This window comes from Zalophus californianus, chromosome 5 (assembly GCF_009762305.2).
Source record: "Zalophus californianus isolate mZalCal1 chromosome 5, mZalCal1.pri.v2, whole genome shotgun sequence".
NCBI lineage: Eukaryota > Metazoa > Chordata > Mammalia > Carnivora > Otariidae > Zalophus > Zalophus californianus.
The window spans coordinates 113393661-113537839 of record NC_045599.1 but is presented as its reverse complement, the minus strand read 5'-3'; the positions used below and the strand labels follow the sequence as shown (position 1 = coordinate 113537839).

General features: G+C 47.0%; 1 protein-coding gene across 6 annotated transcripts; it reads left to right on the top strand.

The window, feature by feature from the left end:
• The first annotated feature begins 22650 nt into the window (after nucleotides 1–22650).
• On the top strand, nucleotides 22651–132202 carry ADRB2 (adrenoceptor beta 2). Of its 6 annotated transcripts, none has more exons than XM_027605156.2 (2): nucleotides 22651–24029; nucleotides 132180–132202. In XM_027605156.2, the coding sequence occupies exons 1-2, from the start codon at nucleotides 22841–22843 to the stop codon at nucleotides 132185–132187; spliced, it is 1197 nt and encodes a 398-aa protein (XP_027460957.1). In that variant the 5' UTR covers nucleotides 22651–22840; the 3' UTR covers nucleotides 132188–132202. The 6 variants fall into 6 exon arrangements, with proteins under 6 accessions (XP_027460957.1, XP_027460955.1, XP_027460950.1 ...); XM_027605154.2 differs by lacking the exon at nucleotides 132180–132202 and adding an exon at nucleotides 127620–127684; XM_027605149.2 differs by lacking the exon at nucleotides 132180–132202 and adding an exon at nucleotides 57010–69198.
• Nucleotides 132203–144179: the final 11977 nt, after the last annotated feature.

Genomic DNA, 144179 nt, shown 5'->3' with positions numbered 1-144179 from the left:
TAACTTGAAGTATTCAAAGATTAATCATTTAGTATTCTCTATAAAGTTTGGTATTTAGCTTCATAAAATCAGATGTTTAAGCACTGGGTGTGAGGAACTGGTTTGTCAACTAATAGGAAAGGTATCTGGGCATTTTAATTGACCACAAGCTTAACATGACCCCCTGATGGGAGGTGACTGTCAGAAATGCAAATGGAATCTTGGGCTGAATTCATGGGCTCATGGTTTCTGGGATCTGTGAGTCTAATTCCATGGGAAGTCAGAGCCAAGAGAACATATTTGGGCCTCTCTGTAGGGAAGGCTCAAAGCTGCTATTTGAGGCTGAAAGAAGGGTCATTGTTATGTGTTGAATGGTGCCCCCCCGAAAAAGAAGTTAAAGTCTTAACCCCCAGTGGATGTGACCTTATTTAGAAATAGGGTCTTTGCCGATGATCAAGTCAAGGTGAAGTTATTAGGGTGGGCCTTAATCCAATATGTCTGGTGTCCTCATCAGAAGAGGAACTTTGGGCAGAGGGACAGACACACATACAGGAAAAAAGCCAAGTGAAGATGAAGGCAGAGATCTGGGTGAAGTATGCACGCCAAGGAACAATGAATGGTACCAGAAAACCACCGGGAGCCAGGAAAGGGATATGGAACAGATTCTCCCTCAGTGTCCTCGAAGGAGTGAACCCTGCTGACACTTTGACTTTGGACCTCTAGACTCCAGATCTGGGAGACAATGCATTTTTTTTTTTTTTTATTTTAAGCCACCCAGTTTATGGCAACCCTAGGAAATGAACACAGTACTCTTCAGAGCATTTGACCCAGGAACACTTGTGTGCCTGACAGAAGCAGGGAAAACCCATCCATTCAGAGTCCAGTAGACAAAGCCAATCCCATGCCGATCACAGGTCCTTGCACATGGGAGACGTGGCAATGCCTATTCATTAAGAAGGAAGTGAGTTTCAAAGTGATTGATTATTGCTAGAGGTAAAAAGAAGGGATTGAGGCACCAGGTTATCTTCCTTCAACTTCTCACTCATACTAAGCATGAACCATTTAAAACCTCATTCTATTTTCAGGAGATGAATCACAGGATATCAGACAAACAGCATCATAGGGATTATCAAATTCAACCCTCTACTCTAAACCTGAGGAAAATAGGATTCAGTGAGTCAGGGGACCAGTTCTTTCTATATGCTTGTCTCCCTCCCATACAAGGGAACTGTTTTCCCTTTTTTTCCCCCATCAAACATTAACATATCCCCTAGTACTTTGCTGGTATTTACAGTTTAAATTTAAATGAAAAATTATTGGGGCACCTGAGTGGCTCAGTCAGGGAAGCGTCTGACTCTTGATTTGGGCTCAGGTTATGATCTCAGGGTCATGAGATCGAGCCCCGCTTAAGATCCTCTCTTTCCGTCTCCCTCAGCCCCTCCCCCTTCTCAAAAAAAGAAAAAATACAAAATGTAAAAAATGAGAAATGTTTTAAGCCGATCAACAGTCAGGAAAGAGATGATGCCTACTGGCGGTTCTCTTGAAGGAATAGCAGTATCTGGCATTCATAGAGAATTTATTTTGTGCCAGGTCCCCTGCACAAAGTACTTCAATGGAATTATCTCCTTTAGGGCTCACAGCAATGCTACTAGGTGGGTTTTTATCCCTGACCGATGGGTAAGTAAAAAAGGTTCAGAGAAGAAAAGCAACACCTGTCCAAGTGGTAGAGGTAAACCCAGATTGTTTTCTGAAGTCCATGTTCTTAACTCACTCTGCCATGCTGCAGCTAGACAAGCTTGAGAGGAAGCTGTGGGGGAAAGTCTGGGCTAAGACCAGGGAATTTGGGTGCCACCTGCACCCAGCTACCAATCTGCTTGGAGCCTTAAGCAGATTTCTTCACCCCTCACTCAGCTCTCAATTTCCTCACCTGCAAATAGATGTGGCTGACCTAGATCATGGATGTGGAAATCTTTCCATGGTGGGCTCTAGCTTTATTCATTCATTCCACGCACACTTATCAAGTGTGTGTTGTGTCCCTGGCACCATTCCTGACATAAAGAATGTAACAGTAACCAATATCAACAAAGTCCCTGCATTCATGGAGCTTGTATTTTAGGGATGGGGGTAAGGGTGAGGAATACAAAATAAGCGGGGTAAAATTTCCAGAGAAAAGATAAGCCCCCAAAAGAAAACAGAGTAGGGCAAGAGTTTGAGAATGAGAGGTGCAGAACAGCGGATATTTTATATGGAATCATCAGTGAAGGCGCTCTGAGGAGGGGACCTCTGAGTAAAGAAAGGATTCATAAGAAGGAGCATAAGAAATTATACACAGGCTACTTGGGACTAAAGACATTAATGCTGCAGGAGGGCCCACTGCTGGGAAATGACTGTTGAAAATGTCTCAGATTTAAATCAGATGTATGTGGAAACTTTAAGCCTCTCCCTGCTTTTTTGTCTTTCATCGTAAGTCCAATTTCATGATGGTGCGTGGTTTTTTCTGGCATTGTTATTTTATTATTTTTTAAATAATTTTTTATTGTTATGTTAATCACCATACATTACATCATTAGTTTTTGATGTAGTGTTCCATGATTCATTGTTTGTGCATAACACCCAGCGCTCCACGCAGAATGTGCCCTCTTTAATACCCATCACCAGGCTAACCCATCCCCCCACCCCCCTCCCCTCTAGAACCCTCAGTTTGTTTTTCAGAGTCCATCGTCTCTCATGGTTCGTCTCCCCCTCCGACTTTCTCCCCTTCATTCTTCCCCTCCTGCTATCTTCTTCTTCTTTTTTTTTCTTAACATATATTGCATTATTTGTTTCAGAAGTACAGATCCGTGATTCATCAGTCTTGTACAATTCACAGTGCTCACCATCGCACATACCCTCCCCAATGCCTATCACCCAGCCACCCCATCCCTCCCACCCCCCACCACTCCAGCAACCCTCAGTTTATTTCCTGAGATTAAGAATTCCTCATATCAGTGAGGTCATATGATACATGTCTTTCTCTGATTGACTTATTTCACTCAGCATAACACCCTCCAGTTTCATCCACGTCGTTGCAAATGGCAAGATCTCATCATGATGGTGTTTTAGTGTAATTTAGTAGCCTCAAAATTAGATAATTTGCTCAGGTCTAACCATTATTATCAACTGTTCTAAACTTAACTGAGTGATCCTGGATGGGGTTGGTTGCAGGAATGAGCAGCAGTAGGGGAATATACGTTATTGCTGGTGTGTTGGCTGATAGGGTTAAAAGAGGTCTTTACTGAAAGATCCCAGATGATGTGGAGTCATTCAGATTGTATTTGACCCATGTTTACATGTTAAACGCTTCAAGAAGAAGCGGTTTTTCGGTCTATGGATTCCACCTCTTATATATCTCTGGCACCTCTTCCTTCTTTCCCTGTCCAGCATGGCTGCTCGGGTCCAGGACACCACCATCTTTCACCTCTGGCTCCATTCTCATTCCCTTCCGATTCATTTTCTACCCTGTAGCCAGGACGATATCTGTGAGGTGAAAATTGTATCACGTCACTGTTCTCCTGAAAACTGACCAATGGTGGTGGCTATACAAATCATGGCGGTGGTGACCACACAACCATACGTGTTCGTCAGAATCCATAGAACTGCAGACCTAAACAGAGTAAATGTCACTTTATGTAAACTATACTTCCATAAGCCCAACTTAAAAATTCTCCAGTAGTCACCACTCTCCAGGTAGAAATCTAAGCTTTCGTGGGGCCATAATATTATGTCATGCTTAGATTGTTCCTTCTCAGCCTAGATTCAAAGCCCAGACTCATCACGTTACATATTAACTGGGTAACCTTGACCAAGTCACCTTTGTACTTTGTACTCGTTCTCCATATTTGTCAAAATGAAGTAATAATAGTACTTACTTCGTAAACTTGTCATGAAAATTAAGTGAGTTAATTCCTATAAAGTCCTTAGATTCTTATAAAGCACTTCCTATAAATCAGATCCCGTTATGTAAGTGCTCATTAAATGTACCGTATTACTAACCAGCCTTACAATACCCTTCGTGATGAGGCCATGTGTTAGTTTGCTAGCATTGCCATAACAGAGTGCCACAAACTGGGTGGCTTAAGCAACAGATTTTGGTGGTCTCCCGGTTCTAGAGGCTAGAAGTCCAAGATCAAGGCGTTGGCAGGGATGGCACCTTTTGGGGACTGTGAGGGAGAGTCTGTTCCTCTCTCATAGCTTCTGGTAGTTTGCTGGACAAATTTTGTCTTTCCTCGGCTTATAGATGCACCACCTCAGTCTCTGCCTTCACCTTCACACGGCCTTTTCCCTGTGTGATGTCTGCCTCCACATTTCTCCCTTTTAATAAGGACGCCAATCACAGTGTAGGGGCACGTCTTACTCCAGTGTGACCTCATCTAACTTTACTTACATGTGTAACAATCCTATTTCCAAATAAGGTCACATTTGGAGATGCTAGCTGTTAGAACTTAAACATAAATTTTCTGCATAACTCAGCCTTGAACAGGCCCTGACATGTTTGCTTATCATCGGTGTCCATGATATCTCTCCCAGCAACCTCCCACACCCTCCAGTTTGTTAGACAAACTCCTTCCTACATAGCCCTCAAGTTTCACTTAGATATTCCTTGTTTGAGAAAACCCTCCCTAAAGTTTTTCCAACCCACCCATTCAGTTTAGGGACCTTTCTCATGTTCTCCCAGCACCCCTGGGCTTCCCTGCCCACAACTTTTACCACTTTGCACTTTACCTGCCTGCTTACTGACCCAACTCCCCACAGCACTTTAAATCCCTCACGGACAAGGGTTGCTAACCAGGATGGATCCTAAGTAAATAGCTGTTCTATGAATGAATGCTAGGTTCTCTTCCTGTATTCTGGGCATCACCTATCTTATGCTTCTATGGATGCATGGAAGAAGAAAGCTGCAAAAATTAGCAAGCAAATTTTTCAAGCAACATAACAGAGTTTAGTTTGAAGATCAGACACCATGCTTGGTATTTCCAATGATAGGCGTTTAATACAGGGACTTGATTGAAGTTGTTGGACGGTTGTGAAAGCAAAAAGAGAATGCTGAGAAAAATCCATATATGAGTAACTGCAGGAAACCATTATCACCCCTAGGACAGAGGAAACAGAAGGGAAACGGAAAGGTTACCAGAAAGCAAGAGAGGAGAGTGCGTGGCCACGGCTGAGCTCTCAGATGGTGGCCGTGGCTCCGACCTCTGCCCCAGAGAACACCCACAGCTGATGCAGAGTGTGCTGGAAGTTGCAGAAATAGAGCCAGGATGGCCCTCTGCTGTCAGAGGGAAACATCCAGATGCCCAGCAAGGAATTCTGGGCAACGCAGTCTGCAGACTCCCACCCCCAGTGTCACAGGGCAGAGAAGGCAATAGGCACATAACCAGCACAAGCAAAGAACCCGATGCAAAAGTGTATCAAGTTCACTTAGTTAGGAAAGATTCCTGCCATGGGTTTCCAATCCTGGCTCTGCCACAGCTTGACCTTATCCTTGGGCCAGCACCTCCCCTCCTCTGAGCTTCTGGTTCCCCATCCGTGGCAGGAGGCAGAAACTAGATGGCTTCTCAGGGCCTTGGCAAGTATGAGCAGGGATGTGACAGAAGCACCGGCAAGCTGCTAGGGATTTCTGAATGATGCTGTCGCTCAGAGGATCCTATCCCCAGCTTTAGCCATCAAATAAATACGACACTTCCTTTTTCCCATTCTCCAGCTACTGTTTACATGCTCCAAAGAAGGCAGAGGAAGGAAGGCAGGACAGCCTTTCTCCAATATGGTGACTCTCTCAGACAAACCTTTAATATGGTGATTCCAAAACAGCCATGAAGGGGAACGTTCACATTCAGTTAAATAAACAGAAACATGAGACGGAGAGTGTCGGGAAGGGGGGTGGGGAGGAGCAAGTCGGGAGGAGGCAACTGAAAAGAGGCTATGTTGTGTGTGCACGCAGGGCCTGAGTCTACTGTGTGTCTGATTCACACCAACACAATTTCCTCCAGCCCTCCTGTGCTGGCCTTGCTCTCTGCCTCCCATGGTCTGGTTGGAGTCTCATCATGGTGCAGGGAGATTGTGTTCAAGTCGCAGCTCAGCCGCATGCCAGCTCAGAGGCCTAAAGCAAGCCATTCATTGTGGCCTCCCGTGAGCCTTAATTTCCTCACCCGCAGGTCGGCCTACCTCTCAAGATCATAAAGATCAAAGGAGCTAATGTGTGCGCAAATACTTTCCCAAGATGGTGCCATTTACAAGAGTGTGGTCATTTTATAAAAATGCATTAAGCATTGAAATGTGTTTATTAAAATGAGGGTAACAATTACCCTCAAAAAAAAAAAAAGTAAAACTACAAGAAAGAGAAGTAAAAGGTAATTTAAATTTAGTTTAATCTGATGTGGTAAGACGCAATCTACTTAGGTAACAGAGCCTGTAGTATGAGTATCTATAGAATGAAAGTCAAGTACTCTGGATTTTATAAGACATAGCTAAAATCTGCAGGCGCATCCTGTATTTCAGTCTAGCTTTGCAAAAGGAAAGCATGTTTAGCGTAGAAAATTTGGGAAAGTATGGAGGAGAAAATAAAAACTGACTGTAATCTCACTCCTCCCACACACAAAATTAAAATTTCTCCGTAAATTACACATGCTCCTGGACTATGAGGGACAGACTGGTGAAAATGTTCTTTATTCCTTTCCTTTTCTACTTCTTAACAGATTCGGAAACTGAGACTTCTCCTCTGCCAGGTAAGGGTGGCAGTGCAAGGGCTGAGGGAAACCAGGAAGGTAGTATAACAGGTGACACAGCTGGGACTGGGCACTGCAGTGCAATGATGAGTAGCCGCTGACCACTGGTGGGAAAGATGGGGGCCGTTAGCGGGGAATGGGGGCTGTGACAAACTCAAGACCACGTGCTCCACAGGCTCCTTCCCTTCCACCCATTCTTCCATGTTTCCAGTGTGGCTGGATCACTGATATTTTTTTTCCTTTTAGTACTGTTATAATTCTATTCTTTATATTTGGTACATTGATCTGTCGGGAATTTATTTTTGTGTCTGATGTAATACAGGAGTTTAACTTAATTTCTCCCCCAAATGTTAGCCATTTATTCCAAAACCATTTGTTCAATAGTCTATCTTTCCTCCCTTAGTATTAGAGTATTAGAGATGCCTCCTCCCAAAATAGCAGAAAGACTAAACAAGCCCCTTACTTGAAATGCAAAATTGATTTTTGTATGTTGAGGTTATCTCTGCCTACTTTCTTTTCTTTCTTTCTTTCTTTCTTTCTTTCTTTCTTTCTTTCTTTCTTTCTTTCTTCTTTCTTTCTTTCTTTCTTTCTTTCTTTCTTTCTTTCTTTCTTTCTTTCTTTCTTTCTTTCTTTCTTTCTTTCTTTCTTTCTTTCTTTCTTTCTTTCTTTCTTTCTTTCTTTCTTTCTTTCTTTCTTTCTTTCTTTCTTTCTTTCTTTCTTTCTTTCTTTCTTTCTTTCTTTCTTTCTTTCTTTCTTTCTTTCTTTCTTTCTTTTTTCTTTCTTTTTTTTGTTGAAGTATAGTTGAAACACAAGGATTATTGATATTTTTAAGAGAAGTTGAGCATCTGGAATTTTATGTGAAAGTCCCCAACTTTCAAATATTAGTGCCTAATTAATTTTTTAACTCTCCCCACCAAGCCGAAGACATCTATAGGCTAGATGTGGCCACCAATTTGCAACCTCTGCTAAAGACAATGAGGGGTAGGTAGGTTTCACTGAAAGTCTAGGCAGGGATGTAACGAGAGCAGATTTGTAGTTCAGGAAATTCCTGAGGCAGCTGGTGTGAGGGAGGGATAACATTCCAGGGGACGGATGATTGGTGCCCTACCTGGGGCAGTGGAGGGGGCAACTGGAAGGAGAGGTGAGGGTGTGGTATTGCTAGAATCGATGCAGGGAAGGGCATGCCCAAGAGGGGTGCCAAGGTTGCAGTGTTGCCTAGAGCCCTGGGGCCCACTGTTCAAGTCTGAGGAAGGAAGTGCCTTGTTTGAAAACAGACAACCGTGGGGGAGGAACTGCTTAGTATTAGAGATGCCTCCTCCCAAAATAGCAGAAAGACTAAACAAGCCCCAAGTGGCTGTAGGGCAGGACCTGTGGGCTGAGTTGCCTGGACCGGAGGCCAAGGAAAGGGAAGAGGAATGGAGTTGAAACAGAGTCCTACACCACAGAGGGGACGGAGGTGCTTCATATGCAGAAGAGGCACGAAGGAAGTGGGAGCTGCCTGGCTTGCTTGCCAGAAGTATTTACCAAGCCTCTACACGTGGCAGGGTTCCAGCCAGGGCTAGGTTGGGGGGATATAGTGAGAAGCAAAGGCAAATGAAATCAAATGTTGTCCCTGCCCTGAGGGAGTCTTCTGGGAAAGATGGTGATTGAATAATCTCATGAATACACGTGTAGGCGCAAAACTGAGATTCGTGTTGGGAGAAGAGGGGCACCATGTCCTGCGGGTATCTCCCCAGAGGGTGGGGACCCACACTTCCAGAGGAAATGATGATTCAGCTGAGAGCTGAGAGCTGAGTAACACTAAAGATGTAAACAGGGGGAAGGAAAGGCTTTTAGGCACTGGGAACAGCACGTGCAAATACGTGACTCATAGGAAGGTCTGAGAAGGCCGGTGTGGCTGCAGCAGGGCATGGGGGCTGTCTTCAAAGGACTGAGGTACTGTCAGATGAAGGGAGAATGAAGCTTGTTCTGTGTGGTCTGCAAATGCCTCACTTAGTGGTGCTGCAACATACTCTTTAGTAGAGACTGATGGAGGTGTTTAGAATTTGTTGTTTGCATTGAGTTCATTAAAATAAAAAGCTACCATTTATTCAAATTTCACATGTCGCCACCTCTGTTCTAAAGAATTGTCTCTTGAATCCTTCCTCAGAAGGCATGTGGTCCCCTTACCACTGCTGTGTAACAAACACCCCCTGAACTTAATGGCTTGAACAACAGCAATTTATTATTATCTCTTTTGCTTGCGGCAGGGGCTCAGCTGGGTGGGTTTTGCCTGGGGCTTCTCACGCATTTACAGTCACACGGTGGCTGGGGCGGGAGTCACCTGGAGGCTGGGGTGATGCTGGCATAGCTGGAAGAGGGGCAGGCGCATCCCTCGCCACCTCCTGGCTGGCTCGGTCTGCCTCCTCGCATGGCGGTCTTTGGGTAGTGTGTTTGGTGGGGTTCTTCCCCCCCGAGCAAGTAACTCAGGAGAGACAGGTGGAAGTTACCAGTCCTTACAAAGACTAGCTCTGGAACTGCCACAGTGTCCCTTCTGTTGTAGTCACTGGTCACAGCTGTCACAAGTCAGAGCAGATTCAAGAGGGTGAAAGATGAACCCCACCTTTTGATGGGGCAATGGCACATGCATACAGGAAGGAAGGAACCGATGTTGAGCGTGGTGGAGATAAGCCCTCCTAGTCATGACAATTGCTGTCCCCATTTTACAGATGAAGAGATCCAGGTGAAGAGAGAAACTGGCCCAGTTATCACAAAACCACCAGCAAGTGGCAGAAGTAGGGTGTAGACTCAGGTCAGTCTGACTCCAGAACATCCTGCACTTAATGAACCACCGTGTTCTTCCTTCAGTGCGGCAGGACGGGCCAATGGGAAAAGTCCTGGGTTCGGCTCCCAGCACTGCCTCCGACTTGCTGTGTGACATCGGGTGAGCTCCTTCCTGCCTGTGATGGGCCTTGGGCTCCTCTGTGCAGGAGAGTTGGATGGCGGCTCTAGGAAGCTGGGGTTCTGAGGGTCTGAGTTTACCCTCTGAGCTGGTGGGTCACCAACTGGTCCCTTCCCTCGTTTAGTGCATCGATGTGTCAGCTTGTAGCCTCTGCTCACCCTCCTCCCCTTTTCCTCTTAGCAACACACCGCTTCCCTCCCCTGGCTGGGTTTACCCGGCTCTTCTCCACTTTCCTGTAATCATAACCAGTAAGCAACGCCGTAGGTCTCTCCCCTCCGCAGCCTCCCTTGTGCGGCTGGGTTCACTCTCCACTTGGAACTTGACAGAGGCAGAGGCCAACATCTTTTCTATGCCAGACAGGGCCCCTCAGGCTCTGCTGCACTTTGCAGATGATTGCTATGTCCATCGCAAGAGTGTGTCAGACGAGAGCTTGTGTAAGTGAATCCACGCTCTTGTTTTGTGCAGACTGCCAAACTGTTCACTCGGCAGCAAACCCACCGAGGTCAGGAACTGACCCTGACTCATTCATCAGGGCATCAACAGCACTGTAACAATGGCCTGGTCCATAGTAGGTAATCACAACGTATTTGTTGGTTGCACCGGCTAGTTTTTCTTTTTAAACCCTGCCATTCAATTCTTTGTTTCCATTTGAGGGTCCAGGTGATCCTCAGAAATATTTAGGTTCAATTTTCCTCTTTTGTCTATTCTAATGCCTGATCATGATTTTCTCCCTATTGGTTTTTGTGAGTCTAATAACCCCCCCAACCCCACCCCGGGAACCTTCTCTTTCACCTTAAGCCTTTGAAATTTCAGCTTGCTCCAGGTCTTTTCCTCTTTGCAGTTTCACCTAAAACATAAGAATGAAAAGCTGAAGGGAACTGAGAGTCAGAGCCCTTGGCTTCTGACCCATGCCTTCTCCCACCTCTACCATATTTCTCAGCTTCCCTCCTCACTGTGGATCTCAGTTTCCCATTTGGACCCTGGAAGGGTCAGAATATCAGTGGGGATCTTTTTTTTTTTTTTTTTTTTTTTTTATTGAGAGAGAGAATGATAGAGAGAGAGCATGAGAGGGAGGAGGGTCAGAGGGAGAAGCAGACTCCCTGCCGAGCAGGGAGCCTGACGCGGGACTCGATCCCAGGACTCCAGGATCATGACCTGAGCCAAAGGCAGTCGTTTAACCAACTGAGCCACCCAGGCGCCCCTATCAGTGGGGATCTTATTAGCAATGAAAAATCGGCACAAACCTAATTTATGCAGAAGCAGGAGACCGAAAGGAGGTGGCTAGGAGTGGGGCAGCCCCAGGTGGCAGGGGACCCAGGGCCTCCCGCCAGCCCCCTTGCTGTCTGTGCTGCATTGAGGCCCCCTTTGCTGAAGTGGGGGCTCCACTGAGCTGGGCAAACGAGAGGGGCACCACAATTCTGAGGCAGAATGCTTCCTAGCCCTGCCAATCCGCTGGACTGTCTGAAAGGGTCACATCAGCAAACAGAGGCAGGGATCTGCACCCACGTGCACTCCAAACAGAACACGGGCCCCAGAAACAGCTTCGGCAAGCTCAGGCTTTTCTCGGAGAACTTCCTCATTTGTTCAGGTTTTTGCCATTTCTATTTTCATTTCCTAGTTTCTTCTCACACCCCTCCTCTTCCCGCAGCGAAGAAGTTACTACAAATTCTAACAATTTCTACTTTTACGTCTTGGCTGTTACCTGTTGCACATCCCCTCCCTGCTCCCACTCCTGGTCTCCATAGATGAGACGACTTATCATTCAGTTCACCCACCTTTGGTTAAACTGTATCTCAGTTTCTTCACCAAAAAAAGGGTAGTCAAAAGGAAGGACTCTGTGGCCATGACAGTATATTCTAGAATTCTGAAAGCATGACTTTTATTATTATTATTATTATTAAACTACACTTTTTAATAGTGCTCGTCGTGGGGCGGGGGGATGGGTGAAATAGACCAAGGGGGTCAAGAGCACACTTTCCATGATGAGCACTGAGAAGTGTGTACAACTGTTGAATCACTATATTGTATACCTGAAACTAACGTAACACTCTATGTTCATTATACGTAAATAAAAAAAAAAACATACTCAGAGTGAAAAATCTCACAGAACAGATGAGTAAAAGATAAAAGAAAAAGCCTATTGCCCTGCCCTCCCCACAGCCCCATCTCCTCGTCACCAGTCCCCTATATTAGACATTGCTAACTGTGTCTGAGTGTCTTTCCGGAGTATATTTGTGAAAATGGAAACATATGTTATTTATACAAAAAGGTGATATACATACTACTTTGTTTCAACCCTTTTCTTTTAGTATCTTAGAGATCTTTTAGAGATCTTTATCACACGTACTGATCTCATTCTTTTGAACTGCAGGATAAAATCCACTGTAGAGTCGCACTCATTTTTTGAATCTATTTACACGTCTCCTTATTGATACATATTTGTGTTGTTAAGTAGATGCCACATACCATGGTTTGTTTATCAAATGAGGATATATTACACTGTTGTACAGTGAGCCCTTTTACTTTATAATATATTTTAGCTATTGCTTCATATCAGCTGGTACAGAGCTTCCTCTTTTTTTTTTTTTTAATATTTTTTAGAGCAGTTTTAGGTTCCCAGCAAAGTTGAGAAGGAAGGTGCAGAGATTTCCCATACACTCCCTGCCCCCACATATATATACCAGAGAGGTACATTTGTTACAGTTGATGAACCTACGTTGAAAAATGATAATCGCCCAAAGTCCGTAGTTTACATCAGCGTTCGCACTTGGGTTTGCACAATCTAAAGATTTCAACAAATGTACAATGACATATATCCACCATCATAGTATCATGCAACCTAGTTTCACTGCCCTAAAAATCCTCTGTGCTCTGCCTCTTCGTTCCTCCCTCCCCACTAACCTCTGACAACCTCTGGTCTCTTTACTCTCTCCTTAATTTTGGCTTTTCCTGAAATTCATATATTTGGGGTCACAGAGTGTGTATAGCCTTTTCAGACTGTCTGCTTCCACTTAGTAATATGCATTTATATTTCTTTCATATCTTTTCATAGCTTAATAGCTCCTTTCTTTTTAGTGCAGAATAAGATTCCATTGTCTGGATGGACCACAGTTTATTTATCCACTGACCTACTGAAGGACCTCTTGGTTGCTACCAAGTTTGGCAATGATGAATAAAGCTGCTACAAGTATCTGCGTTTGCATAATCATCCATGTATGTCAATACATTATGCAGCCTTATTTCCAGGTTTTGTTTTTTTACTACTCTAAATAATATTATGCTAAATAATTTTTTTTTTAATTTTGCTAAACTGCAGTGACCATCCTTTCCATATATGTGTTACAGATCTGCCTGCTTGGGACAATGACCGTGTAACAGTGTAATGTGTGATAACAGCGTCTTCCTGAGTCTTGCTCCAACCCTGAGTTTTTGTAAAGCATTACATTTTGCCGGTGTGGTAGATAAGAAAAGGTTTCTTGCTGTTTCTGGATTTTGCATGTAGATCCATTCACTTCCTCTCAGGCTCCGTGGCGCAGATGACCACCCCATATGTTCCCACAGCTTGCCCCAGGTCCCTCCCCCTGTGTCAGCCTGAACTCTCCTCTTGCTGAGGTCTGTCCTGTATTTTCTTGCAGCAATAAACACAGTCCCTATAGGAAAGCAGCCCTTTCCTGGCAACCAGCCCCACAGTCACACACACTTGTGCATTTGATTCACCACCAGTCCGGTGGCGGCAGATAGGAGAAGAGTCCAAATCTGCTTTACAGAGGAGGAAGCAAACACCTGGCACCAAGCAGAGAGCCATGGGGGCAGCACCATGTCACTCCTTTGCCGCATTTGTTTCTTTCCTTATCTGCCCCTTTGGCCAGGGCTGCTTGGCACACCTCTGTGAAATAGTCTTGTTTATCCTACTCTGGGCTTGTTTCTGGACTGTCCCACCCCCTTCCATGATTTCCTGTAAACCTCAACTTCTTATCCCAGCATTCAGGGACTTCCAAAATACATAGCCCAAATCACACCTTACTGCTCCCCGACCCATGGACCAGGTGGCCTCGCTCTCTGGGAAAATTGCTGTTTCTCTAGCATAGTTCAAAGTTTCCCATGTCTATACCCATTCCCACGGTTTCTTCTCTGTGGCATTCCCTCCTTCCACACCTGACTACCAAAGTCACGTCTGTCCTCCACGCCCAGCTCATGGCCACCAACCGAATGCAACTCTGATTTCTCTTCTTCGTCCCTCACATAATGAACAAGGCCAGGCTTCTGTTAATGCAGATCTATTTTAAGCCTCTTTTTTAGCCTTTACCACACACCCTGTCGTATCATTAACCTTCTTATCTTTGCCGTGTTACAGTAAATCCTTGAGAGGCAGCACCGTGTTTAACGGCTAACCATGACCCCCTAGGGCTTTCAGCAGGACCCGTGAGTCATAACTGAGGTGCCCCAAACTCTGCCACAGATGTTTGTAACATAACAAAACTGAAATAATTCTATAAAACCTGGTATACAATTTGCTTTTTTACCTTAATGATAAAAGCATGGGCAAGTTCCGGAGTCCACACATTTAGATCTACTTCATTCTCTTTAATAATTACACATCATGATATATGGGTTTCTTCTGGTTTACTTAATCATTTCCCCTTTCTGAACAATTAGTTTTGTTTTATTCTTTATTACAAACAAAATTGAAACTGGATCTTGACATATACATCTGACATAGAAGGAACAAATTTCAAGCAAGGGAACTGCTAGATGAAAGGATATATACATTTTACATTTTGGTGAATTCTACCAAACTACTCTCCAAACAGCTCTGCTAATTTATTTTTTCTTTTTAAGAATCTCATTAGTCTCTTGGCTAGAGACTCCCTGTTATCTGATGCTCACTTGTTCTTTTCCCTAGGTCTCTTCCTCAGTGTTTATGTGGTGAGACAGAGGACCGAATTCATCATTTTGCCCACAAAACCAAGCCCCTAGCTCTATCACAGTATTTACTTCATTACGTGGCAGGCAGGTTCATGTACCAACCTCCCTTACCAGCGTGTGAGTTTCTTAAAGGCAAGGACCTTTGTTCAATTGCTTATTTTGTAATATCCCCCAGCCCCATATTTTAAGAATATCTAGGTAAATTATGTGTGTGTGTGTGTGTGTGTGTGTGTGTGTGTGTGTGTGTGTGTGTGCTGGGGTTGGGGACCTGTGCAGGAGGAGGGGAGAAGGGAAGGAGGTGGGAAGGAAGAGCACTAGGAGTGGAGGAAGGACATGGGCAAAGTTCAGAGGCTCATGGCCACGGACACCCAACTTCTGACATCCACCCTCTCTTTTTAGAAATTGTGACCAGGATACTTGATCCCAAATCTTGGTCATTTAGCCTTTTTCCCATAAGTGACTGGGAACTGCTGCCTCTTTACCCCAGCAGTCTGGTAAAAGTCAGCTGCAAGCTTCCCAGCCCGGACATGCAGTCCTTGTACTGGCTGGACTTCCATTTCCAAGTCCGGAGTTAGTGGGTCAGGGTCAGGTGTCCAATCAGACAGAACTGGGTTTGAAGCCCTTCTGCTCCTTTTACCTACCACGTTACCTGGGGCAGGCTGTAATTTCTTTAAAAAACCTCCATGTTCTCATCTGTAAAATGGGGATAACTGCATCTACCTCGTAACGTTGCACAGAAATGAGAAAAGAGGAGAGTATGTCTAAGGCGCTATGCCCAGCTCCTGTATATAATACACACACAGTTAATAAGAAGTGTGCCTGTTGTCTCTCGGGCCCCTTGACCACCCCTTGACTGCAATGCCATTAGTCAATTCAGCCTTTCTATTTGACAGATGGAGGACCAGACTGAGACCCGGGGAGGGACAACCACACAGAGCTGTGAGGGCCAGGACAGGGCTCGCCCTCCTCTGGGCCCGGGGCATGTTTCGCTGCCCCACAGTGGTTAGCCTAGCTGGGGCCCCCGGACCTCCTCTCCTTGACCCAGTGAGATCCCTCACTGGACACTGCTTTGGAGAGAGGTTGGCCCTGTTTCCTTTCCTGAGTGGACCAAAGGCACTGTTCTTCCTCTGCCCTTCTTCACCCACCACAGCCAGCTTTCTGTTCTCCCCTCAGCCCTACTTCATGCCCTCCTCTGCTCCAGCAAACACTGCTTGATCCCCACAATCATTCTACTTCTTGCCTGTAGGGCCCACCACACGTTATGCACTTTCTTTTCTGAGGCTCAAACCCTGGGAGGTTTGCAGTTAGCAGTTCTTCAGCCCAAGAGGCTGCGTAGACAAGCCCTCCCCTGTGGTAGGTGTCCCGAGTGCCATAGCTAACAGACCTTTCCATGGCGTCTCTGAGTTTCATACCAACAGTTAACTTTGCACTTACTCTGTGCCAAGCCAGTTCTAACCACTTTGCAGATATTAACTCATTTGTTCTTCTTAACAACCCCATGAGACATGAGATACTATTATCAACAACTCCCATTTACCGATGAGGAAATCGAGACACAAGGAGATTAAGTAAGTAATTGTTCAGGGTTCTACAGCTCAGAAACAGAGGAACCAGGCCTGCAAACCAAGCAGTTGGCTCCAGAGTTGCTCCAGAGCTCCCCAGAGGACCAGGCTGTGCCTGGGTCACTGCCCGAAGCCACACACCGACTTCGCCTCTCCCCTCCATGGCTGGTTTCTCTTCCTTCCTCCATCAGTCACTTGCACACAAACCTTCATCTCTGAAGCAGATGCTAGGAAATCCAACCTAAGACATTTCCCAAAAATCCATCCCAAAGGTTGTACATCAGCAGTTTGATGTATTCAAAAGATTCTGTTTCCCCATTGGATCAATTTATTTATTCATTTAAAAGATTGCCCCTGGAGAAATGAGTAAAATGTCCTGAAATTGGAGGTGTGTGTGCTGGAAAATCCAGGATGATGATGATGATGATTAACACTTTTGGAAACTCCGTGCTAAGTTCCTTAAATGCATTATTTCATTTAACCACCAAAGGCATCCTCTGTGGGTACACTGCTGCTCAGGGAACACGTCCAGTGTAATGACAACCACCGACAGACACATCACCCCAAATCTCTTTATCTCCTAATCATTATGATATTCCATCTTGATGTCCAGTCCAAACCGCAAATTCAAAATGGCCATATCTGAATTCATCACTGCTTCCTGTCCTGCAGACCCTCATGCCACTGCTGGGCAATGGCCCTGTCTCCTTTGACTCAACTCCCCAACTCTCAGCCCATCCAAGTTATGCTGATCTGTTCCGTTGTCATGTCTCTTGGTTCTCTCCCTTCCTTTCCAAACCCAATTTTACATGCATTCTTTCTATTACCTCAACAACCATTCTGGGAATTTTATCCCCTTTTTACAAAGAACCACTCTGAGGTCCAGAGGGCTTAAGCATATTGCTTGAAGCACTCAACTGGGTAAGGGCAGAGTCGTCAATGGAACCCAGACCCACCTGGTTCCGAAATAAAAATGCTTTTTTCTATCACAGCGGTGGGTCTCAGTAGCACAAGTCTGGGGCTGAGATCCCTTTAGATGGAAGAAGAAATGATTTTAAATACTTCCGTAACACTACGTTAAAAACAGTGTAGTACTTAAGAGTTGTTCCCTTTTCGATTTTCTTTCCATCTTTTAAAATAGATGGAGAAAGTACCATTCAGTGCTAGAATACCATTAATATCTCCCCAGCACTTGCTAATTTTCCTTCTCAATAAAAAGAGAGCGAGCCTCAGGCTCAGAACTTTGGCAGGCAACAAAATCTAGCTAGAATTTATTAACATTGTTTTGTTTTCATGGTTACCTTCTATTTATGGCAGATGACACTGGTTTTCCACGTGCAGTAATGGCAGTAATACAAAATTTTCTTTAAAAATAAATGTATTTGCATTTTAGAAATAAGTCAATGTCAAAAAAATATTTAGTAAATAATGGTACACCTGCTACTCAGAATAGCAGGAATCGCAATGGTGAAGTCTGGGGTGGGGAGGAGAACATAGCCAAGTTGTTTTGTAGGATATTGACAGGTTTTGCTCGCCAGCTCCTCAGTGGCTTCAGAGTCAAGAACTCAACTCCTCAGTGACCTTCCACATGCTTCCTTCCCACAACAGGCTCATTCAGCTTAGAATAGTAGGGCCTTAGATGTCACCTAGGCCAACCTCATGTCATGGATGGATATTGGGGCTCAAAAAAGGAGGTGACTTGATTAAGGTTATTTGTAACGTCATAGCTGTTCTGGGCCCAGAGCCTGGGTCTCCTGATCCCCCATCCATGTTCCCTCCTCTGCACCAAACTGGTCCATCACACGGAAGTGCGCATCATCACACACCATTCATTCCCATATCTGCAGGAGACGCCAAGCGATGCCCCTCAGATTCAGCAAAAAAATTAAGCCCTATGCCCTAAGGCATCCGTTACATTGGATGTCACAACTTAATCTCTCTCTTATATCCCTAGGAGGGTAATAGTTAGGTACCACTCTTGGGAGAATTGGTAAGAAGAGTCACTCCGTTTCCTGCAAGGTTTAATTCTCTTGCAAAGCCCCAGCTGAGAAAAGTTGCTGGAGGTCAGCCTCTTTGGATGTTTTCAGGCCAAGGAGCCCTTCATATGACAAACTGAAGTCTCTCCTGCTTTCATTTAAGCCATCTCCCCTTGTTCAGTCCCCCTGAGACGTGGGGAATTTATTAGCATGTCTCTCATAAAACGCTAGCACAGCAGGAAATTAAATTCATCTGGTATAATCAGCTGTTCTGAAAGCTTTGTTGGTTGCTCTGCTTCTTTGTGGTTGCCAAGGTGACGGCAAATTGATTATTTGAGGACTTGTTTATGATCATTCCAGGTACTGATGTTAAGTTTAGACACTGACAGACCCAAGTATGAATAGATTTGCCATGATGGTAAAGAAGTCTCCAAACCCAAGGGAACAAGGGATATTTAAGCTGAAGGGAAGGCTCAGGAGAACTCCAAGGGATTCTCCTGAAAGCTTGTAGACAGTCTTGGGGAAGAGAGAGGAGGCTTGTTTCGAGTGGCCTCAAGGGGGCAGACTTAAAATCCACAGGCAGGAGCTGTAAGATGGATTTCAGTTCCCTATCTGGACAGTCAGAAACATACAAAGGCAGAAGGTTCTGGTGAGCTTGCCCTCGATAGAGCTGTCTGAGAGTTTTGGTGCATGTATTGTGTAAGGGGCTGGTCAGACTGTAAGATGCTTCATTCAAAAACCATGAACATTCCACCCAGCATATTATATAACTCAGTGGTAATGGTTAAGTTTTCAGTCATGTTTCTTTCTAAGGCACCAAGCTTTGTCCCTGTTTTCATTCTTTTTCACAGAAATTCCAATTAAAAACAAATTACTCATTACTCATGTTCAAAGGGTCCTTTCACACATAGGATCTGATAAGATCAATGTGCATTCTGCATGTACATTTTGATTCAAAAATAAGAGAACAGTAAGAGTTACCTCTTTTGCAAGGGAGGAGGCTGAACACTTTACATGCATTTAATCTCCTTTAATGTAAATTTAATGGGACGAAGGTATACAGAGGTGATATTAAAGACAGACATTTAAGACCATTATTTAGAAAGAAATCTACAGATGTTTCTCTGCTCAGAGGATCATAAAGATGAAATGTGTTCTAAGCCAAGAACAGGATTAGATTTTCCTAAGCTGTCCAGCTAATGGTGTGAGGACATCCCCTGGCACCATGGAACCTTACTCCTATTCAAACATTTGTTCAGTAAATCAAAATGTGTTTTGTTTTGTTTTGTTTTTTCCTGTTTGGCAGGCAGGAAATGACAAATCAGTGTCTTAAGGGATTGACAAAATATGTAATTAGACACTATCAATTACCATAAAAGACCCTGCTTTTTCTTACATCAGATAAAGCTGCATGTAGTCTAAGAACTTCCCAGTTCAGCCGAAGCACTAAGTCTCTAAGGCTGCAAGCCGAGCAAGCAGGGCCAAAGTACTCTGCTGGGAAATGAAATGACAGCGTTGGGTGAGGAGCAGGCCTGGACCCTTTATCTTGCCTGCCACCTTCGACTAGACACTTCTTACTTCTGCACTTTAGTTTCCTCATTTGCAAACTGGAGGGGGTGGGGGGAAATGAACTGAATGATCTATTAAACTCTGTCCCATTCTAACTCTCTCTACTCCTGTAACTCTAAGAGGAGGTCAGGAGAAGACTCTTGGTGTGAAGACAGCATCTTGGAATTCCTACCAGCTTGGTGATGCAGCAGAGAGAAAGAGAGGGAGAGGGAGCGAGGGAGGGAGAGAGAAAGAAAAGGCGAGAAGGGGTGGGGGGAGAGGAGAGATTGTCCATCTGGGAAAGCTGATGGGTAAGAGCCTGGAACCACCTCGTTGACATAAGTCATCTTCCCCTCTTGATTTAGTGTTTGTGGGTTTTTAAAAAGGTGTTTCCCAAAATATTCAAAGTTAAACTTTGAGATGACTCATATGTACATCTAAATGATCAATTAGTGTTTGTCTTAAAAGGGCTTTCTTTGTTCTTTTTGTTGTCATTATGGGAAGGTTAAACAATATGCTTATTTATTCCATAGCTTCGCAAACAGGAAGGAGGTTTTAAATGGCTTAGTTCCACAATTTGGGCTAAATGTATATTTAAAGAAACTGTGTTGCATAACAGACACGGCTTCTTCCTAAAATGCATCATACCAGAGCCAATTTTGGAAAACACAAATATGGGGTGGGTATATTTTGAAAACTATGGGAACATAATTGATCTTTAATTACTATTTGTGCCTTTTATGGGAAATATTTGCTTTTTAAGGCATCTGTCCTGCGAAAACAATCTCCGGCTGGTAAAGGACGTTAAAGGGAGCATGCAGGTTAAATTTTGTTTCTGAGCTTTACTTCTACAGTAAACACCCAAGTTACTTTTGTCCTAAAGTATTTGATTGTTCTATTAGAGAAGACTAAAACACATTCTAAACTACTAAGTGATTTGTACACATTTCATTTATAACCCATATTTGTGTGGCATATATATGTGCAAAAGTACTTTCACATTTATTATCATATATTCCATTCTCACTCTGTCCAGTGGAAGTGACTTTATTCTCCACTTAGAGTTGGAAGAAATTAGGCTCCATCTTTTTGACTTGCCTAAGGAAGGTGAGCTAGAAAGTGCTATGACAGGGGTCTGGAACCTGAGTATTCCAGTTCTGGTTGTAGTCTCTTGTCTAGCCTCCATTCCCCTCTGCATGTGATGATAGTGTACTTTGAAAAGATGAGTTTTAGAGTCAAGAAGACCTGGGTTCATCTCCTGCCTCTGGCACTGCCTGGCCCTGTGCCCTTGGGCAAGCTATTTTCCTCTTTGAGCCCCGTTTGTGAATTAAGCTAAAAATAGTACTCCCCCCACCATGGGACTGTGGGAAGGATTAAATGGAATAATGCATGAAAAGTACATAGCAGAATGTTCCCTAAATGTTAGCCATTGTTATGTTATTATGTAATCTACAAAGTATGTTTGGTTACACTGCATGAAATGCTTTCAGTCTTTCAAAGAAGCTACTAATACTTGTGAAATCAAACCCTGAAAATTAATTTCTTTTTAACAGTAAAGTCATACGCCAGATGCAAAGGATAATAGTTCCTGGACAAAGACCCTAGTCTGAAGGCTTGGTCTGATTTTTTTTTTTTAAAGGAGAGATTATCTTCTTTCCCGTGGTTTCAAAACTTTCTTAATGTAAACATCCTAATAGTCTGAGCCAAAATTGACACTTTTAAAGTTAGACACCACAGAAGAGTGGCAATTTCATATGGCTCGACCCAACAGATCAACAAACTGCATGGCAGATGAAAGGATTTTTCTAGTTGCAGTGGGCTTGCTGAAGAAGATGAGGTTAAAAGGAAAATTATTTCATTTTCAACTCCTCTTCATTCCCACAGATAACCAGGGAGTGATGCTACACTCCCAAGAATTACAAATTTAAGCGCACAACCTTCTCTCTCTGTCCCCAAACGCATACATACATACCCCAGCTCCAGCTCCAAATGAAAACCAAGGGTGAAATTGTATGTCTCAATGCCTGCAAATTCCCAAGGAGGGCACCAAAAGTATTTGACAGTGAGCGCGCTGAGGAAATCGGGCAGCTGTTGAAGTCACCTCCTGTGGTCCTGCCAAATGTTTGAAAGGGAATGTGCCCTGTATGCGTGTGTGTGTGTGTGTGTGTGTGTGTGTGTGTGTGTGTGTGTGTGTTTTGCGGGGGGAGGGGGATTTTGGGGGGTCGTATGCACAAGTGAGGGGGTTTGGAGTACCTGGACGGGGACGTCCGAATCTGTGGCGCTCTGCCTGCCCCCCAAGCGAGCGTTTGTGTGTTGTTTACTTCTTTCTGTGTGTGTGCCCATGCCTCTGCGCTTCTGGGTGCTTCTGTGTTTGTTTCTTGGCCCCGTCTCTGTTGGACAGGGGTGACTTTGTGCCTGTGGGTTTCTGTGTGCGCGCGCACGCGAGTGTGCTTGTGGGTGCGCTGGACGGGTGTGTCTCCGTGTCGGTGGCTGTGGTTCTGTATAAGTCTCAGCATGTCTGTCGGGGTGCCTGTGTGCCTGTCCGTGCGTGTCTGGGTGGGCACTGTCGTCTCTGTTTCCGAATGCTGGGGAGCGGCCGCCCAGGCGCCCGGGCCAGATAGGTAGCAGCCCCCAGAAGAGCCCAAGGCTCCCGGGTCGGCGGGTGAGCGCGCCAGCCCCAGCTGCAGGCCTCGGGGCCAGCCGGGGAGCCCGGCAGGGAGAGGTGGCCCGCCCGCCACCCGGGAGCAGCTGGGCCCCGCCCGGGCCAGCCCCAGGAGAGGGCGGGAGAGGGGAGGGGAGGACGGGGAGGGGAGGGGACCTCGCCCTTTCGGGACTGCCCGCCCGCCATTGGCCGAAAGTTGCCGCACGTCACGGGGAGGGCAGTTCCCTAAAGTCCTGTGCACATAACGGGCAGCGCGCACTCCGGGGCGGCTTTTCCAGAGCGCCGGCCGGGTCCAACGCGCACGGGGAGCCCGCAGCACACCGCAAGCTCAGTGCAGGACGCGCCCCCAGCACAGCCACCCCCCGGCCACTGAATGAGGCTTCCCGGCGTCCACTCGCTGCCCGCAGCGCCGCGCCGGAGGTCCGCCCGCTGAGGCGCGGCCGGTGCGCCCGCAGCCAGTGCGCTCACCTGCCAGCCTGCGCGCCATGGGGCAGCCCGGGAACCGCAGCGTCTTCTTGCTGGCGCCCAACGGAAGCCACGCGCCGGACCAAGATGGCACGCAGGAACGGAACGAGGCGTGGGTGGTGGGCATGGGCATCGTCATGTCGCTCATCGTCCTGGCCATCGTGTTTGGAAATGTGCTGGTCATCACAGCCATCGCCAGGTTCGAGCGTCTGCAGACGGTCACCAACTACTTCATCACCTCCCTGGCCTGTGCTGACCTGGTCATGGGCCTGGCGGTGGTGCCCTTTGGGGCCAGCCACATCCTCATGAAAATGTGGACCTTTGGCAACTTCTGGTGTGAGTTTTGGACTTCCATTGACGTGCTGTGTGTCACGGCCAGCATCGAGACCCTGTGCGTGATCGCAGTGGATCGCTACTTTGCTATCACATCACCCTTCAAGTACCAGAGCCTACTCACCAAGAATAAGGCCCGGGTGGTCATTTTGATGGTGTGGGTCGTGTCAGGCCTTACCTCCTTCTTGCCCATCCAGATGCACTGGTACCGGGCCACCCACCAGGAAGCTATCAACTGCTACGCCAAGGAGACCTGCTGTGACTTCTTCACGAACCAAGCTTATGCCATTGCCTCCTCCATCGTGTCCTTCTACTTTCCCCTGGTGGTCATGGTCTTCGTCTACTCCAGGGTCTTCCAGGTGGCCCAAAGGCAGCTCCAGAAGATAGACAAATCTGAGGGCCGCTTCCATGCCCAAAACCTCAGCCAAGTGGAGCACGATGGGCGGAGCGGGCATGGACATCGCAGGGCCTCCAAGTTCTGCCTGAAGGAACACAAAGCCCTCAAAACGCTGGGCATCATCATGGGCACTTTCACCCTATGCTGGCTGCCCTTCTTCATCGTCAACATAGTGCACGTGATCCAGGATAACCTCATCCCCAAGGAAGTTTACATCCTTCTAAACTGGGTGGGCTATGTCAACTCTGCTTTCAATCCCCTTATCTATTGCCGGAGCCCAGACTTCAGGATTGCCTTCCAGGAGCTTCTGTGCCTGCGCAGGTCTTCTCTGAAGGCCTGTGGGAATGGCTACTCCAACAACAGTAACAGCAGAACCGACTATGCTGGGGAGCACAGTGGATGTCACCTGGGGCAGGAGAAAGACAGCGAACTGCTGTGTGAGGACCCCCCAGGCACGGAAGACCTTGTGAACCGTCAAGGTACTGTGCCTAACGATAGCATTGATTCGCAAGGGAGGAATTGTAGTACAAACGACTCACTGCTCTAATGCAGTTTTTCTACTTTTTATGAATCCCCCCCCCAACAAAACACTAAACAGACTATTTAACTTGAGTGTAATACATTTAGAATAAAATTGTATAGAGATGTGCAGGAGGAAGGACAGCCTTCTGCCTTTTTTTTATTTTTTTAAGCTGTAAAAAAGAGAAAGCATATTCGAGTGATTGTTTCTTGTACAGTTCAGTTCCTTTTTTTGCATGGAACATGTCAGGTTGTGTCTGAAGGGCTTCAGTCCCAGAGGACCTGGGGCTGTTATGTTTTGATGACTTTTCTGTGGATCTACCTCATTGGTCAAGTATTAGGGGTAATATATATTGCTGCTGGTAATTTGTATGTGAAGGAGTCTTTCCTTCCTGCACCTTTGCACTGGAGGACCTTGAGTATCTTGGACCTTTCAGCTGTGAACACGGACTCTCCCCGCTCCTCTTATTTGCTCAAACAGGGTGTTGTAGGCAGGGATTTGAGGGGCAACTTCAGTTGTGTTCCTGAGCAAAGTCTAAAGTTTACAGTAAATAAATTGTTTGACCATGACTTCATTGCACCTGTTTCTCCAAAACCCCTTGACCGGAGTGTGGTCGCCTCCCCCACTGGAAACCGCAGGTAACTATTTGTAATAACTGCCCAGGGACTTAATATGGAATGATACAGGAATGGCATGCACTGATTGCTTAACCCTTTCCTTTGCCTTTGAATCTGCCGCCGCAAACCTGTATCTCTCCTAATGCCAGTGCCTCAGAGCAGTTCTGCCTGCCGTCAGCATAGCTTGTCTCACAGGTCCTATGGTGATTCTGTGTTGTTACAGCAGAAACACTGACTCATAGAAACGGACTTATGGGCATCTGTTTTGTCCCTCTGTGCACCCCTGCCACCCACCTTCCAGTCCTACTTGTTTAATAGCTGCTTTTGTTATATATTGGCTGCATCTTATAGTGGAGATCTTTGCACTGCATCAGCGTTTGGTATTTTAAAGATAAGAAAGAAGCTCTTATGAGCAAGCCACTCAAACACAGCCCGGTAATTCCAAGGGAAACTGAAAAGGGCACTGGTCATAGGGAGAAAGCTGGAAAACACTTACCCGATGAATACCTCATGAGCTCGGAAGGGGACTGCAGCCCCTCCTCCTTCTTTACTTCGGTCTCTTTTCCCCCTCTCCCTTTGACCCTCCTCACTCGGGTATAAAGCCAGACTTCTCAGCCTCGGCACTATTAACCTTGCGGGCCAGATGATTCTCCGTGGTGGGGGGCCGTCCTGTGTGCGGTCAGACGTTCAACAGCATCCCTGGCCTCTACCCATTAGATGCCAGGAGCGCCCTCTGAATTGTGACAACCAAAAATGTCTCCAGGCCTTGCCAAATACTCCTCGAGGGGTGAAGTCACCCCTGGTTGAGAACCACAGATAGAAATCTGTTTAGATTTTTAGATTCTGTCTAATGCCACCACTTGATTTTGCAGAGCATCCGAGAGGGATTTTCCATGGGTCGCCCAGTTAGTGACAGACCCCAGGCCAGCGCTCTTCCCTCCACCCCCATGCTGCCTTCCGAACTCACCTTCCAGTCGCCCTGACAATGACTGTATTTGGGGGCGGGGAACGTGCAGTATTTGTAGGGCTTATCCGTGGAAGCCAGGCCTGGGAGTCCTACAGCTTTTTTGTGGAGAGATTCAAATACTGTGAAGAGGCACAGGAGGGAAAATCACAAAAGTAAACACATTTCTTCTCCCACCCCCTTTCTATTTTTGCCTGTGTGCCTGAGCCAGAACTTGGCCCAGGTTTGACAGAGTGGACCGTCCTCCTCGGCAACGCCAGCCTGGAGAGGATCAGCCTGCAGGTTCATTGCCATTTCACCCGCTCCTGAAGCTGACTCCACTTCTTTCTTCCCTTCTGTCCCAGCCAAGGTCCCCAGCCAGAGAAGCATTGGCTTCCTCTGCTTCCTGTCAGCTCAGTGATGGGTGTCCGGGTGCACACTCAGCTCTTGGGAGAAAGCTAGGTGCCCGAGTTTCTGGAACGTGCCATGACAAATGGGAAAGTGGTTGCCCTTCAGCACTTTTGCTTTTTCTCCAAGGGCTTACCTGCCCGTTCTCACATTCTCCACCTGCTCTGGGCCCCCGACCCAGAGGTGTGGGTCGCTTCTCCAGCTAATCTTCACCCTCCTGGTGGCCTCACCGGATCTTGGACTTCCAAGAGCCCATAGAAAGCATTGGGCATCCGAGGAGATGAAAAATCTGTGAGGGGGAATGACCTGCCCAAGGTAAGAAGCCAAGGATGTGAGAGACGGGCTACAGCCGGAGAAGCCAACTGTCGGCTGTTACTCCAGGAACTGCTGTGTTCCCTCCACCACATGGTCATTGACTTCTGTCCTCACCCTCAATTGTGGAAGCTTTTCCCTGGGGCTGTCCTATAACAAACTCCTTTCAGTGGATGTTTTTATTGCTCTCAGGTCCTTAGCACAAAATTCAGGCAATGACCAAATAATCCGCAATAGGGGCAAGAGAAAGAATTGTTCTTTTACTCAGCAAGAGTCTACTAGGATATCCTCAGTGTTTAGGGGGAAGCTACAAGATTCCTTAGCCCACCAGGAATTCCAAGCCACTCCAGGTAGAAATTTCAAGTAGAAATTGTTGTAAACTTTTCTGTCATCGCTGTAAGTCCCGTGGACAATAAACATTGTTTTTAAAAAAAAAAAAATGTTGTATATATATTCTTTTGGTTAGAGAAGCATCTAATGTAATTTCAGTTAAAATTCAGGTACAAGGGAGTTTAGCCATATTCCTTTAGGAATCCTTTCAATATAAAAACTTTGATCGGTTTTAAGGGTCTTGACAAACAGGCATTTTAGGCAGGTCTCAATCCCTTGCTTTCTGTCATCTTTTGTTTTGCGCTTTGGGTGGGGGGAGGTGGGCAGGCATTTGTCGGTGTCCCTCTGTCCCTCCATTTGCTGACAGGTTGGTTACATAAGGTTTGTGTTGGATTCATCATCATAAAGTTTTCTTTGCCTGGACAGCAAGTTCTCAGAATCTGTCAAACGAGAACCTTATCCTGAGATGCAAGCCGGCAGGTGTTCCAAGTGGCGGGTCAGGGTGGGCCTCCCCACTGAGGTCACCACCAGGGGAAGGAATCTGGGGCAAAGGGGGCTTGGAAGTAGGACCTGGTGTCACGCAACGCTTAGCATAGTTCTGGTGAAACTACCACCAAAAGAAGCGCAGGCTAGAATCAGTCAGGGGCATTTATGGAGCACCTACTGTGAGCAGCGTGAGAAGAGTAGAGGCTTCAATCTCTACCTTCTGTAGCAGAAGATGAATAATACTAAACAGATCCCTTTTATGGAATCTTACTAAATGATTGGGACAGTGCTAGACACCTTTTTAGGCATTACATCATCTGGACAGCCTTATGATGTAGGCAAGATAATTGTCCTCTCCTAACAAATGGGACGACAGAGGCTTAGAAAGATTAAGTAACTTTCCAAAGCTGCACAAACTGGCGAGCTGCAGTCAGACTGGAACCCGGGTCCCCGTGAGTCCAAACCCCTGCAGACCAGGAAGCAGCCCAAGGCAGCTCATAATCCATGCCAGAAAGAGTGTAAGAGCTTGAAACGCAATACCTTGCTGAGAGAAGAGGGAGGTTGCTGTGGGCTGGGGCAGGAAGGAATGTGCCCTTCGGAGCATGTGACTGCAGGGCTGCCGGGGACTGGGACAGGAAACCAATCACCCAAGTGCCTAGTTTGTTTCTCCGAGCCTTTGCTTTGTCTTTTCATTGAGAATCAGGCAACGCTGAAAAGAGGATCTGAAACTTTAAAAGGAGCACCAGGGTGGAGCAGAAACACAGCCAGCCTCACATCCCGAATTCACTTTTGGTTCCGAAGTTAGGAAGTTCTCGGAAATGGAGCGGGCAGCTGGGACCTGATGGGAAATGGGGCAGGCCGAGGCGGCCCTCTCAGGGCTGCTGTTCATTTTGGGCAGTCACCTTCCAGGGCCAGGGAGACGGTCTTCTGACAGCGGAGAGCAAGTTCAGTGAATGCACTTGGAACGAGACTTTTCACGGACAGTATCACGTCCACGAAATTCTGCCCTGCGCTAATCCCTCCTTCACTGACAGTGCAAATACAATTTGAAGGAGCCATTTTTGAAATACCTAAGAGAACAAACTTCCCAAGCACTCTCAAGGGCTTGAGAAATACTGGTATCTTATTGAATAATAGGAGGCAGGGTGAGGTAAAAAGAGGCCTGATCTGGGATTCAGGCAGAGAGGTTTCAGGTCTCCACTCAGGCTTGCTCTCTCTCTCTCTCTCTCTCTCTCTCTCTCCCATGTTGGGTCAGGCCGTTTTCCTCAGTGGACCTCAGTTTGCTCATCTGTAAAATCATGAGGCCAGTGCAGGGGGTCTCTAAGCTCCACTCAAGTATGAATTCAGACAGCCATTAATTTAGAAGCTAAGTACAGCCAGTAGTTCATAATTCTAACTAGAACGGATGACATTTGTCATATAAATAATGATTGAGTATCCTGGGGGTGGTCGGCTGGCAGAGGAGAATGTTGTGAAGACCTATTTGATGCATGGTACCTGCCTTCACATATTTAAGGACCATCTGGGGGGAAAGGAGCACACCAATTTTTTATTGTTATGTTAATCACCATACATTACATCATTAGTTTTTGGTGTAGTGTTCCATGATTCATTGTTTGTGCATAAAACCCAGTAGGAGCACATCAATTTTATATGAACACCAGAAGGCAAGCAGAAACTTAGAGGAAGGTAGATTCCCAGCCCAGGTGAAAAAAAGACTAAGATCGAAATAGGTTATCTCTCAGAAGAGTGAGCCTCCTATGACTGGAAGCATTCAAGAGAAGCCCAAACAAAGCTCTGTGTGGGATGAAGCACAAAGGGTTCCTGCACCAAGCAGGGGCTGGACTAAGCTCCTTCCAAATCTGTGTCTCCATGTCCTTGAAAACAATAGACCTGAATGTTCTTAAAAAGTATTCAGACTGTTCCCTAATTCCAGCTGGCCTTCTCCCCAATTCCTCTGGATTTCAGAGGTTTCACTGCATTCCTAAACAGGAAACCTCCGGGGGAAATCAGGATCTCAACAGTCCTTGGCCATGGGGGGAAATCCAGAAATAGAGAAATAAGGTTAAGCAGTTTTCCAAACTATTAGACCTTTTCATCAGCTGCTCTTCCCATGGCTTTTGCAAATGACCTACTAACTCCCAGAGAGAGAATAATGAGAGCTGCAAAGTCCCCTCTGCAAAGGCTATTACATACTTCTCCACCCTCAGAATCAGTGCACTTCCTTCCTGTGGTTTTTCCGTCACCCTCGCAGGGCGGGAAGGAAGGGAGGCAGGTCCCTTGAAAGCATGGAACACTTCAAAGCCCTCTGGTCCGAGAGCCTGGAGACCTGGGGTCTCTCACAGCCCAGCCACTAACCAGCTGGGCCACGGCGGCCAGGTCACTTTCATTCTCTAAACCTGGTTTCATCCTCTTGAACGAGAGATAGTTTGGTTTCCATGAGTCTTGTGTTTCCTTCTTCCAGAATTCTGTAAGATTTCAGAAAGTGTTCAAAGCTGCACATCTAGCTGCAACGCTTTTATTTTAAAAGCACATTTTCTTCTCATTAAAAAGGTAATAGATGCTCTTTGTAGAACATTTAAAAATAGAGGAAAGCCCCAAATGAGATAAATCACCCATAACATTACCACCTAGAGATAACCATTGTTTTTTTTTTTTTAATTTTTTTGGACCTCTTTTTTTTTTAAGATTTTTTTTTATTCATTTCACAGAGTAAGAGAAAGCAAGGGAGGGAACACAGCAGGAAGAATGGGAGAGGGAGAAACAGGCTTCCTGCCAAGCAGGGAGCCCGATGCGGGACTCGATCCCAGGACCCTGGGATCATGACCTGAGCTGAATGCAGACACCCAACAACTGAGCCACCCAGGCGCCCCTAGAGATAGCCATTGTTAAACGTGATGTGTATGCTTCCAGTCTTTGTCCTAAGCCTGGCTATGCAACACGTATAGATACATTTTTAAATAAAAATGAATTAGATTATTAATACAACTTTGGACCCACTGATAATAATTTTACAAATTCCTCCTTGAATATATTTTATGTATAATACGATCCAGATAGCATAACTAACCTGGCAATATACAGCGTCCAACAGTTTTAAAACTTTCAGGGTACAGAGGAATCAACACTCCCAGAGCATTGGATTGGGAAGTCTGAGCTGGGCCCCAAGAATCTGCATTCTAGCAAGTTCCCCCAGGTTTCTCTAACACCGGGGGTCCAAGGATCACATTTTGATGAATAAGTTTACAGAGATAAATTCTGTCAATTAAACAGAACGCCCCCCACTTCCTTGCTAGTCGACGAAAAAGATGTTTCCATACTTGTCTCTTGGAAAGCATGCTTTCTGCAAATGAGCTCTAGTCTGCTCTCAGAGCATAGGGAACTGACCACTGAACTCCTCGGGCATTATTAAATGCCTCCAGCCCAGCTAGTTGACTTCTGTTAAAATAAATCTATTCAAGTTATATAGTGACCAAAACCTATTATTTGAAAAGTACAACAGCAGACTTCTATTCCACGGTGCACCTCTCGTGAGAATAATGGCTAAGAACTCCAGAGTGCTACTATGAACTCTGCATCGTGCTTGGCAATTTTTGTGCACGATCTCATTTAGTGCTCACCCCAGCCCTACAGAATGGGTACCATTGTGTTTGTCCTCCTTTTATAAATAAGGAAACTGAGACTCGAAGGGGTTAACTAAGTTGCCAAAGATGACACGACCCACTGGAGTGAAACGGAGGTATTCTGAACCAGAGCCCATGTGCCTCACCGCTAGGATACGCCATCTTTCTCTCTTGCGGGGGTCAGGTCAGAGAGAAGGGGACAGAGGATGATGATAAGACATTTTTACTGGGTGCACTTGGTTTCATTCTCCAGGGATGCTTTTCCTGAGGCCTGATTAATTTCTGAGCCTCGTGACTGAGAGGCAAGCCCATGCCAGTGGGGGGTAGGCTGTGGCGAAGTATGAACGAGGAAACCAGATTGCCCCCCGTCTTTCACCATCATTCAGGCACTGTTTGCGGGCTTCTCCTGCTAGGCAGGAGGCAGAGATGGGCTCCTGGTACCAGCACACTGGTTTGCGCTGAGTCAAATCCTGACCTTTATGGCAGGAAGCTCTTGACATCTGGCTTTGGGGTGTTTTTCCCATCTCTCTGCCCAGGTCTGTGTTAGTATCTGAGATTTCACATTAGAGAATATCCAGGTGGGATGGGTGCTGAGCAAGCCCATTCCTTCCCAAGTGTACTAAGAAACCCCAGGCTCCAAGAGGTGGGATTGGTGATAAGGTACCAGGGGCTGGGAAGGGACCATCTCTCCTGGCTGGTTCTATTATCACTGTTCCAGTGCTGAGAGGAGGAAGACTGGCGTTTCTGAATACATTCACTTCTCCAGGAAGAGAAAACAGTTTTTAAAATCACAACAGCCATACTCATGACAAAGCAAAATTAGGGTCCTAGGGAACTCTTGCTTTCTTTTCAACCATAACTGCCTTTGTCTGGAGAGTTTTCTTCATTGGGCCCATTCTGTCTCTGTTCTACCGCCGAATGTTCCTCTTTATAAAAATCTTATTAGGTGTTCCTAGGTACTGCAAACAAGCCTGATCATCTGTGGGTGGGTTTTTATTGTTTTGTTTGGGTTAAGAGGTGCTCACAGTTCTCTGAGATACATTGTCAATTCTAAGTCTGTTCTGCTCACCACATTTAGACTTCTTTCCTGTTTCACTTCCCAGTGTCTCTCTGTAGTTCCAAATGATCACCTGGCCTCCACAGCCTCACAGAACTGAGGGTGAACCTCAAGAGCCTGAGGTGGCCAGGCTTACAAATCTCTTTCTATAGGATCGTGAAAGGGCTAAGTGATAACAGTTTAGGTAGTTTAGGTAGGAGTTTCTTGGCACTATTTTATTTTACTACAGGGGGTCCCAAAAATGATCTGGGGGAATTTCTGAGGAAATGCACATTCCTGGCCCCCATCCCTGAGATTCTAATCTGACAGGACTGTGGTTGGGAGCCAGCAATCTGTATTTTGCCACAATATCTCCCAGAGGACTGCGATGCTCTGAGGTGCTCTGAGGCAATTCGAGGACCTAAAACTAGCACTGTCTTCCCTTCCCTGCCCTTCCCACTAAAGAGCACAAAATGTAGGCATACAAAAGAAATGATCCTGTACGGTTGCATACATTCACAAAAAAAAAATCATCCTATCAAATAAACAGAATCCTAATTTTCCTGTGTTACCAAATAAAACAATGTAGATGAAAACAATTTATAAGTGATAAAGAATTACTCCGACTGACCATAAAATGCCCAGTCCCAAACCTTCTGCAGTAGACCAGAAGGTAGCAGGACAGGAGGAAAAGGGATTCTGTTGCAGTGATGGGCTCCTAGTCTAGGGCTCCCTCTTCCCTGACACCATGCCTTGGTTAAGCCAAATCATGCTAAAGGCTATATGAATCTATTTGCCCGATGTACATAAACCCTGCTACTTAGAAACCTGACAGGGGTCCCAGCCAGCTGCAGAGAAGAGTATGATTCATACATATTCACCCATATACCTCCACACACCCAAATAAACACACACACACACACACACACACATACACTTTTACATTGATGCCTATACCCGTGTCAACACAAATACACACTCACACTCATTTCCACATAGCAGTGTGGCCACATCTAGGTTCTTTTGTGTGTACGCCCACCCGAATATGTACACACATATAGGACACAGACATACTCAGACTTAAACCTTAGAGAAAAACACATATAGGGATTCCTAAGTACACTCTTGTGTGCTCCCAATGAGCAAACACGCCACGTCATGTAATCATGGGCCCACTGCTGCCAAAGTAGGCACAGGTCCATGTGCAGACCCCTTGATTTAATGCACGTGTACTGAATTCCTATTGAGTGCCAGGAATTGTTAGGTGTTGAAGAACAGTGAGTGAACAAAGACAGTTTATCTTTGCCCTTACTGAGTTGGTATGTAATGAGAGAGAGAACTTTTTAAAAAATGCATGCCAAGTTGTAACTGTGATCAGTGCTATGGAGGAGATAGGTGGTGTTTTGAGGAATCTGACTAATTCTAAGAGCTCAGTAAGGGTTCCCCCAAAGAACTGAGGTTTCAGCTGGGAGCTGAAGGATAGCTAGATAATTTCTTGAAAAAGAAAGGAGAGAAGAGCAGGCCACTCAGGTAGAAAAGCATGTGCAAATGTCCTGTGGTAATAGGAAACCTCGTGCATAAGAAGACTGAGCAGAGGTCAGTTTAGTCGGTGTGCAGAGAGGGAGAGCAAGGCAGGGTGCAGGGTAAGCCCGAAAGAGGCAGAGCGGGGCCACACGTGAAGGGACTTTTAGGCCACACTAAAGATTTGGGTCTTTGTCCCAAAAGCTTTTAGAAATCACTGATATGTTTACAGTAGAGATCAGATTTGTATCTACTCTACAAGACACTCTCACGTAGATAAGGGCACACACATGGGTTCACAGGGACGCTTGAGTGTGTTTTCTTAGAAACACACTTTTACATGTAAATATTCACTTAAAAACACTGCCTCTCTGAATACACTCTTACATATTTATGTGCATGGTATAACCCAGCGGGCATTGGGAGGTGTGGGAACATATTCCTCACTGGGTATCATCAGGCCTAAGCCAGTCCTTGGGGTGGGGATTAGGTTAGTGGTGTATCAGACCCAATCCAAACCCTCTAACTTTGGAGCTTTGGGCTTTTAGGCTTGGCCTCCTGCTCCTCTCCCACTCCTCTTGGCTCGGAGCACACCATGACAAGGTGGGGTTTCCTTCAGAACATGATTATTGACTATTCTTGGCCTGGGCAAGGAGGGGAGGATGGGCAGGTTGGGTTGCATAAAGATTGCCTTGTGCCCTCCCAGAGCTGTAAGCAGAGCCTCTGCCCAGCTCCAAGCCCGAGCACCCTTTGCCCAGAGTCGGCAGTACCACGAAGAAAATGTAACGATGGGAAATCAGAGGTCTGCAGGTCCCGGTGGCGACTGTGGTGGGACGCCAAGTAGTGCCTTCCATAAGGAACCACTGCACGAAATGTGACACTGAAGGAAGAAACAGACAAAGTCTGGCAGGAAAGCCTTCCAAGGCAAGATGTCCCACTGCATGCTTACTGCTTTGGCACAGTAAACACATGTACACATATATTTGCTCATTGACAAATTTTCCTCTGGTGGGTGTAACATCTTTCAACAGAGAAAGCAACGAGTAATTTCTCAGCCACAATACTGCATTATTTTCCGTCCGATGAACTGGAACTACACTTGTGTGCGTTTGCTCCTGTTTACCAGCAAAGCCCGTACGGGCCTTAATGAGAGCTAGCGACAGACTCCAGGGCGATCAACAGGAACATTCATGCCGAATTCAAGGCTCACCTAGAGCCTGACATCTTAAGGCCATAAAGACGTTCCTGAGTGATTTTTTTTTATATATACTTTAAAGACTCCTACCCACTGAGATTTGATGTTTTCCAATGTGTGCTGGGAAATGTTTTCTTCTATAATTAAAAAGAATTATATAATGTAATTTGAAGCTCTTCTTATTTTGCTTCAGGCTGTGTAAGGAACATCCTTCTTTTCTCCCAGTTGGGTGCTCTTTTATGCTGCCCTGGCCGCAAGCATATCAGACCCATCAAGTGCTGCAGACAACAGCCCGGTGCTCAAGGGGACGCTGTGCTGTAACGATCTCTCATATTGATCTAGCACTTGGCAGTTTACAAAGGGCTTTTTATCTGCCCTCTTATCTAATCCTTACAACTCTGAGGGCAGTATGCTTGTTCCCCTTTCACAGATAAAAAGACTGAGGTTAGAGGCACCCAGGTGGCTCAATCAGTTGTGTCCAAACTCTTGATTTCAGCTCAGGTCATAATCTCAGGGTCGTGGGATAGAGCCCCGCTTCGGTCTCTGCGCTCAGCTCGAAGTTGGCTCGTCCCTCTCTGCATCTCCCCCCACTCACTCTCTCTCAAATAAATAAATAAATAAAATCTTACAAACAAAACAAAACAAAAAACACTGAGGTTACAGGATTTGCTTAAGGGCATGGAGCTACCACATGGCAGGGTTGGGACTTGAATTTAGGTCTTCATGCTCAGTCAGGAAATAACACAAGTTTTCCTGCACTCAGCTACCCTTCTAGGACTCAGGCTCCTCTTATCGTACTTCTCTGCTTTCTGCTGCATTTTATCTTATAAATTCAGTGCTAACGCTCCCTAGCACTGGAAGCCACAGCTGCCAGGCTTCAGATAAGTGACTGCCTGCTCCCGAGACAGTCCCCAGGATGCTTTCAATATTGACAAGCCCCAAGCTTGGGTGAGCTCATGCTGAGAGAGGGCAGTGCTCATCTCTGTCAACTGTGGCTTCGAGCAAAAGCTCCAGACCTTTCGGGTTCCTCCTGCCAGTCACCAGATGTACTTTCAACAAGTGGGAGCCATGGGATCACACACCTACCCAGCTGGGCAGCGCAGGGCTCCCTGAGGCCATGCTTGTTCGCTTTGCCCAATTCCTCTTGGACCAGGATGCTTCTGTGGGAAGACCTGGTGTGATTTGCCCCAATCCCATGCCCACTGGGCACAGCCCAGCCTGCTTCAAAGAGCCAAGTTCCACACCTCAGTAAAAATTGCAGGCTCCAGGAAGTATTTCAACTTCTTGAGAACAGCTCGTATTGGACTAAAATATCTTATTTTAGTCACAGGAATTAGATGTTCTTGTTTTGCACACACATCTTCCAACAGATTTGCCTTCAGCACAGGTGAACAGTATTTAACAGGTCTGAGAAAACTTGGGATGGAGGACATATTGCCAATTGCTTCCCCTCCAAGTGTCAGCTTATCTGATTTACTTAGCTCTCCAAACAACATTTGATTGATTGCTTGATTCCTTCATTCCTTCCTTGAAAAGATGTTTGAACACTTATAAATGGCGGAACCTGTGCTAGCGACGAGGGATGGAACTATGACCAACATAGACATGGTGGGTCCCTGTGCTTTAGTTTCTTACAGTCTAATGGAGAAGACAGACAATGAAAAGGGAATTGTAAATCATTTTTGGATCACATTCCTCAATATTAACACCAGAGAAACTTAAATATACTAAATTGGTTGTCAGGATTTTACTAGGACTAGGAAATCTGCTGAGGTATATGTCAACCTCAGACTGACTCCTAATCATCCATAAAAATATTACTGTCTTCCTTATAAAAACACCTCAGGGAGGGGCGCCTGGGTGGCACAGTCAGTTAAGCGCCCAACTCTTGGTTTAAGCTCAGGTTGTGATCTCAGGGTGGTGAGATCGAGACCTGCATCAGGCTCTGCATTCAGTGCGGAGTCTGCTCAGGACTCTCTTTCCCTCTGCCCCTCCACCCACGTGATCTCTCTCTCTCTCAAATAAATAAATAAATTTAAAAAATAATAAAAATAAACACATCTCAGGGAAACGTGTAGTTGACAGTGGCTTCCAAGGTTACCAATGGTCTCAGTCTTGGTACATCTCTTGGAGTATTGTGTGCAATTCTGAAGCCACATTTTTTCAAGGGAAGGGGGACATTTGGGGCCCTTCTATGCTTGCCAGATTTAGCAAATAAAAATCTAGGACATTCAGTTATATTTTAATTTTGGATAACCAACAAATTCTTTTTTCATATAAATATGTTCCAAATATTGCATGGAACATACTTATACCAAAAAAAAAAAAATTCATTGTTTATCTGAAATTCAAATTTAACTGGGCTTCCTGAATTTTTATCTGACAGCCCTACACTAGAGAACAAGAGCAAAGATAGTGAGGAAATCTCAATGATGTGTCTCAAAAGGAATCTTTAGAGAAGCCTGACTTTCTAGCTTGGAGACAATGATAATAAGAACCTAGATTTTTGTAGGGAAGCATTTTCCAAACACTTTTTTCTAATAGTATATATGGAAAATAGCAAATGATACTCTGGGAGAAAAAAAAAAAAAAAAGCTTTCAAGGTCGAAAATTTGGGAAACATTACATGGCCAGCCTTCCCATTTTGGAGTTCACACTATGCAGAAGCGTGGTAAATGTTCTGAGCACTCTTGTGGGAAACAGACCTGGTTGACCTGGTTTAACTTAGCATGCCTACAGAATGCTATTTGTGGTCTTTTGTCTGTTTGTTTTGATATTTTTTTTTTTATAGAGGACACCCATTAACATTGTGCAAACTTACTACTCTGCCCGGCACACTTTGGGGAACGCTGGCATAAAAAATAAAAGTTTTCTTTGAATATCCAGAGTGCTGCTGGGTAGGGAGGAAGCAGATTTAGTCTTCGTAAGCCAAAGGGCCAAGCTGTACCCAATGCACGGACACATCTGGGAGACAGATTTCTGGCCCAGGGTAAAGACTAAAACTTTCTAAAAATTATAATAGTCTGAAAGGTAATGAGCTCCCCATCTGAAGATGTTAAAGCAAAACCAAAATGCTACTGGGGACACGAGAGAAAATTCTTGTTTTGTGCAGGAAATTCTCTGGGTCTGCTAGGAAAGGTGTATTCACATAAAACACAGAGGGGCCTCCACCGGCAAACAGATTTTAAAATTATGTCCTGTGCTGTCTGAGTCTATCCCTCTTGGATATATTCTTACTGTGTTCCCTTCACAACTCTGGGCCAAATCTTTCAAGGATATTAGTCCTCTCAAGTTAATGAGCTTTGCTCTGATCTTGGTCTCTTCATAGCCTAGCCCAGCTACCTTGGGTCTTGGCTCTTTGGAACCCCACCCTGAGCCTCTGTGAGTGACTTATGGACCTCATGAGTAAACAAGAGCTCACATCTGAGCTTAGCACCTCAGAAGAAGGTGGGGTGTGGAGAAACTTTGCTCCCTGCTCCCCCAGGACTGTGAGCCTCCTCCAGGTGGTCTCCACACCGACCACGGCATACCTGAGGCACTCTGCATAACAGAAGTCAAAAGAGGTTCAAATCCCAACTCTGCCTCTTCCTGAGTCTATGACCTGGAGAAAATTGCTTGGCCTCTCCAACTTATATTTTCCTCCATGAAAAAAAAAAAACAAGAATGATAATATCTGCATCAAAAAAACAAGAATGATAATATCTGCATCATAGTATCATGGAGATGAAAAGAGATTAAAAGTACATTCTAAAGACCCAGAAGAGGGCCGGTACTAAGTGGACATTCAGTCAATATTTATTTAATGGATGACTGTGATTGTTACCATCAAAGTAAAGACTTCCAGAGAAGTTAAAAGATTTCTGTATAATTGCAATAATCAGTGTGCCAAGACTTCAGGCCTTAGCGAAAGCAATAAGCTGGAAATTGTCCCAATCTCTAACACCTTCCTTTTGAGAACTTGAGAACAGAAAGTAATGCATGTGTATTAAAGATCACAGTTTTCCTTCCTGCAGGTGTTGGGCCAGTGCTAGGAGGAGCACTGGATTTGGGGGCAGGTTGCCCCGCTTCTTGCTTTAAGTGACTCTGCCTCTTCTTCCATGCTGGACTCTGGCCCTCATCTGTAAGATAAAGGGGTTGGACTAAGATTTCTTTAGGTTCCATGAGCTGTGCCTTTGAATGGGGGGCGTTGGATGCAGATACGTAAGTAATAGTCCATGATACTTGGTGAAAGAAAGACCTTGCCAAACGAAAGCAATGTGTACGTGTGTGTGTGTGTGTGTGTGTGTGTGTGTGTGTGTGTGTGTGTGTGTGTACACGGCCACAGGATTTGAAGTCACTTTAATTGCCCCTGCTCTTGTGCCCATCTGTAAGTCTGGAAATAAGGAGTTAGACCCAGAATTAGTTGTGAATGAGTGACCTCCGAATGGGGAGAGCTGGGTTCGAGTTCCAGTCCCGACCTCGCTGGCGGAGCCTGCGCTCCATCTCCAGGGTGTGACACCCCCTCCTGTCCCCACCTTGGCCTCCCCACCTTTCACGTGACACGTTTGGTCCGAAGTTCTGTGTCTCCTGGGAAAGCGTCTCTGATCTATTTTCGCTTGGGTTTGCATGCTCTCTGCAAGGACTGTCATCCCGATGACTCAAGTTTTGCTTCTTTCGTTTGATCTGCTCTGGTTTCATAACATAAGCTCTACAGCCGATTTTAGCATTTCTTGGATTATGAGAGTGTCCGCAGGAAGGTCCCAGAGCATTGGTCTCCATTTCTGCCCAGGATACTTGTCTCCTCCTTCCCCACGCGGCCCATCCTGACACTCCCTGCCATTCTGGTACAGGCAGAGCCCCTCCCCTCCCCTGGATGACACACTAAGTGGAGTCTGGTTTTCACATTAGCCGAGAGGAGGCTCTGAAGTCAGAAATCCTTGGCACATGACTCACTTTGTCTCTTTGTGCCTCATTTCCCCCAATTATAAATAGGTGGAGTCTCACACTTTCTCACCTCCCAGTGTTTGCCCCCACCACCAGGGAGGTGGTTTTGTGCCCATGAGGTGTCCCCTTTTTTCACAGTTGGGCTTTTTCGAGTATCACAGCCCAGGGGCATTCTCTAGGAAAACAATGTGTCTCTCTGTCTCTCTGCTTCCGCACTGGGTCCTCTCCAGATTTCCCTTCATTACTGCCCGAGACACAGAACTTTCTAAAACACAGAAGCAACCTTCAGTGGTTCCCTATTACCTTCAGGATAAAGACCTCGGTGGGCAGGCAAGTTCCCAAGAAGCACAGTAGAAACTCACCGTGAGAACTAATGACTCATCCATCCATACACCCCCATGACTTGCACTCCTTCCCTGGGACCTGAGAAGTGTGTGGCGGTGCACTGGGAATGAAGAAAGAGGGGGGAACAAGGCTTGGGCCCTGTGTTTAAGAGGCCTACATACTTCGCGAAAAGGTAAACAGAAACACAAAAAATAATAACGTTTTTCTGTTTTAATTACTGGAGGTGCTCTTAGAAATCACTGGCCTAGCCCAACAGCCTCATTTCACACTTGTAGAAACGGATATTACAGAATTGGCAAATTATAAGAAAACACGTCTCTTAACAGGTCTCCCTGTCTCTACTCTGCCTCTCTTACCAGGGGCCCCTCTCCACTCTGCGGCCAGAGTCATCCTTCTGAGGGGCATGTGATGTTATCATTCCCCCGTGTGGACATTTTTCCGGGGCCCCACTGCAACTACAAAGAAGCCAAGCATCTTCCTGGGCCCAGGGTCTCGGTGCAGTTCAGCCCCTGCATCCTTGCCATTACCTCGGATAGGACTGCTCTTCTGCCAGATCTTCAGGCTTCTCTGTGTGACTGGGTCTCAACTGTAATGGCACCTCCTCAGGGCCATCCTCCCTGATGTGCATGCAAGGGGGATGCAGGCCCCACTCCCTCTCCTTTTCATCATCGTGACTAGGTGCATTCCCAGGCCATATCACCATCTGCACCATCTTGATGATTCATTCGTGTTTCTTCTTTATGACCTGTGCCCCACTAGAGGGTAAACTGCAGGAGGACTGGGGTTCGCCTCTATCTCTAATGTCTACAGCACTGTAGCTCACAGTTGATACATAAGAAATATTTGCTAAATGACTCATCATACAAACAAATGAATACATATTGAAGGAAATTTGAAAATGGAGAGTAGTAGAAAGAAACTAATAAAAACCACTCAATACTTCCTCCTTCCGGATATTACTTCTGTTAATATTTTGGAGCATTTCTTTTTGGGGGTCTCTTTTTGCCTAGGTATATATAGAATATATAGTATACATCTGATAGAAAATAAGTTTATGCTAAATTGTGGCTTTTTTCTCTTATCATTATGTTGTGTTTCTACATGCTATGAAATTAGCTTTTAAAATGATATTTTAAAATGCTGCATAAATTACATATGAATATATTAAAATTAATTGAAGCATTTCCCTAATCTTGGACACTGACAATTAATTCTTTTTTTTTTTTTTCTAACTGATCTAGTCTCTCTCCAAACCATCCTAATAGAACTTGGCTTTTAAGATACTTGTGGTAACTACTCCTTGCTGTGAGTAGCTGAGTGGAAGACATTACTTTCTTTCCAGGAAATGTCAACAGACCAGTCCTTCATTTTGTATGTTTTCCTATCTCCTCCTTCAGTGGGGATTGACTTAGTTGATGATCTAGTTATTAAGTCAAAGACTTGCGGTTAGTACAGGGTTGTATTTCTATGACTTCCTGTTTGGAAGATAAACCATTATAAGGGTTGACAACTGAATGGAGTCAGTGGAGAAATGGAGGCCAGACCCCATTACATCTAGCTCATACTCAACTCAGGGGCGAGTGTCTGTTGAAATTAATCAATGCTCAGGGATGGAAGGTTTGAGAGTTTCCAAATGCTCACAGACTTATAAAATCTCTGTGAATTAAAAAGAGGATAAAGATGACTAACACCCTCAAGTGATGAAAAAGGAAACTGAGACTCAGACCGTATCTTTGGTGAACTCGATTTTGGAAAAGATTTTTGCAGAGCTGGAAGGGACTTGAGACATGAACTATCTCAACCTGGTCATGTTTTAAAGATGAGGAGATAGAGGTCCAGATGAGGAAGGGCGTTGTACCGGGTCACCACACCACCAGTTTGTGGTAGGGCTGTGAGGAGAACCCACTTCCTCTTCCTTCCCATCCATCAGCCTTTCCACTGCCCTAGCTTTGTGGGGCCTTGTCAACAGTCAACAGTTAGCAGAGTCTGCCCTTAGGCTCTGTTCCCTTGAGGGCTAAGAAATCTCCTCACTTCACCCAGAGGATGGGTTGTGAGCTCAGCACCGCAGGGGTACAAAGCATAAAACAATACACAAGGCCAAACACCCCTTTCTTGTCATCCCCACCCCCATCCAGCACGATGCACCCTCAGAGGGCATGGATGTCCCCTTGCTCGCTCTTAACCACACTCTCCCTGAGGTGATCTATAGATGTCCATCTCTCCCCCAGACTAGTAGCTTCCTGAAAACAGAAGCTCTTTCTTTTTCTTTGATTTTTCAGCACTCGGTAACAAATTGGTGCCTGGCACATAACAGATGCTCCGTAAATTTTTGCTGAATACGTGAATAAAAACTTCGTTTCTGAGAAAACAAAACAAAACAAAACACTTAGTTTCTATATTAGTTTGCTAGGGTTGCCAGAACAAAACACCACAGACGGAGTACCTGAAACAACACCTATTCATTTGTTCACAGTTGTGGAGGCTGGAAGTCCAAGATCAAGGTGCTGTTAGGGTTGGTTTCCTCTGAGGCCACCCTCCCGCTGCCTCTTCACAGGGTCCCAAACCCCTTCTGCTGTCTTCTCTGGGTCCGGATCCCTTCTTCTCTGAAGGACCCCGGCCAGATTGGAGCAGGCCCACCCTAACGGCCTCATCTTCACTCCATCACCTCTTCAAAGCCCCTACCTCTGAATACAGCCACATTCTGAAGTAGTGGGAGTTGACACCTCAACATATGAATTTGGGGAGAACACAAAAATGGACAGATCTGTGCTCTAATACAGGGAAGTACGAAGCCAGTGGAACCCAGACAATGGTATGATAATAGAAATGGCTGCAGCACCAAGCGTTCCCGTGCGCCATGCTGTCTTCTAGGCACAGAAGGTGTCACTAAACGTCAGCGAACATTCCCTAGTGCCTACCACATCGATCACTGTGCTGGAGCTTAAAGATCCAAAAACGTATAAGCTTAAGTCACAGAAGACAGACTCTGGCTGTTTAATAAGTAAACACACACACACACACACACACACACACACACACACACACACACACATCTGGTGTGCTGCCTCAGCCCATTTCTGCCACATTTACAGCCCCCAGACTAATTGTTATTCCCCAGCCAAGTAATTTAGTCTGTGTCCAACCAGGAAAATGATCAACACTTTGCAGATGAAGAAACTGAGACAGAGCCAAGAAGTGACTCCCCGCCGACCCCCGCCATCGCACAGCTGGTAAATCGCAGGCCCAGGGCTTAAACACACTCATTCCGACCCCACAGTCCGCTCTCTTAACCAGCGCCCCACACTGCCTCTCCCGGACAAGGCATCTTATTCCTTTTTCCCAATAGGAGGGGGAAATGAGACGACTGCAAAAAGGAGGGAAACTAAAGCTGAGCCACAAAGTGGGGTAAAGAGCAGCGAAGACAATTACAAATAGAAAGAATAAGATTGTAAAGGTCGAGAGCCGTAAGGTGATGGCTGAGCGGGCGGCACGGAGGGCTGGGGAGTGCAGAGAGGCCACGAAGGTAAATCACAGTCAGATTAGGTGAGGTCTTATTTCACAAAATAAGAAAACTGGGCTTTATGGTCTAGACACTGACAAGCTTTTGGATATTTTAGCACAAAATCATGTCATCGTACCTCTTCATTTTACCAACAAGGAAACCAAGGGCCAGAGAGGAAGGACGTGCCCAAGGCCAGACAGTTGGTTAGTAGCAGAGCTGACCCCAGCACCCAGATCTCTCAATCCTGGGCCAAAGCTACACTCTGCTAAACTTGGCCTGCATGAGCACATAATTTAAAGAAATGGGTTTTGGGGCGCCTGGGTGGGTCAGTTGTTAAGCGTCTGCCTTCGGCTCAGGTCATGATCCCAGGGTCCTGGGATCAAGCCCCGCATTGGGCTCCCTGCTCTGCGGGAAGCCTGCTTCTCCCTCTCCCACTGCCCCCCTGCTTGTATTCTCTCTCTCTCTCTCTCTCTCTGTCAAATAAATAAATAAATAAATCTAAAAAAAAAAAGGAATTTTTCCCCCATGTTTTCCCATGTCTTTCTTTCATCCAGTTTTCACCCACTTTCTTTTTTTTTGGCAATTGTACATTTCCCCAAGTTTCAAGTAATTAATATCTTTCATCTAAAATAACCACTATGGTTCAAAGTCAGAAAGAGCCCATAGAAATCACTGATGATGTTCTTCCCTGTGTGGTTCTGCCGAGTGTGGCTGAATTGCTCACCGGTATGTTTTATAGACTAGAGGGACCTGTATTTCTTATGTCTAATAGACACTTTGAGATAGAGTGATAAACTAAACAGCCATTCTGGCTGGGTTTGTTTTACCAAACCGACCGATATATCAGGCATGCCAGGCATGGTGCTAGAGCCTTGAGATCTGAAGATATGTAAGTTCACTTCCCGAGTAAAAAGGTTCTCACCATTTAATAGTGCAATGCACATGCCTACCCATGTACACTCACGCACACACATGCACACTTGCTATTCTGTCTCGGGCCGTTTCTGCCATGCTTCTAGCTTCCTCATAGTAGTGATTGCCCAGCCAGGGGATTCGGGCTGTGTCCAACCAGGAGAATGGAAACCACTTTAGGTCCTTCAACCTAAGAAATTCCATATCAAGAATTGGAGGCACAGGTGAGAGAAGAGCTGGGGAGCCAAACAGGGACGGTGAGGAACCAGAGATTAGCAACAGCAGGAGGATGCGGCAGCTCCTGAGCTCCTGAGCTCCTGTGGAAGGACACAGGAGAAGGTGATGTGACAAGACCCCAGAAGCCAGGGAATTATTTGGCTGCAGCTGGGTTATTTGACAGAGCACCTGAAGCCGCTGCGGGAGGTGCCCCTGGAGGCAGAGAGAGAGGAGAAATAGGCAGCTTCTCCCCACCTCTCGCCCAGTCTGCTGTTGCGCACTCTCCTTAGCCACACTGCAGCCTGTTGGTCCCCAGGATGCAGAGCACAGCAGGAAAAGTATGAGCAAAGGAACAGAGAGAAGACAGGGGCTGACTGGCACCCCGGGTGACCTTGGGCAAATCACTTGCTCTCAGTTTTAGTTTCCTTGTCGGTAATTTGAGAAGAATAATACCTCTCACGTTTGTTGTGAGGCTCACATGAAATAAAATCTGTGAAAACACTTTATGAGCTTCAAAAGGCATGTATACAAATGGAAGGGCTTTTATTATTGGCTTTCATTCAAAGTGTTTGGGACTTTGGGCTCTGGGGAGAAAGAAGTGGGGTGGTGTTCAGGTGTCGTCAGGAACTTTGTGATGCCTGGCTGATTGCCTGAGCGAAGGGAAGTAGCTCTGCATTTTACCACTTGTTCCTTCATTGCATCACTCTGGTCCATCAGTCTTTTCAAAAGCCACCGGCTGACTTTGAATAAACAGGCACATAACTGAAAGGATGTCAGAGCAGGTTCTCGGTTCTATCTGGGGATCTGTCTGTGGTTTTGCATCAAAAAGTGACAAATAAGGAGGACTCTAGAAATTACTCCAAGACCATTTCCCCACCCCTTTCATTTCACAGAGGACCAGAGAGGAGACAGGGTTGGCCCATCGTCCCATGCCAAATTCTTGGCAGAGAGTGACATACAGCCCAGGAGGAGACTCACCCTCTTCCCCAGCCCTCCTCCTTGGGCCTTTGGGTTTCCAGTCAGCCCCGTATAGCAGCTGGTACGGCAACATTTCCTTGCTCTTTTCTATGATCCTTCTTTTCCATGAGCTTCCTTTCCTTCCTGTTAGTCTTAAGCCTCTTCTTCTTTATCATCTTTGACAACTAGTTCTCACGCTGCTCTCCTGCTCCATTCCACTGATGGACGTCGGAAGCGGGGCGCTAAGCCATATCTATTTTAAGGGGAGAGTGTAAACTCTTCTAAATCACGCAATTCCCCTTTGATATCGGGAGTGAGCAAGTATCATCACAAACTCTTGGGAGACCAGTTTTTCTGCCAACCTCAGGTGAAAATAACAGGGTGCAAACTCTTCCTTTCTACTGGCGGAAAGTACAGGCCATGGCCAGAACTTTTGACTAAGCGCCAGGCCACTCCAACCAGGCCCATGAGAACGGCAGTACTTTCACCAATGGCACGAGGTGGTTTGACCCTCTCGGCAAGAACGGGGCTGTCTTCCATATCGCTCAGTGCCAGGTGCACTTGGCGAGTGGACAATAAAGCTCAAGGGTGGATTCCTGACTTGTCAAATGAAGAGATTGTGCCTTGATTGTAAGTTTCCTTCTAGCACTGACATTTAAGAAATCAGTATCCTTCCACCAAAGAAGGCCTATTATGGTCACAGAGGCACTAAGATTGTAATAATCCCCTGAGTGACTCATGGAATTCCCAGCACCCCACTGTGAATTGACATTTTTCTGGTGCAGAGTCTATGGCATCATAAAATGTCAGAGCTGGAAGAGCATCCGTCATCCTCTACCATGAGTACATTGAGGAGTCTGGGATCTGAAGCTTGCAAGTATCCATTTACTGATTCCTTCCATAGGAATTGATTGTGCCCATGCTGTGTGCCAAGCACTGTGCTAGGTCCTAGGGTATAGTAATGGAGAAGAGGAGGGATCTATCCACACCGATGCTTCTGGGGCAAGATCCAGGGTAACAGGGAAACTAAAAAATGGGCAAGATAATTACAGTTTGTAAGAATTGCTTGAAAATTAGATAAAAAATGTAATGGATTGATCCACTTTATTCAACGGATATTGAATAACTTGGGGTGGGGGAGGGTGACTATTTGCAACTGTGACCCTTAAGATGAGCTCTGAAGCTTAAGAAGAAACCAGCTGTAGAAACCAGGATGTAAAAAACTAATAGGCAGAGGGAATGACATGTGCAAAGGTCCTGGGGCAGGAAAGCTTTTGGTGTAGCCAAGATGTAGAAAGGCAGCCAGTCAATGGGAATGTAATAGGGGAAAAGTAGTTTGAAGAGTGGCTGGAGGAGTTGGCTGAAACCAGATTGGCCTCATAGGCCCTCATAAGGAGTTTGGGTTTTAGTCTAAGAATGGGAAACCACCAAAAACTCTTAAGCAGTTAAGTGACACATTCTGGTTTGTATTCCTTAAAGACCCCTCTGACTGCAGGAAGGAGAATGGATTGTAGAAGAGGAAATGAGACTATTGAAATCATCCAGAAAAAAATGATAAGAAGTGGCAGGGTCTGGGATAGGTCTAACCTAGAGCCCCTAAGACTTATTGATTACTTGGCTACATAAACTGAGGATCAGAGGAATCAAAAAAGACTTCTAGGCTTTTGGGCAACTGGATGAATGGATGTGTCATCACAGGTGTGGTAACAAATATTAAGGGTGGGTAGGATTAGAGAGATCTATTTACAGTAAAGAGAAACTGGGGTCCCAGGGGACACAAGGTTGGGGAGTGTACAGGTATGAGGCGGGCATAAAAATTGTAATATTAGGGGCACCTGGGTGGCTCAGTTGGTTAAGTGTCAGAGGTTAAGACCTCTGCTCAGGTCATGATCTCAGGGTCCTGGGATCGAGCCCCAAGTAGGGCTTCCTGCTCAGTGGGGAGTCTCCTTCTCCCTCTCTACCCCTCCCCACTCATCCTCCTCATCCTCTCTCTCGCTCGCTCATTCGTGTGCACGCGTGTGTTCATGCACTCTCAAATAAATACAATCTTTATTTTTTTTTAAGATTTTATTTATTTATTCATGAGAGACAGAGGGAGAGAGAGAGAGAAGCAGAGGGAGAAGCAGGCTCCCAAGGAGCAGGGAGCCCGATGTGGGACTCGATCCCAGGACCCTGGGATCATGACCTGAGCCGAAGGCAGACGCTTAACCATCTGAGCCACCCAGGCGCCCAATAAATACAATCTTTAAAATATAAAAAAGAATTGCAGTATTAGCAAATATCATCTATGCCTTAAGAGAAAGTGAGACCATGAATTATTTTACAACGGTGGTATTCAGTGGGTGTGATTTGGGGCCCCAAAGGACATTAGGCAATGTCCTGAGACTCTTTTAGTTGTCATGACTTTTGGTAGGGGTGGAGATTGCAGTCTTTCTGGCATCTAGTGAATAGAGGCCAGGGATCCTGCTAGACATTCTTCAATGTACAAGACAGCCCATATAGCAAAGACTTTTCTGCCCCACATGTCAACAGTGCTGAGTTGGAGAACTCTACTTTATAGGTTACTTTTGGGGATTTATACAAATGAATTACGCCCAGAGAGCACTGTCTTGGAAGGTGTCACTCCAGATGAAGTGTTAGGAAAGAGCCCGGACTTGCTTCTGTGGCAGAGGCTGATAGCACCTAGTGAGTATGAGGCTAGCAGTTTCCAGTGGTGGGGCTGGGACCCCAAGAGAGGGCTCTGAGCCCTGTGGGGCCTCCGTAAGAACAGAACAGTGAGCGGATCTGACCAGAGAGCACTGAGTCCAGTGGGAGGCGAGATGGATGCACTGCCAAGTGAGAACTCACTCACTAAGCAAGAGGACCGAATGGGGCTATTTCTGGGGGTAATCAGGGGTTTCCAGAGGAAGGGAAAGAGGCTGGGGATCCTAAGGGGCAAGAGGGTAGGGAGCAAGTACCAGTTTCCAAACTAGAGACCCTCTGGAATCTGTTGGTTCTCATGACAGTAAAATCACCTGGGGAGATTTTAAAGGTACTAATACCTAGGCCCCACCCCCAAAGACAGTTTTTAAGTCAGTCTGGCTTAGGGCCCTAGCACTGGAATTTTAAAGCTCCCCCAGGTGTTCTGGGTTGAGAACCACTGAGCTCATCCAAGCATTGCACACAGATGCCTCCAGAGCCAAGCAAGTAAAAGAAACAAGCGTTTGGAGGCCCCACTTCAGTGGGTAGCCAGTACTCAGCTGAAGCCCACAGTTGCCCTGTAGAGATCTGGCCTCAGTGTCGCCAAATCTTCCCATTTCCTTGTTGTTTTTTAATCCTTTCAAGAAGCCTAAATCCAGAATTTTTTTTTTTAATGTTAGCTTCAAATATCTTAAAATCCCACGCCAAAACAAACATGTGTACAGAGTATGTTGGACCCTTGGGCTGTCATTTAGCAACCTCTGATCCAGTCCAGTGGTTTTTACACTTCTTTTAGCCACAGGGGTTTTTCTCCAAACAAGCTATTTTGTGGAACTGATATAGATTAAATAAATCTAAGCGGAACTTTGTGGGGAACAGAGCAGAGGCACACTTAGCCTCTCCTTCTGGCCCTGGGCAGGTCTTGCGGTTGCTCCTGAAGAGGCTCCTCGGGTTCTGGGGAACCTCCCTGGCCCATTTACCAGATGAGGAGAGGGAGGCCCTTCAGAACATAGTCCCGGAGCAGAACCAGCCCCACGGGGCCATTTGGAAGTGTGTGTGTGTGTGTGTGTGTGTGTGTGTGTGTGTGTGTGTCCGCATACACGCACACAGGCGTACTGTGGGGGGTTTGAAGTTGTCAGGGTGACAAAGCAGACACTGCTGGCGTTTAGTGGCTGGGCGCCAGGAAAGCTAAACTTCCTGTAATGTCTAGGACATTTAATAAAGGAACATCCCATGCAAAATGCCAACAACTTCCCCACTGGGAACACCAGATGAGGAATCAGAGACCCAGAGAGGAGAAACTGGTTGGCAAGATCGTGGCAAGTGCACACCAGAATCTTGGCCCCTGCCCACAGGCTTGGGGACTTCATCTGTACCCGTCAAGAAAGGTCACCGGCTACGGCCAGGCTGGCCCTACGCCACAACACAGGGGAGAGAGGGATAGTTTACAGATTAAAGCCAGGTAGCCTCCTGACATGGGGCAGCTACTCCATAAAACACTAAGTGCCAGATTTTGAGAAGTGAGCCCAGGAAAGGAGATGGGGGCTGCTGGGTCTCCTTAGCCCAGGCTGGAGACCCTCGGTCGCCCTGGGGAAGAGGCAGACCCAGGGAGCTGAGGTGCTCGGAAAAGCAGAGGCAGGGCAATCACGCAGGTTTGTTGGTCCCATTGGTCATTTGATCCCTAGGCCCTAATATGCCAGGTTCAAAAATAGGATGTGGAAACAGGAGGGGAAAGGAGGGTGTTCCCCAACACTCCCGGTAAAACCAAGCCAAAGGAGAGCTCATCTGCCTATTTTTGCCGTCACAATGCCACACATTGCACAGCGTCCCCGCTTACAAAACCGCTACTAGAGAATCGCCATCTCCAGGGGCGTCTGCGTGGCTCAGGGGCGCCTGTGTGGCTCAGTCGCTTAAGCATCCAACTCCTGATTTCAGCTCTGGTCATGATCTCAGAGTTCTGGGATCCAGCCCTGGCTCCCCGCTCAGCAGGGAGTCTGCTTGCCTCCCTCTCCCTCCGCACTTCCACAGCTCGTGCTCGCTTGAGCTCTCTCTCACTCTCCCTAAAATAAATAAATTAAAAAAAAAAAAGAATCACCATCTCTATAACTGGCAGACAAGGACCAAATTATCCATATTTTACAGGCAAGGAGATGGAGCCTCAGAGTGGTGCTTATAAGGCACCTTCCTTTTAAAGATCTGATTTTGTTTGTTTATGCTTATGTTAATCATCCTCATGAGGAAGGTCAAGGAGGGAGCCCTAGTCCCAGTTTGGAGTTCAGGCTAACAGTTCTCAGACTGTGGTGGGCTCCAGACTCACGAGGGAACTTGGGGAAAATACAGCAGACCCTATCCTACCTCGAGGAGCCCGGGTGCCCATCCTCTGACTAGATTCCGACACTCGTTGACACCCAGCCGGCCTAACCCAGCTCAGTGACACGAGTGCACTTTTCACAAACTTGGGTGTCACAGAGACATCACATTTCTACATAGCTTTCCAAATGCTTCTTCTCTCGGCTGGTGATGGAGACAAGACACCATCCAGGGCTGTGTTTGTTAGCCGGCATTTGGTGATGGAGGTGGGGGGCAGCCGATTTGTAGTGTGCCCATTTCCATGGTGCGAATACTCCTACTGTGGCCAGTTTCAAGCTACCAACACCGCATCACTGAACATGGAATTGAGGAAAAGATGTACACAGGCGGCACTTTTGAGACCGTGTTGAACCAAACCCCGCATACATCTTTCATGTCTCATCTCCAAAGCCTGGGATCTTTCCCCTAAAATATCCAGAGCTAGAACATGAGACAGGCTCCTGAGGGAAACAAGGAACGTGCGTGCTATGACAACATCGTTTTCGGGGGAGGAATATCAGTTACCATGATTCTTAAAGAGCAAGAGACAGGACTTTGAATCACAGCTTTGTGGCTATCGGCTGTGTGATCCCGAATATGTCGCAAACCTCTCCAGGCCTCAGATTCCCCATATCTAACCTACGACTGGTAACACAGTCTCAAGGGAAACCTTCAAATCTGAAGGACGGAATGCCTGTAAACTATGCAAGCTCGTCCTCAACACCTGGTCCTACTCAGTCACGTTTGTGTTTTCTGCTTCGAGTCCCCCTTGCATTTTAGCCCCCCTTGCATCCCGGGAAGGACCCCACCACACTTCCCATCCAGATGCCTTGCTGGGGAATCCAGGACTCGAATAGGGCAATCACTCTGCTCAGCAAACCACAGCCACTTGGCATGGAAGCCATCCTGTGTCCCTTGACTTAAAAGGTTGGGAAATCTTTTAGATTAGCCTTCCCTCCCCAGAGTACACACAAGCTGGTTTCCAGGGAGCAACCTAGGAGCCAAACGGTGGAAATTCTGCATGTCGGCGCCACGGTGATCTGGCACAGTGGCTGTCTACGTGCAGGTTCTGACAGAGACGAGACCCAGAGGCATTTCGCTTAAGCAGCCTGGGCTTCGGACTCAGGCTGGCCTGGCAGAAGGTCGCTTTCACCTTTTCTGCCGCAGATGACGGAAACATTGAAGCTATGGATTGTCTCTGCATCCTCTTCCCTTCACACCAGCTAACGTGTTGTTCATTTCTCTTGGCGGGCTCAATTTCCCACATGTTCTCCCAAGCTCTTCCTCTCAGCTCCCCAGGGCTTCCCACAACAAACCTGCGTGCCTGGGCGGCGAGCAGGCCTCACAGTGCAGGCCGACCGGATATGCCTCTGGCTGTGTTTATCAGCCCCGGCTCCCCGCTCCCTGGCTCTGGGCTGGAGCAGAGCGCCCAGCTGGTCAGGTGGCCCAGGCCTGCCCGTGCCCTGCCCATCAGGCCTGGGGACCTGGAACCTTCCTTGCTCCAGAGCTGCCACTAACTTACTGTGTGAGACCTGGCCAAAGACCTCTCCCTCAATCCTTCTCACTTCCTCTTCTCTGAAAATAACAGTCATAGTACCTTTGTTCCATATGGAGCACCTTGCATTGTTCCCCAGTCCCTTACCTGGGGCTTCCCATTTAATCCCATACAAGCTATGGCCGCAGGAGATACCCTCGCAGGTCAGCTAGGACCCCAGGTCTGGGACTTTTGGCCCCACCCCTTTGCTGGACCTTTCATTAGCGAGAGGAGGCTGGGCTGTGACATCAGCTCTAGCTCTGTCCCACTGTGTGGGACCTGCTTCAGGGCCCTGGCCTCCCACCCTCATGCCCCACCGCCCCTCTCTTCCTATGGAAGTCACTCTGTTCCCTGAGTGCCCTGGGTGTGGCCAGGCACCACGCACAGCTTGCTTGTGAGTCTCACAGAGCAACCCAAGTGTGAGGGGGAAGACATTCACTCTTTAAACACTCCCTCTAAATCCTGGCTGGAAGAGGCTCTGCGAATTTTCCTGCTCTTCTCTGTTTGTCTCCCCCACCCTCCTTTATCTGTACACCTGCGTCCTGCCACCAAGTACTCCTTTCGGACACGGCATGTATTTGGTGTTTTTTCTTTCTTTCTTCCTTTCCAGTTCTTTCTGACAGAAGGGTCGAGCAGATCATAAAGTATTTGTGGAATCCATCGGTTCCACAGACAGCTTGTAGCCCACAGAGAGAACTTGCTTGGCCCATTTCACTGTTGCCAGGAAAGTAAAGATGATGGCATTTAGAAGCCAGACAACCATTTATTAGGTGATGGAATTTTCTAGCATATTCTAGAATGTTCCCAACCCTCTCCCTGCCTTTTCCACCAACCAAAGTCTTCCTGATCTCCCCAGTTGGAATGAAGTTGTCTTTCTTAAATGCAAATCCCACCTTACATCTCAGTGGCCATGCTTCTACTTACCATTTCATCATTTTCTATGCCACTTCTCTGGTTCTTTCCGTAGACTGTGAAGTCTTTCAGTATAAAGACCATTTCTTAATCACACTACTGCCATCACCCAATACCTAATAATAACAATAATTAGTAATAATAATAGCAGTTTCTGTTCATCAAGTACTTACTCTGTGTCAGAGACTGTTCAAAAAATATCCTCTTTAATCTGTGTCAGACATTGAGATAAGTAGCTCTTGCCATTTAAGTAACTTTCCAAGGGATCTATAGAAGTAAGAGAAGGAGATAGGATTTCCAGCCTGGGTTTATCTTATTCTCTAATTCCCAAGCTGCTGTTCCCAGCTCGTTTGATTTCCTTCCGAGCAGAGTGGCTGGGAGAACAGACCCTCCACGAGGGAATTCCACATTTCCCTTACTAAGAGTCCATGCTGTCCAAACAGAAAGAACACTTGCAAGGTCATCTCCTCCACAATCTCATTTCACCCATGAGAGGCTTAAAACCAAAGAGGGGAAAGTGAGTCAATGTTGGTGGCCTGGCCGGTTGGTGGTACAGCACAAAGGCCAGCCCCGTGTCATTTCACCGCTGCCTGCAACCTCTCAGCCTCTCACTTTCCTAAAGAGCTGCTCGGTCCTGGAAAGTTTAGGCAGGAAAAGGGTGTGGGCCTGAATGTATGGCATGCTTCAGGATCGTGCTCTATAGGACACCAGGGACACCCCAGTTTCCCTGAAGCTTTACTTTCCTAAAGAGTCGTGCGTAGATCAAGTGTTTAATTTCTCATTCCAGTAAATCGGCCTCCGGTGGGTGAGTCAGTTTGGCTCATTGCTAGGAGTCTGTGCCATGGCTTTGTCTTTATGCTGGCTGTCAGTACTGTAAGTCTGTGGGCTTTAAGACATAGCACATGATATGTACACAATACAGTGCACGTTGTTGAGCCCATATACATACAGAAACTATATACATATACACCTGCATATGTATGTATGTATGTATGTATATTTTATACATATGCAAAACCTCATGAAATCTTTTTCTTTCATCATAGTCTGCTTTCCCTGGTTACCATTTAGTCCATTATTGACATTTCGTACCAGATAATTCTTTGTAATGGGGGCTGGTCTGTGCATTGTAGAATATTTAGCAGCCTCTCTGGCCTCTACCCACTCGATGCCAATACTACCTTCCTGCCCACCACTGTGACAACCCAGAAATGTTTCCAGACATTGCCTAATGTCCCCTGGAAGGAAAATGTCCCCCAGTTGAGAACCATGATTTGTCCTCATGTCTCCCTTAGTCCTCTGGTTGACGAGGGGATGCTCATTGGTGAAGGGAGCAAATATCCAAAAGTCCAGCTAGGATCTATACTGTAAGGATGGCTCAGACCTGAGACTTGAAGCCATTCTCAGGGCTTCCACGTATGGCCTGCTTCCTCTGCAGCCGATAGGAGCTACGTGATTTAGATAACTTCCACCTCACAAGAACCCGTGGGGCAGCATCATTGTGTCCATGTTCCAGGTGAGAAAACTGAGACTCACTGGGGCTTGTGTAAAAAGTTGCCCAACTGACAAGGGGCAGAGAGAATGTGCTCCTCACCTTCATGTGAGCGGTTCTGAATCCGGTAGGCCAGTGCCCACTGGGAGTGTGCTGTGACCTCCCCGGTGCATGGGTCAGAAATAAAGGTTGAGGACCACTGCTCTGGTTCTGGCCCTCACTGGTAGATTGTCCTAGAATCACCAAATATGAGCATTAGAAGAGGCCATCAGGATGATCTAAGCCAGGATAATCTAACATGAGAATCTGATCATCACACAAAGAAACGTGGTGCAACCACAGTGAGTGCTCTGATGGAAAGGCACATACGACTGGGGAACAGACCTGACCCGGACTCCGGAGACACCTGCCCAGGGAATGGATGAGTAAGGGCTCGTGGGTAGAGAAAGCAGGCAACCTGACCCAGCTGGGCTCTGCAGCGGGATTTCTTAGGGTTGGTGGAAACCCAGAAAGGAACACAGGATATAGGGACATGGAAGTCCTCGAGGGGTGGGCCAAGGGTCGTGAGGAGTGACCGTCATAAGATCGCAGAACGCCATCCAATCCTATCCCTCAATGTGTAGAGGAGGAAACAGACGCAGAGAAGTCACTTGTTCCAGGACCCACAGCTAGGGGATGGCAGAGTGGCACGAGAACTCGGACATCCTGCCTCTAGAGCAGTATTTCCAGTGTCCATGCCACCGCCTCCACGTTCCCCAGCCTTGACCCTCCCTTCCCTCCAGAAGGGATCCCCCAACTTTTAGGGCTTCCCACTTTGTCCTAGAGAGTAGTGAAAATGCAGTCCTCAGTCCACCTGTCTGCTGAATGCTGAGCACAGGACCCTGCCGTAGGAAGTGGCATCCCCCCAAAAAGGGGAGTGCAAGCTTGGACTTAAGTATTGGCTCAGCAACCGGGAACCCCGAAATAACCTCACGAACATAGAGGCAGAAGTTACAACATAGTCTAGAGACCGGATCTGACTCATAGTTGTGTTTTGTTTGGCCACACAATGTTCTCAGATGTTTTTGAAATGTATGGCCACCACGTGAAAATCAGATTTCATATAAACATTCAGGTCTCTAGCCTGCAGTCCTGCATGAGGACCATTACCTGGAGCTGCTGCTTATCCCTCCTTGCTCTCCGCAGGTGCCCACCCACCCACTCTATTCTGCCCGCCCGCTCAGCCTGCAGCACAGCGGACCTGCCGTGGGGCCCACCCGCCCCGCGCGGCCCCACAACAACCCTTTAAAGATCTGCAGGCAGTGACCTTGGAGTGGGCCCGAGGGTCGTCCATGTGCAAGCCGGCCAATGCCAGTTCCTTCCGCTGTGGCTCCTCTGATTCGATCTCCAGCCTCCTACCTGTCGCGCCACACCCACCCGGCCTCAGTCCCCTAGGTCCGTGTCGCCCTTACAGGCATGCATTCAGAAGTCAGAACAATGCTCCCCGCAGGGGCTGGTGGGGGCTGACCTGGGCAGAGGAGTTAAAGAAAGTTCTTTATAGGCTACACCCTTGGTTTTCACCCTGGCAAGCTGACCAGCAAGCACAATGCCAACCCAAATTGAAAGAAGCCTCCTAACATACAAAACCGACTCTCTCTTCTGACTCCAGCTACACAGAATAAACCCCTGGAGGAAGACATCAGATCATTTCCTGAGACTCTACACAGGCAAACCTGGAACAATGTGGGAGGAATGACAAGCATCTTGAAACATTTTTTCATTTATAAGTATAAACAGTGAGAAGAGTCTAAGGAAAATACTTGTAAAAGCCCTTGTAAGATGACAGGGCTCCTTTGGCCCTCTGCGGTGAAATCCACAGGGGTAGGAAACAAGAAAACAAATGAGGCTATCAGAGAAAGCCCTGGCCTGCGAGTCGGCTACCCCGGGACATCCCTGGCATCTGCTTCTGACTACCCCGAGCCCTTAGGTAGGACGCTTAAACCCACTGGGCCTCAGGTGCCTGGACGAGTGAGAGTGTCAAATCAGATTGGAGGACCCACCAACCAGGACAGTGCATCCAAAATGCCCACTTGCAGGGGCGCCTGGGTGGCTCAGTCGGTTAAGCATCTGCCTTCGGCTCAGGTCATGATCCCAGGGTCCTGGGAGCCTGCTTCTCCCTCTGTCTCTGCTGCTCCCCCTGCTTGGGCTCATTCTCTCTCTCAGTCAAATAAATAAGTAAAATCTTTAAAAAAAAAAAAAAAGTCCACTTGTGTTCAGCATCTTCCAGGCTTTTCTCCATCTCGGGCCCCTGGAACCACTGCTCACTTATGTAACACTCCCTTTAAAACTGTCTTCAATTCTGCTCATATTTTTTTTAGTGTAGCCTCATCCCCCAAACATTTCCAAGACCACAGATTTAAAGCGTTAATTATGATTTGGGTACATATTAAAGTAAGTACTCGAGGATTAAAATGCTAAACGATCTTTCTCCACATACCATCTAAAATCATCCTGTTTGCTTACAACTTGGGGTTCATGGGTGGGTTTCAGGAAGCCTCTGAATACCCTAAAACCAGACACTAAGCTGTGTGTGGGAGAGGGGGGATTTTTGTGAGGAGAAATTAGATAAGTTTGCTCTGATTCTCAAAGGTCCGTCTGTTCCATACAGATGCTGAGAACCACGGCCTCCAGACCCTGTCAGATCTTTTTCGAGAAACGATGGGGCAAAGAGGACTGCATTTTCTAAATACCCTGCCTGGGGCTCTCTTCAGTGAAATCTCCTGCCATCCTGCTTTCTAAATGTCTTCTAATTGACTAAAGAAGTACCTTGAGGTCATTTGGTGGGGTGGGAGAGGGATGCGCTTCTCTGGGACCTGATGGAGCCTGGGAACTTGGCAGGCCACGGCCTGGGGCTGGCTCCCTCGACATTCCGCCATCCCGGTGGAGGAGGAGTCTCAGAGGTGCTGGAATGACAGACCCTGAGGAAAGAAGGGCTTTGCTTAAAGTGACTTCGTAAACACTTGGCAAACTCCCCCAACGCAGAATCCCTCGGAGCACAGCACAAGCAGATCCTCACTTTTTCTGGGGAAGACTCAGAAACTCAGCTCTGCAGGATGGTTGCAAGGAGAAGGGCAAGAATTATAAATGCTCTCCCTCCAGCAACTGCGTTGCCTAGCGGAGCTCCCTGCTATTTCTCCACCTGCTTGTTTTGCAGCTTGCTGAATCTCCATATGTCTGACCTGAATTCTTACGTGGCTTGGATGGTCTCTGGCTCTCACACCACGGGAAAAGACCCACGGCTTTCTCGGGTCCTGGAAGTGATGGTGGGTTCTTCATAATTGGGAACACACCAGTTCTAAATGCATGGTTAGCCTTGATCCTCACTGAACAAGGGGGCTTCCCTAGAGGAGGGCGAGTGGACATGCAATACACAAGGAATGAATGACTGACATGAATTACAACTACTGCTCAGTGCAGTTCGGTGTGCCACAGGCAAGGCTGGACATGGCAATCAAGGAAAACTTCACAGTAGAAGTGATATTTGAACAAAGCCTTGGGTCAGGTATAATTTTAACAGTGAGTTGTCCATGCAATATAGTTTAACACAGGGGCTCTTGAGTCTGGGGTCTGATTGGGTTTGAATTCTGACACTCCCGTGTGCTTGGTGTGCCCTTGTGCAAATGTCCTAACCCCTCTAAGCCTCAGTGTCCTCACCAACAAAATAAGGATCAGGACGGTGCATGAGCCTCAGATGAGAAAACCACACAGCACACCTCGCACGGAGCCTGCGCACATGTTCCCTGGTAATCCCCATCCGCACCAGCATCAGGGAGGGCGGCGGCGTGGGACATTCCACAGCTGGGACTTGAGGGAGTGGGGCACGGAGGGGGCAGCCAGTTTGCCTGTGATTTCCAAAGCCCTGCCAGCACCCTGAGCTACTCTCCGCTAAAGCTTGCAATCCCACCCGCAGACTTGGGACTTCACTGGAGAAGGAAAGGCCCGTCCTCCTGCGTCTCAGCAGGCTCTCTTCTGGCTGCACGGCCTCGTGGGCCAGCGCTGCACGTCCTCCTCTGATAGTGGCGCCTTTGGCAGGAGGACAGAGCCTCCAGGGTCCAGCCACTTGGTGCTCCTGTATCCACAGACGCTGATCCTTCTCGGGGCTGCTGCGTTGCCCTGGGAGAGAGAGAAACAAGAAGCCCAGCAGCCACCGTGTGGATCCACATCAAAGAGGGAGTCAGGATGCAGGGGGAGCCACGGAACAGCCAGAGGCTCTTCCTCAACTTTTGCTCCTGGGCAGGTCCAGCTGGGCCTGCACATCCCAGGAGAATGCATCCCTTGATGTTTGGTGGGCCCTGTTCGCTCTTCAGGTGTTTTGATCACGTCCTGTGAATCAGACTCAACGGCTTTCTCTTTTCTTCATGGCACTGATAGCATGTCCAGGGAGTGAGTATTGTATCTCTTCTATGGGGACGGTGCCTGCCCATAGTAAGCACTCAGGAAGGACTTGCCGGAAGTTAGAAGAATGCATGAATGAGGATCCACAGTGCCTGTCACGTAATAGATATCCCATAAACAGGTGTCACACGGTGAGACATGGCTAAGGAACTGAGAGGCGAAGAGTTTGTTCAGGGAAGCCTTCTTAGAGGTGGCTTTTGAGCGTGACCTTAAAACATTGAGTGGAATTCCACAAGGAAGGCTGAGCAGCAGAGCATTCCAAACAGAAGGGACAGGCATCTAGACACGAGAGCCCTGGGAACATTTGAGAAGTTGGGAAGAGGTAGATTTGGCTAACTGGAAACATAAAAACGGAAATGTGAAGAGGATTATAGAAAGCTATGCCTGGAGAAATTTCCCCAACCTTGTAGAACATCTGCAAAGGCTATGCCAAAGAAGGAGAGCCTGCCTCCACCAGGCAGTGGATGGCCAGTATAAGGAGGGGATGATGGGGTCTAACCAACGCTTTAAGAAGATTAATAAGGCAATGCCTCGAAGACTGGATTTGAGGTGGGTGGAAGACAGAAAGCAAAGGTCTGAAACCAGAAATGCGGAGAACGTATGAACAGGATTCGGTGTCTGGTTGGATGTTGATTGAAAACAATGATCAGGGAAGGGGAGAGGCGGTGATGAAGTCTAAGTGCCCGCATGGCTCATGAAAGGGAGGGATAGCCACTGCGGCATGAGCAGAGAAGTCAGGAAGAACGGGTGGGGTTAAGAGTCTGGAAAGGAGACTAAAGTCAAGTCCCCTCTGGTCTATTACATTCCTCGTTCCGTGAGTACCCATAGACACGCAAGCAGCAAAATCCCTCTGGCTGTTGGAAACAGAGACTAAAACTCCAAATGTATAGGAAAGGATTGGAGAAATCTTGAGGGTTACCTTCATGAAAGTTCTCTCCAGGAACAGAGTCTACCCACACCTTGGAATCAGCATAGTGTCTAGAGTTGGGAAAATCTGACTTCTAATTCTAGCTCTGCTCCTTCTTACGCGTGTGACCTTGGACAAATCTCTGAACTCACATGAGCCTCTACTTTCCATCTGTAAAATGGGAATGATAATAAATGGACCTCACAGGGCTTTAGTGAGAAGCAAAGAGCATACTTATGGGAAGTCCCTCGCATGGTGTCTACCAGCAGTGGGATACTCACTCTACATCAACAATTATCAATATTCTTTTATTATTTTAATTCAGACAGAGGTTGCAGATACAAATGCCCACAGGTGCTCAACTGGAAAGAGAAACGAATTAAGCCTAAAAGGAACAGTGACTCTTCACCTTCGGCAGACTCCTGCCACATGGGAATGGCAATCTTGGTTGCCAGATGTGCAAGTTTTCAAGAGAAGTCAGAAATCTAAACTTTGGGGGGCTAACATTTCCCATATAAAAATTTAAATTTAAATTACAAAACAATGTGTGGCATCCCACACTGCATGGACCAAACAAAACACACCTATGGGGTCGGTACAGCCCAAGGGCCGCCATTTGTGTGGTCTCTGAATTAAGACAGGCTTCCAGCTTGATGCAGAGATCCTGCGTGCCTCTTTGGAAGATAGAGGTGCCATGTCTTTCCTCCTCCTGAGATATTGGGCCTCCACCTCTCCCACATGTAAAGTTGACAAGCTGGCAAAGGATGGCTCAATCCTGCCCAGCTCTACACTTCTGAGATCTTGAGGACCTTGGAGTCTGGCCTTGACTGTGCTGAGGAGATGAGCCCTGGGAGGGGTCCATGGCTGGGCCAGCTGCCAGGGAGCCCAGGCCTGGCTCAGGGCTGCAGTGGGCAGAACCCTGTGGTTATTTACCTACAGTAGAAAAAGACACGCAGGAGAGGTGGTAAGTCTGGCTGGAGAGAGGCAGACAAGCAGGCTATCTGACCTGACTAGTTAAACCACTTTACTAAGAACTATAACCGAACTGAGTCTGCATGTGATTCCGTGTGTGTAAGCACGCAGGCCTGCCCTCACTGGGGAGGCTCTAGGAGACAGAGGAACACAGGCCTGAGTGTATATCTGCTTCATCTGTTTGCTTTTCTCAAGTTTGTTCCTGCATGAACGGACCTTCCTAATCTCTTGTACTCACAGAGGAGGAAATATCAGCTATAGCTGCATTTCCAGAAGACTTCACAGCACTGCCTGCCCAGCACCCCTGGCCTCCAGGTCCCAGGGCTAGAATATGTAGCCAGGTCTTTGGGTTCTCGAACCCGGAGTGGAAATGTAAAGAATCCTATAGGCCAGCCTGAGTGGTAGGAAGGAGTAGGTGCCATGTCTTCCTCCTCCTGAGATATTGGGCCTCCACCTCTCCCACATGTAAAATCCACAAGCTTGCAAAGGATGGCTCAATCCTGCCCAGCTCTACACTTCCGAGAGCTTGAGGACCTTGGAGTGGAGAGCCACCAGCAAGTTCAGACCCTCTTGCCAAGGGATAGCTGGCCATTCCCGGGCTCCGATTCGAAGAAGGGGCAGGTCAATGCATGCCCGGCAGGGAGAGAGGAAACCCTGCCGTTGTCCCAGCAGATCAAGGAGGGGATGCTGGGAAGGCAGGGTCACCTTTCAGCGAGGTACTTGGTTAGCCCAAGGTGAAGATTTGGTTTCCTCTGCTTTGCTGGGATATTTGACTTTGATCCATGATAACTTTCTACCCCTGAGCAGATGTATCCTGTAGCTCAATGACCCACGGCATTTTAGAAAATGAGACTCGCTATCTTTCTTAGCAGCAGAATGCTTTCTTTAAATGCTGTCTAAACCCCAATGTATAAAATATATTTTTGAAGGAGTGATTAACATGTTCCTTCCTCAGACTGAATCTTTATTCTTTGGTGGCAAAGATGTTATTATTTTCAAAATCTCAGATGTAGCTGTAGGAAACCTGAGGCTTCTTCGGAGCATGGTGGTAAAACCACTGACAAAGGCCACTCCTCCTGGGACGTCGGGATCCTGAGTGATCAGGGCTGGTTGCCTCATCATTCACAAAGTGAAACAAAGCCATAAGGCCGCTGCCATCGTGTTTCACAAAGTGAGGTCAAGACAACAAAAAGGCATTGAAGCAGGTCCCAGCATTTGACTGATCAAGTTGGAATAGGAGGGAACCAGCATCGTGTGTTGGAGAGAGAAAAGGTGATGGCAGAAAACAATCTGGGTCCTGTGTTCTAGGTTGGGCTCTGGAGAGTTTGGGCGCTAGTCTTTGGAGAGTTAGCTCTCACTGTGTGCCAGCGGAGAGACCCCTTCTTGTCTGCACACTCCAATCCCCCATCCGTGGGAGTCACTTCCCCGGGGGTCTAGGCTGGGGCTGCCACTCGGTGTGGTTGGCACAGAATGTTGCAGGGTCGCAAAGCTGTACGGGGATGCTCAGTGCACCACAGAATGGACCCCGTCCCCTCCATACCCCCGAATGTATGTATGCTACTAAGTTCTGAAGGGTGCTTTCAGACCAAGTGATGCAAATGAACTCTTGGAAGGTTTCCAGAGGTTCCATGGGGGGACAGAAGAGCAGTGAAGGAGGCCACAGCTTAGGAGCCCTGGAGTCAGACCTAGCCTTCAGTCCTAACTCTATCAACAACCCGCTGCGTGAACCTGGGCAAGCCACTTAGCCTCTTGCTGCCACCATCTATAAAATGGGAACAGCATGGTGTCTCCCTGGAAGGGCGGATGGTTTACAGTATGAGGTTGCACAGGGCGGAAGGCCTGATTACACCCGTACTATTCAGGTCCCTCCTCTTCCACAAATAAGCAGAATGACTGTAAACCTCAGTGTTCTGATTTGTCAAACAGGAATAATGATTAAATCAGACAATGTTTGTAAGACACTTTTCTCAGCACTGTGCTTGGAATATGGTAAACATCCAGAAAAAAAAAAATGGTATAACCAGTTGTGAGAGAAATTGAAGGGAATAGTTCCAGCTGTAGATGGAGGAGGGGGGAAGGGTGGATGATGCTCTGGAGGAGGACTGGCGGCCACTCCCCGCTTCCTGGGTAACCACCGGAAAGGTTCTTCCTCTTTCTGGGCCGCCATCTCTCCATCTGCATGAGGAGGATGTGGCACTCCATAATCGGATGCTAATAGTCTCTGGTTTTGTGGTGTACTTAGTTTCTAGTTGCAGCCCCATGGAGGGATCTGGGAGTCCGAGTCCAGGGTCCCAGCTCAAATGCCTTTAGGATCAGGCACACATCAGGCCTGAGTTAAGTGAGCCATCTAGAGTTGTGTTGTTTTCAAAACAATCACAAAGTTGACCTATGAAGCATGAGGGAATATTCTCTACATCCACCAAGAAACGTGTTCATTCCATTTTTCTGGAGCCACTGACACAGTCTCAAATTTTGAGAGACTAGAGGCAAGGGGGATCCTGTAGTAGGAGGGGCACCCAGGCCCTGTCTAAAGGTGGCATCTGCTCTTCACTAACAGTCTATTGTTGCCAAACAGAATGAAGGCTCAGTGCTACTAGATCTTCCAGATTTTCAAGGAAAGCCAGAAATCAGCTTTTGTGTGCACGTGAAATCTTCTGATCATGAGATTGGCACATCATTCAAAATTTCTAAAAAGTAATACTTCTGCAATCTGCAAATTAAGCTCATGGATGGTATTTTTCAATCTCCGGTATAATTAGTTCCTAAAACATATCAGCAGGTGTTGGCTGCTGTGACCCAGTACTCCCCATCTCCATTCCCCCCAGTGGAACAGAGGTTTACTCTCCATGGGATGCATGGTTTCTACATTTGGTAGAACCTGAGATGAATGTCTGACCCAAAAGCAGCTGTCCATGACCATTGTTTTCAGACTTCAGGATCCATAAAAATCACTTGGGAATGAAACCACCCAAGGAGTTTGGGTACATTCCATCCCCAGGTGCCACTCATAGAAATTCTGATTCACTAGATTTGAGGTGGGTCTCAGGAATCTGCCTGATGGTTTCTAGGCCTCCCTTTGGGAAACTGGTCTCAGGCCTAGCAAGGGGCTGTTGAAGTGATGATTGAAGGAGTCCTGGCTGATGTGGGTGCTTGGTACTAGGAGGATGGCCAGCTAAGCCAACTGAAGCACCTGAAGGAACCTAGACTGAGGAGGGTTACTTGCCCCTTCCAGGGAGCATGGACAGAGACCCACTCATGATATTCATTTACCAGAGGTTTATTTTAAGAATTCACAGAAAAGTAAAGAAGATAAGAAACCGTCTGAGCCACAGAGCCAAACCCCATTGGAGGCCAGAATATTGTTCACTGGACAGTTTTTTTACACTGAGTGACTGGATTATCTCATGCGTCCATAAGCCATGGGCATCTGTCTCTGCCCCCTCTGATTATGAGCACCATTCAGAGCCTTCACCCTATCTCACAGCTCTCCAAGAGACAAGGTCTGACAGGTTTAGTGAGTCCCCTGCCTATTGGTCAGAGCATTCACACCACAGCTGCCAACCAGCCCATAGATGGTAGTCTTTGGGTCAAGCTACCATTCTGAATTACATCACCTGTGGCCAGAGTGTCAAGGTTAGGTGATGCTAAGCATGGTCAACCTATGTGTCAGGAGCCTCCTGGAAAAAGGCTGGAGGCCAGTAGGCTCCTTGTCTGGTCTACCCGCTATGACAATGGAGGTGAAGAAAGTAACCAAAATGGCCAAAGACATAGAGGCTCCCACAGGAGCACTCTGCCCTGGCTGGCGGCAGATGTTACACCCGAAGATCTGACTGGCCTGTCGCGTGAGGGGCCAGGCTCTGGGAGTCCCACTGTCTGGGTTCTTATTCCAGCTCTACCATTCTCTGGCTGTGTGAACTTGGGCCAGTTATTCAACCTCTCTGAACATGGGCTTTCTGGTGTTTCCATAAGAATGATTATAATAACGCTTCACAAAAGGGTTGTGAATGTTCAGTGAAATCCTGGGTGGAAAGCCTTTAGCACAGAGGCTGGCATAGAGCAAAAGATAATATTTAGTTTAAAAAAAAAAAGAAAAGAAGAAATCTGCAGAGAGTTTCCCTTCTTAGAAAATGTCCTCAGAGAAGAAGAGAACAACATTGCAGGAGGAAACCGGAGTTCTGGAGAAACACGTGCTATTATTGTTATTCTCCAAGGATAGAAGAGAAGTGTGGACCAGCGGTGTTGTGGGCTGTGGTGTGGGGTGCCGGGGATGGAGAAAGAGCACTGTGTCAGTAGGACACCCGGGTATGGGCCCCACTATGCCATTTTTGTAACTAACCCCGTGACCAGCCAGGAGCCAGGTTGTTCCTGGGCCAGGGCCTTCCATTCTCCATCTCCAAGATGAGGGGGTTGGGACCATCTAAGCTCAGAGGGCACTTCCAACTCCGAAGCTCTGGAATCCTGTGAGGACAAGAATGGTAGACAAAGAAGAAATAAAGACCCAGTCAGCTAACCTTAAATTCTAGAATGGCTGTTTGGGGAGGGCTTTTTAAGGGAAGTTTACCACGAAAGGTAACTTTAGGCAGAAGTAACAGTGAGGTTTGCTGGGATAAGAAGGGTTTAATGGGACCTAAGAAAAGTCTTCAGGAAGGTGGAGGAGGATTTCACAGGGAAACAGAATGAAGCTGGCCCTGTGCAAGCCAGGGGTGGAAGGCATTTTTGGGGTGACCATTCTGGCCAGCAGAGGTGTCTGCCCCAGATGGCTTCATGGCATATTCTCTCACTTCCTTCAGGTGTATTACCTTCATTCAGCTCAAATACCACCTCCTCCGCCCTCTCCTCTGACCCTAGTACTAACTGAGCCCATCCCTAATTATCCAATCTAAACCATTCTTCTGCCATGCTCTAGGCCCTTCGCCTGCACTGGGGCTCCGCACACAGCCCGACATCACGTTATAGATTCTCTCACTTCCCCAGTTATGTATTGTTTCCTTCTTTCACTGCTGAGCTCTAAAAACAGGACTTTGAACATAGCTGATTCTCAGTATTTGTGGACAGAAGAAGAAGGAGGAGGGAGGGGAGCCTACTGGCCCCCAGCCTTTTTCCAAACGCTGCCCTTTGTCCTAGGGAACAAAACCTGAAGTTGAAGAATTAATTCCTAATTGTTAAAATTCTGAATTCAGACTGCTAAGGAGCTGGGGGACCAGGCGATCTTCCCCTTATTCCTGGAAAGGTTTTCCTACACAGAGCCTCCTGTGGAAGGCCAGGGGGACACTGCCCTGGGGCAGGGAGACCAGCAAGAATGCTGAGTTGAGAACAGGCATTCCATCTGGAGCGGACCCTGACTCGGAAAGGATCCCGCCTTTATTCTGGAGGCTGTTTGCTGGCCTGGCCTTGCATGGGGCTTTGAAGACTTGGACGTTCAGGAACTGTCCTGAAATTTCCCCTCTTCCGCATCCAGGAGGCCTGTTAACTTTCAGGAACTGTTGATTGTCTAGGGACTATAAACAAAAGAACAAAAGGCAAAAATCAACTCATTGAAAGGGAAAGAATCTCAGAGCCAACCGCACATAAAGCCCACTTGGAATTTAAACCCCCGTAGCGATATGCAGAAGGAACACTATCACGAACCCCAAGAAAAGTCCTGAGAAACCAAAGAAATTCCGTCCTGGTTCTCAGCCCCTGTTCGCAAGAGTTTTGGAGAAGGAACATGGCTCCCCAGAGCTTGAGCTTCTCCTTGCAAAGCACCTTGGCTACCAGTAGCACTTCTGTTTGCTCCAAAACAGGAGAGGGAGACACCAGGCAGCCTTGCTTTTATTTATCTAAATACTGTCTCTTTTCTGAAAGTGCTGTGAATCATCAGGGGGTCTGGGGGCCAACATGGCATTTTTACCGACTGTGTGACTTTTGGCAAGTTCCTTCTTCTCTGTGGGACTCAGTTTTTCCTTCTATAGAAACAGAGATCCGGGCTACATTTGGGCACCTTTCTCTCTGTTCCTTCGAATCTCCTTGTCAGTGGCCTCAAAGAGTTCAGTGTACTTTTCCAGCCTGTTTTCTCCCCCAACCCTCCGTGCCTCCTCTTCTGTTGGCAGATAAACTGTTACTGGTTTCATGTAAATTGCACTCCCCCCACCAAATGGGGAGCCCTTTGAGTCTTCGTCACAGACCCCAAAGTGAGGATGGCTTGCTCTCACTGCTGGTCAGAGCAGTGCCTGGACCTCGGCTCACTTTCCCTTATGGCACCAGGGCCAATGGACACGCCCTTCCTTTCTCTCTCTCTCTCTCTCTCTAGAAGCAAAGGCACCACTGCCTATTCTGCCAAGTTCCCCTCCAAGGCATGTGACAGCAGGACACCCTAAAGGGGAAAAGCTGCAAGAAAAGGCCTTGGGTCTTTGGCATTGGGTGAGAAGGTGGAGCTCGCCCAGTTATATGACTCTGGGGTTACAAAAGGATCCTTCTCTGCTAGACAGAGTCAACTTCCTTACCTATAGAATGGAAATAAGAACTCTCACCAGCCAACTCAGAGGGCCTTTGTGAAAACCAGATGGGAAAATAGATTTGGAGGAAACCTTTGAATTGCTACTTAAACGCTTGGGTCCAAGATTCTCAGTCACTACTCTGACCTCCTGCCCCTCTGACGTGTTGTTTCTTCACTTGGCCCATCCTGTTAGCCTCTCCAGCAATAACAAAGCAGTTCAGGCCATGGGCTCAGGAGTCAGACTGACGGGAGTTTCATGTTGACTCTCCTACTTCCCAGCTGTGTGTTCTTCAGCAAGTGAACTCACCTCTCTGATCCTCTGTTTCCTCTTCTGAAAGTGGGATAAAACAGAATTTACCTCAAGGGTTGCTGGGGGATAATGTATGAAAAGCATCTAAAGCAGCACCTAAGATGTGTTAGTTCCTGTTATTATTAGTGTTACCTCCTTGAAAAGCCCTAAGCTGTTGGTGCCAGCCCAACCACCATTGATGGGATCAGTGCACGACTCAACTAATGGAACTGGTAGCCATCCTGAAAGCAGTCAGTTCTCAAGGTGTGTCCACAGACCTTTGGAAGTCCTTGAGATCCTTTCAAAGGATCCACAAAGCCAAAACTAGTTGCAAGCTACTACGGTGCCTTTTTCACATTTACACCGATGGTACAAAAGTAATGGTGGGTCAAACCGCTGAGACTCACGATCCAAGTGGTGGTGCCCAGCTGTGCGATTCATCATTGCACTCTTCACTGTATGCAGCACCTACCAGAAAGAAAGAAAGAAAGAAAGAAAGAAAGAAAGAAAGAAAGAAAGAAAGAAAGAAAGAAAGAAAGAAAGAAAGAAAGAAAAAGCCTGTTTCATTTAACACTGTGTTTTATTAAGCAGTAAACATCGTTAATTTTATTAACTCTGGACCCTTGAGTATACTTCTCGGTAATGTTCTGGGTGATAAAATCCAGACAGGCATAAAGTACTTCTGCAGGGCCCTGCAGTGTGATGGTTGTCTGGAGGAAAAATACGCCAGCAGTTGTGGGTTTGCAATAGGAATGAGCCACCTTTGTCACTTGAAAGAATGACTGACCAACAAGCCATGTTATTCAGATGTGGATATTTGGCAGACATTTTCTCAAAAATAAATGAAGTGAGCCTGTTATTTCAAAGAAAATCACTAGAAATGTTTGCTGCCAATGATAATATTCAAGTTTCAAGTGAATTTTGAAAGATTTATATCTGCTACCATGAGCTTGTCAGCTTCCCGATACTTAAAGATTGATGGGTATGTTAATGAATGGGATTATTTGGGGTACTATAGAATGAAATGTGTCAACATTTAGAAGATCAACATAACTCAGTGAACTAGTATTTCCCCAACAACCAGTGCATGAAGTTAAAAAAAACCATGCATGGGTTAAAGATCCACTTAAATAAAATGTAAGTTAGACCAATGGATTCTATGTAATAAAATATGAAAAGTTCATTGATTGGCCTCCAGATTCCACACTGCAACTAACCTTTTAGAAACTACCACTTGTCCGGCGCCTGGGTGACTCAGTTGGTTAAGCGACTGCCTTTGGCTCAGGTCATGATCCTGGAGTCCCAGGATCGAGTGCCGTATTGGGCTGCCTGCTTGGCAGGGAGTCTGCTTCTCCCTCTGACCCTCCCCCCTCTCATGTACTCTGTCTCTCTCTTTCAAATAAATAAATAAAATCTTAAAAAAAAAAAGAAACTACCACTTGTCAAGTTTTAGTGTAATATCAAAGAATATCCACAATTATCTGAAAGACCATTAATATATTCCTCCATTTTCCAACTATGCCCCTGAGCGAGGCCAGCATTTATTTATATCCTTCAACAAAACACACATTGCAACATTGCAATTAAATGCAGAAGTGGATGAGAATCAAGTTGTCCTCTATTAAGCCAGATGTTAAAAAGATTTGTAAAGATATAACACAATGCCATTTCCCCCTATATTACTTTTGGTTTTGAAAGTCTTTCATAAAGACATGCTAATTATGTTAACATGTAATGGGTTTATTTTTGAATGATTAATAAATCAAGATTTTCAAAACTCCTGTTTTCATTTTTCATATGGTAAATATCGGTAGATACCCACTACATAAACAAAATCTGTTTGTAATCCTCAATCATTTTTTCGAGAGCAAAAGATCTAAGACCAAGATGTTTCAGAATCACTGCTACAAGCGTCTGAGAGAGGGACAGGCAGAGAGCAAAAGAGAGTAAAGAGAAGTTTCCTGTGTCGAGCGCAGGAAGGGACAGTGCCGTGCACTCTGAGTTCACGGGCTCACGTGAGGAGCACTCGGGAATCCCCTGTCCGACTCTGAGGGCCACACTTGAATAGGGATGCTGACAAATGGAACACTACCCAAAAGGGGGAACTGGACTATTGAGGGGTATGGAAACTATGTCCCCAGAAGAACAATAGATAGAATTAGGTAAATTTACCCTGGAGAAAAGCAAAAGAAAAATCAAAATTAATGTTATGGAATCATGTACCTTCTTCAAACCTCTGAAAGGTTACCAGGCAAAATGTAAACCACAAGGATGTGGAATGGCCCCAAATGTGTGTTTTGCTACAGCAGGATTTTTTTTTTTCTGTTTTTTTCCTTTCTAATTCTCTAATTCTTGTCCCTTTCCTAAAATGTGATTTCAGGTCTCTTCTCATCTTCTCATTCCCTTCTCTTTTTCTCTTTCTTTTTCTAGTTTTCCTTCTTCCTCCCACTCTCTCCCCTTTCTCTCCTTCCCTTCTTTTCATTATTTTTCTCCCTCAATTACCCACAATATATAACAAATATATTTTTGTTATTTTTTTCAAAGAGTTTTATCTTTTCTTCCTTAAGACAGCCACATGCCAAAGAATGAAACTGGACCACTTTCTTTCCCCATACACAAAAATAAATTCAAAATGGACTAAAGACATAAATGTGAGACCTAAAAATTATAAAAATCCTTGAAGAGAACACAGGCAGTAACTCCTCTGACATCGGCCATAGCAACATTTTTCTAGATAGGTCTCCTGGGGCAAAGGAAACAAAAGCAAAAATAAACTATTGGGACTACATCAAAATAAAAACTTCTGCACAGTGAAGGAAACAATCAACAAAACTAAAAGACATGGGAGAAGATATTTGCAAATGACACATCTGATAAAAGATTAGTATCCAAAATATATGAAGAACTGACACAAATCAACACCCCCCAAAAATAAATAATCTAATTAAAAAATGGGCAGAAGAGGGGGGCCTGGGTGGCTCAGTCAGTTAGGCATCTGACTTGATCTCAGCTCAGGTCTTGATCTCAGGGTCATGTGTTCAAACCCCATATTGGGCTCCACACTGGGTGGGATCCTACTTTAAAAAAAAATGGGCAGAAGACATGAACAGACATTTCTCCAAAGAAGACATCCAGATGACTGACAGATACATGAAAAGATGCTCAACATCACTCAACATCAGGAAAATACAAATCAAAACTACAATGAGATATCACCTCACACCTGTCAGAATGGTTAAAACCGAAAACACAAGAAATGAGTGTTGGTGAGGATGTGGAGAAAAAGAAACCCTTATGTACTGTTGGTGGGAATGCAAGCTGGTGCAGCCACTGTTGAAAACAGTATGGAGGTTCCTCAAAAAATTAAAAATAGAACTACCCTATGATCCAGTAATCACACTACTGGGTATTTACCCCCAAAAATACAAAAACACTAATTCAAAGGAATACATGCATTCCTATGTTAATTGCAGCATTATTTACAATAGCCAAGATATGGAAGCAATTTAAGTGTCCGCAGATGGATGAGTGGATAAAAAAGATGTAGTATATATACAATGGAATATTATTCAGTCATAAAAGTGAATGAAATCTTGCCATTTGCAACAACGTGATAGAACTAGAGAGTATTATGCTAAGTGAAATAAGTCAGTCAGAGAAAGATAAATACCATATGATCTCACTTATATGTGGAATTTAAAAAACAAAACAAATGAGCAAAAGAAAAAAAGAGAGAGAGGGACAAACCAAGAAATACTCTTAACTACAGAGAACAAACTGATGGTTACCAGAATGGAGGTAGGTGGGGGGTGGCTGAAATAGGAGATGGGGGTTAAAGAGTATACTTATCATGATAAAAAAAAATAAAATGTTTTTTAAAAAGAAGGAGGTTTTAGGGGCAGCTGGGTGGTTCCTTCGGTTGGTGTCCAACTCTCGATTTTGGCTTAGGTCATGATCTCATGGTTGTGGGATCAAGCCCTGAGTGGAGCTCCGTGCTCAGGGTGGAGTCTGCCTGAGATTCTATCTCTCCCTCTCCCTCTGCCCCTCTTCCCACTCACGTGCACTTTCTCCAAAAACAAAAACAAAACAAAACCCTAAAATAAATAAATAAATACAATCTTAAAAGACAGAGGTTTAAGTGTTGCTAGCTCCCAGTATAGGTACAAGAACATGAACTCCTGGTGTGGAGGGCAGGAGGGATGAGTAAGGCTGAGCCTTGGGCTTTGGGTATTACTTATCCCAAAGCCATCAGAGAGAAAGAGAAAGTCACCAAACAGTAAGTGTAAATGTTTTGTAAACAGTGACAGGAAAATTAAATAGAGAGTTCTAGAATATGTTAACAAGATTTCTGTTCTAGAAAAGAACTTTAAGGAAATAATCTAAGATACAGACATAAAATTATACACCAGAATGTTTGTCACAATATTATTTAAAATAACGAAGAATTGAAATACAATAAATAGTTAAATCATTTCTGGAACATTTACACAATAGACTATCAACCAATAAAAAGCAATTAATAGAGAAATACTTAACTGCATAGGAAATATAAGATAATGCTAAATTTTAAAAAAATAATCAAAATACCAGATCACATTCAGTAATTTATTCAATGTCTTTTTATTGAGTTATTACCTGCACTATAGCAGTGGGCATTCAGGGGTAGATATAGTCCCTGCCATTCTGCAGCTTAAATTCAAATAAAAAAAATAGATTTTAAACCATTAATACGAATACAGATAATGAATTGAATGCCATTTAATCCCTATTTTAATGAAAGAAACATGCAATTCTGTAAAATAGATTATTAGACCCATTTTAGAGATAAGGAAACTGAGGTTCACTGGGTTAAAAAGTAGCAACAGGTGGCAGAGCTGGAATTCAGATCCCAGTGGCCTGACTCCAAAGCCCAAGCTCTAAATAAATCACAAGGAAGAGGACAGAGCTCTCAGAAGACCCATCCAAGGCCCCACCAGAGAGGACCTTGGCCAGACCTGAGTATAAGGAATAACTTTGTGGAAGAAGCAACCTCTACTTGTGACCTAGAGAATGAGCTGTAGTTATTTGAGAAGGGGCTTCCAGAAAAGGACCTGGGGACACGTTCTGAGAATTGAAAGGTCAGTGGACCTAGCATATGTAATGCTACAGGATACTGGGGCTGGGGGGAGGCAGAAATGAGGCCAGAAGGGTAAGCAGGGACCTGATGATACAGGGCCTTGGAAGATCAGTTAAGGTATTTCAGGTTTATGCTTGAAGCTATTAGAAATCACTGAAGTGTTCTAAGTAGGAAAGCATCAGGGCCAGTTTTCCATTTACAAAATGCAATTCTGGCAACCCAGCGGAGAATAATTTGAAAGAGTCAAGAATGAAGTCGTGGGGGTCAATGAAGAGGCTATAGCCGTTGATCAGTAAAGAGAGACCATGGTGGTCAGAACAAGAAGGAACAAGGAAGAGAAAAAAAATGTCTCCAGAGACATTTTGGAAGTAAAGTTGACAGATGTAGAAATTAATAGAACATAGAGAGATGAAAAAGAAACAACAGCAGGATGTTGGGGTGATTCTCAAGTATAGGCAGGTCAAGCTATCTGCCAAGTGAGGTGCGGGTCATTGAAAGAGGGAGCACAGGCGGGGGATGGGTAATGGGTTCACTTCAGGACAAGCTGGGCTTTACGCACCTTTGTGACATGTAGGTGGCAATACCCAGTGAGGACACTGAGTCTGAATTTCAGACGAAGGAGCAGAACTAGAAGTCTCTATATCCGAGGACTGGGTGTTGGGACCAGATGAGATTCCCTTGGGAGAGGTGTGTCTTGAGAAGACAAGATAGCCTGGGATAGAGCCTGAAGAACACCAGTGTGTAAGGGGTGCGGGGGGCAAAAGAAAATGGCTGGAAAGAATGAAAAGAACTGGAGAATAAAGGGCAGCCAGGAAGGTGGTAAGAAAAATGCCTACAGAAGAAGTGAGGTATCCGAGAAGCCCGCTGCGAGAATGATTCCAGAAGGCGGGAGTCAACAGTAGGCAAGGAAATGTTACCTGGCTCTAGAAATAAGGAAGATGTCAGTCACCTTTGGGAAGGTAGTTTCAGTGGCAAGATGGGGGCAGAAGCCAGAGGAGCAGGTGAGTAGGAGGAAAGCAAGTGGAGAAGACACACAGAGACACATTCCCTGGCTCAACAGGGAAGGAAAAAGGTGGAGTGGTAGGTGGGGGAGAGCCAAGGCTAAATACTGGTTCCTTCCCTCCTCAAAGTTACACTCTGAATAGATGAGCTGGACCAATATCTGCTCACATGCACTAGAATTGGTAAACCATATTATTACTAGTCAGGAATCACTGATCTTCTAAGTCACTTGATTTCTCTAAGAAGAAAATGATGGAAATAAAGATTATGGAGAATATCACAACATGCCAAGGAAGCTGCAATTGACCTCTTGATTCTATAGTAATAATAAAAATTTTTTTTATTATAATAATATCAGCTAACAGTTGCTGATCACTCATAGTGTATTATGCATTGTTCTCAAGACCCAGCACATATAACTCACTTAATCCTCACAACAGGGGCCCCTGGGTGGCACCGTCAGTTAAGCATCTGACTCTTGGTTTCGGCTCAGGTCATGATATCAGGGTCTTGAGATCAAGCCCCACGTCGGGCTCCAAGCTCAGTGAGGAGTCTGCTAAAGTTTCTCTCTCCCTCTCCCTCTGCCCTCCCTGAGCTCCCTCTCTCTCTAAAAATAAATAAATAAATCTTAAAAAAAAAAATCCTCACAACAACCTCATGAAATCAGTCCTAATCCCCATTTTGGAGATGCAGAAACTGAGAGACAGAGAGTTGAAATAACTCACCCACAGTCACACAGCAAGTAAGTGTTGGAGTCAAGATTCTTTAGTTGTGTTTCTCCCTGACTTGCCCTAGGGACAAAGGAGAAAAAATAAACTGAAAGGGTCCAGGGCAGGAAAGGTGAAGTAATTCAGAGGTTGCCAGGACACTTTCTTTCCAGAAAAGTCCTGGCATGAAAGGAGAGCAAACTGGTCTTTAAGTACTCTCCGTTCCTTTTTCCTAGTGGCTCAGAAGCAGACAATGGTTTTCTCTGAGCCAAATGCTCTCGGCCCTGCTGGCACTAACCACATAATTATGTCCTTTGAAATTCTAGTCGTCTGATGGTTGGAGCACAGAGGTTGAAGACCTCGGAGAAACTATAAAGAGCAGAATGCAAAAAGTCTTTCTTATAAGTGGTCCTTCTAAGCTGATTTCCTATCTGCACATCTTTGTACCATTTACTGAGGGCCTTCATGCTCATGATCTCATTTGATTTCCACAACAAGCCTAAGGTAGACAACGAGGAGTCCTGACCTCTGGATATTTGCACATCCCGTACCCCCTCCTTCGAACATCCTCCTCTCCCTTTTTCTTCTGGTATTGCTTAGTTATCTGGTTTATCATTTCCTATGTTTTGGTCCACTGACTTGAGGGAGGGGAGAAAAGTCAGTCTCAAACAAATATCTTTTGTGGCTGTTGGTGGTGGTTCTAGACTAAGGGGGTTATGATCTATACCTCTTCTTAAAGGGAAGAAACTTTGGCTGCCTGAGTGCATCAGAAATACTCAAAAGTAAGTGAAATCTATCTTAGGACTTTATGAGCCTGTATCGGTCAGGGTTCAGTTGGGGTAGATTCATTATCAATATTATAGAATAAGAGAATTATTATAAAAATTAGACTTTACCCAATTATGGGAAAAGCTAGGGAAGTAAAAGTCTTAAAGGCATTTTTGAAAGATCAAAAACAGAGTCACAGGTAATCTGAAAAGCCAAGAACATGCAGCCACCAAAGTGGGTTCACAGAGGGACAGTGCTGGAAGAGGTCTGTGGGAAGCCATGACGTCTCAGAGGTATGGCCTCTGGGGGTCCAAAGATGAGGCAGTGGGCCCAGAGCTGCTGGTCGTCAAGAGGAAGAGCTGCATGAGCTCACCTGACAAGGTACCTCTGCCCCTGCCATTATGGAATGATGGCTACCGCTTCACTTCCGCCTTCCAAATCTTGTACAAGTTCCTCTTTTGCTCAACTCCAGGCTAAGACCCAAAAGGGAACCATATGTCATTCCCAACTAAGCAAAGTCGACACAGCAAAATCCAGCACACACCCTAAAGAGGTAAAAGGCAAACTGAAGTAAGGCCTTACTAGCCCGGTAAGGGGTATCACATGAGAGTCACAATTGACTCCTCTTATGTCTCCCCCATGCCCAGTTGCCATCAAATTCTATAGCTTCGAGCTCCACATGATACACGCATTCATCCTCTCTTCTCTATCTCTGTGTTCATCACCTTAGTTCTGCTTCTCTTTACCTTTTGTCTTAAAGATTGAACATCTTTCAAGTTCTCCACTCACCTTGCTCTCTCTGGCCTAAGTATCCCTGGCACTCGAAACTTCTGCCTAGAATGTACTTCCCCTCCTTTATACTTTGGGTCTCCATTTAAATATCACTTCCTTCTGGAAGAATGTTTGGATCCCTTGAAAAATCTGAGTGAGATGTTTCTCTCTGGCACTTGTTATATTTTAAGTATTGTTTAATGATCTGTCTTTCTCTGCATCCTCACCAATAAATGCCTGGCATGTAAGGGCTCTGTAATTGTCAGATGATTGACTGAATGAATGAATGAGTGAATGAATAATGTCTCCCCATTTCCAGTGTGTCTTCTCTTCAGTATCTTCTATATTCTACATTGACATTATCTTTTCCAAAACCTGAAATTCCTCAGTGGCTTATCATTGCCAGTGGAATAAAATCCCAACTCCTCATCTGGGCATTCAAGAACCACCATATATGATCACAGCCTATCTTCTCTAAACATCTCCCAGGATTCCTTCTACATGTTCCCTCTGCATACCAACCCAACTGATACACAGATTATTCTCTGAGGAAGAGTAATTATTTGTCATAATAATTTTAAAAACAGCTTTTATCTATTGAGCATGTATCATACAGTAGGCACCATGGTAAACATTTTATATACTACATCTTATTGAATCATCACAATGACAGTCACAATAAGGGACTAGGTTCTCATCTCTTACCATCATTCTAGAGAACACTGAAGCTCAGAAAGGATGTCATTTGCCCAAGGTCATATAGTAAATAATGAAACAAGTATTTATATTTTTAAAATACTTATTTATTTATTTATTTATTTATTTGAGAGAGAGAGAGCATGAGCAGGGGGAAGGGGCAGAGGGAGAGGGAGAAGCAGGCTCCCCACTGAGCAAGGAGCCAGATGCAAGGCTTGATCCCAGGACCCTGAGATCATGACCTGAACCAAAGGTAGACGCTTAACTGACTGAGTCACCCAGATGCCCTGAAACCAGTATTTAAACTCATGTATTATCTAACTCCAAAGTCAAGATTATAACCACTCCACTGTACCACATGCTTCTGTAAGCAGTTCTCAATGGCCATTTGCTTAATTAATTAATTAGTGCTTACCATTACCTAAACACTTTGAATATTTTGTCCCCTTTGAATTCTCAAAATAGCTTTATGAGGGAAAAACTATTATTCCTGGATTATAGATGATAAAAGTGAGGCTCAAAGAGGTGAAGTCACCTACCTGAGGTCACAGAGATCAAAAGAGGCAAAGCTGGACTTGTGTGCCGTGACAGGACCACTGTCAGAATCACCATCACTGTAACTGAAACAGCCCTAGTCACCCTCTTGTTTAAGTGCCCTTGCTTTATGGGTAAGAAGACAATTCCCAGACTGGCTCAGTGACAGCCCCGTTGGTGGTAAACCAGAGCTCTGGCTTCCTGTCCAGTGTGTTTTCCATTATAAAATCTGTCTCTTTCCCTGACCAGAAATTGATGAGAGCCAAGTTATCCCTACCGGCTGACAGAGAGAACACCCAACCTACTTAGTCTTTGTTCATTTTGTACCCTCTGCCTATTAAAATTCAACATCACTCTGCTGGTCGTCAGGCCATCTGTTTCTATAAATAGAAAGGAGAATGAGTCAGAGAGATGGTGCCTGCCTTCCAGGAGCTTCAAAGTAAATAGTGACAATACTGATAGGGACACTCTGACCATTAGACAAAGGTCCCATAAAAACAAGCACTCAAGACTTTCCATTCATACAAGCAATGGATTCAGTGAGTCCTGAAAGTTGCATGTTTATCCTGAGTAGTTTCTAAGGAAAAGCATCACCTTCCTGGAGGAGATGGGATTTTAAGAAGAGTTGAAATGCTGCAAGATACAGAGTCCATCCACCTAGAACCTAGACGTTGAGTAGGGCTGGGGTGCATTGTGAGAAGACATAGAGACGGGAAAGGAGTTTCAGACTGAAGGGGCAGTGAATGTTCTCATTCATTCCGTCATTTCTTTTTTCAAAATTTACTTCTGGCCCACCTACTACTGTGAGCCAGGAATTGTATGAGAGCTTAAAACAGAAGAGCTTAACCTAGACTCGTCCTGGGAGAGATCTTTTCTGCTGAGCTCTGAAACTAGGAGATTGGGTACAGATGGGGAAAGCATTTTGGGTGGGTGCAAATAGCAGGTGCAATAGCCCTGAGGTGAGAGAGAACACGGTTCCTTGGAGGAACTGAAAGAAGGCCGTTGTACACAGACAGCTTTTATCCTGGAATGAGATAATGGATTGGCTAATAAATAGCAAATCATGGAAAGACCTTCAGTTCATTTTATGAATTTTTATAGTTAGGATGTGGCAGTTCTAAAACTTGACCCAAGAATTCTTTGATACTCTTCCCGTCGAAAGGAGCTCCAGGTCACTCACCTCAAATCTGGGCTCTCTGATGCTGTGCCAGATTCTGGGGGCAGGTCTTAAGAAATGGCACCTTCCACTTCGTGTCTTTTGGTACACTTTTAGAACCCAGCCACCACATTGTGAGGAAGCCCAAGCAGACTCTGGAGAAGCCCACATAGTGAGGCCATATGGACAGGAACTGAGGTCCCTGGCCCTTCGCCCCAGCTGAGCTTGCAGATGATAGCCAGCACTAACTTGCCAGCCATATGAGTGAGTCATCTGGGAAGTAGATTCTCCATCCCCTAGTCAAGCCATTTCAGCTGATGGTGCAAGGAACAGATAACTCCTCCCTGCTGAACCCTGACCAAATTGTAGATTCTTCATGTAAACAAATGGTTGTATTGTTTTCAAGATGATTCATGTTTGGAGTACCTTGTTACATCACAATAGATACCAGGAATATAGGGAAAGGGGAAGCCATTGAAGAATTTTGAGTATGAAGAAATGGGGACTGTGGCAGTTATTTACTTCACAGAGATGTTCTGAGAACTGAATGAGATAGTAAATGCACAGTGCTTTGCCAGTCCTGGGGGATTCAGTAAGTCTTCAACAAATGTGAGTTATTACTGCTGTTATTTTTAGAGTCTAGAGAAAAGGAAGAGGGTGTAAGGAAGTATTTCAGGAGTCAAAGGATGAGTTAATGTTCACATGGACTGGAATGGCGACGGCATTGATAAAGTAGGTTGGGAAGGGACTCAGGATGTAGAATTGATGGGCTGTCCTAACTGATGGATGGGGAGGGTGAGGAATAATAAAAACTCGAGAATCATTCCAGCCTTTCTGGCCTTAGCACTGAGGCAACAAGGGTAGTAGACAACTGCTGAATTTGATTTCCAGCACCCAGAATTTTTACCATCCAGGTAATTTTACCCCCATTTCCTTCGGAAGAATCAATCTGCCTTCACTCTTTGTCCATTTGACTTGAGCAGGGCTGATCCACCCACCTCCTCCTGCAGGTTGGACATATCACCCAGGCCTAAGCTGATCTCCTATGTGAGTGGTTCCAGGACCAGCATATGACCCAAACAGGCCATCATAGCCATCAAGACTCAATCTGGGGGCTTTTCGTTTGTTTGACTTTGGGCAAGAAGTCTCTTTACTTTGGAACTTGAAACTACAACTGGACAGACCTGGACCTACTGTTGCCATCTCACATCTGAACAGAGGCAACACAGTGAGCGGCGGAACCAGGGATGACACTATTTGAGGATAGTCCAATTAAAAGTTCAAAAACCAAAAGTGTAGTTTTGGTTTGAGGAGTCCAGGTACAATAGACTAAGAGAATCTCCTTATTCTTGAGAGGCAGTGAGACTCGAGTAAAGAGATTCCAAGCTTCAAGCCTGAAGACTCTAAAGTCTTATCATTATTATCATTTGTGTCCATACATGAGTTAATTAACCATAATAAAAAAATGTAACTAAAATTTTATGACTGCTTTAGGAAGGATGCAACAGGGAGCCTAACAGAACAACCTCTCCTAAGCACCGCCATCCCACCGACAGACAAGCATTGAGGTCACCAAAAAAGGGAGGAAATATTAGAGCTTCTCTTGATATTTACTTTTATCTCAGTTTTTTAAAAATTTTATCTCATATGTTTTATATGTACTTGATAATATATTGGTACATGTGTACAATTTACAAATAAGGGAATGCACATAATTAAGGAGGAGTACTTAAAATTATTTTACTGACAGGGTATATGATCAAAACAATTTAGAGATACTGTGTTGGGAACGTGGGCTCCGTGTTCCAGCCCTCAAGCAAGAAAGGCAATGTGTTCTGCCAGCCAAGTTGCTAGATGCATATTTTATAGTGCAGTGACAAATATCTGCCTGAGTTCAATTCCCGTCTCCCCATTTGTCCTATTTCTGTTTCCCAATTACTAGAAGGAGGTGGGAATAGCAGTGGTTACCATGTATTGAGCGTTTGCTCGGTGCCAGGTTCTGTGTTAAACATTTTTACACATTATCTCCTCTACCTCTATGAGGTAGGTGCGATTGTCCCTGACCTACAAATGAGGAAACCAAAGTGAAAAAACTTGCCCAAGATCACAGAGCTACAAACAAGTGAGAGAGCCAAAATCCAGTCCTAACCCATGAGGGTCTCCTAGAACAAATAGGTTAGAGATGAAAGATAGTTCTGGATTCAAACACAGACTTTGTCATTTATCTGGGCTGGGCAACGGTGTGGTCTCTACTTAGAGATAAGCAATACATTGTTTTAATGTGTGGTCCAAACCCTATAACGGCCTTCCAGGCCAGAGGCCAGCGAAATAGGGTGCAGACAGAATCCTGCCCTTCTGTGCTGTTGCATGCTTCATGGTACCAATGGGAAACTGCTCTTATAAACAGCTCGATTCTTCACCACCACCACCACCCCTATCATGGCAAGATGCCCGAAGTCATTAGCAGTGTTTAAAATGAGTCTCAAATGAAAAGCATAGCAAACCAGCGTGCCTTGCCTTCTGATGACATGACCTCACTGAATCGTTTACTTGAAGACAACAACCATTCGAGAAGGCAGAGGGGATGAAAGACTTTCCAAGGCAGGTAGCAAAACAAGCACCAGAGTGGCAGACAACAGCCCTGGGCACAGGTCCTGTAGCATTACCCACTACGTCATGGTGTACTGGCTTCATGCCTTGAGACTCCCCAGGGATCCCAGTTTCTCAAGGGTAGCACCAAACAAGGCTCTCCTTCCCATCTAACATTTGTGCCTTGCACGCTGTTCATCAGCTTTCCCATCCCCAACTGCCTATCTGCATAAGATACCATTCCATCCCACCCAGGAGATCCTTAGCAGGGAAACAGGAGGTCAGCGAACCCAGAGTCTCTATGATAATGAAACAATGACTTGCCAAGGTCACCCGGTGACTGAATTAAAAGGAAAGTCAACGTTGCTCTCTGTCTGCTGGGGTCTATGCCTGACTCCACTAGGTTCAGAACCTGACTTGGATGCCTGAAGAGTATCAGGTTCATAATATACTTGAGCAGCTTAGCTGAGATAGAATATTCTCTCTTCCTTCCTTCTTCTCCTGGAGGAATGCAGTCTGGCCCCAGGGGACGTGGGTGGGGGGCATTTCCCGGGCACTCAACCTCAGGTTGGCTTATTTCTGACACCCAAGGTGAGCAGGCCTGAAGACCCAACTGGGCTAGAAATAGAATTAGGAAACATTCCATCTCCCGCCAAGCTCAGGCTGTGATTGCAACAAAGCCTGGAACAAACATAGAACATCTGAGTGGAAAGAGCCCTCGGCAGGGATGATGAAGTTGATAAGGACAATGACAAAGAAAATGATGACAGCAACAGCAGTTAGCGTTGATGGAAGCTTGACTACATGTCAGGCACTGTGAGAAGTGTTTTACATGAATTAGCTCAGATAATCTACTAGTGTTATTATTACTGCCACATTTATGCATTTGAGGAAATAGAGGCACAAAGGGATTAACTCACTTGCCCTACATCATATAGATTGAAAGTAGCAGAGCTCAAAATCCCATATCTAACATCAAAAAATGGTTTAAAAATATTTTTTTGAACAGCAGAAACATTTTTTTCCAAATGCAATCCAACCCAGCACCTACATCTATGACACAGACAAAATCAGAAACCACTTTAGTTGGGGGGGGGGGGCTGGCAAAAGGAGGGGCATAGAAGCCTCACTCTCTTGACCTCTCCCCCATGCTACCCCTGCTGGGGAAGGGGTGCTTCTGTGGAACAGAGTTTGTAAACCACTGGTCTATCATCATCATCACCCCTCATTTTCTTTTAAGAGTGGATACATAGGGGTGCCTGGGTGGCTCCGTTGTTAAGCATCTGCCTTTGGCTCAGGTCATGATCTGGGATCGAGCCCCGTATCGGGCTCCCTGCTAGGCAGGAAACCTGCTTCTCCCTCTCCCCCTGCTTGTGCCCCTGCTCTCACTCTCTCTTTGTCAAATAAATAAATAAAAATCTTAAAAAAAAAGAGTGGATACATATATTTTGACATATTTAAATAGTAACACAACAAAGAAAAAATGCACTATTGCTACATGTAACAATACGGATGAATTTCACAGAAATAACATTGAGTCCCAAAGAGCTAGATATAAAAGAGTATCTGAAGTTTGTTTTCATTTATAGGAATTTCAGAAACTGGGCAAACCCATGTATGTTGATAGAGGACACAAGAGTGGCCAACATTGGGAGCAGCTCTCATCTTAAAAAGTAGGATAACAAAAGTCTGAAAAAAGGAAATGGCTTGATATCTAATTTGTAGCCAAGTGAAATTTAAGGTTCCATCTCCTAGACTTTTTTAGAAATATCCAATTTTTTACAAATATCTATTGAAACCCTACCGGGTGCCCTTTTTGACATGAAACATACAGAAATACACAAGATAGACAATTTCCTGCTCTCATGTTGTCTACATTCTAGTGGAGGGTTCCTGGCCCTACGCAAATGAATGAATGAGTGAATGAATGAATGGCATGATATGCAGAGAATTAGAATAGGATGGTAGTGAGTGACTGGGTGGCTACTTTAGATGATCAGGAAATGTCTCTCTAAAGAAGTGACCTTCTAGCTGAGACCTGAGACCTGAGGGCCCAGCCAGGGGAAAAGGGAGAGGTGTTCTAGGCAGAAGGAGCTAAGTGCCAGAGCCCTAAGGTGAGGAACAACACTTGGTCCTTACCAGGGAGAAGAGCGAGCTGGGAGAGAGAGGGTCCAAGTTGAAATCAGCGTGGTAGACAGGGGCCAGGAACACACAGAGCTTGCTAAACTGTGGGAAGGAGTTTGACTGATTTTCTAAGTTGAGTAGAAAGCCATGTAAGGATTTTAAGCAGGTGAGAATGGTGACCTAACCTGATGGAGCATTGCCTGCCGTGAAGAGAACGGGTTTCAGCAGAACAAGTTCAGAAGTGGGGAGACTTGTCGGAAACCTAATGCCCAACCCCAGGCAAGAGATAACTGTAGCATGAACTAGGGACTACTAGGTGTGTTCAGGATGTCATTTGGAGAGATTTGCTTCTAGATAAGATATAGGGGGAGATGGGAAAGAAGACTCCCTGACAGCTCCAAGACGTTGGACTTAACAACTTAGGGGATGCCCAGCACCAGGAAAGAGCATGTTTGAGGGAGGAAGATGGAAGCAAGGAGTTTCACTGTGGCAGGTCCCTAACACTGGGATGACTGGTGACAAGAAAGTCACCTCCCTTTCTTGGGCAGGTTTCTCTGTCTGTACAGGGAGAGCCCTGGGTCAGCTCCCAAAAGGCCCTACCAGCTTTCCCATCAGTCAGTCACACTCAGGAGTGCAAGCATCCACAAAGCCCCTGGCAGCGAGGATGCGTGAGGCCCGGAGCCCAGACCGTGGACCGTGCTGGCCACTTGGACAGATCCGGCTGCTTGGCTGCAAGCCTCTCATGGAGACTCGACGGTAACTCAAAGGAACATTCTGAGAAAATGCAAACCTCATTCTTCAGCAACCCGAGGCCAGTGTGAAGGGAGGCTTGGGGTGAGGCCCAGGGACACGTGGCGGCAGCCAAGTCCCAGATAAATAAGATTTCAGTTCTCTGGGCCTAGGGAGCCTGTCCTGTCTAAGGAGAGGCCCGATGTCTCAAATGCACAGCCACGGACTCCAAGCACAGCATTTCCAACCCCCGGGACCCCATTTCTTCCATGCTGGGCTCCCATAGAGGCCAAAACAAGTTTAGAATCAGCTGCCTGTCTTTCAAAAAGCTGTGAGGTGTGACAGATGGGAGACCAGAGGCTGAGGTCTACACTCACCTATGCACAAAACTAACCTAGAATGTGGCCCCGAGGGCAGACCTGGCCCTTTCTGGGCCTCAGTTTCCTCACACATAAAATGAGGGTGTTGTGCAGGTGCCCTGTGGCTCGGATATGCTTAGATTCAAGGACAACTTTGAAGGTGCTCCCTGACTACCTTGAAAACGAAGCCCAGGGGAACAGGACAGTGTGAATGCTGCCGTCTCCCCCCCCACCCCCCCAACCCCACCCCTGCCTGCCACTACCCTATCGTCACTTACTGTGCTTTCTCATGGCTGTTGGGGAGCGGAGCCTGCAAACGGTCCCGTGGAATCAATTAAGGGGTCCATAGAATAACAATTTAATTTATGTTTCTTATAAAATATTTGGCTCCCAAGCTTGTAAGGCAGAGTCAGAGAACATCCAATGACATTTAATGAGCACAGTGCACTGCAGTGCGGTGTGCTCCCGGGGCGGACTGGGCCTGGGGAGATTCGAAAGACCCCAGCTTAAGTTCCAGCTGATGCCCCGGCTCGCTCCCAGCCTCTGCCGCGTGGTCTTGGGCAGCCACCCCGGCAGCTTGACCTCAGCTTTGCCCTCTGTCCCATGTCTCTCTCAGTGCTTCTTGACTCTGCTCTTCTGGAATGCTGCCTGTAGAAGACTTCCCAAAGCTGTGTGGGGCTTCCGTTGGTAGATGTGGCTAGTCTTTTATGGGTGTGTTTTGCTTTGTGGTGTGGTGCTGTTGTTGTTGGTACTGTTTTGTGTATCCTGCTGCTGCCTGGGGAGTCAGTACTTCCCACAGATAGTGGGGAATCAATCATTTCTCCCCAGTCAGATCAGACATGCACATCCCAGTAGGCAGGACAGATGCTTACTTTTATTAAAATGTCCCAAGGCTGATGCCCAGGAAGCCTCGCAGAGCTGTCCGAGCCCCTGAGGCTCTACCTTGAGGGCAGAATACAGGTTCACGCCCTGCTCATGGCCCCTGACCCGTCACCAGCTCTGCCTTCGAAACCAGAGATGGACCCCACAAGTGGTCTGAGATCCAGATTGCGTCCCCCGAACACTTACCAGCAATGTCATTGTGTATCACCCCATTTCTTAAATCCTGTGAGTGGAAAATGAGACCCAGAGGCAGCTTTTGTGAGACGAAACGGCCACACCCGGGCTCTGCACCCCACAAAGGAGGGTTCAGTGTCAAGGCCACTTATAAAGGAGATTTAACAAGAAAGGAGGCTGATTAGAGAAAAAGGAGGGAAGGAGAAGAGAGAAAAAAGGAAGAACTGGAGGGCAAGAGAGGGTGAACCATGGAACACTCGGGTGCCTAAAATGTGTCTCTGAATAAAGAACATGGAGGGTTCAATGTCTAAATAACTTTGGATGATGCTGACTGCTTTTATCTTTCCTCTTGGAGATTTATAGTATTCAGTAGCTTGATAAAATCCTTATAAAATTCTGCAATTTAAAAATATACATTTAAGTTTTATCTAATCCTAACCGAACTTGGTCCCAGGATCTGGCTTTCTTGTAATGCTTATCAACATTCCCAGAATATAAGTCAGAAAAACTGATCTAAAGGAACCCAGCGTACGGGGGTGAAGAGGTATAAAGGGGGCACTGGTTCCTGTTTTCAGGCAGCTTACAAAATAGGGGGATAAGACTTTTCTAGATAGAGAATTTCACAAGATTTAATGGACAATTGAACATAATGGGAAAGGATTGTTATTCCCCAGGTAAGTGGTGCAGAGGGAACATGTTGGGCATTCATCAGTTAATCTGCAAGTCTCTGGGGCACCTAGTACGTAGCAGAAACCATACTGGGCCCTAGAGATATCTATACAAGTCAGACCTAACTTTCCACTGCCAGAGCTTAACTGCCAGCAGGAAGAGACAAAAATAACTACACAAGTGAGTAAACCTAGAATCACAAGTTGTGAGGAGCTCCCTGAAGGAAGTGAGCAGGGCTCTCTGATAAAATAATGGATGGGGACACCTGCTTGAGCTGGAGTCAGTGGTCATGGCCATTCCAAAGCAGTGACCTTTACATTTCAGTTTGAAAGGTGACAAGAAGCCAGGCCTGGTGTGACTGGGGAGAAAGGATCAAAACACACTTCAGGGGCAAACTGGGGATGAGGCTGGGCTCTGTAGCATAAGTAAGGAGGAGGGAGGAAAGAGTCTTTGGGCACTTACTAAGTTAAGCTCTGTGATACTGAGCCCCTAACATGATTCATGGAGCTAGGGATGCAGCAGTGAGCAAGCTGACAAGCCCCTGGCTTGTTCTAGAGCATTCCAATGGGGAAGGCAAAGAAGCAACATAAGCAAGTAAGGGAGTGAGGTTCTTTCAGATAGTGAAGAAAATGCTATGAGGAAAATAAAGCAGGGTGACAGAATGGGCTGGGGAAGAGGCAGTATTAGAGAACTTGACTGGAGAAGGCCTTTCTGAGCATTTGATATTTGAAATGAGATCTGAATGACAGAAAAGAGAGCGCTGGGGGCAGCCTGTCTGGGGAAAGCCCATCCCGGAGGGATGAAGCAAGAACCTTGAGGTGGCGAGGGAGCCCAGGATGTTGGAAAAACCCAGGGAAGTTTCTAAGTGAAGAAGGAAATATTAATGATGACAGGGAGGTTAAGATTTGCTGTAGGTCCCCTTTGGCCAAACAGAGCCCCCAGGTATGGATATGGAGGGTGAAAAGTTTAGGGAAGTACACAACAGCCACTTGAATACCAGGGCAAAAAGTTGGGACTAGTCTTCACCCTGTTTCCTCGCACCTTACAGGACATTGTTCGCAGGTATAGCACGCTCCCACTGGCATGCCCGCTTTTATTACCCACAAAATGTTGTCGGGTGTAAGAAATTACAATAGTTTGAGAATAACTATTAATAATATTTCACTAATGGTTAATTTGGCAGAAATTGCTTCATATCCCCCCAATATCTGCTCTTCCCTTCTTCCTCTGTCATACAGCTACCCAATTTTAGATAGCAACATGACTACATTTCCCAGGATTCCTTGTTGCTAGGTTTGGCCATGTGACTAGATTCAGACCAATGGGATGGAAGCAAACAGCAAAGTCAAGCTGTGGAATGTGTCCTTAAAGGAGGGTGTGTGTCCTTCCTTCCCCTCCGGAACCCACACTTCCCCTGCTATCCAGATTGTGGATATGATGGTTGGATTTCCATCCTTGATCTTGAGGACAGGGACACCCCTAGAGATGGTGATAAGAAAATTGAAAGAAGCTTGCATCCCAAATGACTGTGGAGGTCCCATATCAGCCACAAACTGCCCCGCGGAGTATTTTATATGACAGTGAAACAGACTTCTCTCTAGTTTAAGCCACTGTTCTTGTGGGTCTTTGCTATACGTAGTTCCGGCCAGATGCTAGCTAATTCAGCCATTTACTACTAGTTGTAGCAATGGATAAGATGAGCCTACCGGAATGCAAATGAAAATGTGTGTATTATAAAGACAGCCTAAAACCCTACACAAACATACATAGATTCTACATACAATAGCTTCTATGTATGCGTCTATTTTTCACAGCCAATCTTTCACAAACATCAGTACTTCCAAATATTTTTGATCACAGGTTACTCACAACACAACTCAGAACAGATCATAACAAGGTTTTTGTCACGACACTAAGATAGAGCAGTGCACGTGACGTTGATTTGGTGAGCCTGTGAAGCAGGGCACAGCGGACAACCTCCAGGGCAGCGGGAACTGGCGTCCAAAGAGAAATCATGTGATTCCCATCAAAAGAGACAGGGGCCATGGATTAATGTTGATTTCTCATCAAGTTGAACAGAATCTTCTGTGATCCAGCAATCCTACCACTAGGTGTTTGCCAAGGGAAATGAAAACATTTGTCCAAACAAAGACTTGCACATGAATGTTCAGAGAGCTTCATTCAAGTAGCCAAAAACTGGAAACTGCCCAGATATCTATCAACAGGAGAACGGATAAACAAGTTGTGGTGCATACAATGGAATGCTTCTCAGCAAGGAACAGGATTGAACTGAGATACATATAACATCACAGACGAATCTCAGAAACCTCAGGGTGAGTGAAAGTAGCCAGGCATCAGAGTACGTTCTGGATGTTCCCACTCACGTGCTATTCTCAAAAAGGCCAAACCCGTCTGGAGTATCAGAAAGCAGATCAATTATTGCCTGTTGCTGCGGGAGAAATGGGGACTGACTATGAAGGTGCACAAGGGAATTGCTGGGAGGGAGCTGTTTCAGAGTTTAACCGGGATGCTGATCTCACAAGCGTATTCTTTGGTCAAAATTCATCAAACTGTATGCTGAAACTAAGTTCCCTTTATTGTATGGAAGCTGTAGTTCAGTAAAGTTGATTTTAAAGTTGCTCTTTCATTCCCAAGCTAAACAGGAAAAAAAATCCTTTAGAGAAAGAAGGCAAAAAATAGGATTTGAAATAAGAATCCCAAATTTAATGGTAAAAGGGCAGATATTCTGAATCACTGGTGTCTTTTTTTGAAGCAAGCTGCTTCTTCCATGAGCACTGTGGATAGCAGTGCTCCAAGAGAAGCCATGGGGATGGATTTCACAAAGACGCAACTCGAGCTACCAGCGGATAACCGGGAGGTGATGGGAGTCGGGCCAGACTTACTTGTACGGGAGACACCCAAAGGGTAGCACTTTCTAAATCATCTGTGGTGAAGAACCAGGTGCTTTTTGTTGTTGTTCCTTGTTTGTTTTATAAAAAAAAAAAAAAATCATGTAGGCTAGAGGTAGCAGCATGTCACATTGCTTTGAAAGTCTCTAAACACTTCTTAGTGCTTGTGCTCACCTGGTGGCAGGCTGACAGCAAACACGCACAGACGGGCCCAGATGCTCCGAGCACTGCCCTGGGGGACCCTGCAATGACTTGGGATGCACTTGGGGAGAGACTGCAGTCCCATGTGAACAGGCAAGCTGGAGCCAAAGACAACTAGGTTATGGATATGAACATGGCTTTGTTTGTGCATAGTGGACCGTGAAGTCTAAGGAAATGGGCTCACAAAGATTTCAGAACAGGTGCATGAGGTCACAAAACACTGCTTTGGAAAACTTGGTCTGGCAGCGCACACAGGATGGTGAGGAACAGAGAGGCCTGAATCACAAGATCCGTGAGAACCTTGTTGCAACTACCAGGTGGGCGACAGCCAGATTTGAACCATGGCAGTGGGTGGGGCACTAGGACAGAGGGCGGGCCCGCCAGAGGGCTGCGGAGGGATTGTCAGCCATGGGTCACAGAGTGGAGACGGGCCCGGGAAACGAAGGCAGGGTCAGAGCTGGGTTTTTAACCTAGGAGGAGGCGGGAATTCTGAGACCTGAGAAGGAAAGAGAGGAATCTTGAGGCTGTGCCTCCGTTTGCTCCCCGAAATAGGAAGCGAGCTTCTTGATGTGCCTGGGCCCCCAGGGCCCAGCAGTCTCCCAAGGGCAGACTCTGCCTGCCTTGGCCTCTGGCCCAGCAATCCCTGACCCATTGCCGCCCACAGTGTCACCCACGGTGGGTGGCAAGAGGAGGTAGTCAGAAGGGGCGGGAGAAAGCTCATGCCCTGTGTGCGCTATTTTCCGAGCCTGGCGTGTCTGCTGCCTCCCACCCACACTCCACCTGTAGCTCCTCCTCCCCTTGCGGGCCCAGCCCGGATGTCCACCCCCCCGCCCCCCGGGCAGGATGAATCACCGTGCTCCCTGCTGCCACGGCCCTTGAGCGTGGTGGGACACGCAGGTCACAGCACGCACTGCAGCATCACCAGAGCGATGGTGGCCAGCTTCTAACTCACCAGTGGTGCCTGAGCAAGTGACCATGCTCAAGACACGCATAAACAAATGAGAGAGCGCACGGAAGGAAGGACCAAATCAGGCAGCGAGCTCGTGAGATGGGCATAGCGGACGTGGAGGTGAATGGGAACCAGGGGTCGCGTGAGTCTTCCCTCCTCTGCCCTTTGATACATGTACAGTAACCATTATTTGAGACTTTAAACTTCCTCAATCCCAGATGTTTTAGGGGCTCCTCTCTGAATCAGAAACACTTGGCAGCCCATCAGGGTGGAAATTATTTTCTGGGGTGAGTCTGCAGGGCCCAGAGCAATGCCACCTTTAAAGACCATAAGAAGGTAGATGGAGGATGATCTGACCAGTGAACTGGGGAGTCATCACCTTTGGTCTGAGAACAAGAATCAAAAGAGAAACCAGGTAGTCCTTCAGATCGATTGGTCCTCGAAGCCACTGGCATGACGACGGAAAGAAGGGACATTATCACACACCTGGGGATGGAAGCTCCTCGGGGCCGAGAGCGGTCAGCCAGCAGAGCCTGGGGCCTGGGGCCCAGTCCTTTCGGATGAGTTGGTGCCTTGCCATAGAGGATGTTACGTGTCTGACCATGCCTTCTAGCAGGAGGAATTATCCCAGGGATTTTCTAAAGAGAGGGGGCATCTATAGCACAGAGAGGAAGGGGATTGGGACCCGAGAGGGAAGGTACAAGAACCATTAGCCAGGGGATTTTTTTACTTGGAAACAAGGATTCCTAGACCTGAAACATTCCATAGGCAAACTAGGACAGCCGTGGGCAAACTGAGATGGCTGGTTACCCAGTTGGAAGCGACCTGAGGGATCATTGCCTAACCCTCTTTCACAAAATATCGTCCCAGAGAGGCAAAGGATTTGGCCAAATTGACACAGAAGCCAGTGACGGAGCTGGGACAGGAGCCCAGGTCACCGAGCAGCCTGCAGGCCTTTCCCTCGACGGCGCCGTCTTGCAGCATCCTCTGGATGCCGGCCTTCCTCGTTTCCATGACGAGAGCTGCCGACTTGGTCCCACACTAAGCAGGGGATTTGCCAACAGCTGAACTGCTAACTGGTATGTGGGAGGGATATTAAAGTTTCCCCGACACTCCTGCGTCCATGACAGGATGGAAATCAAAGTAGGGAGACCCCAAGAGAGCCGCCCTGTGCACCGCAGTCCCTTCGGCCTTGTCTGAGGCAGGGGGGGCCTCAGGAGTCGTTCCAGTTTGTTCTCTGGCAGCTTCCGTACCTTGTCTAAGAAATGCTCTTGTTTCCAACCTGCACTCGGGAGCCTGCTTCTTCTCTCCCCCTCGGGCCCTAAATGAGACACACACAGTGTCTCAAAGGGAATAAGATCCTCTTCCTGTGCCCCCTTAGCACGACGGGGCGGGAGGAGAAAGAACAAATGCACAGTGGAGAAACAGAGGCAAATGGTGCGGAGCTCCATCCACCTGCCGATGGCACCTGGGGTGTATCAGCTCTTCCTGGTCCTCGGAGGCCTGAGTGGCTGAAACAGTGATTCCTCACTCAACCCTCCTGGAACCCGTGGTCCTGGGGTGGGCTGTCATCAGGGTGTGACAAGGCGGTCTTCTCCAAGGACGATAAGATCTAGTGATGGGCGGAAAGCTGCGCCGTCACAAACTTTCAAAACAAGCATCCGGAAAATGCACATTGTCTCCTCCTGTCTCTCTTAAGCCCCGGGCCATCTGTTTACAAATGTGGTGTTTTCTTCTTGCCCCTTCTCATGCCTGAATCTGTTCAGGAATGTCACACTCCAGCCTTCCTGGGCCAACCACATGTCACAGTGGCAGCGAGGGTAATGCCGCGCCTCCCAGAACGGGGCATTTCTGAATGAGTCAGGCAGGAGTGCCCGGTGTCCCCAAGCAAAACCCGGCCCCCACTCCTCCATCACAGGACCCCATGGCTCCACCCCGCTCAGCGAGGATATTTAAGATTCTCGAAAACAACATGCAACTTACTGTCCAATTTGGTAAGTGACAAAAGCAGAGACGTTTTTACCCTACTCATGCTAAGCCTTCTTTCATCACTTTCTAATTTATAAGGTCCTGTCAGGGCCATACTCTCAATTGGTTCTTATAAAATCCTTGCGAGGAAAGCGAGGTCGGAAAAGTGCAGAACGCAAATGCCTCAGATCAGATGATTGGCGAGGGCCGGGCAAGTCTAGAAGCTGAGCTGTGGGAGGCGAACATATTCAGGGCTTTTCCCACTACCCTGTCCAAGGTCTGCGTGTTCTGTCCTCCTTCAGAAGCGGATGCGCACATCAATCCACGATGCGGACTGGCAAACTCACAGGGGCTTTTCTAAAGCACTGAGGTGGAAGCTTTGCAATAAAGCAAATGAGGACTTCAATGAGGATTAAGTAGAATAAGGTTTGGGAAATGGCAGTGTGTAGTGGCTGAGAGCCAGAGCTCTGGAGTTGCTGGGCCTGGAACCAAGCCCCCGGGGTTCCATGTGTTAGCTGTGTGACCTTGGGTAAGTCACCTCACCTCTCTGAGCTTCGGTGTCCTCATCTGTGAAGCATGGATAAAGTTAGTACATGCTTCATAGGGCCTGGAGGATGACATACAATAATGCAGGCAAAACAGCTTTCGTGCAGTGCCTGGCCCAAAAGCGGCACTTGGTAAATATTTGCTGAATGATGAGCTGGAAAAGTTGGCAAGCTGGGGATATGCAGGAAGAGCTGACTACCTCTAAGGTCAGGGCTCTTCACGTTTATGAAACGCTGCTGTCCAAACAGGCGAAGCATCTGGCACCAGACAACTGGGGTAAAAGGCGTTCTTGAAATAGCTGGGTGATTCTCCTCGAAGCCCCTTCCAAGCCTCAAACACCCATGCCGCTCACCTGCTTCCTGGGATCCATCCCAAAAGCCGTCACAGGGGAGAAGCTTGGGAAGGAAATACAACCTCCAGAGCGCTGTTTCCGCATGGGGGAAGGAGTGGACTATCAAAAATCATTGGTAGATCTGGCTCCGTTCTTCACCCAGGATGGGATGTTGCTGTCTTTGGAGTGTTGAGTCATGGCATGCCAGGGCAGAAAGAAGCCATAGAGAGATGCTGCTTTAGAGGACACTGAGGCCCAGAGAGGTGAAGGAGCTTGCTCAAGACTGCACAGCCGGGGCGGGGGCAGGGGTGGGGTGGGGATGGGGCCAGGACCAGAACCCAAGCTCCTGCCACCGCTTCCCTAATTACCCAGAATTTCAAAATCATTAGGGAACAGAAATAGTTCAGCACTAAGCTTTCTAAATCCCTGCGGGTCCTCCCACAATTCCTCCTGAGGACAAAATTACTCAGGGAGAAAACTGTATTAAGAAGCCTTTTGAAACAGCAGAGCAGGGTGTTCTCTCAGACAGGGGCCGCTAAGAGAACCAGAGCTGAGACACTGATTTGATCAGCGCATCATCTGGGCTCCACGTCTTGAGCCACTTTTCTCTTTCTCGGCATTCAGATGGTGAAGTGTCAGGTTCAGGAGCCCACCGCGCTCTGATAAGTGCATTCCCGCTGTCTCTGCAGTGATGGTGCCAAAGGAGTGGCAGGCCTCATTCAGCCTTCAGCGGGCTTGGAGGAACAGGTTGGTCCAATCCCCAGTCAAGTTTATTAGGAGGGGCCCCACCCACCCCACCCATGAATTCCGAACAACGGCTCTGTTCTCACTGTCCTCCGCAACTAGGTCACGGGCCTGGCTGGGAAATGGATTCTGGAACCCCAGGATATCAGAGCTGGGTGACAGCTCGGGAACACTCTGGTGAAACTCCTTACCTCTTGGCTGGGGGAACGGAGACCCAGGGAGAGAAGGGGCTGGTCCAAGGTCACACTGTGGGCTCAAGGTGAGAGTTTGGGCCATTTGGCCCACGACCTCCTTCGATTTCGCACGGTGGCCTGAGCAGTTCAGACAACAAAGCATCTGAGAGAGAAGCCAGAGCTCTGGGGCAGCGGGAAACAGGCAGAAGCCCCCAGAAGACCAAGCTGCAAGGAGCCCGTGGCAACCCGGGAGGTCTGTCCCCTGATGGGACCGTGCAGGTAGTCTGGTGCCGCGGCTAGGGGTTTGCCTAACCCGGAGCCACGCCTCCTTCAGACGCTCACCCAAAGGAGAAGTGAGCCTTTCCCCTTCATGTCTGCCTGTGACCCTGAAGCTGGATTTCCTGAACAGAGATGTCCCCTGGAGAAGGGACCCTTTAGTTTGCAATAGGAGCCACGTGAGTTAGTGGCAAGGAGAGAGAACTCTAAGTTTTGGAGCTGAGTGGCATTGCTAAGGCATTTCCTCCTTGTGAGGTAATTTTATTAAAATGGTAGGCATGGTTCCCTGAGAACATATACTTCTGGCACTGAATAATCCGTCTATGGATTATGTCTGGAAAGCTTACCTGTACTGAGTCATTCGCTTTTGTTGGGATTTGAGTTCAGGGTTGGGGGACTTGGCTGTTTTGGTTTTGGTTGCCAGGGGTGGGGTCCCTTCCAAATATAGTCCTTGGAAAGACCCAGTTACCCACAAACAAAACAACAACTCCTTAAAAAAGTAATACATGGATGTGGGTAGGAACCACGCACTGAATCACGAAGTACGCTGGTTCCTAAAGTCACCTTCAGGAACAGCCGATAGAGGAAATCTTTTTGTCTCAAAGGACAAAGAGAGCACAGGCATCTCTATGAATCAGTCTTGAAACTGTGTATTCCTTCATGCACCAAGGTACAAAACCTCAGACATTCATGATAAAATGTTTTAATAAAAACAAATCCTTGAAGTTTGAAAAGAAAAAGAGTTGTGTGTTTTCTAGAGCATCACGGAATGTTCTCAACAGCAAAAAACAGGAAAACTTCACCCTCCTGTGGCTGCTAGCCTGGGCAAGTGCTTATCCTCCCTACTGTAGACTCTTCCTATCAGGTGAGGGTCTGGCCATGAAGTGGTCTGGTAAACAGAAGGCACTCAATGCATGTTTATTTTACAAGTAAGGATAAGAAAGTTAATAATTTTTGTAAAAGTTGAAAGTAAAAAAAAAAAGTCATCCTGGTCAAAGCTTTGGACAGTGATAAGGGAAATGGAAAATGCTGGATCTATGTCACTTTGAACAAAGACTGAGAGAGGCTAACGGTGCGACTAACACATACTGAGCACCTTCTGTGTGCCAGGCACTGTGCTAAGTGCTTTACATCAGCTACTTCATCCCATCCTCACCATAACCTCACCCACAGGAACGGTCATTCGTCCCACTTTACTAGCAGCGGTTTCTCATTCTGGAAAATGAGAAAGCGGCCTAATAAATTGCAGAGCTGAGACCAAAACATCTTATTTCAGGCCTATTTCTTAAATCATTGTGTTCTAGTGCCTGCCAATCTCAAGAGCTTCTGGTAATTTGGTTAATGAGGGCCCTCGGTGGAGGGTATTTTATTTTCGTGAATGAGTAGAAAATGAACTTCAAGCTGAGCACGTGTTCTTAAATGCCGGGGAGTTTGGCTCTTGACCTGGTTCAAGGAGCGCTAGGGTTCTTCGTTCAGCCAACAGAGGTTCCTTCATTCAAATCCATGTCAGCAGCTCTGACCCAGCAGCTTCCATACTTAATATGGGTGATGCCGAAAGAAGGGACACCGGGTCCGCCCTCGGGGAGTTCCCAGCCCAGTGAAGGGAGCAGACTCGAACCTGCATTATGACTCCACATGGTAGATGCCATAGGAAGTGCAGGTGCAGGGTCCTGTGAGCACCGGAGCCAAAGGGCCAGTGGAACGTGGCAGTTATGTGAATTTGTGGTTTATAGAGTAGGGGAGACCTGAGATTGAATCCTGCCTCCTACACTTACGAGGTGGGTGACCTAGACAAGTTCCTCAAGGTTCTGAGCTTCAGTTTTTATCACTTTTAAATGCTAACAGCAATATAGTCGCTGCCTCACCACACTGTTCCAGGATGGGACAATATAACGCCTCCTCCAGCACACGGCCTCACACATAGGAAGTGCTCTAGGAATGGAAGCCATTAGGGAAGGCTGGTCTGGGGAATCAGGGATGCTTCTGCACAAGACTTGGCCAAGAAGGCTGGGTAGAAAATGGTGTTCATTTCAGGAGGAGAGACTTCGGACAGAAGCAAGAAGAGGTGAACATGCATTGCGTGCTCAGGAGAAAAAGAGGGGTTTGCGGAAGAGAACCAAGACAGCAGCTAGAGATACAAGAAGTAGCAAAAAAGGGGGTGATTGGCAGTGTTCAGTACTCTGAGCAAACGTACGCAAAGATGTATATAAAAGGAATTCATCACAGCATTGTTTGTAATAAAAATGAATGCATGCATGAATGAATATACAAATGCATACATACATAGAAACAATCTCAGTATCCATAAAAAGAAGATTGGCTAAATAAATTATGATATAGCCATGGAACACTGGACATTTTTTAATGTTTTATATATATATGTACTTACATGGAGAAGGAGGCAGAGAAGAAATGGGGGGGTGCTGCAGAAGCCCTGAAAGATCAATCCAGTGAAAGGGATACATTTAGGGAAGGAAGGAAGGGAGGAAGAAAGGAAGGAAGGAAGAGGGAGAGGAGGGAGGGAGGGAGGAAGAAAGGAAAGAAGGAAGAGGGAGAGGAGGGAGGGAGGGAGGGAGGAAGGAATGAGCAAGAGAAGGAGATGGTGGTCGGTAATCCTGAGTTCTGAGAAAATGGTGGGTGGCTCAAATTATCAGCAAAGGGGGCAGGAGGAGGCTTACTGATTAGGAGAGGGGGAGCAGGGCAAGGGTGCGCTCAGGCTGGGGGCAGGAGATTAGGGGGCCTGATTTCTGACTGCACCCGGGAGCGATGGGAGGCAGTGGCCCCTCGATGACCCCAGCGAAGGCATCCCAGCTGGGGTCTCCCACCCCTGGACTCTGTATACCAGGTTTCCAGGCTTCCTTGTGCCAACACCCTGTGCTCTCTCCAGTCACAACTCTTTGTTTTCTGTAGTGTCCCTGGGGATGTGAAGGTGAGGAAGGGCAGAGGGTGGGTGGCCTGTGGTTACAGCTACTAACAATGCTGCTTCCGGGTATTTTGTCCCTGGTGGAATAGGAGGGGGTTTTTTTTTTGTTGCTAGAGGAGGGAGAAGGGCCATAGCTCTGCAGAGTATACTAGTAGTGCCTGAAGGTTCTCGGAGCGAAAGTCTTTCCTCACACCCTGGGTCCACCGGGGTTTGTCGGACGGTGTATCCTGATTTTTCTGTCTGAAACTCTAACGAGCAACTCATTAATATTGATGATTTCATGATTGCTGAACTCATCCTCAGCAAGTGGTACGTGGAATGTGGAAAGAGAGAAGAATAAGGCAAAAGAGAAGGAAGGGGAGAAATGAGAACAGAGGGGAAGGTGATTCTTTAAATCTCAGAAGGTAAGGAGGGGCAGGTGATAAAGAGGGACATGTACGGGCAGCCAGACAGGAGGGTTTAGGATGCTGGACGAAGACTTGGGGCTATTTCCTTTAGGGCCCTTGAGAAGCTAAGGGAGCTAGAGGTTTCCATGCAGGGACCCATCCACGTCCTCTCATCCTTGGAGGCTGGTTCAAGAGAAGGAATGCCAGTTGCACAGTTCAAACTCCACTCTAGCCAAAAATCTAAGGTACCCTTGCGTTCAGGAGGAGCACCCGCCCCCACTTGGGGGAGTAGGGCAGGGTAGCCCTGCTGGGCTGGGCGAAGCCGAGGTCTAGGCGGGACAACGTGTAGTCAAGAGGAGATCAGCAGACAGTCATCTAGCACCCAGTGACCGTGATGCTGGACCTTCTCTGCTGGTTTGAGACTCAGAAGGTCAACTGCAACAAGAAGGCCAGACCCTAAAGGCACAGTGTCTAAAAATAGCAGAGCTTGAAGGAATCTTCAAGATCCTCCAGAAAGAATTTATGACTTCCTCCTCTCTGTCTCTGTAGCCCTTTTCACAGATAGCATGCCGTGCTATAATTTATGGTCATGCATCTATCAAAAAACTCTATTTTACCCTCTGTTGCATGGCCAAAGCATGACGTCTCACTCAGGGTCCATTCAGAGAATGCTTGTGAGTGTCTGTTGAACCTACGTCTTTCCCCCTCATTTTACCAATGAGAAAAAAATGAATCAAAAAAACTGGAGAGACATTCCAAGCTATTATCTTGCGCAGGCTATTGACATGCTGGCCGAGGGCTTAGCTCCAGCCTGTAGCAATCAGGCCAAAACATGCTGGTTTTCCATAGTGTGTGATGAAATGGAGAGAAATCAGTCCCAACACACGGTGTGTCCTGTCCAGGCACAGCCTGGCTGCTACATTTTGAAAACTGCCTTGTAAGCAAAAGAGATTTACAAGAGTATCTGCCTAAGGAGGCCAAGCCCCCAAAGATGCTCTAACCTTCAAGGAAGAGTATATGAGATCCATTTTGCATTAAGAAGGGGCTCCATCTCCTGCCCATTGAACCTTCTCAGATGTGTTCACAAAGCACCTTAAGTAGAGTTAGGCGTCCAGGTGAGTGGCTGAGTTGTGTATCGGGGACTATGAAGGGTCAATCTTTGGATTCACTCTTTGTATAACAGCCTTTGCACATAGACAAAAACAGAGAGAATGAAATCCTCTAACACAGTTCCTGCTGAAGTATTTCCTCAGAACACTAGTCCCCACATGTTCTTGGAAGTAAAAACTTGGCTTTGTGTGACCAAGAAAGATGGATAAATGCTGCATGTGTCTAAACCTGCTCTGGAGGAGCCATCATATACATTAGTACGTTAAAGGCACTGAGAAATCCTGCAGTGAGGAATTAGGTTGAGCTCTGTGCAACCCAGTATTGCACAAAATTATGTCACCAGGGAACACTTTCTCCATGTCATGCTTAGGACAATGGCTCTCCAGCTTTGTTCACAGTACACTTTCAAATTCTGGAATTCATGGGGCGCCTGGGTGGCTCAGTTGGTTGGGCATCCAACTCTTGGTTGCAGCTCAGGTCATGATCTCAGGGTCGTGAGATCGAGCCCCATGTCGGGCTCCACGCTGGGTGTGGAGTGGGTTTGGGATCTTCTCTCTCCCTCTCCCTCTGCCCCTGCTCCCTCCCCACCCCCCCTCAGAAAAAAGTCTGTAATTTGGGGCAGCATACTTGAAAATCAGTAATACGGGCAATGCATATGGGCAAGTCTAAAGTTTAACAAGGTCTCTCTATAAGACTGTCAGACTGCATGGTTCACTCTGTGGCCCTCAGTCCTGAGCTAAAGGTTGACATGAACTTGGCTCTGCCCTGATCAAGCTTTCTTCTAAACTCCCCAAACCAAGTTGCCACATCTTCCAGAAAAGTCTTCCTTGGAATGCCTTGGCATCACACCACACCCCTCTGCAGCCCGTTGATCCCACGCTGCGGGATATCATGTCTTCCACTTAGCTCAGAGTTCTCCCCAACAGGCATCATTGCAATGATGTGATGTGCAGATGAAGCAAAAATGAATTTTACACACATCCAAGTTTGGCAACACATTTGTAAATGCTTTAAACCACACAAGCTAAGAGCGCTGACCCCGGAACTGGTATTCCAAGGAGAAGGACCATGGAGAAGAGGCACTCATGTGAGACCTCAAGACACCTGCAGGTTTGGGTGGGAGAGAGGGGCAGGGCTGCTGGCCCCCCGGAAGCCACTGTCCCTAGTCCCTGAAACACAGTGACGGGAAGTAGCATGTAAATCCCATTTTCCTGTTTCCAATGATTTAAACAATAAATTCCATTGGAAGGGTTTCAATGTTCATTTATTTAATTACATGCCTGTGATTTGTTATCTTTTAAAGCAACCTACCAGAAAAATACAGTAACCCTTAGTTAATTCTCATTAGGGAAATCATGATATACAAAAGGGCATCAGACAAAAGCAAAGATGCCTGCATTCTCTTCCTGGTTCTGCCACTAGATGAGCAAGTAGCTGCCCCTCTCTGACGTTCAATGTCCTTAGCAGCCAAAAGATGGGTTAGATTTGGAAACACTCTCAAGGCCAACACTCTGATTTCTAATATATGCAAAAATACTATTCTGGTTTCTAAAAATTGCACAAATTGGTCTTAAAATTAATACATTAATGAAATGGTTAATAATTTTAAATAATAAGTTTAATGCTAGATTGATAAAACTAGTTAAAACGTAAAGGGTCATGAAACAAATAGCTATTTAATGATTATTTACCATTACCATTTATTTAAAACAACATGCCAGCCATTGCTCTGAGTTCTTTGCACGTTGTTATCTATTTAGTCTTACAGCATTCCTCCCTGTGAGCTGATGTTATTATTAGCTTGTTTTACAGATAGTAAGATATTAATCTGTTACAGAGATTAAGTAGCTTGGCCAGGAAAACACTGATAGTAAGTAGTGGCGCTAGAATTTGAATCCAGCAACCTGACTCTAATCAATCACGATGCTGTTGATTTTCCAAAATATCAAGCTTAGAGGTAGGGTAAGAGAAGCTGGTGTGTGTATCTTTTTATCAAATGAAATGTGTGTGAAATGTAAAGATAGGAAAGGACACACAACCTCCTAAAGGGCAAAGATATCTAAAAGGGGCTGGTATGATAACAAAACTAAATAGTCCAGCCAGAGCACAGACTGGAATCTCTCTCACCCACGCCTGGCGACCTGACATGCTGGACCCAGGATTGCTAAGTTGCCACGGCAAGATGCCGGTGCTGGGTTCAGGAAGGAGTGAGGAGTGCAGGGCAAGCCCCAGAGGGAGGAAGCGGGCAAGTGTCCAAGGGAAGGTGGTGGGAGCCTGACAGTGGAATTTAGAATCCTTGTAGCTTCCAGCAACTTGGAAGCCGAGAGGTCATCCCATCAAACCTCCCACCCAAAACAGGCATTCCCTCTGGTGAGTGTTTACCCAGCCTTGCCCGAGTCTTCCCAGAGAAGCCTGCTCTGCTTACCAGAAAGCCTTTCCTATTGCTGGACACCCTAAGATATTAGGAAGCTCTGCTCCTTTTAATGAGACAAAATATGTCTTATAGTGATTTCTACCCTAGGTCCTGGTGCTGTCTCTGGGGGACCCAAAAGTGACATGGGACCCCCTCCCCCCTTTCCTATGATAGCCCTCAGAAATTAGGAGACTCACTGAGTCTCTCACCACCAAGCTAAAGAACCTGGCTCCTGCGGACCTTCCTCACTGGGCAGGTCTCGCCCATCACCACCTCACTATGTCCTGTGGGACTTGTCAGACTGGCCACGGCCACAGCTTACTCCCCTTGGTGTCCTCTGTGGGACCCAGCCCAGGACCAGCCACATAGGAGTAGGCGCAGTGTGACCGGTTATTTGAATTAAACTGAGCAAGGAAACTGCAAGAGGAAAATACGGCAAAAAAGGCAAGTCTGGGGCCTCGACAGCATTGCAGAGAGAGCACCCAGATCCGTCTCTAGATCTGGGGCGATTTTCCAGATCCTCCCTGGGAGGAGCCATCTTCCCTCGACACGTTGTAGTTGGGGTAGTGGGGCACCGATCCCTGCCCAAGACTCGAAAGGGACATTTTGGGTATCAGCATTATGACACCAGTGCCTCAGCCCAGGGCCTGGCCCACAGTAGAGACCACAGCAACACCAAATAAACGAATGAGCAACAGTAGCTTATTCTGCTCCTACCACGTGCCAAGTTCTTCCATGCATGACACATATCATCTCATTCACACCTTCCAGAGTCGTGATTATATTATGAACATACCCATTTTACAGACAAGGAAACCACAAATCCAAGAGGTTGGGAAGCATGCCCAGAGTGACTCAATTGGTAAGTGGAAAGCCACAGTTCAAACCCAGATGCGCATACCTCTAAAGCCCATGTTTAACTGCACCATACCGCCTCCTACAGGCTAAAAGGAAAGAGAACAAGGAGGCGGGTAGAAAGACCAGCCAGGAAAAGAGCGAGCAGGGGAAACAGCTCTGCCAACTGTCGGCCTCTCTATAAGAAGCAGCATCAGGATCAGTGTGAGAGCAGGGCCCCTCTAGACCAGTCACATCCAGGTTTTCTAACCTAGAAATCAGGGCTGGAAAATTCCAGATTCTGATGTCCCTGCTTGGCATGCAGGCCATTTTGGTGTTGAGTTTTCAGAGCTCTGGAGCTCCCTGCATTCGCAGGCATATGAAGACGTGCATCTTTTTCTCTAACTGCAGTTGGCAAGCTCAACTCTTTGCCCCCATCCACGTGGAGAGATCGAGCCACAACCAGTGAGACCAGGCCAGCCCCCGAGGTGCACCTGGGTGTATCCTGGCCCCCTGGTATTCTCTCCTCTACCCCAGACATTCTTCCAGGCCCTGCCAGCTTCCACTGCATCCCTCAAATCCAAACACTGTCTGGCTTTTGCCCCAATTCAGGCAACAAGGGTTTTACAGGGCATGTGTCCCGTGCCCAGCTTTGTGCTTGGCAACTGCCCTAAAAGAAATCACAGCTGAAACACCGTCTCCCAGCTGTGCATACACTGATGAATGACATTGGGCCATGCAGACCATTTCCCACAAAGCAAGGAGTCAGTCTCCACATCAAGAGACCTGTGTTCCCCAGCCTGGCTCCTTTAATCCAGCCAGAGATGTTATATAAGCAGCAGGCCAAACCTCATCCCTTTCTTTATTCTTCTGCTTGAAATGTTCATGGCTCTCCACTGTGTTTAGGATATGGACTCAAATCCCATGAAGCCCATCAGATCTCCTACCTGCACCCCACCACAGCTTCCCCTGTGTCCTCCACTCCTGCATGGGCCAATTTTCAGAATCTCAGGGTACATGCTGGTCCCTCTGCCCAGACAAGCCCTCTCCTGCTCCTTCTGAACCTCATGCCCTCAAGGCAGGCATCACTCAACACCAGGCTACGCCCCTTATATAAGGCCTCAAAAGCACCTCTAGTCCCTCACTGCACACCTTTAACTATTTGTTTAAAGTCTATTCCCCTGATAGAGTCCAAGTTCCATGAAGCCACAGACCAATCTACTGTGCTCACCATCCTCTCCCCAGAGCTATAGTAATCATGGAGGCGACATTTGGTTGTATGCAGGCCTTCTCCTTGGTGTCTGCCTCGGGCAACTCCCTCCGGAGCACTAGGCTCAGTTTCACCAGCTGAAAGGAGGCAGATGGCTGAGGTACCTCTGAGGCCTCTCACCATGCTAATGTCTAGGTTCCACTTGACAACATTTACTTGTAGCATCAGCCCAAAGCACGATAGCACCGCGGAGGAAGACCCTGGGAATGTAACTCCCTCCTGTGGTGTGGGCTGTGTTTACAAAACAAACCCAAGAAATCATCATAAATCATTCCAAGTGGAGCTGCCTAGGTTGAAGCAACAAGACAAAAATACTTCTGGGCACCGCTCCTCTGGGCCCCCACCCAGCTGAAGAGAAGCAGGGCCAGGCGAGCTGTGCCCCCTGAAGAGTCAGTCGCTGGTTCTGTCTCTCCACACCGGGCCCCTCCATGGGGACTTCCCTCCTGCCCTTCAGACTTTTAATCCCTGCCGCTATCTGCAGTATCTTAGTGCCTTGCGAAGGGGAAATGACCCCAGAAGACCAGGGACTGGGTTCTAGGTCAGCCCCTCCTGAGATGTGTGTAAGCCTCCATAGCTTTTTCTTCCGTTCTGCTCTGTCAAAGAGAGGATATAACATCTGCTCTAAGGACCTTAGAAAAACAGAGGAGAACTATTTTTGAAATCTTCAAGGGCCACACAAGTGCAGGCTTACTTTTGGCCATAAACGTGACTATCGAGAGGCCCAGCATTTTCTCTCTCATTGGGGAATGGAAGGCCTGGTCCCCAGGTCAAAGAATCTCAGGCATCCAAGTAGCAGGTGGTTCAATCACCCTGGACTGGCTCAGCTTGTCCTGAAGGTAAACCTAATTCACGCCTTACACAGTGTCCCTGGGTTGGGGTCAGGGGCCTGAGCGTGATGCCAGATCCCGTCCCAGGAGCTCTTGCTGGATGCAAGAACACTTGGGGTCCTGTGACCCTGGGGGCTTTGAAGCCCTGATGTAGCTGAGGGGTTCAAGTGTGTACCTTTCCAGACAGGCCTTGGTTGAGTTTCTCTCTGCTGCTTATGGCTTCCCACACTTCAGTTTGCTCTTCAAGGAAACAGAGAGAGTTTGACTGACCTGCATATTAAAAGTTATGATGCCTGGGGACGCCTGGGTGACTCAGCAGGTTAAGTGTCTGCCTTCGGCTCAGGTCATGATCCCAGGGTCCTGGGATCAAGTCCCACATCGGGCTCCCTGCTCAGTGGGAAGCGTGCTTCTCCCTCTCCCTCTGCCTCTTACCCTGCTTGTGCTCTCTCACTCTCTCTCTGACAAATAAAATATTTTTAAAAAGTTATAATGCATGCAATGCATTTAGTTTTGTGAACATGTCACATGTTAGGCATTTAAAAAAATAATATTATTGTTATTGTTGTTGTCATTTATATTCCAGGGCACACATGTACACACACACACACACAGACACACAGACACACACACACAGACACAGACACACACACACACACACACACACACACACACACACACACCCTGGTCTTCTCTGAATTCTCTGAGTGCTTTTTCCACTTCCTGCCCTGTCTAGCCTTGCCTTGTCCTTCCTGTCTTCCTCTAACAACACTGCTAGACAACGATTTCTAAATTTACCTTATAATTTACCTAATTTTACTCAGTATTGCTCAGTAAATACCTCTGGAAACAAAGGTCTGGACAAACAAGTCTCTTGGTTAACAAGAGCACCAAATTCAAGCGCCATTATGGAACTACCTGGGCATCTGGGCAACATGGCACAGGAAATCGAGTCCCAGACTACTTAAGAGTTGAGATTTTTAGACCTGGCTTGGCCATGGATGAGAATTGCCAGAGGATTTTACATCTCTCGCATCTTAGTCTTCCTACCTATAAAACTCAACCATCTATTTTTTGTTTTTTATAAGCCTTTTCTTCTAGTTAGATAAAATTCTGTTTCTATAATAAATCTTCTGCAGAAGGTCAATATATACAATATATAACAGAATAACAGCTCTGGATATAGGAGGGGGCCAGATACCCTTTCTTGCCTTCCCACGGTCTTGCCCCTGCCCCTCATCCCCCAAGGGCACCCGTAAGCCTTCATAGAGTCCTGCTTACATAACTCTTTGTGCCTCTGTCCCCTCAGTAGTTGAATGGGGATAATAACCACCCCCCCACACACACACAGGGTTGGTTGTAAGAATTAAATGAGTTAACACAGATAAAGCCCTCAGCATAGTGCCTGGACTAAAGTACTCAGTAACTGTTAAACATCACTATTATTACTACCGCCACTTGATGGCTAAGGTGCCTCTCATGCAGAAACATTAGGAATTTGTGATCGTGCGGATGCGTCATAAACAGGCGCCCACGTCTACAAATTATAAATTCCCCCCACCCTCCATTGTACCCCCTCCACTGTCTTTATGGACACGGAGGAGATATGATGTTATTTTACAAGATGGATAAATTCCGTTTCTACGGAAAGCGTGTTCTACAAAACAACACTTCAATATTTTTTTCACTCCTTAATTTTTCTGACACACAGAGCTCCCATTCTGTATGCCGGGGTTGGGGCTGGGAATAAAAATAGAAGGGACAAGTAAAGAAAAAGAGAACTCGCATTAACAACGCAGCCAGTCTGTGTGTAATGCCTAGTGGCCCATGCCGTCATTTGTCCGGCAAATATACATTGTGCAATTACTACGAGCCGAGCAGCATGCTGAGCACGTGGTGACAAGGAAGAAAAGCCAGGCCCCAGTCCTGAGGAGCTGCTTTCTAAGGGGGTCAATAGGCACTGCATGGACAAGATGATTCCCCAGAGCTGAGGGTGCAGGAGGTGGAGTGGGGCACGGAAGGGCCACCAGAATGCAGAGAATAAGGTAAGACTTGCTTCGATTGGGTTCGATTCCAGAGCGGAACAAGGGTGTAACCCCAGGTGAGGTGGGGCTAATGGAACAGCATGTACAAAATTATTTATCTAAGGGATTTCCAAGAACACTGCCGTTTGCTTCTATTAATTCGCTCCTAGGAGGACACACACTGCTTTTTTTGGGAACCAACTTTTTGTGTTCTAAATAAGGTCTTTTATAAACAGTTGCTGAAGGGACACTGGACATAAGCAACATGATTTTAAAAGATCCTAGCATTAATCTTCTCTTCCTGAGTAATAGGCCAGAGTCTTGTTTCACAGAACTTTTCATTCTGGGAAGTTAGCCTGAAAAGTCTTAATTTCCTATAAGGGACACTGAGCATGACTTTCAATACAGAGCCCAGGAAAGAGCTGAAGATATGGGCAAGACCCGAGTTTGGACGCTAGATTCTTACTAAGAGAACTTCCTCCCTCTCAGCCCGTTTCTTCTTTGGTAAAATGTGGAGCCTGACACCACAAAACAGGACTATCGGGTGAGACAACAGATGGGAAAGTGACCTGGAAACATTAGGGCGTAGAGAAGCCGTTTGTATTTATTTTAATAACTTCCTTTCTCTCTTTGTTTTCCTTGCTCCTGGACGTAATGAAATTGGATCATTTTTATGGCCCCCATTTGTTTGTTTTGTTTAAGAAGGAAGGATCGATATCTAACAATGGCATTGCAATTCTCTCGGGCTCACGTGTCACCAAAGAATCTCCAATACAATCTGTCACAGAAGCCCATTCAAGCAAAGGGCCCCGTCGGGCTGATCCTAACAGCCTAAGACCCAAGGTGAGTAGGCCACCCCCCAATCCCCGCCCGCTTAAAGACAGCCACGCTGAGCCAGAGTCCAGTTTCCAGGACGCTACTGTCTGGCCCACACGTCCTGGAACTTTTAAGCCTAGAAAAGCTTCTGTCCTCCTTCCCGTGGTCCTCTCCTGCTCCCCTCCCCCCTGCCATACCAGCGCTCTCCCTCCCGTGCTTTTCACATCTGAATCCACCACTTACCACCGGTGTGTCCTCAGATTGGTTAAGATCTTGGCAACTCACGGGTTTTTGAATCCATAAGAAGGACGTGATAAAACAATCCACCCCCTAGGATAGTTTTCAGGATTTCAGTAGAGTACGCACCCTAAAGACTTCACACCATTCAAGGCAATTCTCGATACTCAGAAAGGGTCTATTATGGTTACCAGTACCCATGTTTCCTTCCTTCCCTCCTTCCCTCTCTTGCTTCGTTCTTCCCTGTTCTCTCACTAGCCTGGTGCCCTCCTTCCTTGCACGGCCCCTTCCTTCTGCTTTCCTCTCGTTCCCTGCCCTTGCCCTCACGTGCCCCCGCCTCCCCTCACCCCGACAGCTTCCCCAGCCATGAGTCATGGGAGTTTGCTCCCGCACTGGCTCCTAAAAGCCTCTGGCTAGCAGGCTGGCGGGCTGCAGGGGCAAGACACAGGCCCAGGGCAGGAGGTGCGGCTGCCAGGGCCAGGATTTGCCAGATGGAGCCAGCCTGGTACTTGACTTCAGGCTACTTCTAGGACTCGAACATGCATTTATGGAGTCACCGGCCATTATTTTGGGGAACCATAAGGGACCCAAAGTCCCTGAGGACGAGGAGAGGATAAATGTTGTATTGCCCATCTTTGCTAAAAAGGGAGAGAGATTGATTCTGGTCGTTTTAAGACATTCTTTTAATATCTGGGAAACTCTCCACTGAGTCTTCGCTCCATCTCAAGGGCAGGGGCCCTTGGCTGAGCCCTCAGGTTCTTCCTGGCTCCTTCTTTCATCCCTTGTTTCTTTTCCAGTTTGAATTTGGCATCCGACCCTGACACCCACTGACCTTTTCTCTCTCCTCTGCTGGACTCCCGGCTCCTGGAGGACAATCCTCTGCCCCATTACACCAAATTGTCTTGGCCCTTTGCCATGGGGGTTAGGACCATGTCATTTGGATTCAGACAGACCCGGGATTCAATACCGTCTCTGCCACTTTGTTCTCGTGACCTTGCACAGATCGGTCAATTTCTCTACGCTCATTTGCCCACATCCTCAAGCAACAAATACTCATCGAGCCCCTATGTCCCGGGCACTGTTGCCAGGTGTTGGATGTAGAGCAGTGAACGAGGCAGGCAACCTTTGCCCTCACACAGCTTTGAGTGGGAGAAAGAGACAAGTGAAATCACAAATGGACAATAACAAAATAATACATTGTGATGAGCATTATAAACGAGACACTAAGGGACTGAGAGCTAAACAATGTTGAAGGTGGGGAGCAGAGACCTCTAGGGTACAATAGACACAATGGCCTAGAGTGGCATTTCTCAACCTCAGCGCCTTGGACCTTTGGGGCCCGATATCTGGGGTGGGGAGGGAGGCACCCTGCACATTGCATGTTGTTTAATAGCACCCCCCGTCTCTACCTACTGGATGCCAGTAGCCAACCCCCTCCCGCATTGTGGCAAGCACAAAAGCCTCCAAGATATGGCAGGTGTCCTCCAGAGAGGCCAGAGGGGCCCAAACCACCCTCAGTTGTGTGTGGGTCACACAGATTTGTGTTTGGGTCTCCTGGCAGCCATTGACTTGCACTGGTGACTCCAAATCAGTCATTACACCCTGGGAGCCTCTTCGCTCCTGTGTGAAATGGGGTGTTACTGGAAGGAATCACAGCCAGCAGCGTTGTCATAGGGATAAAGGAGGTAACCACCTGGCCCTAGCAAGCCCTCAGCAAGCAGTGATTACCGCTGATGCCATCATCATTACATGCTGTCCTTCCAACCAGCCTCTGGCCCGTTGGGGACAGAACTGGCGTGGGATCTTGTCCAGGTCCCCAGCCCACGGCCCAGAGGCCAGAACTCCTCACTAACCTGGTGCTCTTCTGCAGCATGAATGTGAGCAATCCCCCTCAGACAGGGCAGAGGAGACCCTCAGGGCCAAGTCAACGACTGTGGTTTTGACCCCAGGGAGTCCCAGTTCTCACCGACTTCCTATGGGCTCAGACTGAGGCTTTTTTGGTGACGGAGAAGGAGGCTCCTCCCTGCCCCGCTCAAGTGAAGGCTGTGCTCTTTCGGCAGCTCATTCCCCCACAGGGAGTGGCCGATGAAAGATAATATTGCCTTTGGTCTTCCTTTTCTCCCTTAAACAATTGAAGGGGCCTTTCCTTTTCCCGTTTGGCTGGTTTGAAGCCCCTAATTTGCTGTTGCGCGTCAGACCTCGCCTCCGTGCCGGCTTTACGGCGCAGCCAGCGGACCAAGGCACGTTTGTTTTCAGCTTTCCATTGCCAGTCTGGCGGGGAGCGGGTTGACATCTCGCTGCCTCTCCTGCTCCTCCAGAGCACTTCATGGGACGAGTTTGCATCCCCCCCAGAACTGGATTTGAGGGAGTAAGAGTGTCAGACTTTCTCCAGCTCCCTAGTCTACTCTGTCAGGGAATGTGTGATCTGGGACACTGGGTGCAAATTCCATGCCTGTCCCCACCTTGTCGCCCCAAAACCACTTACAGATCTATGAGTCTAGGATTCATTTATCTTTACAGAGCCCCGAGTAATTCCTCCATGGGATAAATGAAAGCAAATCAAGAAGGGTGTCTGCCTAGCATTTTCCTCTCCTTCGGGATCATTTCAAATACTGTCCAGAGACCTCGCTCGTTCGTGTCTGTCAATACCTGCTCAAGCCCTTCACTGCTTCCAGATCCCGCATTGAAGCCATTTTGGCAAGAGCAGTAGGGTCCGATTTTAAAAATGGTATTTCCCCGAAAACTCTCATGTTTAAGCCATGGGGGCTACAGTAATGAGGAAGGCCCACCCACCTGTGAGTGCCATGGAATACTTGCACGGAAGTGCTCAGTGAGTGTTTGTTGAATGAGGACATGGCTTTGATGGGGAGACGAGAGGGCAAATGTCCATGGAACATCGGTCATGTACCCGGAACTGACTAAGCATCTAGGTACAAAAGTGAACAAGATGCGATCCTGCAGACAAAGCTAGTCTTGGCGGAGACGGGACTGCCTGCAGAAAATGTGGTGTCATTCAGGCAGTGCACAGAGAACGCTAGGTGCACACAGAGGGGTGGTACTCAGCCCAGGCTGGGGGTCCGGAGGCCTTCTGAAAAGAGATGATGCCCACCTGAGCCCTGAGAAGTGAGACTAAGTTAGCAGAAAGGATATTTAAGACAAGAACCCGAGGCATGCAAGGCCTGAGATCTGTGGGCACTTCAGCAACAGGGCATGACTAGAATGTGATGGAAAAGGCAGGAATTGGCCAAGGATGAGACAGTGGGCAGAGGGCTAGGAAATGAAGGCCCCGTGTAGCAGACACGCAGCGGCCCAGACCCAGCTGCTCAGCTGCCCCAACCCCCCCGCCCCTCCTGAGTACCCCCACCCTGCCCAGCAGCGGTTGGGGGGGGCGTCCCCAAGGCCTGGTCATCGGGCCCCGCTGTGGGGAGACACTGAAGGACGATGCTCACTCCAGAGCTCCCCAGCACGCTGCCTGGGATTTTGACTTCTGCCTCTGCCCAGCCCTGCATCTGCCCCTTTCCTTACCCAGGTGTTGATCCTGTATAAACATCTCACAGCCCAAACTCTGCCCCCGTGTCTGCTTCCGGTGACCCCAACTCTCTCCAGAAGAGGGGATTTATCTGACTGGTCAGTGCAGCAAACTCAGGGTTGTGGGCCCACCCTCTTTTTTCTCAGGATGGGCTCCAGCAGAGAGGGGACCACTGTCTAGTCTGTGCTCGAGGCCATGCAGGAAGTTCAGTGGGGCCAATTCTGGGCCTGCTGAGAAGCCTTTGGCGGCCCGGTCCTGGAGGCATGGAGGAAAATCAACCACAAGCCCATTCAGTCCCCATGCAAGCAGCACCCTACCCAATTGTAATCAGTAATAACTAGCATTTTAGTCTTCATCTATCTGACCCTCTGTTCTGAATGTGGGCAGCAAAGAAGGGTGTTATTTTCCAAGGCCTCTCAAATACCCCAACACTCACAATCCAATCCTTTAAAATGTCTTGATGTATCAATTTCTCAGCACTCAAAGAATATCAGTGTCTGCTGTGGGAGAAATAAATGGTCAGATAAATGTGTGTTGCTCTATCAAAAAATACAATCTCACCATAGGAATGCTGGCTGTATTATTCAGTGGGGGTTCTAGCTGTGCTCACCAGGGATGATGGACAGAAGCCTCAATTTAATTACGGCTTCAACATTCAATAATGTTGCCTTAGTGGTGAGCCACAGCATGTTTACCCAAGGGAGAAGCCGGTGAACTTAACCTTGGAGTATTTTGCATTAGGAATTCAGTGGAATATTTTGAGCCTGAGAACTACAGGACATTCTAATAAAAGATGAAAGGGTCTTTTCCTCTAATGTAAGAAAAAAAACGAGATGAACATCTTTCTTGGATCACCTGCTAGAGGTTGAATAAAATGGTAAGGTGTCCTCTTAAGGAGCATTAGGTAAGAAGTCCATAGACCTTGTTCCTGAGCCACTGCCATCAGGGACTTTCTGAATGACCCGACTCCAGATATTTTAACTCTCTCGGCTCATTTCCATATCCATAAAATTGCTGTGATACCTGACATGCTCTCCTCACGAGGGGCTTATGATCAAGTGTGGTATTTGATTATAAATCATACTAAGAGATATCATTTATTGGATGCTGGGTGCTAAAAACAATGCTAAGCACCTTTCATGGATTTTCACATGATGAAGTTGTTGCAATTGTCTCCATTTAACAGATGAGGAAATTGAGGTCCAGAGAGCTCAAGTAATTTTCCCAGGTTCTCACAGCTCATAAAAGCAGAGCTAGACCTTGAACCCAGATCACAGAACCCAGATCTATCTGATGCCAAAGCCCATGCTTTTATCCACCCTGCTGTCTGCTTTCTATGCTGAAAACAGCATGAGGGAATAGAAAAATACTGAGTGTCAGATATGTCCCTCACCCTGTCTCAGATGATTCATTAACCCTCTCTGGGAAGATAGAATAATGGCCCCCAAAGACGTCCACACCCTAAATCCTGGGACTTGTGAATGTGTTCTGATACATGACAAAGAGAAATTCAGGTGGCAGATGGAATTAAGCCTGCTAATCAGCTGAGCTTAACATGGGGAGAGTATCCTGGATTATTCAGCTGGGCCAAAGGTAATCACAAGGGTCCTTGAGAGTGGGGGGGACAGGCACAGGAGGTCGGGTGCTGTGATGGGAAAAGGGTTCATCCCATGCTGCTGACTTTGAAGCTGGAAAGGGGCCACGAGCCCGGGGAATGCAGGCAGCCCTTGGAAAGGAATGTAGCCCTGCTGGCATCTTGAGTTGAGTCCAGTGAGGCCTGTGTTGGACTTTTAACCTACAGAGCTGTAAGATAATAAATGTGTGTTGTTTCAAGCCAGTAAGTCTGTAGCAATGTGTTACCGCAGCAGTAGAAACCAATGCACCGTGCACCTGCTTGTAAATGGAAGGGTTGGGCTTAAAGCTGATTGCTCAGGCTCTTCAACCTCTGGCATCCTCCGAGTTTGGCTTTGTACAGTTCTTTCTAAAGCATGAGAAGAAGCACAGGAGTAAGTGACTTGCTTCTGGAACTTAATAGGCAACCAACCGGGGGCCGAAGTCTCAGCTCATGTCTACCCTACCCATTGTCCTCTGCCCCTCTCCTCCCCGCCCCGCCCCCCAACAGCAGAGGCCCCCTCCAGGTTCCTCAGGCTGACAGGCAGCTAGGTGGGTCTGGAGCCAACAGTAGAATAGAACAGCCAGCCGCCCTTTGATCCTCATACCTTTAGTTCCTGCAAAGCTGCCTAACGGACATCAGTCCAAAGTGGCTATTTACTTTAGAATATAAGGAGTGGGGGGTACTTGGGTAGCTCAGTCCTTAAGTGTCTGCCTTCAGCTCAGGTCATGATCCCGAGGTCCTGGGATGGAGCCCTGCATCGGTCTCCTTGCTCAGCGGGGAGCATGCTTCTCCCTCTCCCTGTGCCCCTCCACCCTGCTCATGCTCTTGCACTCTCTCTCTCTTTCAAATAAATAAATAAAATCTTTAAAGAAATAGAATATAAGGAGTGGGAAGAAACGTGAAGAACTGAGAGTGAGCAACAGGGATTCTACCCCCCTCCCTCCCTTCCACCCTCCCCCCCACCCCCCGCAGCTGCTCCATGTTCTGGATGCATTCCAAAGCTTCTTGAAACAGAACCCTGCCGAACAACACGTGAGTCTCTTGGTGGTCCCATATCACATTTTCAGGAGCCATAAGACACTTAAGTGGGAAGGAATCAGCCAGGTGCTGGGGCTGCTAATGATCAGCAAGAGGTCATTACCTAGGGCCAAGGTCTCCAGGCATTTTTTGGGGAAGGGGAAGTCTTAAAATGGACAACTGGAGACGGACTGGGAGGGGGTGGATAACTAAAAGCTCTGAGCAGAGAGGAGAGGGCACTTGAGGCCCGTGTCCCTCCAGGCTGGGTCTCCTATAGAGAGCCTGGCTGGGGGCACATGCAGGGGCTTGGACATCTCTGCAGGAAGAGACGTGGCCTTTGCCACCAAATCTGACAATTCATAGGAGCACAGGATGACAGACTTGGAGGCTGCAAAGTCTGCTCTTGTACCACCTTCTCTATTTTTGCCAGAAGCATAAGCCCTCCATGCCACTCTTTACAGTCATGTTTTCTTTAAATGACTCCATTTTTCCTTCAAGAAATTTATTTTTAAAGGACATTTTTTTTTATCAGCATCTATGGTAGAAACTGCTAGTGCTCCCCCTTTACGGTCTCCCTCCCTTTCCAGACACATGGGAAGAACGATAATCCTGACACCTTCTGCCCCCTGCACACACACCGCCTTCAGTTGAATGGAGGAGCCTTGTGATGGTCTTAGCCAATGGATTATGGAGGTAGTGGTGTGTATTTATTAAAAAAACACAAAATGATTCTATTTCTTTTTGTGCCAGTTTTGTATATTCCTTCGACGTATCCATAAGTCGATCGATTTTAGAAATATCTGGAAGTATCTGGAAATACCTACAGTATTACCTCTGGGAGGCACCCAGGAAGGAGAGGGAAGGGGGACAGTGATTAAAAAGAAGAAAGGACTTTAACTTTACCTGTATTAAGTTCCTACAATGAAAACATAATTGTGTATTACTTATGTAAGTAAAAGTTAATTCTAAGGCGCAGCAAAATTTAAAAAGGAAATACAGCAAGTAAGTTCTGTTGGAACTCTTTCTCCAAGCATCTGAGATGCCGAGCTAAAGGTTTGTGCTCGATGCCGCAGGCAGCCGGAAAGCTGAGGAAGGTGTGCGTATCACTGTGTCCGGCGTATCTGAGCTATGGGGTGCCTCCTGGGGGGTGGGGGACACGAAGACTGGATGAGTGAACATACACAGAGCGCCCCCAAGAGCGCCTGGACCAGTGGGCGCTTTGTCAGTGTGACCTGCTGCTCACTGCCCCCCGCTTCCCACTCCGGCCACATTGGCCTTTCCCGTGTTCATGAACGTGCCAGTGCCTTCTGCCTCAAGGTTTTCATACGGGCTGTCCCTATTCCTACCACTCTTTCCTTCCTCTCCTTCTCGTCCTTCAGAGCTCAGCTTAAATATTAGCAGCTCAGTGACGCCCTCCATGGCCTGCCCCTCGGAGCAGCTCCCCAGCCCACTGCGTGTGTCTGTATTCCTGATGTCCTTATACGCCAAGCATAGACCGTGCAATTTGTTTAGAATAAAGGGTAATGATTAGCCTAATCAGTAGCGTGTCTGTAGGAAGGCCATGGCCCTTAGGTGGTGGAGCCCTTGCTCCCTTGTGGCATTTGCTAACGCCCAGGGCAGCCTCCCTGATCCCCTACCTTACTGTACTTTTCCCTGCTAACATGCAGCAGCTGAGCCTGTGCAGTGCCAGACAGCCTGGGATCGAGGGGTGCCCGGTCACCTTACTTAGTGTTACTGCCCATCGCCAAGATCAGTTTCTTCCTCCACAAAATGAGGCTAATATTTTCTTCAGTGAACGGAACCTGAAAAAAAAAATGTTAGAAGTAATTTAGGCGAGAAAGGCAGAGGATACTTCAGGTGGTAGCCCAGAAGGGTTGAAATCAGGCGAAAGAATTTGTCAATCGGAAGAGATAGGAGCATGATTACATTATGCAATAATTCACATTATTCAGTGTAAGTGATGTTATTCAATATAATTATGATGGTCACAACTGATATTTATTAAACGGTTGCTATTAGGTTAAGTGCTTTCAAAGCATGGTTTCAATTAATCTTCACAAGCACTATTATTCCCACTTTACAGATGAAGAAATTAAGGTTCAGTGAGCTGGTCCAAAGAAACAACTAGAAGATGACAGAGCAGGGACTGATCTCAAGTCTGACTCCAGGGCCCCTGCTCTCAACCCCAACGGCAGGGGGTTCCTGAACTAGGCACTGTGGTCACTACTCCTCTGGGCTCGGAGCTGATCACCCACTCCCTCCCACAAGCTCTCTCGCTCGTCCTGTGGCAGTTGAATATGATTCCTGATAAGACATTGCAACACGTGCCTTATCTCTTGCAACTGTCAACTTCCTTTTGAGCCAACCCCTTTCCTATCTTTTCCTTTCCAATCCTTCCTGCATGCATCACCAAGTTAAAGTGCCTGAGCTCGGCCTTCATCATGGAAGCCAGCACTCCGCCCCTGCCAAGGAATGCCAGTGGCTCTGGGGTGACCTATGGCACAAGGCACCAATGAACGTGGTGACTTCTAAAGGGAGTTCCACCGTGAGGCCTCAAGAAGAGAGCAGCCGAGAGGGCAGGCCAGCTTCGTCTTTACTATACAAGTATGCCCTGCATAAAGTGTCAAACTTGGGACACTTACTGACGGAACAGCTTTGGGTGTAGATATCAGAGACCCAGGCTTGCTCTGGCCACGTCACTAAGTGGTGTCTCTGGGCCTCAGTCTCCCCACTGGGACTATGGAAATGACCAGCCTGTCTTACAGCACTGGTGGTGGGTCCAAGCAGAGACAGTGGACAAGACTGGTGGACACAAGCAAAGTATACATGAAGTGTACATGTCAACAAACCCAGGAAGAATTAAGATTAAAAGCATCACCTCTCTCTAGCATTTGAAACAATCTCTTTTCCCTTCCTTCCACACATCTCGGCTTCCATCAATGCCGATCTCCTGTTCGGCCCGTTTCGTCTTCCTTGCCCCTCCGGATGCCATCTCCTCCCTCCCCATCAATGCAAATTATAGATCTTTGGGCCTTAAATTGTCCTCTCTGATCCAACAGCCTGGCTGCTGATTTAGCATGACCTGGAGTAGCCACCAGCATAGACGCACCTGTCACTTCTATGCTTGTTTACGTGGTCTGGATCCTCATCACCTCCCTGTCTCTTCCCCAGAGATCTCTGGCCAACCCACAACAGGCAAAAGCTGAATGGGTCAACATCTCTATTGTTACACCTCTCTGCTCAAAAGCTGCCAGATGAGGCGCCACATGAGGGTGCCCACAGCTCTGAGGACCGCTGTCCTGCTCTGGGCCAACCTAGCTCCCTGCTGCCACGGTCTCATGAAAGGGAAAGGGTGGATAGGCCAGCAACTAGAGGGACAGGCCAAGGAGCTTAGGGTTCTGATTAAAATAGTCCTTGTCAAAAGCCCAGACACTGGCATGATGAAAGCCCCCCTCCTTTTTTTTAGCCCGGAATGAGGGGGACCAGACCATTCCCTAACCCCACAGATGGTTATCCTGGGCAGGAACCATGGCTCCTCAGCAATAGCAACCTCAAGGGCATCAGGTTTTTAGCTTCATTTAGCTTTAGCCAGGGCTCACCTGTCCCAGGTGGTTGTGATTATGAATAAATAAATGCCTTAACCTGGAGGAGCTTAACTCTAGGCTTTGAAATTTAATTCCTTGTACCTTCCGCCACAAATGACCCCGTCTCCCCATTGCTGAAAACAATGACTGCCGATCTTCCGCAAAGCTGAATTCTAGGTATTTTAAATTAGTTAATTAATTAATTAGTTCGTGAGGCATAAATAAATGTGACCCTCGTTTAGGAAAATTAACACAGGTGAAAGAACTCCACTGCGGTGAAAATCCACATCACAAATGGTTGACTCCTTAAAGTGAGATCCCTATTCCTGTTGGGAATATAATTTGAATGACAAAAATTCAGTTTAGCCACAACTTTTCTGGAATACACATGATAGAACATAAACCAAGGACAATTGGAAGGCTGAGTGTCATAAATCCTCTCTACAGAAAGATGGCAGGCAGGGCAGTGATCCCCAGACCTTCACGTGCATCCGAATCACCCGGAGAGTTCATTAGCATGCAGGTCTGGGGGACTTCCCCCAGATCTACCTGATCATCATTTGGGGGATGAAGCCCAAGCAGCTACATACTTAACCAGCTCCCCAGTGATGGGGAGCAGGCAATCTGAGCCACACAGAGAGAGGCCCTGGGCTAGGTCTTGAGGTGGCCGTCATCCTACACCTGAACCAAGTTTCCCCAGAGCTTGTAAGTTTGGAGGTTCAGCCCCTGGCACACGCTCAGTCAGAGGCCATCAATTCTGATGCCTTTTCTCAACCAAGAGTTGGACCTCAAGCTCCTGTGACTGAGAGCCTCATACACGAGCACCCTAGGTATCTAAGGTACCAGTTCCTACAGGCAGAAGCTCGGGATTGAAATGCTCTGCAATTACACAGATGAGGGAGCAGAGGACAGAAAGGGGAAAGGACTTGCCCAGCAGCGTGTGGCAGCCGGCTGGACAGGTGGGCAGAAGGCCCTGTCTGCTGATCCCTCTGCCAGTGGCTGCTCAGCCTCTACGTCTCCAGTAAATGGCCCTTCCTTCCAGAGTGAGCTCAAGAACCAATCAGGTGCCCTTGTTACCTCCTGCCCCCAGGCTCCGACTTTCTTCTCTGCACTAATCATAGTTAGTAACTATGTATTATTTCTCAATGTTCTTCCCAGCTAGACAGTGGACTCCATGAGACAGGGACCTCTTTTATACACTGGAATTTCTAGCACCTTACATAGGACTTAGCACAGAGTACAAAGTCAATAAATATTAATTGGAAGGATAGACACACAGAAGTTACAATTGTCTCTCCTACATAGTGGAAAAGAGGAATATTGAAAAGGAGAGGGGTTTGCCCATAGCTAGGAACAAGTCTGTGCCATGGGGCCAATGAAGGCAGAGGAGACGCTCTCCCGCAGGCCCCAGTATCCAGGGATGGATCAAACAGTCTCTGGCAAGGCTATATTTTTAAATTTTATTTGATGAGTCTAGGGCATAGACGGAAGAGAAAATGAGGGAGATTCACCCTTCCCGTTCTCCAAAAGGGGCCGGGGGGGGGGGGGGGGGGTCCCTGAGGCCACCCAGCTTTATGGTTTCACATCGCCCTCTAGTGGCCAGGATACGTCCCCAGAGGGTGTGACGTTCATCAAAAAACCGCTTAAATAAATTTATAGGTAGGCCTGGCCTGAGTATAATTAATCATTTACATATAAACGAAATGTATTAAATCCGTTGAGATAGTCATGGATCCACTCAACAACTAAGCGCCTTGCCTAACACACGCCTGGAACAGTGTCAGCTAAAAGGAGGTAGCAAGGAGCGTGTCGGATGTATCCCCTGCGCCCTCCTGTCTTAGAGGAGGACTGGGGCATTCAGTAATCACACAAAACTGGGTGGAAGCTCCCTGTTACAAGTGTCGGGAAGAAAATATACAGAGCATGAATAGAAAATATAACAAGCGATGGGCCCTCTTCAGGAAGACTTCTCTGAAGAAATCAGGCTTAAGCTTAGATGGGAAAGACGAGAAAGAATTAGCAAGGCAAAAGTGAGGAGTGGGTGGGAGGGAAGGAAAAGGCAAAGAATCCTAGGCAAGGAAGAGTTCTGTGAGCCTGAGCTCGAGAAGACCAGGTGGCCAGGGGCGGAGAAGGGCGCAGGTTGAGGCTGAAGAAGTGGGTTTGTGTTATTACTCCCACCTCTTTCCCGTTAATGTGGGCACTGAGGCCCAGAGATGGGACATGAGTTGCTTGTGGTGACATGGCTCCCGAGTAATGATGGAGACGTAGAGGGTGGCCAGGGCGGATACCGCAGGATAGAAAGAGCTGTGGGGTCGGCCAGACGACTGAGGAACTGCGTGGCCTGAGAATGAAAGAGGGAAGCCCACAGCTCATCCAGCCCAACATGCACTCAGGTGACAATGGCTGGAAGGTACTTGCAAGGTCGCCTCAGCCTCCTGCCCATCCGACAAGTGAGAAAACGCCTGGAGAATGGAGACTGGTGTCGCAGGGAATGGCAAAGCACCGGCTCTCCCGCCTCACGTGTACTCAGGCCTGGAGAACTCACTGTGGCCGAGATGCTCCAACCTGGTGGCCCAGCCTCAGACGAAGCTCCAGTTCTTCGGAAGGACTCCCCCCCACATCTCCTCAGAATGCTCCCTCTCAGCCTCTGAGTACTTCCGTCCTGGGACCCATCCGCGACCACCTCAGGGGCGGGACGCTTCAGCATCCACATGGACAAGCTACCCATCCGCCCGACCCTGCCCTCCAAGCTGCCCCAGCCCGGACCCACCAGCAGCTGCCACACTCAGTACCTGCCATGGCCCTTGGCATGCTGTGCCCTCCCTCCCTGTGGGGCCTGCCCACAGACCCTTCTCCCTCAGACCACTCTTCTCCGTTCTCACAGCCTGGCTGACGGCCGCTCATGCTCTGGGTCTTAGCTCGGCCATCATCTTCTCCTGGAGCCCCTCTGCTGGACTCCCCCGTCAGAGCCCCGACCTCACTGCGTTCTCCCGCAGACCTGAGCACCCAGAGGTCAGGGCTATGTATATCTCATTTTCTTCTGTGTCCCCTGCAGCTAGCTCAGTGCCTGGCACTTAGAAGGTGCCCAGAACTATTCCTTAAACAAATAAATGAAGGCAAGTAGGTTACCCTAACCCGAATCGCCTGCTATTCACCGCCCCACGCGGCCTTTCTCAACCCCATCAGTCCATCAGCCTCCGCCCTCTGACATCTAAAGAGGCCTGCTTACTGCAATCTTCTGGTCTGAGAGAAAGAAAACCATTCCATCCCAGCCCAGGCAGCAACTCATCAACGGTATCACTAGTGGCAACTGCTGGTGTCCCCCAGTCTCCCTGGGGAAAGCGGAGTGAGAAGCAGTAAGGAGCTGTCTGCATTTTAGACTTCTCAGGCTTTCTATCTGCCACCAACACTTGTTATCTGGGGGAATGCACTTGAGAGGTGGATTTTCTTTCTTACCACTTCCAAGCATTCTGAGGTTTGGCTCTCTCTGGGTGAACCTGCAAACCAGAACAGACCTCAGGGCCAAAAACCCTGGATAAGGTGGCTCCACAAAGAAGCAGCTTATCCCCCGGCTTCCTGGCAAAAGGGATCCTGGTGGCTCTGTTCAGTCAAGGGCACCTATCTATGAAGGTCTACTATGCTCCAGGATGTGGCCGGTGCTTTCAATCAGTGGAAGATAGGCTTTTAGAGCTCCCACTCTAGCAGGAAGTGCAGAATTAAGCAACTTATTACATTATTTGAGCACAGTTGAGATGTAGACCAGGGAGGAAATGGGCAAGGTACCAGGAGAACACAACCTGAGTGGCCCGGGCTCACCTGGGAGGTCAGCAGCTGCCCCGAGGCTGGGACCTTCCAGGACCTTCCGGTTGAGAGCTAAAGGATGAGTAGGTGTTCGTTAGGCAAAAAAGCAGAGTGTGTGCACCTGTGATGTGTGTGCGTGCACGTGTGATGTGTGTGCGTGCACATACTTGTGGGTGCACGCAAACACGTGTGAGCAATAGCCATTGGTGTAGTGTGTGTGCGTGTGCACTTGGCCCTCCTTCCCACCACACTAGGTTGTCTTGATGCAGATTTCAGGGCTTCTCTGCATGGAACAGTGGTTCTCTGTACATTTTTGGCTCGCAGATCGTATCAATAACAATAACACCAGCTGGTCCACGTTAACTGTGTGCCAGCCATTGTACTAGACCCTTGCTGTGTGTTCTCTCATCTACCCCAGCAATGCCAGGAGGCAGGCATGACTGCTGTCCCATTTTGCAGAAGAGGACACTGAGGCTCAGGAAGAAGAAGGGTCTTTCTCAAGGTTGCCCAGCAAGATAGCTCTGGAGCTGTGATTGGAACATGGGTCTGTCTGACTTCGAAGCGTGAGCTCTAGTTCACTGAGCAATCCTTCCCATCAGGAAGGCAAGGGCAACAGTGGAGGCCCACATGGCAGGTGCCCCCCCATCCCGACACCCTCCCAGCAGTGAATGGAAAAAGTCTTCAGTGAAGCCCTGTCCCAGTTCAACCGCCAAGTCCCCCTGTGACCTTGGTAACGTCCGTCCTCCTTCGTGGCTCTCAAGAGCTTCCTGAGCTCTGCTGTTCCACTGTGATAGCTTGGCTCCCCCACCCACACACTGTGGGCAGATCACATAAGCTCTCCGAGGCTGTTTCCTCATCTCTAAAGTGAAGCTAGCAGCAGCGCTCCCCAGACAGGCTGTCGTCGGGATTAACGGCTCACGCACACAGAAGTCTCAGCCCACTGACTGCCTCATCATGCCTGCTCAGCAAACTGCAGCTGTCCCTGGTGCCAAGAATCCAACGGACCTGGGTTCAAATGTCCCCTTGTGCCTTCTCATGGCCATGTGACCTTGGCAAGAGCTACTTTACTCTCCAACTTTCCTTGCTCATAAAACAGGAATAAAAATAGTACCTACTTCATAGGTTTGTTGGAGGAATAAATGAGATAATGCCCAAGCACAAAGGGATTGCCCTGCAAATGGTAGCTCATATTATTATTTGCCTGTATTGTGCAATATGAGAAGTCAGGATTATTCGGGGTCTGATTTTGTTCCAGTTCAGTGTTTTAGAAGAAAATGTAAGGAAGCATCTGGCTTGACCATGTTTGCTAGAAATTGGTTTGTAAAAATTTTTTTCTAAAACCAGACCTGACTCATGGGTCAATGGAAAGTTAGTTTTCCTTTGGCTCTGAGGCCAAGAGGTTCAGTGCAGTTTATTCTGGTACTAGCTCACAGTTTTGTTAGGTTCAAGGCCATGACCATGAGTAAGTAATTCACTCTTGCCAGAAACTGTAATCACGGTCATATTCTAAATATTTATCCTGCAAGAAACCAAACCTGCCCAACATTCTGGGGCCACAGGTGCCACTCACGGGCTCAGTGGAGTTCATTCACTTATGCAACTCACTATTGTTGACTATGCACCAGCTACCAGCCACCGGGCGCTCGGTATGCTGGTGGCTGAGGGGACGGAAACCCGTGGGAGGCTTGGCTGATTTGAGAGAACACTGAATCAGAGCCCTCGGGGACGGTAGCTGCTCCCGGGCGGAGCAGAACCCTGGAGAGAAAGCAGGCGTCGGCCGGTGTGGCCTGTCTGAGCTGGGACAGGCCCTTGGGGGTCGTCTCAATCAACACATGCACTTGACAGTTGGGGAGGCAGAAGGAAAGGGTCACAAGAACCCCCGAGATCACAAAGCTGCGATAGACCTCTACTCTCCTGACTCCTAGGGCACCGCCTCGCACCGTGAGCCCGCTCCCTTACTCCCAGATACCACAAGGTGTCAGGTCCACCTCACACAGAACCATGAGTCCTTGAGACAATTTAGCCCACAAATCACCCCAAACATCGACAGTAAGAATAAAAAAGCAATCTCACTAACAACAGTATGTACTGACCATTCAGTGCCAGGTAGTTTGTGAAGAATTTTAGGTGCCTATCCTTTAATACTCAAAACCACCTCATTGGGATGGTCATTCTTATGCCATTCTATGGAAGGGGACACTGAAGAGGACACTGAGGCTCAAAGAGGCTTTTCCCACGGTAACACACACAGAAGTCACCAAACCATACTTGAATTTAATTCCGCCTGACTCCAAACCCAGGCCGCAGGACCACCAAGCTATGTCCCTCGGTAGGATACAGGGTGCAGGGGACAAGCCCTGTACTACCCTCCTTCTGAGCTCATCCAGGCTGTCGATGGTTTGGTGTCTGCGTCTTCTTAGGAGGAAGAAAGAGGAGTGGGTGAGCAGTAGGGAGGCTTGAAATCCGGACCTAGGATTGAGCAGCCGCTAAGATCCCGGCCAGCTCCGGGTGGTAAAGATGGAGTGATAGAGTGCTCCCTGTCTGGTGAGGAGCTGGATGGACAGCCGTACAGACTGTTCTGGTGCCTTTCCCAGGCTCAGTGTGGCGCCAGATGCTATGAGGTAACTTGTGTCGTGTGACATGGAGCAAACCATTTCCTGTTCTCTACAGAGGGGACACCAGAGAGCGATTAAACCCAGAGCCTCTGGAGCCAGACTGCCCAGAGTTAAATCCTGGCTCTGCTCTCACCCGATGCGTGACCCCATGTGGGATTAGCATTTACTGAGTGTTACTTGCCTATTCTGTAAAATCGAGATAATAATACCTATTTTATAGTGTTATTAGGAGGACTAAATGAGTCACTACTTGGAAAGCACCCAGAACAGTACCTCACACAGGGTAAGAACTATATACATTTTTGCTAGATTTTTAAAAAATTATTCAAACGAGCTAATAGTACCTGATTGTTTGAATGAAGACAGTTGCTACAAAATAACAGAATGCCTGACAAGTGGCTTTAACAAGAAGGTTTTATTACTTCCATAATGAGAACCCTTTGAAGGGCAATAGTTCCAGGTGCAAGGATATCTCCAGCAACGTGGGACCTTCTCATCCTTCCTCCCAATATCCTCTGCATATCACTGATGCTTCCCCTCATGTCCCAAGATGGCTGCAGCAGCTCCAAGCATCACATCCTCACAAACTCACACCCAGAAACAGAAAAGAAGGAACATGGGGATCTCTCTTGAACCTATTGCTTTCTTATGAAGAAAGGAAATATTTCCTAGAAACCTCCCAGAAGACTTCTCTTATCTGACATTAGCCAGAACAGGATTATGTGATTGCCCTGGTCCAATTTCTAGCCCACTGCAGAAGGCTAGAAAAGCACGATTCTGCTATTTTCAGTCACTACCTACAACTGGGCTCTACGGCAGAGAGGATGGGAGGAAGAAGAGCTGTTGAATGAGCAACCAACCTGGCTTGCAGAATAATCTTGAGAAGGAAACCAGAGAAAAGGTACATGAATGGTGTGAAACCTACCTGCACACACTGAAGATATTGTTCTCATAAATAATAACAGCAGTGCTAATCCCTGCGACTTGGAGGTACAGTCTCCAGAAAAGCAAGATGCCAGTAATTCTAGGTAGTCCCGTTCTTTCCCTATGGATGTGGCAGGCAAGGAAACATGAAAGGAAGCCAACTGCCTCATGACCCTGACCACTACCACTGACATTATATGACCTCACAATAACCCAGACCCAGGGAACAATTGGTCACCAACTTCCCCTCTCAGTTCGTAGGTATAAATAAAGCCTGGAGGGGAAAAAAAAATAAAGTTAGTTTAAGAAATGGTTTTCTCTGAGAGGAGAAAACTTTTGTTTAGAAAACACTTTGATGGGTCATTTTGTAATGAAAAGTCAGCCCTCCGGCCAGGGTCTAGGTCGGGGATCAGCTAACTTCTTCTATAAAGCGCAGGATAGTAAATATTTTAGGCTATGTAGACAATATAACATTTTTGCAATGCTATACTCTGCGTAATGTGAACACAGCCATGAACAATATGTCAACAAATAAGTATGACTGTGTTCCAATAAAACTTAATTTATACAGGCAGGTGGAGGGCCACATTTGGCCCTCAGGTCACAGTTTGCGAAGGCCTGCTCTACATGGCAAGTTACATAAGACAACAACCTTGGCTACAGGTTTTAAACTCCAATGCAGGGGAGTCTATGCAGGTGTAGAAGTGAAGCAGGCTGGGTGGGGTCTGTGGCAATGTGGAGAACACGTGACTCATGCAAAGGGGGCAGTTGCAAAAACCAATATTGTCAGATCCTCCCACTTTTCAAGCAAAGCAGAAATGCAGCTCTTTCTATCTTCTCATTTTTAAGTGTCAGCAATCAATTCAAATTTTAAATCTGACGACGCAGACCAAACCAAACCCATCTGGGGACCAGCACAGCTTGGGGGCAACCAGTTTGTGACCTCTGGCCTAGAAGATCATCCTTCTTGAGCAACGTGCTTTGACAACCAAGTACACATGACACATGTGAGTGACACAATCCAGGAAACTTAGCACAAAGCCAGTGTGACCTATTGCAAATGGAATGCATCGTGGCTACCATCCTGCCTGGGTGGCCGGCCGTATGTCAGGCCTCACACAGAAAAGACAACAGTTAGCCAGCCTGTGCTGTATTTCTCTTCCTATCTCGCTCATGTTTCCCTTTGCATGCATGGTGGGGCATCACCAGGGCTCTGTGACATCAGGTGCTGAGGAACATTCCTCATCCAGACCTCCCTTACGTTCCTCAGAGGAGCAATGTGGTCATGTGTAGAAAGGTACTTTGCAAACCATAAAACTACATACGTGTCACCTTTCTGGCTTCCAGAGCCCCAAATACTAAATTAAAGGTTCTGATAAGGAGTATATTTTTTAGAGAGACGTCAAGATAGCCCAACAGCAGGACAGACGCAAAGCAGAAGGACTCAACAAGATTGCTTGCTGGTACAAAGCCCTTAATCTGTGTCTGAATGGCCTCTGAGGAAGCCCAGGCTCCACCCAAAAGCCCCAGGCCGCAGACAGCTCAGGGGATCCTTGGCTGTCTTTCAGCTACTGTCCTCACCTAGTCACTGACTTTGTTCGTCCCACCCGTTCCTGTAAATCCGAGGAGCCCTGAGTTCCTCTCCCGCCCCACTCACCTCTCCATCATCCGGTCTTCTGCCCTTGTCTGCCCAGAGCTTCAGCTTTAAAGGATACACTTTGCTCTTCTCTCTGTAAACCCCCCTATTGATTCCTTCAGCCATTTCTGGGGGAAGAGAGAGGAGGGTGAGACAGAGATGGAGGAAAAAAGATGCAAACTTCTTAGCTCAGATGTCATTCAGACGTATGACCACCGAACCCAATCCAGTTCAAATCAGACACTGCCGGGCCAGCAGGTGTCCAGTGTTGCTTTGTCCGATGCTTTCTCAATAGCTGTTATTCTTCAGAGATGTCTCGGGGACCCAGGTAGGAGAATTAATTCTAGGAGATGCCGCAGGTCAGGGGTGACTTCAACAAAGCAGCTCCATCTTAGTTCTTTTGTATATTATAGTCCCCCGTAAAACTATGATCTAAAACCTGACTCCATTGCTAAAAAAAAAAAGGTTTGAAAGCCCCTCTGCTGGCCACGGTGCCTAAAGCAGAAGGAAGGAGCCAAGCCCCTACACCAAAGAAGCCAATAGGATTGCCTACGGTAAGCAACATCTTCTGGCAAAGGGCAATTCAGGAAAACTCGGGCCAAATTTTTGTTGAAAATAAAAATAGCTTTGTTGTGTCTCATATAGGAAAAAGTTTCACACAATTCAAATTACCTACTTAGTTGATAAAGGAGACTAACAGTGAGGAAATGAGTATCACTTTGTAGCCACTTAGATAGGAATATCTGTTTATATTTTCTTAATGGCGGTACAGGGGACCATTTCTAATCTTGCATCTGCAAGTAGATTGTCAAGTGTTTCTCGAAGTCACCAGGAGGGCTAGCTCATCCCTGCCAGGCGGTAGACCATGCTGGGGCCACGCCGGGGACTGCACGGGGCAAAATCTCTTGGCGTGTCCCCGCTCCTGGGATCTCCACCTTGTTGCTCAAGTTCGTATTTCTTCTGTGTAATCTGCAGATTTCTGCCAGGGAATTGGAAACCCCGGGTCTCATGGACAAGCCAGGGGCCTCCTCTGGCAGGGCTGTGTGACGTGGAGCCCCGGGGAGAGGCAGGCATGGGTAAAGGGATGTGTTCTGGCTGCTGAGCCCAAGTCCACCAGCCCTCCACGCCCTGCTGCTGACTCAGCTGCCAGCTCAAGCCGACAGCTAATTTGGGAGGGGGGTTTGCAGGTATGAACACTGACCAGCTCTGAAAGAACAGAAAAGGAATTAATCATATATTAGAATCCTATATTCTCAGATTTTCAGGAGCTTACAACCTCACGCCGAGGAGGAAACAGAGAGGCACAAATATTGTGTAATTGCTAGGTTCATGGGCTCTGGAGGCAGGCAGACCTGAACTCAGGACCACCCAAAGACTTCGGCTAAAAAGCAATTTGCTGGAGGGCATGGGGCAGCTCATAGACAGAAGACAAGAAAAGGTTTAGGACAAACCCAAGGCAGGTAGCAGAAGTTATCTGGCTATCTGGTCCAAAAATGAGCTGCAATCAACAAGTCCTGAGGATTTCTTCTGCTCTCAGATGATAAGTTCAGGATTCCAAGCCCTGGAAGAGAGAAATTCCCATTGGACTTTCCCTTGCCTCACCAGTGTGATTTGAAGAAAACCTTGGGCACCGTAGACATCTGATTTACCCCCAACAAGACCAAAACACTGAACATGACGGAACTCCCAAAGGGAAACCAGGGGCTCTTGGCATATGGGAAAGCTGCCTGGGACCATAAACATGGACATCCCACAACTGTGCACCTGCCATAGGCCACTCAGAGGAATGACAGAGACATCTACATCTTGCCTGGCACAGAGTGAGCCTTTTATTAACCCTTAGTGCCTTCCGTTGTCACTTGTGCTCCTGTGTGGAGCTAGATCCCCTCTACAGCATGCCTAACCACTGAGACCCCTTCCCCTTGGGAATCGTGGTTCTAGGTTCCTTAAATGTACAGGCCAATTGGCTGGAAACTTTCAGAGATTTTACTGACCATGCCATTGAGCACCCAACGGTATCCGGGATGGGACAGACCATGGCTCAGAAAGAGAATTTCACGTAGACTTTATTCTCCCCATCATTCCAGCAATGTTCTATATGCTGGCCTCTAACCCAAGCAGTCTGAGTAAAGTTTTTGGTGCTGAAAGCTTAGTTAGCTTCATCACACCCCGAGGTCAGGAAAGGAGATCCAGAAACCCTTTCAGAAGACACAGCCTTAGAGACCTTATCTCCTCTTACTATTCCACAGAGACCCGAGCAGATTCCTTGGACCCTCCAGCCAGACCTCGAAAACTCTAAAAGCATGTGCCAGACAGGGGATGCCCGCCCACCTGCTTCACTGCTCCCAACTACGCCTTGTTAAAGGGCTGCTGCGAGACTCTGGCTTCTAAAGACATGGTGGCCTCACTTGAGGCATCTTCTGCCTTCAAAATCAATTATGCAGACAGGGGAGAGTAAATGGAAAGTCGTTGCCTGGCCAGTCGAAGACACCCTGCCCGGAAGGACATCAGCATCAGCTGACAGGTAGCAGATCTCAAGCTTGAGATCTGAGCTCACTTCATTCTGCTCTGATATTTGATGCGAGGACCAGGACCGTGACTCAGTAACACACATCTTCAGCTTGGACACCTCTGGCTTCCTCCCTCGGAGGCAGCCAGCTCATCATTTTCTCATTCCACAATCGTAGACTGAGACCCACTGGGAGCCATCTACTGCGTCAAGAGTGAAAAACTCCTGGTTGTTATTTCTGGAGTGCCTCTGATGGGCAGAATGCTTGATCCACATTGTCTCAATTCATCACCATGATAGCCCTGGGGAGCGTGGCACTCTATTCTTTTTGTAATAACTGTCTGTGCTGCTTGGCAACCAGACCACTTTGCAGTGCGTTGCAATAATTCTGCTCCCATCCTCCATGTCCTTGATGTTCCTTGGCCCTCAGAGAAGGCTATTAAAGGAAGCCAATTGGCTGGAGCTGGACAGAGGGGGGCAGGATGGTCCTATCTGAGACAGTACAACCTCTGGCTCTCGGTTCCACCAACTCTGGCTCCAGCGGCAGAGTTGCCCATGACGACTGGAAGTCTGAGCCAACGACAACTCCAAGTGAAGAAAGAAAGAGAAACCAGAGATGGGCAGGCGTCCGCAAGACTCCCCTGAATCCAGTGCTCTCCCTTGGACATGAAGAGACTATCTGGCCCCTCAGATGTCCCCCGCAGGTGCAGGGATGCTCAGGCCAGCACTGTTGCTGGGGACTCTACCCACCGATGACTCTCCCGGCCGGACCAGCTGTTTGGCTATGTTTAAGCTGTCACCCAGCCAAAGCAACTTGGTGACACGCCCAAACTCCAGCTCGGCAGACACACCAGGTCTGTAGCCCGCGCCAAAACTTTAAAACATAATTTGAACCAAACAGCCAGTCAATTTAAAAGTACTCCAGGCAGAGGACCAATGAAACTTGAAAACAAAGAAAACTGAAAAGAAAAGGTAAATGCATGTAGTTGTTTGTTCATTCATTCATTACTTAAACTTTGCCTTTTTCCGGAGAGGATCTAAAATGTCAAGAGACAAATTATATATATATTTTTAACAGTACTACATGTGTTCTACAAATTTCAATGATAACACAAAAATTCAACTTGGGTTGACCTTCAAAACGTAACGTGGTTTTTTTGCACGTGCGTGCACGCATGCCCACGGGTGCCTGTCACTGCTCCACAGGGTGTGAAATGCACGCGTTTCCTTCTCTTTTGTTCCCAAACATATTGAGATGTCACAACCCCGTATTTTCCACCTGAATCATGCATTCATTCTTTCAAAGTCACTTATTGAAATCCAACCATGTGCCACCTGCTGAACCAGGTGTTTCAGATACAGTGGCCAAAAAGCCACATATGGTCTCTGCACACACAAAGCTTACATTTAAGGTAGCTGGAGCCCAGCAGTGTGTGCTCCGTGCTGAAACTGGGGTGTTCACATCCACGGACCTTCAGAGCTGGAAAGGTACTGGCAGGTCATCTCGACCAGAATTTTCCAAAGGGCAGCCTTTCATCCACCAACCGCAGGGATTTTGCCATTATGCCAACACCACCCTGATATATTTCTCTAAATGTTCTCACCTACATAAACCCTTTTATTTTAAGGGAAAACTCTACATCACTGCCATAAATGGAAAACCAGGATCACTTGTCATTAACAAAAATAAATAAATAAAAGGTAACCCTAAAAATAAATAAAATGAAAACAAAGCAGTATGATTAAACTCTCATCCGGATAGTTACGTGCAGTCCAAGGAAGACGCTGAGCCCAAAGGCTGCTCTCACTTTGTAAAAAAGGAAAATCAGAAGGTGTTGAAAGGTGTTAAAGTTACATGAACACTCCTGAGAGTTCTCCTTTCCCTAATCAGGAGGATTAAAGGAAGATTAAATTATGCACAGGTTTCTACTATGTGACTTAATGGTTTATGATGTTGTGATAATTAGTCACAGTGTTTAGGGAATCATGATCTAATTCAGGCTTCTCATTTTCCAAAGGAAGGTGGGCCCCAGAGACGGGTGGCAACTTGACCAAGGATAAACAGCAACTGAGCGGTAGAGTGGATACCAAACACCAAGACCCTGTCTTCTGCCCAGACCAGTATGTTCCACTATAGTGGGCAGCAGATCACCAAACTAACATCTAAACAAATTCCTATATTTGTAATTCACCATGACTGAAGACCAGCCTTGATCCACTTTACTTTTGGACTGGAAGAAACCAAAATTCATCTCAAACTGGCAGCCACGTCAATCCCTCTCATTAGCAAAAATGGAAAGTTTTTTTCTGTTTTTCTGTTTTGCAAATCCACTCATTTTCCATGTGTTCTGGAGGTCCTTGTAGTAGAAATATCCACTAAGATTCCAAGTAAAACCTAGAAAGTGTGTAGAGACTTCTGAACATCCCAGTGCTCAAACAGGGTGTTTAACCTGCTTTGAAAAAGAATTCAGTGGGGAGAGAAAAGCCAGCCCCACCCCTACGGACTCTGTCCTATACAACACTCCGTGCACACCTCCTGTGCTCAGGCCCTCACCACATACTGATTATAACATTTTAAATCAGGCGTAGGAGATAAAAGGAGAAAAACTCCTCTCTGCCCCACTAAGAAGGTCACCTGCAATTTCCCTGCCCTCAGTCCACCTCAAAGAACAGCTTTCAGCAACAGTCCCTGGGAAATAATTGGATATCAAAGTACACAGAAGCCATCAGTCTATCAAGGAGGGTGCATTCCAGCATCCTTGCTCATGCTGCTTCTCTGGGAAGATGAAGCCAGGGTTTCAAAGTTCCTCTTGCAGGACAGGAGGGATGGAAAGGGAGATATGACGGTTCATGAAATCTGGCCCCTTTTTCCTCTTTCCTTTGAAGCTGGTGCAGGAACACGTTAAGGCTCCTTGGGCGGGCTGAAATCCATGTTTTATGGTGACAACTCTTAAGTTCAGCTTTTCCCTGCCTTCCCTGAGGGAAGGATTCCTGCTTCACTCCCCAGTACAGACTAGACCTATCTATAGTGTTTCAGCAGCATAACCCTGTGGCCTCAGGGCTGGTGCCGTGAGAGCACCCAAAAGCAAAGAGAAGTGACTCTTGTTCCTAATGTGGAAAAAGCAGGACTTCCTATGGTGCAGCTGGTGTTTCCTGAAATAGAACAGGATTTGAGCAAACGGTTTTCACTAGGCAGGCAGGAAAAGCTGAGTGTGGCTCCATGTTTCATTAGCGGTGACTCAGACTCTTGCTCCTGGGCACTCACTCATCCTGCTTGGATCTGACTTTTTTCCAGTTATCATGCTCGGCCGTTGGAGTCCCTCTTTGCCAATGCTCAATGTCCCGCCAGCATATTTGATTTCCTGGGGAGGCCACGCCTCTGTCCTTACTCTTATGTAATTTACACTCCGTTCCAGTTTCTATTTTGAAATTGATTAGGTCTTGATCAGCCACCTGTGTTCATTTCCAGAACAGCAAAGACGGCCTCAGACATGCTGCACCCTCCAGAATCCATACCAGACTCTCTGTCCCTGTCTCCAATTGCACCTCATTCAGTCAACATGGAAGGGCCTGGTCCCCAGTGCCACAATTGCACTCCAACATGGAAAGGACTTATCGAAGCACGGCGGGGGTCGGAGAGGGAGGCAGAATGATCTGGCATCCCCTGCCTCTCCAGCTCGGATCACAGTGCTCTTGTTCTCGCTCTGCATTGGCCTCCCTGTCCTTCCTTGCATGGCCTCTGTTGTCCTTCTCTTCCCTTGCTTGGAATGATCTTTCTCCATCTCTTCACTTTGCCAGTTCCTTATCATCAATCAGCCTCGATTATACATCCTCCTCAAAGACCTATCCCATTACCTTTTACCCCCGGATGCATTTTTCACTCTCTGACATTACCTTGTTTATTGATCTCTATATTGCCTATTGTCTCTTCTCCCCTGAATAAAACGCAATCTCCACCAGAGCAGAACTTTGAATCTTGTGTTCATCACTATACCCTCAATGTCTAGAACAGACTTGGCACATAGTAGATATGCCAACAGTAAATGCTTGATCATTGAATGAATGAGTATTCTATGTGGAGAAATCAGGAAAGGCTTTGGGAGGATGTGACTTTGGGAGGTTGCCAGGTGAACAGTTATGCAGGTGAGCAGTTCCCAAACTGAGACACGAAGCGCATGAGGAGAATGATGGGCAGGCAGTGACATACTCGGGGAGGGATCCAAATGGAGGCTGAAGCAGGGACCCCATGGTGATCATCTTTGGTTGCCACCTCAGGAGTTTTTACTTTTTTTTTCTCTAGGGCGGTAATGAGGTCATGCTTCAGCTGCATCTGAAGAAGGCAGCTACTCATATTTCACAGGAGGTCTTCCACCCGGACAAGTCAGAGAATCAGGGTTCACTCTATGAAACCACTCAGGATCTATGCCAGCACCATTAAAACTATGGCTGCCACTTCTAAAGACTCGCTCTGTGCTAGGCCCCTAGTTAGGGCTCCCAGCCACCATTCTGTTCAGTCCTCACAGCACCCTGAGGAGTCCCCACTTGAAGAAATGGAGATGAAAAGAGAAGCGATTGACCCAGCACCTGCTAGGTGGCAGAGCTGGGATTTAAACCCAGGAATCTGCCACGCCCGTGTCTGACTGCCTTCCACTCCCTGACTTTCCATGAAAGGATGGGCAAGACAGGGTGTTCCGGAGTCTTTGCTTTCCCCATTTTCAAGCATAGGCTCAGGTGCCAGAATATCATCCACTTCGCTGCCTGTTGAGAATGTTGACTTTTGCCACGTACATTCTGAGACCTTCCCTGAGGATGCCGTGCGTGGTCGTGGCCTTGACCGAGTCACCCCGCTCAAATGTAATCCCAATGGGTCTCATGCCACCGAAAACCTGCTCTCTATCTTCAGAGATGTCTCAGGGAAGCAGGAGAACACGCCAAGGTTGAAAAAGTTGCGGTAAGATTGGTGCTAAGGAGATTCTGTGAAAAACTCATGCCTGACTTACCACTCCTCCTCAGCCCCTCCGTGGCTGCACAACACTGTGGGGATAAAGTCAAAGGTCCTTGTCAGGGCCCTCTCTGGTCATCTTCAAACATCAGCTCAGTGGCCACACCAGCCTTCGATTTTACGTCAGATCTCTGTTGGGTGCTCACAGGGACATGTGTCTCTCCTCCATAGCTCTCACCACAGTGGCAGCCTTCCTCGCTAGAATGTGAGCTCCAGGAGGACAAGGACCTGTCTGTTTTTCTCCATGTTCAAATCTCATGTTCCGGCACAGGACCTGCTTGCACTGGGACTGCTCAGCAAATATTGGCGGAACTAATGAACTCCACATCGGAAGGCAGGTACCGCACGAGTGGGAGTGGGTGAATCATTTTGCCTCTTTCATTTTCTTACTTACAGAATGGATTATATCAGTTCTATGTCTTTTTCAAAGAGGTGAAATAACACTAAGCGCTTTATAAGTCATTGAGGGCTCTATAGATTATTTTTATTAAGGAACTACTGACAGAGTATATCCCCAGGATTTGGAGCACTTCCAGAAATGTCAATATCTAAAGCTGAAGCCGAGCCGCTCGTGAATGGAGCCGTGACCTGGTCTCAAAGGTGGCCTCCTTGTTGAAATGGAGGTGGCCACGGAGACATGCTCGAAGCCAGCCAGGAATCAGGGCCTCTCTTCTAGATGCCAAGCTCAGAACAGGACAAATCTCTGAGAGTCGACTAAGGGCATGATTGTTGTCAGAGCAGACAGGCTGTGAGCGTGTGGTGCAGAAGGGAAAAGAGAGAATAAAGAACATGTGTCCATGTGTCTCCTGCACAGGCAGGAGAAGCGGAGGTCCTGATAGGTAACCAGCTCCAAGAACACAAATATCCCAGGGGCGCCTGGGTGGCTCAGTCATTAAGCGTCTGCCTTTGGCTCGGGTCATGATCCCAGGGTCCTGGGATCGAGTCCCGCATTGGGCTCCCTGCTCGGCAGGAAGCCTGCTTCTCCCTCTCCCACTCCCCCTGCTTGTGTTCCCTCTCTCGCTCTCTCTCTCTCTGTGTCAAATAAATAAATAAAATCTTAAAAAAAAAAAAAAGAACACAAATATCCCAAGTGGAGAAGTGAACTTGTCCCACCTCCCTGGGAAATGTACCCAACCAACTCCATCCATCTTTATTCTTGCTAAATATTTTCAGCCTTAACTTCATCTTCTAGCTGAGCCAAACCCTGGTTTCTACTAACGTGGTGGAGAGAACCCCAGTTTTAAAGTCAGAAAACCTGGACTCAAGGGAAACAAAAAAGCTGCCAAATATTGAACTCTTCCTATGTGCCAAGCACTGTGCTAAACACATGGCATGCTTTGCTTCATTTGCTCTTGCAAGAGACCCTCTAAAGTGCTCGTACCATCAGCCTCACTTTACAGATGAGGAAAGCGAGCCTAGTCCCCTGCTCAAGGTCACACAGCTTCATTTAAGCTCTGTAAGTGTGTTTCCTGATCCACATCGCGCGAACAAACATCTCACAACGGGTTGGTCTTGAAAATCAAGTGGGCTCATGCAGGGGTCATGCAAGGCTCTGTGCTCCTTGGGCCAGGAACAGCAACATCCCCTTCAAGCTGGTTGGAAATGCAGAAGTTGGGGTCCCCTTCCAAACCTATGGAGTTAGAATCTGCATCTTAACAAGATTCCCAGGTGATGTGTACACGCTTTAGAGTTTTGAGAAGCGCTAATATACGCACGGTCACTAGCCACCACTCCAAAGTGTTGAGCTGCTAGTAGACTCATCACTGTCCTCCCAGTGTGGCTAGTGAGAGTCTATTCCTCCATGCTGTGATGACTTCTAGACCAGTCCTTCTCAAACTTTAGTACTGAATACAAATCAAATGGGGATATAGATTCTGATTCCATCCGTCTGGGATGGGGCCCCAGAGTCTGCATTTTTCACATGCTCTCAGGTAATACAGCAGGGCTCATGGACCACACTCCCAATAACAAGGAACCTGACAAATCAAACATCTGAATCAGCCAAATAGAAAACCATACTTTGCTGGGAGATGCTATTTAGGGGAAGCATCCACTCCACACACATACCCAGAGAGCTGGCGGCATCTCCGCCTTCCTTGCGTGGGCCAGCACCTTGTTCCGTATCTGTCGCAAAGGAGGCGTGTGTCATCACTGAATGAGTGAATGGATACCAGTCAGTTCTCACCTGTGCCCTGCTTAATCCTGTCGTGCAATCCCAGATTTACAAAATCCCATGAGACTCATCGTGGCCGACAAGGTCTGACCGGACCTGGGTCCTGTCCACCTCCCTGAACCCTTCTTCCTTCTCCCCAACTCATTTCCACAACGCTAGCCTTTTCTTGTTTCTCAAACACACCAAGCTTTTTCCTGCCTCAGGGTCTTGGCACCTGCTCTCCCCTTTACCCGGAATGCCCTTCCTCCAGCTCTTTCCATAGCCGGCTGCTTCTCATCACTCATACCTCACCTCAGATTTCACCTCCTCAGCAAGGCCATCCCTGACTGACCTGTCTAACCTGGGGTACACACACTCCACCCCAAAACTCTCTATCATAATTTTTTTCTTAGCCCTTATCAACCTGAAAATATTTTCTTTTTTTTTTCCTGATTCTCCTATCAAAAAGGAAACTTTATGAAAGCTGGGACATTGTTGACAATGCCCAGCCGATAGTAGGTACTCAATAAATAGCTCTGGAATGAAGAGATGGATAATCTAACACACCCCAAGGAACCCATAATTGGCCCCTGTGGCTACAACAGGAAAAGGAGAGATTGAGCACTGTGTGAGGCCAGAAGAGGAACGATCGTTTCCTCCTGGATGAGGAAGTGCATGTAGTAATCAGGGCAGCCTTCCTGAAGGAGGTGGTGTTTAAACTTCACCTCGAAGCATGGGAAGAACTTTTTTGGGTGATGAGAAGTGGAGCGGCCACCCCAGGAGGAAAGAACAGCTCGGGCAGAGGCTGACCAGGTGGGAGGGCTTAGGGAACACAACATACAGCTGCTGGGTGGAGACTCGGTACCTGCCCTGTCCCTGCCCAGCCCAGGGCTTCAGGCAGAGGCAACCCTCGCTGTAGGTGTGACAGCGTCTGGCAGGGCTCCTGCAGCTGAGTAGCTGAGGTCACTGCCTTCCCTCAAGCAGGCCTTGCCACACCCTTAGCCAAGATGACGCAGCCCAGCTCTCTGAAGCAAGACAAGGCATTAATAGGGGACAGGTGGGCTTCAGGGTCAGACCTCGCCCCTTTCCTCACCCAGCGGGCCCCCAGTGGGCTGCCTGGCTCCTGTCCTCCCATCTGTCAAGAGTCAGAGAGTTGTGATTATTGCACGAACCTCCGTGGTAATGTTTCAGGTCCAAGTTCCAGTTTATCCCTAGGCTCGGTACAAGAAGGAGCCATGGTTCTATTGGTCAGCCTCATCCATGGTTCTATTCCCAGAGCTAAGGGCAGGGAGCCTGGCACAGGAAAGCTCTTCAATGAGACTCGTTCTTCATTCACCACGATTGATCAAGCACCTACAAGATGCCACGTGTTACACGATACACGAAGCCCACCGCCGTGACACATGACAGCGAAGGTCTCTACCCTCCCAGAGGCAGGATTTTATTTGAAAGGAACATATTCTAGAGACTGGATTTGGCCAGTCTCGCTGTGTGATCTGAGCAAGCCCCTTAAATTTCTCTGCTGCCTACAAAGTAGAAAGCAATAGACTAGGTCACCTAGTTCAGAGTTTCAAACTAAATTTTGAGGGTTCTAGGGGTCTGTGGTGCCTCTTGGCTCAGCAAACCATGATGTGTTTCTCTTAAGGAAGATTTAATTAGCCTAAGGAAGGTTTGTTGTTTTGTTTTGTTTTTTCCTTTTTTACTGTTTTCTGTTTGGGGTTCCACTTAAAAGCTTATGTGTAAAAGAAAAAGATGGTTGGAAGACGCTGCCTTTGGCCATGGTATGGGCCAGAACGGAAGAAGGTAGAAACTAGACATGCCTCGGAGTTGGGGACAGAAGAAGCAGACCAGCTGTAGGTGGTGATAGGCCCTCTGAGAAAGAGAAACGATGTCTGAGGAAGGGCAGTCATGGGGTGCTAGCCAGAGAGAGAGGGCAGCCTAACGGAGATCCAGCAAAATGGGGTAGAGACAGGCCCTCCCCGTGTGCTGGGCACACAGAACTGTCTGCCTGGGAGCTGGCGGTGGCCAGCGAATTTTCCAGCAGTTCTGAGAGACAAAACTCAGACCAGAACTGAAGTCCAAGGTGGAGATCCGGTTGGTTTCTGAAAAGAGAACCATGACCCACGCAAAAGCCAGAGTCACAACTGCCACAAGCTGACTTAATCAAGCTACGTTTCCAGAAGTCTTTGAGTCTCCCACTGAGGCTTGTCCGCCGTCATGTGGGCAGCAAGGGCGGCATCAGAAATGCAGCTCCCTTTACCAGATCCTCTGCACAGTGCTCTTAGCACAACCTGATCCGTGTGTGGCCAACCGAACGAGATTCCAAATCCAGACAGGATTTTCTAAACCTGCAAGAGACAATGTATTGTTTCTTGAGTGCTTGGTGAAAGGGAGGAAATAATTTTTTTTCTTAACTGGTTTCTCCCTCGTGATCTCCGGAATTAGCACCAGCCCACTTGGGGGGACCGGAATGGCTTTTTCTGTCGCTAGCTCAGCGCCCCCCGGGGGCCGTCTTAATGGCAATCTGAAAGTTCTGTTTACATAACACCAAAGCAACAGGTCAGTTCAGGCCAAAACTAATAAATGAAATTACTATTATTAGCAGTAGGTTTGTGAGAGCTTTTTGCTCACTTTACATACCGACCTTTTTGCTCCTAATGAATTGGGGGGCGCAGCTGGTTCTGCCCCCACCTCCGCTCCCTCTACCTCATCACCCGGTGTTCTTCAGGGCACTTAACTTTATCCAGAATGATAGTCTCGTTGTTCAACCATCTTGTAATGTCTTCACTACTAGAGTATAAGCTCCACAAAACAGGGAATGCATGTCTTGTTTGGAGCTTTATCTCCAGGGTCTAAAACCCAGTGCATGCTCAGGAAACAGCTATCGTATGAATGAACGAGGCAGATCTGTATGTTCTGAATGATGACAATGATGTATTTTGAGTGAAAAAAAAAAGCTGCCAGTACTCCTGGGACCCTTAACATCAGAGTGGTAATAGAAATTTATCCTGGAAATGGGATTCCAGGATCCCATGGAAGAAATGAGGAAGAGACGTTCAGTGACTGTTTGCATTTCTGTAGTTTGAATTGAAAAGCAGTGAGATAACATCTCACTACGATCAAATATACAAAGATATAAAATTTGGTAACAAGCTGTTACCTGACGAAAGAGGCCCCCTCAAATGTTAGAGGAGCCCACACTGACTGGACTATCATGGAGGGCAAGTTCAAAAACATCCATGAAAACAACAAACGCACGTACCCTTAGGATTTTGCTATTTCATTTTGGGAGAAATCATCTTGCACGTACAATCACAGACACGTGAAATGATGTGTTTATAAAGGCATCTGTGGTAGGCACTATTGAGAATAGCAAAACATTGAATGTCGTCAAACCTGCCACCATTACGGGACCAGCTGCATACACTATGACCCCATCTCACGATGGAAAACTATGCAGCTGTAAAATTGATGAGGATGGTCTTTACATACTCATAGGGAAAGTTGTCCAAGATAAGCACCTGAGTGAAAAAAGCAAAATACAAAGCAGGGCATATAGTGTGCTATAATGTATTTTTTAAAAATGGGAAGTATGTCATTGAATGGTTTGTATATGCACAAAATATTCCTGGAAGATACACAAGAAATTAATAAAATGTGTTGCCCATGGGTAAGGGAAATGGAAGCAGGGAGGGAAAGAAGCTTTATACGCTTACCATTCCCTATTTAATTTTTGATTTGGGAACCATGAGAATGCATTATCTGTTCATATATATTGCTAAAAGAGTATTTTTTAAATAAAAATGAGTTCTTTCCACATGTGTGGACCCTACAGAAGATCATTTCAGGTTGGAGCAACAGAAACATTGTGTCTGAAAACAGAACTGGGGCTCATACTGAAAAGATGTTGGTCCTAGGTCAACTCTAACACTGACACTGACACCAACATTGATGCTGATGTGAACTCTGGAGAAGTCACTCCTTTCCCCAGGCTCAGTGCCCTCATTTATAGGATAATGAGGGTGGACTAGGGGACTTTTTTTTTTTAATTTAAAAAATTTTTTTAAAGATTTTATTTATCCATTTGAGAGAGAGTGTGTGTGAGAGAGAGCACGAGTTGGGGGGGGTTCTGAGGAGGGGCAGAGGGAGCCTATGTCCCAGGACCCTGAGATCACGACCTGAGCCGAAGGCAGATGCTTAACCGACTGAGCCCCCCAGGCGCCCCTGCTAGGGGACTTTTTTAAAGGTCCCTTACTCTTCTGACATTCTGGGATCTAATCTATGACTACACTTTCCTTAATTTGAATTAAACCACATGTTCTGTAAAGTAGGTCCTGAAAAGGCATCACGAGCTCTGCATTTTGTTTTACTCTGCTTCATTTGTTTCCTTTATTAAAAATTGCCACTTACCTATTTAGTAAGGGTTTCTTTTGAGAAACACTCACCTTGTCTCTGCTGAAGGTTACCTGGGCCATGAAGGTGACTATGGCCCAGGCTGTGATGGAGAAGACACACCAGATCCTGAGTATAAGATGCCCCGAAAAGAGACAGAGAGCAAGGAGCACCAAGAACCAAATTCACTAGGATGGGAGCAGCCTCTCAGATGCATGCTAAACGCCTGGCCTCAGTTTTCCCAGCCGGATGGTCCAAGAAACCAAATGCAGCTCCCTTCTTCCCGCTTCCGCATAGCTGGGAGCTGACCCGCTCTGAGTAATCAGATTTGAGATGAGGTCAGACACGTGGGTTTCATCTCACCGAAGTGAATGTTTCCACTTCCAGTAACCACATTCTAGTCTACTATGGGGGAGGTTTCTTGCCCACTCCCACTGTCCCCAGGCCATGTGTTCCATCCTTGGATCCGGGTGTCCCAGGCTGGCCCAACTCTGGAATCCTCCCTCCCTGCCACAGCCATCATCAGATCCGGAGGTTTTGTGCAAAGCCTTGGGAACAAGATGCTCTCTTTGCTGTTGCAACCAAACCTGGGGGAGGGGATGTGCAAAGTGGAGCTGCCGGTCACCACACGCACACTGCATGAAGCCAGGGAACGGAGGGAAGAAGAGACAAGAGATGGTGACATCATGGGTACCGTTAACCCATTCCTGGAACTGGCTTGGTTTTTAAGTCACATGAACCAGCTCCTTCCTTCCTTCCTCCCTCCCTCCTTCCCTTCCTTCCTTCCTTCCTTCCTTCCTTCCTTCCTCCCTTCCTTCGTAATTAGGTTTCACCTAACATTTCTTGCAGTCATAAGGACCAGCTCCAGCAGTCTGAGAGTGACGGCATGAGAACAATATTGAGAAGAACCTGGAGGCCCTCTCAAGGCTCACTACTCATGAGGAAGGTATGCCAGGAGACAGAAAAGGAGATGTATAAGGTAGTGCATCCCTTCGACTAAGATGAAACCCCCGACTCAGTCCTCTGCCTCACTCTGGACTGGGCAGTGTTTCATATTTTTCCAAGGCGTGGTCTTTCAGGTGAGGATACGGGGAGGAATTTGTCAGTATGTGTCTCGGAGCAATGTACATCCACATTTGCTTCGAGGTTTAGCAGACATTCTTGCCCTCAAAGAACTATGCTTGGTGCCATAAGCAAATTAGTGTCTAGTAGCTGTCCTCAAAGAATTTATACTATGAAGGGAAAATCTGCTTCTGCTGAATGCTTTGTGCTCCACTCACTTCCCTGACCTCAAAAAGTTTGCCAATTCTATATGGTTGGAATGAGTGAGGACGCTCAAAACATAACGGAGTATAGAAGTCACATTTTACAAGTTTATAAAACAGAGGATAGGATGTGAGTCCCAGGGACCAAAGCAGTAAAGATTCCTGGCTGATTATTTCCAGCCTGGTTTTCGTGGTTCCCCCAACTTGGGCAACCTGATCTGATTAACCAAGATTCTTCCTGACAGGACTTTTATTAGTTCTGACCCCATCTGACATCCTCAGAAAATAGACACTGCAAAAAAATGGGGTGCTTTGCTGACATTAACTATTGACTATTAACTCAAAATATTTAAAAATCAAAACACACACAAATATAATTACTTTTTTATACTCACACACTCTCTCTCTCTCTCCCTCTAAAAGGGAAAAAATTAAAATTAAAAAAAAAAAGTCCCATCACTTCAAACGATTCCCTGGGTCCCCTGATCATCAACCCCTCCCCCAACTCCCAATGCCTAGCAACCACACATCGTTTTCTAAACTGCCACATCAATGGAATCATACGGTATGTAACCTTTTGCATCTGACTTCCTCCAATTAGCATAATGCACTGGAGGTTCATCCAAGTTATTGCATGTGTTGGCAATCCATCCCTTTTTATTACTGAGCAGTATCCCATAGCCATGGGCACACCACACTTTGTTTATCCATGCACCACTTGAAGGACGTCAGGTGCTCCTGTTTGGGAGAACTATGAATAAAGTCACTATAAACATTTACATACAGGGTTTTGTGAACACAAGTTTTCATTTCTTTCATATAAATGCCTAGGAGTGGAACTGCTGGGTCACTTGCTAAGCGTATGTTTATTTATAAGAAACTGGCAAAGTTGGGTGATGGGCATTAAGGAAGGCACATGATGTGGTGAGCACTAGGTGTTATACACAACGAACGAATCCTTGAACCCTATATCAAAAACTAATGATGTGATATATGTTGGCTAATTGAATTTAAATTAAAAAAAAGAAATTGGCAAAGCATTTTCCAAAGCGACTCTTCCATTTAACCTTCTCAGCAACAATGTGCCCACCTTCATGTTTCAATGGGTGAATGTCATTTTATGTTTTGCTACATTGTTATGCCGCCTTCAAGGCTTAAGGAACTTCCTGTCTGTGGTAGGGGCAAAGTAGCCTACAGATATCACTCAATCAATCATATCTGTGGCATTCTAGCTCCACAGCGGGTTTTTTTTTTTTTTTTAAAGACACAAATGTAGAACTTTGATGTTGGAAGGATATCAAAAGTCACTGTTTCAACATCTTTGAGTTGACCTGAGTTGGGGGGCGGGCTCGTTTTTTCCCCCCTGCTTTATTGAGGTATAATTGACAAATTAAAATTGCATATATTTAAGGTGTACAAGGTGATGTTTTGACATATGTATGCATTGTGAAATGTTTACCACAATCAAGCTAATTAACATACCATCACCTCGAATAATTAGCTTTTTTTTGGTAACCACAATTAAAATCCACTCCTTAGCAAATTTCAAATTCTACAATACAGTACTGTCAACTATAGTCACCGTGCCGTACATTAGACCTCCTGAACTTGCTCATCCTGAAAATCCGGAACTTTGTGCCCTTTGGCCAACATTTGCCCATTCCCCACACCCTCAGCCCCGCTAACCACCATTCTCTCTGCTTCTAAGAGTTCAAGTTCTTTTAGATTCCACATGTAAGTTGCAGCATGCAGGATTTGCTTTATTGTGTTTGGCTTATTTCACGTAGCATGATGTCCTCCAGGTTCATGCACGTCGTCACAAATGGCAGGTTTCTTTATGTTTGCTGCAGTGTTATTCACATCAGCTAAGGTATGGAAACAGCCTGAGTGTCTGCCAACACATGAGTGGATAAAGAAAATGTGACACATATATAATTGGATACACATATACATTCAGGCTTTAAAAAAAAGAAAGAAATATTGTGATTGGAGTAGGGCTGTTTTGATCTGATCGTAATCAGCTGTCACTCAGTAAGACCCTGCTCCACAGACCCTATGTTTACTGCCCATGTGAAACTGGGTACGTTACTTAGCTGATTTAAACCTCAGGTTCTTCGTCTCCACAGTATTTTTGTGAGGATCAAGAGAAAAATGTATGGGAAAGAGGTCTGGAATCAGAAAGCAATTAAACATCAAGTGTTAGAAAAGGAGGCCTTGCTAGTGAGTCTAGCTCTCTATGGGCAACCTTACCAAGCCCAAATGTTCTTAAAACCTCAAGTACAGATGACGTGATTTTTAAATGTTAGAACTAAAAGAACGTTTGAGATCGTCCACCAAGTCGTAGCTCTTAATGGCAGTCTCAGTGAAGAAGCAGAGGCTGTGCAAGGCCGAAGGCACACAAAGTCACTGCTGCAAAGCTAAGGAGAGAATTTAAAACTTCTGATCCTATGCCCCCTGTTCTCATTATTCTGCACGACTTTCTTCCAAAGGCTGGTTTAACCAGCAATCACTCACAAGAGTGAGGCCAGTCCCAGCCAGGATGAATTTACCACCCAACTTAAAATAACCCCCAGCCATTCCCTGTCCCAGATCCTTGTCCAACTGCATAGCACTGATTCCCACCTTCACTCATTTGTTTCACTGTCTCTTTGACCCACTGGATTGGAAGTTAAATCAGTTACACCCAAAAGGATTGAGATTATTTAACAATGCAGTAAGAGGAGGTCATATCAAGGTCATATCTGCTGGGTTAGGCACCTCTAGCAGTTATGTTGCCTGGTACATAATAGGTCCTCAATAAACGTGTCTTGAATGATGATTAGGAATATCGACTTTAATCAAATTATTCATTTGATTAAATAAGTTTGGCTAAATAACACATATCTTCTTTGACAAAATTTTGAAGCCATTTGTTTGGGTGCCCTGTGGGTGTCACCGGCCAAACCAAAGCATAAAAACTGCTCAGACAACCAGAGGTGAGGGGCCCAAATCCCATTCCCATGCTGTAATCACCCAGTCCTGCTCCGTCTTGCTCCTTTGAGGGACATGTTGTCTAAACAGCATCAAGTGTTAACTTGTTAAATCAGTTACACCCAAAAGGATTGAGATTATTTAACAATGCAATAAGATGAGGTCATATCAAGAATTCTGAGGAGAGGCAGAGTTTTCAAAGACTCCCGTTCCATGCCAGGGAGCTATTGTTCAGGAAATGATTTTTGGAAAACGAAGAATTAACTCAGTCAACTAATCTCTTTCATGGGAATTCATTGTTCTTAATTCTCTAACTTGAAATTCTTTATTTTAAATCCATTCCATAATCATTTTATGGTCTCTTTTTTTTTTTTTTTTTTTTTTTTTTTTATGTAGGCTCCAAGCTGGGCGTGGAGGGCTCAAACTCACGACCCTGAGATCAAGATCTGAGCCAAGATCAAGAGTTGGACACTTAACCACCTGAGCCACATAGGTGCTCCAGTCTCACTTTTTAGGGGA

Excerpts from the sequence above, each read along its gene's own strand:
- ADRB2 (XM_027605149.2), top strand. The coding sequence starts at position 22,841 with ATGGGGCAGCCCGGGAACCGCAGCGTCTTCTTGCTGGCGCCCAACGGA. Across the intron at positions 24,030-57,009 it reads AGACCTTGTGAACCGTCAAG|ATGCTGAGAACCACGGCCTC; the intron begins GTACTGTGCCTA and ends TGTTCCATACAG.